This window comes from Gobius niger, assembly GCF_951799975.1.
Source record: "Gobius niger genome assembly, chromosome: 3".
Classification (NCBI taxonomy): Eukaryota; Metazoa; Chordata; class Actinopteri; order Gobiiformes; family Gobiidae; genus Gobius; species Gobius niger.
The window spans coordinates 43,507,479-43,651,657 of NC_136854.1; the positions used below are offsets into that span (position 1 = coordinate 43,507,479).

General features: G+C 39.1%; 7 protein-coding genes across 7 annotated transcripts in view; 5 read left to right on the forward strand and 2 right to left on the reverse strand.

The window, feature by feature from the left end:
• LOC306960867 (uncharacterized protein) overlaps positions 1 to 2,658 on the forward strand; it is a 5,204-nt gene extending 2,546 nt beyond the window's left edge. Inside the window, exon 2 of the mRNA XM_079553465.1 lies at positions 1,658 to 2,658. Coding sequence (XP_079409591.1) covers positions 1,658 to 2,652 — 995 coding nt within the window. The 3' untranslated portion in view covers positions 2,653 to 2,658. The remainder of the gene's footprint in view (positions 1 to 1,657) is intronic.
• A 9,856-nt stretch (positions 2,659 to 12,514) lies between these two features.
• On the forward strand, positions 12,515 to 51,688 carry LOC306961114 (uncharacterized protein; the record flags this gene model as incomplete). The annotated part of the gene is made up of 8 exons (XM_079553730.1): positions 12,515 to 12,857; positions 16,615 to 17,022; positions 20,343 to 20,390; positions 20,467 to 20,523; positions 22,482 to 22,675; positions 48,458 to 48,617; positions 50,285 to 50,455; positions 51,638 to 51,688. The coding sequence occupies 7 exons, from the start codon at positions 12,515 to 12,517 to the stop codon at positions 50,413 to 50,415; spliced, it is 1,341 nt and encodes a 446-aa protein (XP_079409856.1). The 3' UTR covers positions 50,416 to 50,455; positions 51,638 to 51,688.
• A 2,846-nt stretch (positions 51,689 to 54,534) lies between these two features.
• On the forward strand, positions 54,535 to 63,856 carry LOC306961115 (uncharacterized protein; the record flags this gene model as incomplete). Its single annotated transcript, XM_079553731.1, has 3 exons — positions 54,535 to 54,766; positions 56,733 to 57,116; positions 62,949 to 63,856. Exons 1-3 carry the CDS (start codon positions 54,610 to 54,612, stop codon positions 63,854 to 63,856), a joined length of 1,449 nt encoding a protein of 482 aa, XP_079409857.1. The 5' UTR covers positions 54,535 to 54,609.
• A 5,746-nt stretch (positions 63,857 to 69,602) lies between these two features.
• On the forward strand, positions 69,603 to 75,966 carry LOC306960518 (uncharacterized protein; the record flags this gene model as incomplete). The annotated part of the gene is made up of 2 exons (XM_079552948.1): positions 69,603 to 70,014; positions 75,050 to 75,966. 2 exons carry the CDS (start codon positions 69,603 to 69,605, stop codon positions 75,964 to 75,966), a joined length of 1,329 nt encoding a protein of 442 aa, XP_079409074.1.
• Positions 75,967 to 90,927: 14,961 nt separating this feature from the next.
• cdc6 (cell division cycle 6 homolog) lies at positions 90,928 to 109,025 on the forward strand (the record flags this gene model as incomplete). Its single annotated transcript, XM_079553400.1, has 11 exons — positions 90,928 to 91,222; positions 94,641 to 94,910; positions 95,828 to 96,027; positions 96,109 to 96,257; positions 97,191 to 97,297; positions 99,275 to 99,414; positions 99,485 to 99,585; positions 99,670 to 99,740; positions 104,683 to 104,852; positions 107,100 to 107,240; positions 108,810 to 109,025. The coding sequence occupies 11 exons, from the start codon at positions 90,928 to 90,930 to the stop codon at positions 108,897 to 108,899; spliced, it is 1,734 nt and encodes a 577-aa protein (XP_079409526.1). The 3' UTR covers positions 108,900 to 109,025.
• Positions 109,026 to 131,405: 22,380 nt separating this feature from the next.
• Positions 131,406 to 136,437, reverse strand: LOC306960519 (uncharacterized protein; the record flags this gene model as incomplete). The annotated part of the gene is made up of 3 exons (XM_079552949.1): positions 131,406 to 132,451; positions 135,988 to 136,281; positions 136,431 to 136,437. 3 exons carry the CDS (start codon positions 136,435 to 136,437, stop codon positions 131,406 to 131,408), a joined length of 1,347 nt encoding a protein of 448 aa, XP_079409075.1.
• A 7,223-nt stretch (positions 136,438 to 143,660) lies between these two features.
• The window catches only part of LOC306960361 (uncharacterized protein), a 4,567-nt gene continuing 4,048 nt past the window's right edge, over positions 143,661 to 144,179 (reverse strand). Inside the window, exon 2 of the mRNA XM_079552790.1 lies at positions 143,661 to 144,179. This exon is cut by the window's right edge and continues 456 nt beyond it. Within this exon, the coding sequence (XP_079408916.1) occupies positions 143,689 to 144,179 (491 nt within the window). The 3' untranslated portion in view covers positions 143,661 to 143,688.

A 144,179-nucleotide genomic window follows, 5' to 3' on the forward strand; every position in this document is an offset into this window, starting at 1 on the left:
GGGTTAAAACCTGTCTTTGTCTTTGGACAGAAACGGGCTTGATTTTGTGGTGAATCCTCACAGACGAGAAAAGCAGCTCCTCTAACATTACATATAGTTATGACATTATTTACATTATAACAGTGTTGCTGGAGGGAGTTCTGTGTTCTGGATGGTCATCAGGTAAACGGCAGATGTTTAATGAGGTCGTTTTGTTGCTGCTTCAGTGACGATACTGTAAAAGTCGTGCTACAATGAAAGCCTTAAAGGAACAGTTCACCGTTGTTTCACACTGAGGTCTGTTCTCACCGGAGCTTAGACGAGTTGATCCGTACCCGTCTGGTCTTTGTGCCCGTGAAAGCTTCTAACTTCACCCCCGTTTGGAGCCATAGGAATACACTGGGAGAGGCCAAATGCTAACAACATCTTTGGTCTTTGTGCGTGACTGAGGGCAGTAACTTGTTAATTATGAATGAATGAATCATCATAGAGAAGATGTTTCCAATACATGAATAATAATAAGCTGTGATTTGGTCAAAGCCCCAACTCGACTGTAGCTTCATTAAAGGAGGAGCTGTCCTTGATTTTTTTTTGTATTGGAATAAAAAGTGTTTTGTCCTTTAGTATATGGTAAAAGGCTTTAAACAGTCATAAAATGTCAGGCTTGTAGGCAAATTTTACAGTGAAGTGACAGTTTTCCTCCTGAAAGTTGTGAAACCTGGTTTAAACTCGGTCCCTGTGATGAATTTTGATGATGTAAATGCAACAAAAAAAAGACAAAAATCCAGCAAAAAAAGTCAAAAATTAAGAAGAAAAAAAAGACAAAAATCCAGGAAAAAAATGACAAAAAAAAAAAAAAAAAAAAAAATCCAGTAAAAAAAAGACAAAAATCCAGTAAAAAAAAAGACAAAAGTCAAGAAAAAAAATCCAGTAAAAAAAAGACAAAAAAATCAAGAAAAAAAAAGTCAAAAATCCAGTAAAAAAAAAGACAAAAGTCAAGAAAAAAAATCCAGTAAAAAAAAGACAAAAAAATCAAGAAAAAAAAAGTCAAAAATCCAGTAAAAAAAGACAAAAATCAAGAAAAAAAATCCAGTAAAAAAAGACAAAAATCAAGAAAAAAAATCCAGTAAAAAAAGACAAAAAAATCAAGAAAAAAAAAGGTCAAAAATCAAGAAAAAAAAGACAACAAAATCCAGTAAAAAAAAGACAAAAATCAAGAAAAAAAATCCAGTAAAAAAAGACAAAAATCAAGAAAAAAAATCCAGTAAAAAAAGACAAAAAAGTCAAAAATCAAGAAAAAAAAGGCAAAAAAATCCAGTAAAAAAAAGACAAAAATCAAGAAAAAACAGACAAAAATCCAGTTAAAAAAAATGTCAAAAGTCAAGAAAAAAAAAGACAAAAATCAAGAAAAAAGTCAAAAATCCGCCAAAATGCATTAAAAAAAAAAGCAACAAAAGTGCCATTAAAAAAGTGACAAAAACACATAAGGGAAATAAAAAGTGACGACAATGGCAGAGTAGAGAATGAGTTTGGTTTTGGCGGGGGGTAAGAGGTTAAGAACAACAGCTTGTTTTGCACTTCACGAGCCTGTGTCACAAGTTCCTCAAAGTACTCACTCCACACTGAAGCCACAGCCGCCCTGGGACAGACTGTTGATGCCTCTCGCTCTCTCCCGCAGATGCCGAGATGCCCACCCTGTGCCCGGAGCTCAGCCTCAGCCCGCCCGAACTCCCGGACCAGGAACCTCCTCTCGTCAAACAGGAGGACGACCAGCCTTTCGAGTATCCCGCGCCGTTCCCCGTCAAATCCGAGGAGGACATCGAGAACTCGTGCAGCTTCCTCCAACCGGAGCTGCCCGAGTTCTCCGAGGAGGAGGAGGAGGAGGGGGGGGGCGGGCGAGGGGCGGGTCCCATCGAGGATCCCAGCGAGGTGGAGGAGCCCGGCTGCAGCCTGGCTCTACACCCGGGCGGAAACAACGGGGAGAACGAGGACACGGACGACTCCGAAGACTGGCGCCCGTCCGACAAGCGCCCCCCGAAACGCCCCGCGCTCAAAAGGGACCCGAGACGAGGCAGAGCCGCCCGGAGCGCCAACGTCCTGCTCGAGAAGAACGGCGGCAAGGGCGTGACGAACGGCGGGAGGAAGCGGGACGCGGCGAAGCAGGCCCGGTGCTCCGTCTGCGGGAAGTGGTTCTCCGGCGACGCGCAGCTGAAGAAGCACGTGCTGGCTCACTGCGGCCAGAGACCCTTCAAGTGCCCCGTGTGCGACAAGGCCTTCCGGAACCGCGCCACCTACCGCAAGCACACGATCATCCACGAGGACGAGAAGCCGTTCACCTGCCCCGCCTGCCAGAGGGGCTTCAGCCAGAAGTGCCACCTGCAGGCGCACATGCGGATCCACACGGGCGAGAAGCCGTTCAGCTGCCCCGACTGCGGCGTGCGCTTCCGCTACCAGCGCAACATCTACCGGCACGTGACGGCGGTGCACAAGGGCGAGAGGCCGTTCAGCTGCGCCTTCTGCGACAAGGCCTTCTCGCAGAAGAGCCCGTTCATCGTGCACATGCGGACGCACACGGGGGAGAAGCCGTTCAGCTGCGCCGTCTGCAAGAAGGGCTTCATCGACAACTGCCACCTGAAGAAGCACGCCAAGACTCACCAGATGCACAGCAGGTGAAAGGCGGGGGGGGGGGGGGGGGGCGGAGCGAGAAGGACTATAGGCGGCGCGGAGGAGGAACCAGACGCTTTCATTTATGTCTGAGAGAAGGACAGTGCACGTTTCACTTTTTGAAAAAACGGTTTTAACCCCTTAACCCCCGCCGGAACCGTTTTCTCCAGTTTGGCTTTACCCCCCAGTCCAAAAGCTTCTGGAAGAAAGCGACAAAACGGAGACGAAAACAGTGATGGAAATGTGACCAAAAAGTGAGAAAACATTGGCAAAAAAGTGGCAAAAATGTCACAAAAATGTCACAAGAAATTGACAAAAAAAGTGACAAAAAATTGAGAAACTGAAGAAAAAATTAACAAAAAAAAGTCAAAAAATTGACGAAAAATGTGACAAAAAAGTGACGAAAAATTTGTGAAAAAGTGGCAAAAATGTCACAAGAAATTGACAAAAAATTGACAAAAAATTGACTAAAAAATTGACAACAAAATTACAAAAATGTCAGAAGAAATTGACAAAAAATTGAGAAACTGAAGAAAAAATTAACGGAAAATGTGACAAAAAATTGACAAAAAAAATTACAAAAATGTCACAAAAAAGTGAGAAAACATTGGCAAAAAAGTGACGAAAAATTTGTGAAAAAGTGGCAAAAATGTCACAAGAAATTGACCAAAAAAAGTGACAAAAAATTGATAAACTGAAGAAAAAATGGACGAAAAAATGACAAAAATGTAGCAAAAAAGTGAGAAAACATTGGCAAAAAGGTGACGAAATTTTTTTGAAAAAGAGGCAAAAATGTCACAAAAAAGTGACAAAAAATTGATAAAATTAACGAAACGCGTGACGAACGGCGGGAGGAAGCGGGACGCGGCGAAGCAGGCCCGGTGCTCCGTCTGCGGGAAGTGGTTCTCCGGCGACGCGCAGCTGAAGAAGCACGTGCTGGCTCACTGCGGCCAGAGACCCTTCAAGTGCCCCGTGTGCGACAAGGCCTTCCGGAACCGGGCCACCTACCGCAAGCACACGATCACCCACGAGGACGAGAAGCCGTTCACCTGCCCCGCCTGCCAGAGGGGCTTCAGCCAGAAGTGCCACCTGCAGGCGCACATGCGGATCCACACGGGCGAGAAGCCGTTCAGCTGCCCCGACTGCGGCGTGCGCTTCCGCTACCAGCGCAACATCTACCGGCACGTGACGGCGGTGCACAAGGGCGAGCGGCCGTTCAGCTGCGCCTTCTGCGACAAGGCCTTCTCGCAGAAGAGCCCGTTCATCGTGCACATGCGGACGCACACGGGGGAGAAGCCGTTCAGCTGCGCCGTCTGCAAGAAGGGCTTCATCGACAACTGCCACCTGAAGAAGCACGCCAAGACTCACCAGATGCACAGCAGGTGAAGGGCGGGGGGGGGGGGCGGAGCGAGAAGGACTTTAGGCGGCGCGGAGGAGGAACCAGACGCTTTTATGTCTTCAAGTCTGTCAGAGAGAAGGACAGTGCACGTTTCACTTTTTGAAAAAACGGTTTAACCACTTAACGCCCGCCGGAACCATTTTCTTTTTCTCCAGTTTGGTTTTACCCCCCAGTCCAAAAGCTTCTGGGAAAAAGCGAAAACTGAGATGGAAATGTGACCAAAAAATTGAGAAACTGAAGAAAAAATGAACGAAAAAATGTGACAAAAATGTGACAAAAAAGTGACGAAAAATTTGTGAAAAATTTGTGAAAAAGTGGCAAAAATGTCACAAAAATGTCACAAGAAATTGACAAAAAAAAGTGACAAAAAATTGAGAAACTGAAGAAAAAGTGACAAAAAAAAGTCAAAAAATGGACGAAAAAAGTGACGAAAAATTTGTGAAAAAGTGGCAAAAATGTCACAAGAAATTGACAAAAAAAAGTGACAAAAAATTGAGAAACTGAAGAAAAAATTAACAAAAAAAGTCAAAAAATGGGCGAAAAAAGTGACGAAAATGTGACAAAAAAGTGACGAAAAATTTGTGAAAAATTTGTGAAAAAGTGGCAAAAATGTCACAAAAATGTCACAAAAATGTTACAACAAATTGACAAAAAAAAGTGACAAAAAATTGAGAAACTGAAGAAAAAATTTACAAAAAAGTGACGAAAAATGTGTGAAAAAGTGGCAAAAATGTCACAAGAAATTGACAAAAAAATGACAAAAAATTGACAAAAAAATGTCACAAAAATGTCACAAAAAATTGACAAAAATGTCACAAAAAAGTGAGAAAACATTGGCAAAAAAATGACAAAAAATGTGTGAAAAGGTGGCAAAAATGTCACAAGAAATTGACAAAAATGAGCTGAATAACCAACAAAAAAATGATGGAAAATAAAAATCTGACGTGAGGAAAAAGATCCTCTCGGTTCAGGCGGGAGTTAAGGGGTTAAAACTACTTTGGGAAAACGACTCCAATAAGTCCCTAAAATCGTGCACATGCGGACGCACACGGGGGAGAAGCCGTTCAGCTGCGCCGTCTGCAAGAAGGGCTTCATCGACAACTGCCACCTGAAGAAGCACGCCAAGACTCACCAGATGCACAGCAGGTGAAGGGCGGCGGGGGGGGCGGAGCGAGAAGGACTTTAGGCGGCGCGGAGGAGGAACAAGACGCTTTTATGTCTTCAAGTCTGTCAGAGAGAAGGACAGTGCACGTTTCACTTTTTGAAAAAACGGTTTAAACCCCTTAACCCCCGCCGGAACCGTTTTCTCCAGTTTGGCTTTACCCCCCAGTCCAAAAGCTTCTGGAAAAAAAGCGACAAAACTGAGGCGAAAACAGTGATGGAAATGTGACCAAAAAGTGAGAAAACATTGGCAAAAAAGTGATGGATAATTTGAGAAACTGAAGAAAAAATGAACAAAAAAATGACAAAAATGTGACAAAAATGTGACGAAAAATTTGTGGAAAAGTGGCAAAAATGTCACAAGAAATTGACAAAAAAAAGTGACAAAAAATTGAGAAACTGAAGAAAAAATTAACAAAAAAAGTCAAAAAATGGACGAAAAAAGTGACGAAAAATTTGTGGAAAAGTGGTAAAAATGTCACAAAAATGTCACAAGAAATTGACAAAAAAAGTGACAAAAAATTGAGAAACTGAAGAAAAAATGAACGAAAAAATGACAAAAATGTGAGAAAAAAGTGACGAAAAATGTGTGAAAAAGTGGCAAAAATGTCACAAGAAATTGACAAAAAATTGACAAAAAAATTACAAAAATGTCACAAGAAATTGACAAAAAAAGTGACAAAAAATTGATAAACTGAAGAAAAAAATAATGACAAAAATGTGACAAAAAAGTGAGAAAACATTGGCTAAAAATTGACAAAAAATTGACTAAAAAATTACTAAAATGTGACAAAAAAGTGACGAAAAATTTGTGAAAAAGTGGCAAAATGTCAGAAGAAAGTGACAAAAAGTAGATAAACTGAAGAAAAAATTAACGAAAAATGTGACAAAAAATTGACGAAAAAATGACAAAATGAGTTTAAAACCCAACAAAAAAATGATGAAAAAAAAAAAATCTGACATGAGGAAAAAGATCCTCTCGGTTCAGGCGGGAGTTAAGGGGTTAAAACTACTTTGGGAAAACGACTCCAATAAGTCCCTAAAACGACCATGAGGGGGCAGCAGAGCACACTGACAAAGTAACTACACACTTGGAAGGCGTTTACCTCAAAATCCGAAAACATGTAGTTGTCCTGCAGTGTCACTTTTGCCGACGGGAACTTTTCATCCTAGTTTTCATAAAAGTGTTGTTGAAAGCTCCAACTGCGTCATGATTCTGCAGATGTTTTTGCCCAAACTTGACAGTAAAAAAGGAGAATTTCACCCTGGAAAGCAAAGAAGGGCCAACACCGGCTCTGTGTCGTCGTGGGACAATACTTTTTGTGACATATTGTGCTTCCCTAGTTTGTTTCCTTTTCAGCCAAAGGGAAAAACTAAATAAAACCGTGTTGGCAAAATGACCCGTGCAGTCAGAACATGTCCCTCGTCCTCATGTAAATACAGCTCTGACGTTCCCCTTTTTGTTACTCTCGTAGTGTTTCCAGAAGCCTGTGTCATCCTGTAAATTGTACTTCACAAACTGGACCCGCCCTTTGCATCTTAAGTTGTTATTTCAAAACCACTTTCTGTTCAACTGAAATAAAGGTTCATGTGTAAACGACCCCGGTGGCTGTGGCGCTGCTTCTTCGCGTTGCTTGTTGGCGTTTCTCGTAGGGCTGTGCAATTAATCGAAATTCGATTACGATTTCGATTACAACAGTAAACGATTACAGAATTAGCATAATCGCAAAAAAACTATAGAATTTGTTTTTTTGAATTTTTTTTTTTGAATTTTTTTTCCATGTTTTTTTTTTGATTTTTGATTTTGATTTTTCCTAATTTTTAATTTTGGGATTTTTGTCATTTTTTGCTGGACTTTTGTCACTTTTTTATGGATTTTTGTCTTTTTTTTGATGGATTTTTGTCTTTTTTTAATGGATTTTTGTCCATTTTTTGATGGATTTTTGTCACTTTTTTGATGGATTTTTGTCACTTTTTTGATGGATTTTTGTCTTTTTTTAATGGATTTTTGTCCATTTTTTTGATGGATTTTTGTCACTTTTTTGATGGATTTTTGTCACTTTTTTGATGGATTTTTGTCACTTTTTTGATGGATTTTTGTCTTTTTTTGATGGATTTTTGTCACTTTTTTGCTGGATTTTTGTCTTTTTTTGCTGGATTTTTGTCACTTTTTTGATGGATTTTTGTCTTTTTTTAATGGATTTTTGTCCATTTTTTTGATGGATTTTTGTCTTTTTTTTGATGGATTTTTGTCCATTTTTTTGATGGATTTTTGTCTTTTTTTGCTGGATTTTTGTCACTTTTTTGATGGATTTTTCTCTTTTTTTGATGGATTTTTGTCTTTTTTTGATGGATTTTTGTCACTTTTTTGATGGATTTTTGTCTTTTTTTGATGGATTTTTGTCACTTTTTTGATGGATTTTTGTCTTTTTTTGCTGGATTTTTGTCTTTTTTTGCTGGATTTTTGTCTTTTTTTTTGATGGATTTTTGTCTTTTTTTGCTGGATTTTTGTCTTTTTTTGGTGGATTTTTGTCAATTTTTTTGCTGGATTTTTGTCTTTTTTTGCTGGATTTTTGTCTTTTTTTGCTGGATTTTTGTCACTTTTTCGATGGATTTTTTTAAAGGCAACAAATAATCGTTTGAATAATCGTGATTTCAATTATGACAAAAATAATCGTGATTATTATTTTTTCAATAATCGAGCAGCCCTAGTTTCTCGTGGTTTTGCCGCTGCGGGCGCTCAGTGAAGATGTGTGAGTTCTCTCCTCTGTGTCCTGCAGGTGTCCAGACTCTCAGGACGACCAGAGCAGCGGGTTTCCTTCAGCAAAGGCCCGTTGAGGAGCGCGACCCGGAGCCTTTCGGAGACGACAACAAGGGCTTCCGGCAGAAGTACAACCTGAAGGAGCACATGAGGATCCACACGGACGAGAAGCCCTTCGGGTGTCCGGACTGCGGCGCGAGGGGCGGAGGCCTTTCAGCTGCCCGGTGTGCGAGAGGGCGTTTTCACAGAAGAGCCACTACAACATCCACCTGAGGACGCACACCGGGGAGAAACCGTTCAGCTGCTCAGCCTGTGACAAAAGCTTTCGCGCCAAGTACTGCCTTCAGAGACACGCGAGGGCGCACGGGGCTCCTGCGGGTGCTCAGGCGGAGGGACAGGCTGAGCGAAGACGAGAAGAATCACACCAAGAAGAAGGACGTTTATGAGAAATGTGCTTGTTTTTGCTTTTCAGCTTCTGTTTGTTACACAGAAGCTTCACTGCATGTAAATGTGCCGAAGGAATCTCACGGGTTTAAAGGAACAGGCCACCATTTTTCCATCCTGAGATATGTTCTTACCTGAGCTTAGACGAGTTGTACCTGCCTGGTCTTTAACCCCGTAACTCCCGCCTGAACCGAGCACATTTTCTCCAGTTTGGCTTTACCCCAATCCAAAAGCTTCTGGGAAAAAGGTGAGAAAATAGCAACAGAACTGAGACGAAAACAATGATGGAAATGTGACAAAAAAGTGACAAAAACTTTGACAAAAAAGTGACGAAAAATTTGTGGAAAAGTGGTAAAAATGTCACAAGAAATTGACAAAAAAAAGTGACAAAAAATTGAGAAACTGAAGAAAAAATGAACGAAAAAATGACAAAAATGTGACGAAAAATGTGTGAAAAAGTGGTAAAAATGTCACAAAAAATTGACAAAAAAATTGACAAAAAAATTACAAAAATGTCACAAAAAAGTTACAAAAAATTGATAAACTGAAGAAATGGCCTGGAAATCTGGGGAAACAATTATAAATCCAATACTCATCCTATTTTCCTACTCCAAAAAAAGGCAACAAGAATCATCACTAAAGCAGATTTCTATCACCAACGAACCCTGTCTTTGTAGAGCTGAGCCGACTGAAAATCCATGATCTTGTTGATCTAAATACATTAGTAATAGTTTACAAAGCATTTAACAATCTTCTCCCTCCTCCAGGAGCTTTTTGAACACAGGAAAAGTCAGTATAACCTCCGAGGAACTGCTGTTTTCAAAAAAGCAAAAGCGAAAAATAGGGCTGCTCGATTATTGAAAAAAATAATAATCACGATTATTTTTGTCATAATTGAAATCACGATTATTCAAACGATTATTTGTTGCCTTTAAAAAGATCCATCAAAAAAGTGACAAAAATCCATCAAAAAAATGACAAAAATCCATCAAAAAAAGGACAAAAATCCATCAAAAAAAGGACAAAAATCCATCAAAAAAAGGACAAAAATCCATCAAAAAAGTGACAAAAATCCATCAAAAAAAGACAAAAATCCATCAAAAAAATGACAAAAATCCATCAAAAAAAGACAAAAATCCATCAAAAAGTGACAAAAATCCATCAAAAAAAGACAAAAATCCATCAAAAAAATGACAAAAATCCATCAAAAAAAGACAAAAATCCATCAAAAAGTGACAAAAATCCATCAAAAAAAGACAAAAATCCATCAAAAAAATGACAAAAATCCATCAAAAAAGTGACAAAAATGTGAAAAAAAATAATAATTTGAAAAATAAATAAAAATAAAAATAATAATCGATTTTTTGCGATTATGCTAATTTTGTAATCGTTTACTCTTGTAATCGAAATCGTAATCGAATTTCGATTAATTGCACAGCCCTAGCGAAAAAGAATAGTGGATGTGTTTCTGTAAGAGGTGTTTATCTGTGGAAGATCAGTTAAAACAGTCCCAAACAGTCAAAGCTTTCAAAAAGTTGTTTAAAGCTGCTAAAATTCAAGAATATAAAAGCTTAGGATGAATAAAGTAAGAAAAATAAATAAAAAATAATAATGATGACATGATTTAGTTCCAACTAAATTAACATAAAACAAATGTATGTAACATATTTGTTGGAATATTGAAATTTATGTTACTAACTCCAGATACATGATTATTTCTCTTCTGTTTGACACTTGATATTGTTCATTATTAATGTTTGTGTTTTGTTTTTGTTTTTCTCTCGTGGAAGTCTGTAAACTGGGTTAGGGCGTTATAAGTTTTTACTTCAGCCTAAACCCTTTCGGTCGTGTTGTCCACAAAGAATTGGAAATGTTTTTACGTTTAAAGGAATGAACTGACCGAATAAACTACTACTACTAAAACTACTACTACAAAAAAAAAGAAAAAATGACAAAAAATGTGACAAAAAAGTTTCAAAAAAATGACAAAAAATGGACAAAAAAATGACCAAAAAAATATGACAAAGTGACGAAAACATGACCAAAAAAAAAAAAAAAAGTGACCAAAAAATGACAAAAAAGTTACAAAAATGAGTTGAAAACCCCCCCTCCCCCCAAAAAAATCTGATGTGAGGAAAAAGATCCATTTCGATCAGTTTTGTAGGTCTTTCAAATGAGGCGCTACACTGGCCTACAGGATTTCAGGCGGGAGTTAAGAGGTTAAAAGTGTAAAACAAAGCTGTTGTTTGCATTTAGCCTCTCCTCCTCTCCTCTATGGGGACAAATAGGGTGAAGTTTGACGCGACCAAACTCTTCCACGTTTTCTCCTTTTTTAAATAGTTTCGTGAGTATTTACACGATTCAAGTAAAGTTACACGAAATTAAACATATTGATTTTCTACTAAGCGGATAAAAGGGGAACTATATTGTGAGGCGTAACAACACCTTAGGGGCACTTTGACGTCTGTGCAGTAAAGTGAAGATACTGCTGGAAGGTGTACAGCTACGCATCAACTCGTCTAAGCTCAGGTAAGAACATATCTCAGTGTGGAAAAATAGTGGCCTGTTCCTTTGAAGGTATTTAGGTATTTTGACCTTGAACATAAAAAGTTGCATAATGCTCCTTTAACTACACAACATGATTAGGATTTGGGGACCGTCTGGTTTCAGCCTTGGACCTGGCAAACGTCAGTGTGGAGCTCATTTTGCTTTTTGACTTTATAATCGTCCTTAGAACTAGAACAATAAATATAATAAACATGATGTGAAATTCTAATAATTGTGAATAAACTATTGTTACATGTTTTACCTCAGATCTGGGGAAACAAATTTGTCCAGTTTTTAAAATATTTACAAAAAAAAACCTGCCTTAACCGAGTGCATTTGGTCCAGTTTGGATTTACTCAAATCTAAACATTCTCTTGGCTGGAGTTTACAGCCTTTAGGCCAGTGTAGCTCCTCGTTTGAAAGATAAGACCCACAAAACTGACTTTAACAAATCTTTTTCCTCGCGTCATTGTTTGTCACTTTTTTGCTGCGTTTTTGTCGGGTTTTTTGTCATATTTTTGTTTTGTTTTTTGTCACTTTCTTGTCACATTTTTGTCCTTTTTTTAGTTGTTTTTTTGTCACATTTTTTGTCACATTTTTATCACTTTCTTGTCACATTTGTGTCACTTTTTTGTAATTTTTTTTGTCGTTTTTTGTCACTTTTTCTCACATTTTGTCACATTTTTGTTGTTTTTTTGTCACTTTTTTGACAATTTTTCGTCACTTGTTTGTCGTATTTTTTCACATTTTTGTCTGTTTTTTGTGACATTCTTGTCACTTTTTTGTCATTTTTTAGTTGTGTTTTTGTTGCTTTTTTGTCAATTTTTTTGTATTTTTTTTTGTCGTTTTTTGTCACTTTTTTGTAATTTTGTCACATTTTTGTCACTTTTTTGTAATTTTGTCACATTTTTGTCAATTTTTTGTTTTTTGTCACTTTTTTGACCATTTTTTGTCATTTTTTCATCACATTCTTGTCACATTTTTGTCATTTTTTAGATGTTTTTTGTCACTTTTTTGTCAATTTTTTGTCACATTTTTATCACTTTTTTGTGATTTTTTTGTTGTTTTTTTGTCGCGTTTTTGTCACTTTTTCGTCACTTGTTTGTCGTATTTTTTCACATTTTTGTCTGTTTTTTGTGACATTTTTTTGTCCATTTTTTGTCATTTTTTTGGTCATTTTTTAGTTGTGTTTTTGTCGCTTTTTTGTCAATTTTTTGTTGTTTTTTTGTCACTTTTTTGAACATTTTTTGTCATTTTTTCATCACATTCTTGTCACATTTTTGCCACTTTTTTGTCAATTTTTTGTCACATTTTTATCAATTTTTTGTCATTTTTTTGTTGTTTTTTTGTCGCGTTTTTGTCACTTTTTCGTCACTTGTTTGTCGTATTTTTTCACATTTTTGTCTGTTTTTTTGTGACATTTTTTTTCACATTTTTGTCTCTTTTTTTTTTTTTGACACTTTTTTGTCGTTTTTGTTGATATTTTGACGCTCACGCTTTTAGATTTGGGTAAATCCAAACTGGAGTAAATCGGTTCATGTGAGGCTTAAAGATTGCAGATGAATGAACACCACCTTCTCGCGTCTCTTCTTCCTGCGCCGCGTCCTCCCGAACAGCAGGCGGCGCTGACCCTCGCGCGCCTGACCTCTGCGGATGACGTCACTCTGTTGTTGTTCCGGGGTCGTTCTCGGGGGACTCGGTTCTCGGAGCTAACGCCACAAACGCGCCGCGTGAACATGTCCAAAAAGCAGGCGCTGCGGGACCTGGTGACGCAGCGGCTCGTGGCGGCGGCGGACGAGATCTTTGCGCTGATCGAAGACGCGTTTGCGGAATACGAGGAGGAGGTTCTGCGCCTGAAATGGGCCAAAGTCCGGGAGCGAAAGGACGCGCGGCACAAAGAAGGTACAGCGGCGGGGGAACGGCGCCACACGAGCGGGGTTTTATGAATGAAAACAGCCGAGAGGTTTGGATCATCATCATTGTTCTGTTCTGTGCAAATCAGGGACACATTCTTCTGGATTTGCACTGACATCTTGTACTCTCACATTCAGCATTTCCATTGTGAGGAAATCTTTGTGACAAAAGCTCCACGTGGCCTAAAAATAACTCATAACAACAATAATAATATCCTAAAAATATTGAGTGAGTTGCTTTTCTATTTTGTGCATTATCCGTTCACTCCATACGCGGTTAGGGTTAAGGTACTATTGTTGCCACAGCTGCCCTGGGGTAGACGGGCGAAAGCGGGGGCTATCAGTCTGTGCCATCGGACCCTCCCACTCACTCACTCACTCACTCACTCATTTTTGTCAATTTTTTAGTAGTTTTTTGTCACTTTTTTGTAAATTTTGTCATTTTTTTGTCAAATTCTTGTCAAATTTTTTGTCATTTTTTGGTTGTTTTTTGTCACTTTTTTGTCGTCGTTTTTGTTGATATTTTGACGCACACGCTTTTAGATTTGGGTAAAGCCAAACTGGAGTAAATCGGTTCATGTGAGGCTTAAAGTTCAATCACTCCCTCACTCACTCACTCACCCAGGCTTCTTGGTGTTTCCCAAACGCAGCGGTTTTCCATCCCAACTATATAAATTAAAGGAACAGGCCCCCGTTTTTACATACTGAGATATGTTCTTACCTAACCTTAGTCGAGTTAATATATCCCCGTCTCCAGTGTTAATTTCGTCGACTAAAATATTTAGTCTTAATTTTAGTCAAAGTGATATTTTTGTGACTAAAATTAAAACTAAATTAAAAGTTTCACATGAGACTAAAACTAGACCAAAATTGAAAAGATTTTTTTGACTAAATCTCGACTAAAATTAAATTACATTTTAGTCAAAAGACTAAGACTAAAACTAAATTAAAATATGTTGTCAAAATGAACACTCCCCGTCTGGTCTTTGTCCGTGCGCTCACACATACGCAGCCTCTCCCACATGTCATATAGCTCCGAAAAAGCTCACGATAGAAGCTACCAAGCTCTTCCACGTGTTCCCTATTTAAATAAAGTTACGTGAAGTGTTTTCATGTGAAGTATATTTACACAGAAATGTAACGTGTCGATTTTATAAGCAAATAAAAAGGGGAACTATATTGTGAGGCGTAATGATACAGGAGCAAAACGTCCGCGCAGTAACTCCTAAAGGTTATTGACGGAAGTGAGCGGGGGAAGTCTTTAGGAGCGCACGGACAAAGACCAGACAGGGATATATTTACTCGGCTAAGGTTAGGTAAGAACATATCTCAGTATGTAAAAACGCTGGCCTATTCCTTTAAAGGTCAAACTAGTTCAGTGATTCTCAACTCACATCAACCTGGGAGGACGAGGCGTGACCGAAAAGGCCTGGATGAACGAGAGTGTTGAGAGTGCGAGTTTGGACGACAGATGGAAATGAGTCAAAGGCTACAATCCGGCTACGTATGTTCATTAACATGCACCGTCCCGACCAAATAAACAAATAAATAACAAATACTAGACTTGTAAAACAATGTAAAATATTGTCTTTTGCTCAAAAACTGTTGTTGAATAAATTAAAGAGGGGGTATTCTGCTTTTGTCAGTCCCATAGCACCAGTCTATATCACACTACAATGATGACAAACCTCCTGTTGGTCTGTAAATGCAGTAAATTAGAATAACTGCCTTGTATAAAATGTCTCTCACAAAATGGCTGTAGTGAATGTCTTGAAATAGGCCTCTGTCTCTTTAAGAACCTCTGACCTCTCACCTGAACCGAGCACATTTTCTCCAGTTTGGCTTTAACCCAGTCCAAAAGCTTCTGGAAAAAAGCTGTGAAAATAGCAACAAAACTGAGACGAAAACAATGATGGAAATGTGACAAAAAAGTGACGAAAAATTTATGAAAAAGTGGCAAAAATGTCACAAGAAATTGATAAAAAAAATTGACAAAAAATTGACCAAAAAATTACAAAAAATGACCCACAAAAAAAGACAAAAAATGTATAAAAAAAAATTGAAGAAAAAATTACAAAAAAGTTGCAAAAATGAGTTGAATACCCTACAAACAAAATGATGGGAAAAAAATCTGTTGACGTGAGGAAAAAGATCCTCTCAGTTCAGGCGGGAGTTAAGAGGTTAAGAACCTCTGAGCCTTTAGACACGCCCCCTCCACACGCTGTCTGTGGCATCAGTGGGGAGGGGGTTCTGCTGAGGAGCAGTGGTTGGTTACTCGGCTGGTGACCAAAGCTCGGAGGCGTCTCCAGGAGGTGGGGGCGTTCCTAGGAGGACTCAGGCAAACCTATCCCTAAAATGGCCGCCATCAGAGTTTTTACAGATGACTCAGAAATACGTGAATGTGCCAAGGCAACACTTCAGCCATGTTTTTAATGAGGGAATGACAGAATAACATGATGGAAAGTTTGAAAAAGTCAATTTTGCAGAATACCACATAAAACCACTGCTATGTACAGTATCTTACGTGTCATAGGGCAGGTGGTTGATGAAGTGACGCTGATACAGAGGTTATTGCACGTGGTTTTGCATAGTAGTTATTGCACATGATGTATGAGGTATGGATGAAGGACCTGGGGTAGTTCTCCTTCTTAAAGGTGTCATGGATCGGAATGAATTATTATTTGAGTCTTGATTTGTCGTGCTATGGTCACACTGGTTGAGTCATACCCTTTAGACGAGCCTCGTGCATTTTGGATGAAAAAACAAAGACACCAACTCGCTGGTGTGGACCTGATTCTCTACAGCCTTATTTACATAACGTAGGGCTGTGCAATTAATCGAAATTCGATTACGATTTCGATTACAACAGTAAACGATTACAAAATTAGCATAATCGCAAAAAATCGATTATAATTCTTTTCTTATTCAATTTTTCAATTTTTTTTCAAATTTTTTTTTTTGTTCAATTTTTTTTTTCAAATTTTATTTTTTCAATTTATGGATTTTTGTCACTTTTTTGATGGATTTTTGTCACTTTTTTGCTGGATTTTTGTCTTTTTTCTGCTGGATTTTTATTCTTTTTTCTGCTGGATTTTTGTCACTATTTTTGCTGGATTTTTGTCTTTTTGACGGATTTTTGTCTTTTTTTTGATGGATTTTTGTCTTTTTTTTTTAATGGATTTTTGTCTTTTTTTGATGGATTTTTGTCACTTTTTTTGCAGGATTTTTGTCTTTTTTAATGGAGTTTTGTCACTTTTTTGATGGATTTTTGTCATTTTTTTTAATGTTTTTTTGTCATTTTTTTTAATGGATTTTTGTCATTTTTTAAATGTTTTTTTTGTCATTTTTTGATGTATTTTTGTCATTTTTTTTAATGTATTTTATCTTTTTTTTGATGTATTTTTGTCATTTTTTTGATGGAGTTTTGTCACTTTTTTGATGGATTTTTGTCATTTTTTTTATGTTTTTTTGTCATTTTTTTAAATGGATTTTTGTCATTTTTTAAATGTTTTTTTTTGTCATTTTTTGATGTATTTTTGTCATTTTTTTTTAATGTATTTTATCTTTTTTTTTAATGTATTTTTGTCATTTTTTTGATGGATTTTTGTCTTTTTTTTGATGGATTTTTTTAAAGGCAACAAATAATCGTTTGAATAATCGTGATTTCAATTATGACAAAAATAATCGTGATTATTATTTTTTCAATAATCGAGCAGCCCTAACATAACGTTTCCTTCTTTCCGCAGGTGTCCGGACTCCATTCGAGGCTAACACCGATCATGCTGAGGACGAACAGATCCATCTCCCTTTCAGTCCTTCGCAATCTGAAGATAACACCAACAAACTTTCTCTCCTTCAAGACAAAGCTTCTGAGGAGAACAGAAAAGGAGCGGAGGGGCCGGGCTGCAGCTCGGAGTCACGTCCAGTTTGCAACCAAAAGCCTCCCAGCGGGTCGGACACTGACGATTCGCAAGACTGGGACGCTGCTCGGAATAACGACGGAGAGTCCGGCGCGGCTCCCGGCAAAGGCAGCCCGAGCCGCAAGCGCCGGAAACACCGGAAGCGGCAGCACGAACTGAATGACAGTGTGGTGACTGTAAAGCGGGAGCGGGAGGAGGAGCTCGAGGCGTACATGCAAAGCGGAGCCATCTGTGGTACGGCCGTAAACCCATTCAGCTATTCGCTCTGCGGGGAGGGTCTGGCGCGGGACGATCCTTCACAGTACAGGCGTAAACCGGCGCGGTGCCCGGAGTGCGGCGTCACGCTGCTCAACCTGGAGCGGCACATCGCGGCCGTGCACCGGCGGGAGCGGCCGTACATCTGCCCGCTGTGCGAGAAAGCCTTCGCCCAGAAAACCGACTGCGCCATCCACATGAGCACGCACACCGGGGCCAAGCCGTTCACCTGCCCCGTCTGCCTGAGGGACTTCGGGATGAAGAAGTCCCTGCAGAGGCACATGAAGCTGCACACGGCACTGTAGCTAATGGTGGCTCACAGTGGCTAACGGTGGCTCACGGTGGCTCACGGTGGCTAACGGTGGCTAACAGTGGCTAACGGTGGCTCACGGTGGCTCACGGTGGCTAACGGTGGCTAACAGTGGCTCACGGTAGCTCACAGTAGCTCACAGTAGCTCACAGTAGCTCACAGTAGCTCACAGTAGCTCACAGTAGCTCACAGTAGCTCACAGTGGCTCACGGTAGCTCACAGTAGCTCACAGTGGCTCACGGTAGCTCACGGTAGCTCACAGTGGCTCACAGTAGCTCACGGTAGCTCACAGTAGCTCACAGTAGCTCACAGTGGCTCACGGTAGCTCACAGTAGCTCACGGTGGCTAACGGTGGCTCACTGTACCTCACGGTGGCTCACAGTAGCTCACAGTGGCTAACAGTAGCTCACAGTAGCTCACAGTGGCTCACAGTAGCTCACAGTAGCTCACAGTAGCTCACAATAGCTCACAGTAGCTCACAGTAGCTCACAGTAGCTCACAGTAGCTCACAATAGCTCACGGTAGCTCACAGTAGCTCACAGTAGCTCACAGTGGCTCACAGTAGCTCACAGTAGCTCACAGTAGCTCACAATAGCTCACAGTAGCTCACAGTAGCTCACAATAGCTCACAGTAGCTCACAGTAGCTCACAGTAGCTCACAGTAGCTCACAATAGCTCACAGTAGCTCACAGTAGCTCACAGTAGCTCACAGTAGCTCACAGTAGCTCACTGTGGCTCACGGTAGCTCACGGTAGCTCACGGTAGCTCACGGTAGCTCACGGTAGCTCACGGTGGCTCACGGTAGCTCACGGTGGCTCACGGTAGCTCACGGTAGCTCACGGTAGCTCACAGTAGCTCACAATAGCTCACAGTAGCTCACAGTAGCTCACAGTAGCTCACAGTAGCTCACAGTAGCTCACAGTAGCTCACAGTAGCTCACAGTAGCTCACAGTAGCTCACAGTAGCTCACAGTAGCTCACGGTGGCTCACAGTAGCTCACAGTAGCTCACAGTAGCTCACGGTGGCTCACATTAGCTCACATTAGCTCACGGTAGCTAACGGTTGCTCACAGTAGCTCACGGTGGCTCACAGTGGCTCACGGTGGCTCACAGTAGCTCACAGTAGCTCACGGTAGCTCACAGTGGCTAACGGTAGCTCACGGTAGCTCACAGTGGCTCACAGTAGCTCACGGTAGCTCACGGTAGCTCACAGTAGCTCACAGTAGCTCACAGTAGCTCACAGTAGCTCACGGTAGCTCACGGTAGCTCACAGTAGCTCACGGTAGCTCACGGTAGCTCACAGTGGCTCACAGTGGCTCACGGTGGCTCACAGTGGCTCACAGTAGCTCACAGTAGCTCACGGTAGCTCACGGTGGCTCACAGTAGCTCACAATAGCTCACAGTAGCTCACAGTAGCTCACAGTAGCTCACGGTAGCTCACGGTAGCTCACGGTAGCTCACGGTGGCTCACAGTAGCTCACAATAGCTCACAGTAGCTCACAGTGGCTCACAGTAGCTCACGGTGGCTCACGGTAGCTCACAGTAGCTCACGGTGGCTCACAGTAGCTCACAGTAGCTCACGGTGGCTCACAGTAGCTAACAGTAGCTCACGGTGGCTCACAGTAGCTCACAGTAGCTCACAGTAGCTCACAGTAGCTCACGGTAGCTCACAGTAGCTCACGGTAGCTCACAGTAGCTCACGGTGGCTCACAGTAGCTAACAGTAGCTCACGGTGGCTCACAGTAGCTCACGGTAGCTCACAGTAGCTCACAGTAGCTCACGGTGGCTCACAGTAGCTCACGGTGGCTCACAGTAGCTCACAGTAGCTCACAGTGGCTCACAGTAGCTCACGGTGGCTAACAGTGGCTCACAGTAGCTCACAGTAGCTCACAGTAGCTCACGGTAGCTCACGGTGGCTCACAGTAGCTCACGGTGGCTCACAGTAGCTAACAGTAGCTCACGGTGGCTCACAGTAGCTCACGGTAGCTCACAGTAGCTCACAGTAGCTCACGGTAGCTCACAGTAGCTCACAGTAGCTCACGGTGGCTCACAGTAGCTCACGGTAGCTCACAGTAGCTCACAGTAGCTCACGGTGGCTCACAGTAGCTCACGGTGGCTCACAGTAGCTCACAGTAGCTAACAGTAGCTCACGGTGGCTCACAGTAGCTCACGGTAGCTCACAGTAGCTCACAGTAGCTCACGGTGGCTCACAGTAGCTCACAGTAGCTCACAGTAGCTCACGGTGGCTCACGGTACCTCTTACCAATCTGCGAAGGGCCCTGGATAATAACTGGTGGGCATTAAGAGGCTAAAACAGAGTCTTTGGGGATTAAAAAGCATTAAAATTGACTTGCCTCTGCCTGTATTAACCCAGATTTTTTTTAAAATGTTTTTAGACGTTTTTTAACCACCGGGTTTGCAGGTTTGATGCAGATAACCCCACAGAGGCAGGATACAGAGTGTGTGGACGGCTTTTTTCATACAAATTGCTGATTGCATTTTTAATCTATTTTTGATAACTCGTTTCCCTGTTTTTCATCGAGGAAAAATGACTTAGCTTCTTGTGTTGAACGTTGTCAGAAATTTACATTTTTGAGACTTTTTTTTTGAACTTTGATAAATAAATGCTGTACTCCTGACCCCATCCAATAAAGATGTTTATGACAAAGCCTTAGGTGGTGTTCATGTTCTAATTTTACTCTATTTTTGCTAACACTGCATAAAACAAACCAAACAGTAACTTGGTACATTACGTTTTAGTCATGATTTTTAGTTTTTACTTCCACTTAAGTCGAGTGTTTGATTTAGTTTTTCAATATGATGAGAAAGAAACAGTTTTTTGTGTAAATTTAATGTAAAAAATCGTCAGCTCGTTATTCAAGCCAGTTTTTGACGATCGCCGCAGTTATAATCCTGTAATTACCAAAATATCACTTGCATCTGAAGGAGATTCTGACCTGAACTTCTCAAACGCGTCTGTTCTCGCCTAGACTCGGGCCTCACAGACGCCGCGCTGGCTCAGACGTCCGCACACGCCCGTGAGTTCATTTACTGCTCCACCATAACTTCAGTGTTTGTTTACAATGATTTTAAATGTATCTGCTTGTTTTTAAGCTTCGCCGTCGTGGATCAGCCTCCTGTCGCAGCCGCCGCAGTCGACGGACACAGTGGGTAAGTCGGGTTTTGATTCGTTTTACAGGAAAACTCAACGATATCAGGCTGATGACGGATAATACAGTGAGTTTAAAGGTCCTATATCGTGCAAAGTTGACTTTTTGGAGCTTTTAGCCATGTTGTTATGCTATTTCTTATCAAAAACACCCCCAGAGTGGTTTGTGGCTTCAATCCTCCTGAATCCTGCTCCCTGAGCGGCTGCTCCGCCCTCTGCTGGAAAACCACTGAGTAGCTCACAGTAGCTAACAGTAGCTAACAGTAGCTCACAGTAGCTCACGGTGGCTCACGGTGGCTCACTGTAGCTCGTTCCTTTCCCTAACTCCTTCATAACTGACAGCCCAATTCGGAGACTTCTTATCATGGCGTCAGAAAAGAACAGAAGTGCTCGACGTCTGTAATGTAATGCCTTACTGGCTGATTTCAATATGTAAAACTGCTTTTTCATTTTTTCTGTTAAACCGTCTATTAGGGCTGAACGATGTGGACAAAATTTCATATCTCGATATCGATACGATACTTAGATGAAAACTAAGCATTTTCCAGAAAAATGAAATCATAATCAAAAGAATGCAGTTTTGTTGATGAAAATCTATATCGATTATATCTTTCTGCGCTTTTCTGCGCTGCCCCTGCGGAGAAAACAAACACAACCCCTGAGCGTCTGAACAGATGTCTGTGAAGAAGGAGCTCTTTCTAACCTACTCTGGACACGCCTGTTCTTTTTTCTTACCTAACGATAATGTCGGAGAAAAGCATGTTTGGGTAAGACTTTATTCAACCTGCCAAAGAAGAGGCCACTCGCTTTAAGTTGGAATTTCAGCCTATAGTGTTTTTCTGTGACTGTCTCTGATGGATGTTTGTGAACCTTCGCCAGAATCAAAGTGAATTAACTTTTATAACCAGCGACGATGGAGAGGCCGGTGAGACGATCAAAACATGTGTCAGCCGTTTATGAAGCTGTGTTGCAGATGTCTCATAACTGCATTGTGAAGTAACTTCACTTTTTGCTGTGACATTATCAAAACCCTCCAGTCCAAGGCCTGCGTGGCGAGAGAGCATCATCCAAGTGGCTCATTACTCTGTGAACCAGTAAAACATCTGCCGGACCAAAACTCATCACATGGATTTAACTCTCATGATCTATTTTTAGTGGCACGAACAAAGGGTAAAGGTTCAAACATTGCTCTTATTTGAAGTCGTCTCTTCTTCGTTCTTCTTTTTTTGATATTGTTGAAGCAGAAGATCCACGTCCAAAACAAGCAAAAGAAAACAGGACAATGGCCGGATTGATCAGGCTCACGTTGTAAAGAGTGGTTCAGGGAGCGTGAGATGGATTGGGTCCAGATCGGCACCAATTGTTAGGATCTGGTTCTTTTGTATCACGCGAGAACAGTTATTTGGATATAGCCAAAGCATACACTGGAGATAGAAGTCGTCTCAAAGATAAGGCCTTTATTGCCGTTGTTCCTCGTTACAAAACAGTATAACCAGCTGGTGACTTCAGAGAAAGAGAAGAAGTGAAGTCCAGACCTCCGTTGACAGTCTCCTTTTATCCTAGTCTTGCACTTCTCTACGCAGCAGATGTTTGTGTCTATGTGTTTGTATATTATCTGTACTTCACGTTTTGTTCAGAATGATTATGGTGTGGACCATTGTCTATCAGCTCATCTCAATGACATGGTCTTCTTGTTGTGTAGCGTGTGAGCAAAGCATGAGTCAGAGGCTTGTTCAGATTTCGTTATAATCCTTACAATCCCATTGAGAATCTTTGGGATGTGCTGGAGAAGTGTTTGCACGATGGTCACACTCTCCCATCATCAATACAAGATCTTGGTGAAACATTAATGCAACACTGGCTCTTTCGACATTGCAGAAGCTCATTGAAACAGCGCTACAATCTCAGTGTCCCGTTAAATAAAAGCATAAAGGAACGATAATCTTTTGTTGTGTTCCAGCTCTGATGCACGAGATGCTGGCGAAGCAGGACGTCCTGTTGCAGCAGCAGGGTCAGATCTTCTCTCTGCTGTCGACCTCTCAGCTGCAGACTCCGGAGTGCAGCCTGGACTACAAGGACCTGCCCATCAGAGACCACCAGGGCCTGACGGGGATGGAGGTCCGGCTGCAGGACCAGGACTACAGGACCAAACTGGTACTTACCCAAAACCCTGCACCACAGACTGAAAAGATGAGGGAGAGGATTCATTCATTAGTGTTTCAGTCAAAGTCATGATTTTACTAAAACAAGTACAAATGAAAAGACGTGTCTAAAAACATTTGAATGAACTTCATATCATTGCACTGATCTGTGCTTTGTCCATATGGAGAAGATATGATTAATATTATTATATTAAATAGTATTAATGTAAGGAGAAGTGACAAAATTAATTTTAGATTTATTTAAAGCAGTACTAAGTAACTCTTCCCCCTAGAGGCCATAAGCGCAACTGCAGGTGTAGTAGCAAGTTACGATTTTTTAACTTATTAATTGTCTTGGAGGAAAGGCGAAGGCAGAGAGGGTTACTGTGCATCCAATTATACAATGGAAATATTTTTTTTCACTCAAACTTGGCTGTAAATATTGTTTAAAGTGACGCTAGCCCACAGTTAGCTTTGCCCGTTAGCATGTTAGCTTCTTCTTCGTGATTCCATTAGTGTGTATTGCTTTCTCTGCACCGGTGGCAGACAAGTTGCAAACATGGTTTTCTGGCCAGAGACACCAGAGGGAGATGAAAGGGGAGGATTTATTAAGGTAAACACGTTACTTAGTACTGCTTTAAAGCTGCATTCTGCAACTTTTTATGTGAAAAAGAAGTTGATGTTTATGAGTGGTCAGATTAGCGTCTTTACTTTCCACCAGGGGCGAGACTCGGCCTGTGTTCGGGCTCAAGCACCTCTACTCTGCTCTGTCCTTTAAACTTTGCTGTCTTCAACAGCACATACAGAGTAAATAATGATTGTATGAACTTTGTAGATGCTATAACGAGGCTCCACATCCCGAGGTTTTGGTCAGTCTTTAGTTTTTGAAAATCCGTCTCATGAAGGCCCAACACGGACTGACAGAGCTGATGAGATAAACACATATGTTTGTGCATTCACTAGCGTGTAGCGCTGTATTTCAGGTAAATGAGCCACTATAGAATCATCACATACACTGTGGAACATCAGGCTAGACGTCCTAACAGATGTTTTAGACTTAAGTTTCATCTGCAGCCTGTGTCACGGCCCAGTGTCTGTGAGAGGACAAACTGCAGAGGACCAGGGGCTCAGGCAGCAGAGGACCAGGGGCTCAGGCAGCAGAGGACCAGGGGCTCAGGCAGCAGAGGACCAGGGGCTCAGGCAGCAGGGACCAGGGGCTCAGGGGCTCAGGCAGCAGAGGACCAGGGGCTCAGGCAGCAGGGGACCAGGGGCTCAGGCAGCAGAGGACCAGGGGCTCAGGCAGACCAGGGGCTCAGGCAGCAGAGGACCAGGGGCTCAGGCAGCAGAGGACCAGGGGCTCAGGCAGCAGAGGACCAGGGGCTCAGGCAGCAGGGGACCAGGGGCTCAGGCAGCAGGGGACCAGGGGCTCAGGCAGCAGAGGACCAGGGGCTCAGGCAGCAGGGGACCAGGGGCTCAGGCAGCAGAGGACCAGGGGACCAGGCAGACCAGGGGCTCAGGCAGCAGAGGACCAGGGGCTCAGGCAGCAGAGGACCAGGGGCTCAGGCAGCAGAGGACCAGGGGCTCAGGCAGCAGAGGACCAGGGGCTCAGGCAGCAGAGGACCAGGGGCTCAGGCAGCAGAGGACCAGGGGCTCAGGGGCTCAGGCAGCAGAGGACCAGGGGCTCAGGGCTCAGGCAGCAGAGGACCAGGGGCTCAGGCAGCAGAGGACCAGGGGCTCAGGCAGCAGAGGACCAGGGGCTCAGGCAGCAGGGGACCAGGGGCTCAGGCAGCAGGGGACCAGGGGACCAGGCTGCAGAGGACCAGGGGCTCAGGCAGCAGGGGACCAGGGGCTCAGGCAGCAGAGGACCAGGGGCTCAGGCAGCAGGGGACCAGGGGACCAGGCTGCAGAGGACCAGGGGCTCAGGCAGCAGAGGACCAGGGGCTCAGGCAGCAGAGGACCAGGGGCTCAGGCAGCAGGGGACCAGTGGCTCAGGCAGCAGAGGACCAGGGGACCAGGGGCTCAGGCAGCAGAGGACCAGGGGACCAGGGGCTCAGGCAGCAGAGGACCAGGGGCTCAGGCAGCAGAGGACCAGGGGCTCAGGCTGCAGGGGACCAGGGGCTCAGGCAGCAGAGGACCAGGGGCTCAGGCAGCAGAGGACCAGTGTTGTTTTATTTTTCCTAGTGATTTTTGTCATATTATATTTGTATGAAAATAAAGTATTTATGTTTCATTGGTGACACAATACAACTCTAACTCACTCATGGTACACAGTGGGACAGTATATAACTTATAACTGTGTAGTTTAATCTAAAATGCATTAAATTACAGGGAATCACATCTGCTCGGTTCAAAACAGAAGATGAGGTCTCCTTTATGTCACATTTACATCTCGTAGATATAAATGAGCACCAGTCGAGACCAAAGTCAGTTTCTCATTCTTCTCAAATTTCTCTCCTGAAAAATAAGTCTCACAGTGAGCCTCGTGTGAGTTCTCTAAATCCTCTCACAGTGAGTCTCTCTCTTTTCTTGATCTCAGCTAAACTGAGACCCGTTGTGCCGATTTCAAATATGTCGTAATTTGATCTCCTCACCTGGAGGAACTGTCTGACTTCTGTCTCAGCAGTGAGAGACAGAACCATGCATATTTCTCACTCACTCTTTGACTTCTCAGATTCTCTTACAGATGTCTCTTTTATAGCGTCTCAGCAAAAAGAAACATGAGAGAAGTGCAAGCTCACGAATGAGTCTCAATATGACACGATTTAATATCACACCTCAGTCCTATTTCAGTTTCTTGTAAAAAATTGAGAAAATCACAGCGATTGCTCGTTTGCCCGGTATCGATGTCCAGTCAAACTGAACAAAACAATTGCAAATATTCTTCAAAGTTTTTTTATAGATTTTGTTTGTTTTTTCTGATGCTTTTCATGCTGCCCTAACTTCATATTTTTGTTACTATTATTTTCATTTTTTTGCTACTGACTCTGACAATATACACTTAACATACCTTGTTTGTATTTGTACATTGCAGTAAAAAAATAACAATGTGCCCTGTGAAAAAAATAAGATAAGTAATAATCATAATAATCCCATAAACATACATGATTTCCAAGAAGACAGAAAATCCTCCAGAGCAGAAGCGGTAATGCACCTTTTTGCCAATCACCGAATACAAGAAGAAGAAGAAGAAGATGAAATTTGCACTCGTGGGAAGAAGACAAGTGAGAAAACAGACGTGTGCATTGGCCGGTTCTGCCCTGGCCACGCCGAGACTTCGAGAGGTACGTAACGCTGTGAAGAGTAAAGAAATTCTTTGGACGTAAAGTGAAATATTTAACTGAAATGCTATGGCCGGCTAGCGGCTACACACCTAACGCAGATCCCGCGGCCGGTGCTGTTTATTACAGAGGATAGAGTTCAGGACTGTGATGTCATACCGCTAAGCATCATGGGATTAGCAGCGATAATAAACTAATGGAGATTTGAAAAGGTAAAATACTGGAGTTACTGTTCACATCAGAGACGACAGTGAGTTCGATGTGTTTACCAAGAGTGACTCAGCAGCTAACGGCTCATGCTAGTCTATGGAAAATGTCTGCTAACAGCTGCAAAGATGGCGGATCTCCGTGGTAACAGTGGATTTTCGCAGGTCCAGGTGCAGGTGAACGTGGCGTGAGGAGGAAAGAGTCCAGGAGAACAACGCTGGAGAAAAGAAGGACCCAGATCATCGGATTTGGAGCAACATAACCACCGTTACTCCATCATAAAGACATCACTGAAACAGAAATGCCTTTCCTTGAGCCCAGGCATTCAGATCAGAGGAACTATGCGCCTCAATAAACTTCTGAAAACATGGACACAATGAGGAACGCACTGCATTACAAACATGTTTCAAACCACACAATGCTGTAGGCTGTTGTTAGAACATCCAGGAGAGCGGCAGGAGGGAGGAAAGTGTCAGAGAAAGGTAGTAAATGTATTCCACTCGTCACCAAAGCACATAGTTTTATTTTAGTGTTGCCGGGCAGTTACGTCTAACAAGGCAAGGCAAGGCAAGGCAAGGCAAGTTTATTTGTAGAGCACAATTCATACACAAGGCAATTCAAAGTGCTTCACAGTTGCATAAATATAAGAAAACAAATACAATCAATAAAACATCAACATAGAATTAATCAATTACAGTAAGAGGCAAGAGTGTAGATAAAATACTTTCAGTTATATGCATTTTTAAGTCTTGTTTTGATTCGCTCTGTCTTGAGCACTATTTTTAAGTCTTGTTTTGACTCGCTCTGTCTTGAGCACTATTTCGCTCTGTCTTGAGCACTATTTTTAAGTCTTGTTTTGACTTGCTCTGTCTTGAGCACTATTTCGCTCTGTCTTGAGCACTATTTTTAAGTCTTGTTTTGACTCGCTCTGTCTTGAGCACTATTTCGCTCTGTCTTGAGCACTATTTTTAAGTCGTGTTTGGACTCGCTCTGTCTTGAGCACTATTTCGCTCTGTCTTGAGCTCTATTTTTAATTCTTGTTGTGACTCGCTCTGTCTTGAGCACCATTTTTAAGTCTTGTTTTGACTCGCTCTGTCTTGAGCACTATTTCGCTCTGTCTTGAGCACTATTTCGCTCTGTCTTGAGCACTATTTCGCTCTGTCTTGAGCACTATTTTTCTTGCTCGTTCAAAAGTAAGTTACCTAACCTCTGTTTTTGTCGCTCCTTCTCCTCTGGACATCAATATAAAATTAATCAATTACAGTAAAAGACGAGAGTGCAGATAAAATACTTTCAGTTATATACACGGGCAAACAGAACTGTTTTCAGCCTGGATTTGAACATTGTCAGAGTTGAGGCCTGTCTCACATCCTCGTGAAGACTGTTCCAGATTTTAGCTGCATGAAACTGAAACGCAGCCTCACCGTGTTTATTATTGACTCTGGGAACCACCAGGAGGCCCCTCCCTGAGGTTCTCAGGGCCCGAGATGGTTCATACGGCTCTAACATGTCAGAGATGTACTTTGGAGCTAAACCATGAAATGACTTGTACACAAGCAGAGCTGTTTTAAAGTCTATTCTCTGAGTGACAGGAAGCCAGTGCAGAGACTGGAGCACTGGACTAATATGGTCGTATTTCCTGGTTCTTGTCAGGACTCGAGCAGCAGCGTTCTGGATGTACTGTAGCTGTCTGATAGCTCGTTTAGAGAGGCCAGTGAGTAGGCCGTTACAGTAGTCTAATCTGCTGGAGACAAATGCATGGATAAGTCTCTCTAAGTCTGGTTTTGACACTATTCCTCTGATCTTAGCAATGTTTTTCAGATGGTAAAAAGCTGCTGATGTTATTGCTTTGATGTGGCTGTTTAAGTTCAGGTCTGAGTCCATGATTACTCCTAGATTTCTAACCTGATTTTTTGGTTTTAGAGAGAGAGACTCAAGGTGACTGACAACACTTTGTCTTTGTGCCTGTGGGCCAAAAACAATGATCTCAGTTTTGTCTGAGTTTAGTTGGAGAAAGTTGTTTTGCATCCACAAACTGATCTGTTGGATGCAGTGACAGAGTGTATCTACAGGCCCATGTTCACCAGCCGTCAGTGACACGTAGATTTGAGTGTCATCTGCATAGTTGTGGTACGACACGTTGTTGCTGTTTATTAGCTGACCCAATGGAAGCATGTACATGTTGAATAAGAGAGGTCCCAAGATTGACCCCTGGGGGACTCCACAGGTCATGGCAATTTTGTCTGAGACACAGTTGCCAATTTCAACAAAGTACGTCCTGTCCTCGAGATAGGACTTAAACCAGTTTAGAGCATTACCAGAGATTCCCACCCAGTTTTCTAACCTGTGAAGTAAGATCCCGTGGTCCACTGTGTCAAAGGCAGCGCTCAGGTCCAGCAGAACTAAAACTGAGACCTTACCTGCGTTGGTGTTCATACGGATATCATTTGTCACCTTGATCAGAGCTGTCTCAGTGCTGTGGTGGGGCCTAAAGCCTGACTGGAAAGTATCAAACACATTGTTAGACAGGAGAAAGTAAGTGAGCTGCTGATATACTACTTTCTCTAGGACTTTTCCTAAGAATGGCAGGTTTGATATGGGCCGGTAGTTGTTCATTACCTTGGCATCAAGGCTGCTCTTCTTTAGAAGAGGCTTGATGACTGCAGTTTTCAAGGCCTTTGGAAATGCTCCAGTCTCGAGTGAGATGTTAACTAACTGAGCAAGTTGTGGTAACAAGCTGGTCAGCACAGACTTCAGAAATTTAGTGGGTAATTCATCAAGGCAGCATGTACATGAACTCAGACCAGAGATAACCTCTTCGATTGTTTTGTCAGTAACAGGTGTGAAATGTGTCAGCTCAAGGTGTTTATCTGGTGGCAGAGTTTCTATTTGTGTTGTGGAGATTATGGCATTTTTAATGCTTTGGACTTTGTCATAGAAAAATATTGCAAACTCATTACACTTAGATGTAGAGATTAGTTCTAGGGGCAGTGAAACTGGAGGGTTAGTTAATCTGTTTACTGTGGAAAACAGAACGCGAGAATTGTTTCTGCAGTTTGAGATGATTTTAGAGAAGTACTTCTCCCTTGCTCCACGCAAAATATGGTTGAACACACAAAGTACTTCTTTGTAAACCTCAAAATGAACCTGGAGCTTTGACTTGCGCCATTTCCGTTCGGCTTTTCGGCACTCCCTTTTCTGTGCCCTGACCGAATCTTCACTTCTCCAAGGTGCCTTTTGCCTATTGTTAACCATTTTAACCTTGACAGGAGCAATAGTATCCAAAACATTTAAGACCCTTGATGTGTAGGAGTCCAACAGATTATCAACATTAGAACATGGGGCATTTTCAAATCTGATCATCTCCATAAACTGTGTCCCTGTTGTATCATTTATGTGTCTTCCTTGAATAACTCCAGGCCCGACCACTGGTTTCGGTGTAACACACAGGTCAAAGAAGACACAAAAATGATCAGACAAAGCAACATCAACAACATTCACATTTGATATATTAACACCTTTTGTAATAACTAGATCTAGAGTGTGGCCTTTGTTGTGAGTTGCCTCACTCACGTGCTGAGTTAAACCAAACATTTCAAGGACAGCATCGAGTTCTATTGCATGCCTGTCGTTGGTCACATCCACATGCACATTAAAATCACCTGAAATTACTAAACAATCGAAATCAATGCATATAAATGACAGTAATTGAGTAAAATCTTCAATAAAACAGTTCTGTGGTGGTTTGTAAATAGTCATATAAAGTATGGGAGATTGTTTTATCTCCATTTTGAATGACACATACTCAAACGTTGGAAAAACCCCAAATGACAATTTTTGCAGGAGTAAATTGTCCCTGAATATGGCACAAACACCCCCACCCCTCTGGTTTTGGCGTGTTTCAGACACAAAATTGAAGTGAGATGGACTACACTCAATCAAAACTGCATTACCAGTGTTTTTGTCTAGCCATGTTTCAGTTAAAAACATAAAATCTAGATTATAAGAGGAAATAAAACTATTTATTAAAAAGGACTTGTTTTTTAGCGATCTGACATTGAGTACAGCATGTTTGAGATTTATCTGTGTTTGAGTGGATGGAATCTTTTTGCAGGGGATATGGATTAGATTTCTTTGATTGGACGGTCTGACTGTCCCTCTCTTATCTAATCTATGTTGTTTGACAGTACTAATTGTCTTGTAAGAACACACTCCCTCTATGGACCTCTGGTTGGTTTTGAGTTTGCTATGTATGGTAGCAACGCAGAGGCCCCTAATGTCCTAGACAGCAGCAGTGAAGCTGCTGGAGATAACAGCTGTGGGCGCCGGTGGTGGGGGCCGAGCTGGGGAGACCTTGGTTTGTGGATGCTTCTTTGGGCATGAAAGCCTTGGTCTTGACGTCAAGTTTTCAAGATGGTTGGAAAATCCCATAGGTGACTCTGAGGATGGGAACAATTCAGAAAAGTCTCTGGAGGGTGTAGATGTAGTAGTCGGGCTCAAGGCCTGTGGTGGAGTAGGTGAAAGTGCTCCTTCGGCTGAATCATTTGATAAATTTAATAAAGGTGCAGGTGGTGCTGAAGCTGAGCTTTTCCCCGGAGATGCAGGTGGTGATGCTGCTATTGTTGAAACGCTTTCTGGAGATGCGGGTGGTGCTGGTGCAGCTAAATCCTTAACTGCAGCGGAGTCCACCGGTGCAGATGGTGCTGCTGTGGCTGAATCCTTAACTGTGGCTGATTCCATAGGTGCAGATGGTGCTGCTGTGGCTGAATCCTTAACTGTGGCTAAGTCCGTAGGTGCAGGTGGTGCTGCTATGGCTGAAACCTTTACTGCAGCTGAGTCCTTTACGGCAGATGCAGATGACGCAGCTGTGACTGTATCATTTATTGGTGGTGCAGTTGAGCCCTTTGCTGCTGAGCCAGGAGCTCTTCTCATGCTCCTTTCGGCTCCCCCTTGTAGCTCAGGCCTCCACTGATTTTGCAGAGCGTGGAGGAGATTTTCCGTCAGTCGTCTCACTCCACCTCTGCTCAAGTGAGGCCCATTTCCTCTAAACAGGTCATCACGTTGCCAGAACAGATTAAAGTTCTCTATGAAATACAATCCTCTCGACTCACAGACATTGGACAGCCATGTATTCAACTGAAACAGCCGGGAGAATTTGTTTATTCTTCCGTCGATGTTTGGGATGGGTCCACTGATGAACATTTGTATTGCCTCTTTATCCAGACAATCAAGTCTCTCAAAAAGTGTTTTGAACTTTTCTTTCAGGGCTTCAGACTCTTCGTCTCTTATGTCCACAGCACCAACATGTATGATAAGTTTGTCAATCCCAGGGTTATTTGTGATTTCCTTGTTTAGAACATCTATGATGTCAGAAACTGTGGCGCTGGGATAACTGCTTGTAGTAATCCTGTCATTGTTTATATTAGATATGGCTCCGTCTCCAAGCACCAGGATATCTCTGGCCTTGACACTTGCCACACTTTTCCTCTCGAGCTTTGTTTTGACTTCTTTTTCTCTGTCTCTCTCTGATTTTCTCCGTTTGTTATACTCATCTTCTGAGAGAGGTGAAAATCTGTTTGTTAACTTTATTCCAGGTTTATTTTTGCTAGCACGTTTTCTTTGCTTTGGCCTGGCGCCAAGTTGTCTGTTTAGTTTCGGGAACGTTACGGTATCGTCTAGCTTTAGGTTGCAAGTATCAGTTTTTCACAGAAACATCATCACCTCCAGAAGCTAGGGCTGTGCAATTAATAGAAATTCGATTACGATTTCGATTACAACAGTAAACGATTACAAAATTAGCATAATCGCAAAAAAACTTATATTTTTTTTGGTTTTTTTTTTTTTTTCAATTTTTTTTTTCACATTTTTAATTTTGGGATTTTTGTCACTTTTTTGCTGGATTTTTGTCTTTTTCTGCTGGATTTTTGTTTGTTTTTTTATGGATTTTTGTCACTTTTTTTTGCTGGATTTTTGTTTGTTTTTTTGCTGGATTTTTGTCTTTTTTCTGCTGGATTTTTGTCTTTTTTCTGCTGGATTTTTGTCTTTTTTAATGGATTTTTGTCACTTTTTTGCTGGATTTTTGTCACTTTTTTGCTGGATTTTTTGTCTTTTTTCTGCTGGATTTTTGTCTTTTTTTGCTGGATTTTTGTCACTTTTTTGATGGATTTTTGTCACTTTTTTGATGGATTTTTGTCACTTTTTTGATGGATTTTTGTCACTTTTTTGATGGATTTTTTTAAAGGCAACAAATAATCGTTTGAATAATCGTGATTTCAATTATGACAAAAATAATCGTGATTATTGTTTTTTCAATAATCGAGCAGCCCTACCAGAAGCCGTGTGATTAATGCTGCGTCATTATGAGTTTGTTCATGTCAATGTAACTTAATATTTTGACTTCATGGGGAGTGACTTTTGCAAACGTTAACTAATTGTCTGGGATTTTTAACGTTAATGAATATTAAGGTGTGGCTTAGGTGAAGGGTGCGAGTCGAAGTTGTAACAGAGAGAGAAACAATCAATGATCAGATGTTACTGTTTTGTCTGAGCAAATTCCAGATGATATAATGCAAGTTAATTTATTCATTCAGTCTTTTTGATTGTGAAATGCTGGGTGTTTGATTAAAATATATCTATCCATCACGATTCGATTCAATTTAAACTCGCCTTGGTTGACTGGAGCCTCTCATGGCTTTACTGTAGCTGCCCGCCCTCCTGTTTTTGCTCTACACTAAATATCTTTGGAATAGCAGTGTGTGTGAGTCCGTGCGCTGTGAGCTTTCAGATCTGAGACGCTCAGGTTTACGATCTGAAAAATCATTTTAATCTTGGTGGTTTTACAGGTCGTGAAACAAACAATCATAACAAACACACGTCTCATTTTGATCACACTCGTTCCCCTGAAGATATGAATTGTATTACTTTAAAATACTGTCTGTTCACATTGTACTTAATGTTAATGTTTTGTTTGTTTTTCATTAACAGGAGGGACACAAACAAAAAGGGGTACGAGTTCCCGCCCAGAAAAAGAAGGGCCTGAAGAGCTTCCCACACTCAAAGGAGCAATCTGGTAAGTATTGAGGTCACACATGCGTTTCCAATGACATCATGCATAGTTTTGGCCGCCATTTTGAATACCAAAGTAGCATTATGCAGTACTACAACATGTAACAATATCTGTACTCAGGATGAAAATGAAAGACGACTGATTGACAGTGACATTTTTATGACTCGTAATCATTGCTCAAGAAGAAAACAGTAAAAACACGGCCCCAGAGACGCACGTTTATGTGATATAAGCAGCAAATGTGGCTCAGACGCAGCAGCTCCGTCTGTCGAGCTACAGCAGGATTTACTAAAGATCTGCTTGACTCTGAAGACTGAATGAACACATCAAAGGGGAAACAGAAAACCTTTCTCTGTGATTTTTACACTTTGTCTTGTCAACAGAGTCTCAGTCTGAGTCAGTGTTTAAGCTGCTCAAGACGTTAGCATGCTACCGGTTAGCAACTGTCAATAGCTTCAACACGATAAACCAGTGGTTCTCAACCTTTTGGAGCCACGACCCCCATTAAACAGTTAAAGGGGTTCGTGACCCCCGCCCAGGTCGAACATCGAAACATTAGCCCACATAATTCTTAAAAAAACAAATGGTTAAAATAAAATTCATCAAATTACGAACATATAATGCCACTCTGGTAAAATAGCACACACATGCGACAATAAAATATTATAATATACACTAATGATAATATGTATATTTTATCTATATGATCTGGCGACCCCCAAAATTTGTCCGGCGACCCCCTTGGGGGTCCCGACGCCCAGGTTGAGAACAACTGCGATAAACACAAGTGTGTCTCACATCTATGAACACTGAGGAAATACTACAGTAACAGCTCAGCTCTGACCTCGGTCACATGTTGTGTCCAAGGCTAGATGTTTGTGGTTCAGGGTTTTCTCTTGAAGAGGCCATAGCGGAGCTGTTGAAGCTAAATGCTAATCGGTAGCATGCTAGCATCTTAAACACTCTCTAGGGCCGTGTTTTTACTGTTTTCTTCTTGAGCAATGATTACGAGTAAATAAAAATGTCGCTGTCAATCAGCTGTCTTTCATTTTCATCCAGAGTAGAGATGTTGTTACATGTTGTAGTACAGCATAATTCTACTTCAGTATTCAAAATGGCCGCCATAACAAAAAAAGTCACATGACTGAAAGGCGTGTATACTGTGAACTGGTGTAGTTTCTGTAATGTGCAGAGGCACCTAATCAGTGCCTCATTAAGTAGAATTACTTGTGTTGTGTGAAAAGAATAACAAACTGTATCTGTGTTGAAGCCTATGCAAGGTCATGTAGTCATGTTTTTAACATGTTCAACAATTAACTTTCCATTAAAGCCTTTCACCATTTTAAAGAGTAGCTTGGCGTTTTCTCACTCTTGTATTGTTTGTCTCCCTTTCAGATCCAGGTCAGGTCCGAGAGCTTCAAACTCTTTGCAACCTCATGGGCGAGCGACAGCGCGACTGCCCGTCCTCACCGTCGGGGCAGCAGGAGCTCTTTCCCGAGAGCGGCTTATTCATCTCATCGTTCCGCCTCGCCGCCATGAATCACGCCGCACAGCCCCAGTGCATGCGTCTGTTTCACGCACTTTTCGATCATTTCTTCACGATCGACGAGTGTCAGAATGCTGTCCCCTTCGGTCGCCCTGGCAACAACCCCTCGAGAAAGGAAGGAAAGCGGCTCCTTGACCGGAAAAAAGTCGACGGAATCTTAAGTACGTTTTGTCAAATCTGTGTGTTTTCAATATTAATAATAATGATTGATTTATGTCAGTCAGGGTTTCCGCAGGGTCTGAAAAAGTCTAAAAATATCTAAAATGTAAAAATCCCAATTTAAAGCTGCACTAAGCTAAGCCTTCTTTAATTTTTTTCGTCAGTAGTGAGCCCTGCTCCCCTCACCTCACAAGCTGAAAGAGGGGGTATTCTGCTTTTTTCAGTCCCACAGCACCAGTCTATATCTCACTACAATGATGACAAACCTTCTGTTGGTCTGTAAATGCAGTAAATTAGAATAACTGCCTTGTATAAAATGTCTCTCTCAAAATGGCTGTAGTGAATGTCTTGAAATAGGCCTCTGTCTCTTTAAGAACCTCTGAGCCTTTAGACACGCCCCCTCCACACGCTGTCTGTGGCATCAGTGGGGAGGGGGTTCTGCTGAGGAGCAGTGGTTGGTTACTCGGCTGGTGACGAAAGCTCGGAGGCGTCTCCAGGAGGTGGGGGCGTTCCTAGGAGGACTCAGGCAAACCTATCCCTAAAATGGCCGCCATCAGAGTTTTTACAGATTACTCAGAAATACGTGAATGTGCAAAGGCAACACTTCAGCCATGTTTTTAATGAGGGAGTGACAGAATAACATGATGTAAAGCTTGATAAAGTCGATTTTGCAGAATACCCTCCCCTTTAATATAGAAGCTGCAGTTACGCATAAGACCTGAGGTGGCAGTAGTGAGCATAAAATGACGAACTTGCATCTAGCCCCTTTAAAATGCTCCAGAATCGCACCTGTTTTGTTCAGAGTTTCCTGGGAAGGAAACCACCAGACCCTCCCTGCACATTTGGATAAACACTCCTGTGCACCACACACTTGGATGATAAAGGGCTTTTCATCAGTTGGTCATTGAATAGGCGGATCAGTTACTGCGTATTTTGCTGAATTATTTGCACATTTTTTTTATTATAGTAAATCATTAAATTATATCTTTGCCTCTGGAAAGTAATTAACATTATAATAGGGAGTATATATATATTTGACTTGTCCATCCCTGCAGAAACCCTGAGAAGTTTAACACCTGAAATTAAGTTTTATCCAGTATCACTTACAGCATCTTCAAACTATTGTTTACATTTATGTTCATGACTGACCCAGCAAACTTATTTGCTGATTGATTTTCATTTCTTTGACCTGAAAGGGACGTCTCACGGTGTTACATGAACCTGCAGTGCAGTTGTGTGTGGTCTATGTGCTCTTTCTGTCAAAATACTCATGCCAGATTCAACTTGTCTTACAGATTATGTCCTGAGATGTTCTACTCTGCCTGGCTGGGACCAAATCGAGGAGTCCAAGCTCAAGAAAGCCTTTGTGAACAAATGTAGGGCCAGAGCAGGTTTAAAGAGTACTAAGGAGTTCTAAGGAGTTCTAAGGAGTACTAAGGAGTTCTAAGGAGGACTAAGGAGTACTAAGGAGTTCTAAGGAGTACAAAGGAGTTCTAAGGAGGACTAAGGAGTACTAAGGAGTTCTAAGGAGTACAAAGGAGTTCTAAGGAGGACTAAGGAGGACTAAGGAGGACTAAGGAGTACTAAGGAGTTCTAAGGAGGACTAAGGAGGACTAAGGAGTACAAAGGAGTTCTAAGGAGGACTAAGGAGGACTAAGGAGGACTAAGGAGGACTAAGGAGTACTAAGGAGTTCTAAGGAGGACTAAGGAGGACTAAGGAGTACTAAGGAGTTCTAAGGAGGACTAAGGAGGACTAAGGAGGACTAAGGAGGACTAAGGAGTTCTAAGGAGTTCTAAGGAGTCGGCCGCTGCTGTAGCCGACAGTGTGTGGACTGTTTTCTCACTCCCTTTCTTTCTTTTTCATTGTCATGGACCAGAGGCAGTAAAGTACTGTATATACAGGTCCTGTTCCCAACCCAAGTGTGATTGCATCTGCAGTGCTGGTTATTATTTACAACCTGGAAGAGTTCATTTTCAGTCACTCGGCCAGATCGTTTCACACGGAGATTATTCCAGTTCCATAATCCGAGCTTTCACACCGTTATAAACAGATCTCTGGATGTAAACGGCACTGGATTCTTTTTTTTCTTTTTCTTTTTTGTCTTTTTTGCTTTTTGTATATTTGTATTTGTATTGTAACCCAAATACTAATGGTGCACTAACACACCATTATACTGTACTAAAGGTGTTACCCAAATATACGTGTTCAACTTTACATTATGGAGATTTGTCTTTTCTGGTAATCTTGTAATTAATAAAGATAATTACTCTTTAAATCACATCTTCATTTGTTCTTGCATTTTCTCAAATACGGCTCAGATATCATAGACATTTAAGAGAAATAATCAAGACGTGGAAGAGACATCGGACACAATCAGATCTCTATTAAGGCTCGTAAAAGTCTCAGATTCATCTCATGTTTTTCTCATTTAATTGTCTTTCAAAACATTCGAGACATCACTGAGATCAGGGGCCTGAGATCTCATTTTATTGCTCAAATGTTTCAACTCAGCCTCCTTTGTCTCAGAGATGTCTCGTCTCTTTTCAGCTTCTTTCTTGTTCCTAAAGGACCATTAGGAGAAGAAACTCCGAAACAAATGATCACAGAATGAAACAAGAAGCTCAAATTGATCTCAAGAGATGAGATTGAACAATATATGAGCGACACGTTTGGGCAGGATTAAAGACATAAAAAAAAAATGGCCTAACATTTCAGCAATTTTTTTTGATTCTCCTAACCTTACTGGTAGAATTATACCCGAAACCTCCGCCCCAAACCTTCCATCTGACGCAGGACGCGGCACCTGAGGGCGGGGCCACGACAGCGAGGCGTTCACCGTCCCCGCGCGAGGAGCACCAGGGGTCTGCGTTATGGGGCCGGTACCACAAAACCGAGCTGACCTTCGGAGGAGCGGGAAACGCCCTGACGCACCGGCTGGATCAGGAAGTGAGTGACGTCAGACTGTGAATTCACTCACACAGTACACTCGTGGTAGGACTGCACCATTTATTTAACATTAAAGGATCTGTATCTGCTACTCTAGCCATTCCAAAGTTAAGTATAGGCATGTATATGATATATTGTACCTCTACCACTATGGAGCACTCATTTTTGTGATAAATATAAGTGTTTTCTGGAGGTATTTTTCGAACCCAGAAGACACAACGCTTCGATTCAGTTAACTCCGCCCCCTCTCTCTCCGCTCATACTTTACCGTAATATAAATAAACAACAATAAGTGAAATTGCTTCACGATGCAGTTATAAGGAGTTGACATCTGCAACACAGCTTCATAAATGGCTAACACACATGCTAATATGCTAACACACAAGCTAATATGCTAACACACATGCTAATATGCTAACACACAAGCTAATATGCTAACACGCACATGCTAATATGCTAACACACAAGCTAATATGCTAACACACAAGCTAATATGCTAACACACAAGCTAATATGCTAACACACACATGCTAATATGCTAACACACAAGCTAATATGCTAACACACAAGCTAATATGCTAACACACATGCTAATATGCTAACACACACATGCTAATATGCTAACCGTGCTAATATGGTAACACACAAGCTAATATGCTAACACACAAGCTAATATGCTAACACACATGCTAATATGCTAACACACAAGCTTATATGCTAACACACACATGCTAATATGCTAACACACATGCTAATATGGTAGCACACAAGCTAATATGCTAACACACAAGCTAAAATGCTAACACACATGCTAATATGCTAACACACAAGCTAATATGCTAACACACACATGCTAATATGCTAACACACATGCTAATATGGTAACACACAAGCTAATATGCTAACACACAAGCTAATATGCTAACACACATGCTAATATGCTAACACACAAGCTTATATGCTAACACACACATGCTAATATGCTAACACACATGCTAATATGGTAGCACACAAGCTAATATGCTAACACACAAGCTAATATGCTAACACACATGCTAATATGCTAACACACAAGCTAATATGCTAACACACACATGCTAATATGCTAACACACATGCTAATATGCTAACACACATGCTAATATGCTAACACACAAGCTTATATGCTAACACACACATGCTAATATGCTAACACACATGCTAATATGGTAGCACACAAGCTAATATGCTAACACACAAGCTAATATGCTAACACACATGCTAATATGCTAACACACAAGCTAATATGCTAACACACACATGCTAATATGCTAACACACATGCTAATATGGTAACACACAAGCTAATATGCTAACACACAAGCTAATATGCTAACACACATGCTAATATGCTAACACACATGCTAATATGGTAACACACAAGCTAATATGCTAACACACAAGCTAATATGCTAACACACATGCTAATATGCTAACACACAAGCTAATATGCTAACACACACATGCTTATATGCTAACACACATGCTAATATGGTAACACACAAGCTAATATGCTAACACACATGCTAATATGCTAACACACACTCTAACACGCGTTTTGATAAACTCACCGCTCTGGTCCATCGCTGTTTACATTATGGGACTCGCGGTGGTTATAAAAGTTAATCCACTTTGATTCTGGTGAAGCCAAACACCAAACATCCATCAGAGACAGTCACAGAAAAACACTATTTTGGTGAAAGTCGCCGAATCCCGGAGAAAAAAACTTCGGACGAGCGGCCTCTTCAGTCATCGTAGCCAAACGCGCTTCTTTTTCTCCGTGACATGATCGTTAGGTAAGAATAAAGAACAGGTGTGTCCAGTTATAACGAGCTCCATCTTCAGCTGCAGCGCAAACATGACTGATCTGTTCAGACGCTCAGGGATGTGTTTGTTTTGGCCTCAGCTGACCTGGAAGCACCTCGGGCACATCCTTTTTATTTATTTATTTATTTATTTTTCTCTTTGTTTCTCTCTTACTGCAGAAATAATGAAAAAAAGCTGTTTTACAAATTAAAATCACGCTGTAAGCATAGAATTAAGACATTACATTACAGACGTCGAGCACTTCCGTTCCGCTGTTACGACACAACTGAACACTCAGTCGTTCACCAGGAGAGGGCGGAGCCTCAGAGAGCAGGAGGGCGGAGCCTCAGAGAGCAGGATTCAGGAGGATTACTGAGAGCTGCGTGAATGAAGCCACAAACCACTCTGGGGGTGTTTTTGATAAGGAAATAGCATAACAACATGGCTAAAAGCTCCAAAAAGTCAATTTTGCAGGATATAGGACCTTTAACAAATGTAACGTTTCGGGCTTACGGCGTAAGCCCGAAACGTTACATGTGGTGTAAGTAGTAAATATTTTTTCTGGGAGCCACTTAGTTGTGCGGACTTTTTTCTTCCTTTTTATCTTCATAGTATAAAATGGCTAACTTGTATCTAGCCCCTTTAAAGGAACAGGCCACCGTTTTTACATACTGAGATATGTTCTTACCTAACCTTAGTCGAGTTAATATATCCCCGTCTGGTCTTTGTCCGTGCGCTCACACATACGCAGCCTCTCCCACATGTCATATAGCTCCAAAAAAGCTCACGATAGAAGCTACCAAGCTCTTCCACGTGTTCCCTATTTAAATAAAGTTACGTGAAGTGTTTTCATGCCAAGTATATTTACACAGAAATGTAGCATGTCGATTTTATAAGCAGATAAAAAGGGGGACTATATTGTGAGGCGTAATGATACGAGGAGCACAGCGTCCGCGTAGTAACTCCTAAAGACTTCCCCGCTCACTTCCGTCAATAACCTTTAGGAGTTACTGCGCGGACGTTTTACTCCTCGTATCATTACGCCTCACAATATAGTTCCCCTTTTTATCTGCTTATAAAATCGACACGTTACATTTCTGTGTAAATATACTTCGCATGAAAACACTTCACGTAACTTTATTTAAATAGGGAACACGTGGAAGAGCTTGGTAGCTTCTATCGTGAGCTTTTTTGGAGCTATATGACATGTGGGAGAGGCTGCGTATGTGTGAGCGCACGGACAAAGACCAGACGGGGATATATTAACTCGACTAAGGTTAGGTAAGAACATATCTCAGTATGTAAAAACGCTGGCCTATTCCTTTAAGAACAAATGTGTGCATAAGAGCGTGCTGTGAATGTTCGTGAATGAGGCCCATTGTTCTTTGGAATCAGGCGTTTAATCAGGGAGATGTGAAGCTCTCATAAGAATACATATTAAAGAGTTCTTTCTGGAGTTGACTGTGGCCACTAGGGGGCGGTATCGCAGCAATGTCAAGTGTGATCCTTGCCCATTGGTCCTACATAACTGAGAACATAAAAGAATGGAAGATTTTTTATTTTTTTTGGATTGGAGTTAGTATTATACATTGACTCGTAATTCACCCTGAATAGATCACAATTGGTCTTTCCAGATGGACATCACGATACAAATGGGCGATTCCCTGCCGGAGCTGACGCGCTGCACTGACTGCTGCGCACATTTCCACTGTCCGTTCTGCGGCCCGGATCACTTCCAGCCGACGGAGCGATCCCGAGTGAAGTTCCACCTGAAGACGCACTTCAACAGATCCGTGCGGCACCAAGGTAACGTCCGCCCATCCACAGCGCCGTGAGTGTGTGTGAGAGGGTCTGACCGGTGCTCTCTCGCTGTCTTTCCAGGGTTCACCATCCACAGGTGTGGCCGCTCCTGCAGGACTGAGCTACACTATCACTGCGTGTACTGCTCGAGGACGTTTTTACGCAAGGAATACTTTGTCAAACATTTAGAAGGACACAGTTAAGAGCCAAAAGCTGCGGTAGAAATACGTCCCCGCTCCGAACTCCTCCCACTGTGAGGAAGGAAGTGCATACAGACAGCATCTTTGGATTTGCCCATATATGGTCATATTTGAAGCAGCCAGAGGGATAGGTACAGACGTCATCTCGTCATAGAAGGGGGCGTGGCTTCGTCGAGGGGGAAAATCACAGTTTTTCAGCCATTTTCTGGTGGAATATGAACTTAGTTATCACATATAAATAAAGTCAAGTGTAAATCGGGCCCTTATGGATATTTTCTCACTGCAGATTGTTGGTAGAGTGAAAAAACGCCAGTTGTAGCTAGCGCTAGCTACAACATGAAGCATCATGTTAGCTTTCTCCGTTGTATTTATGGGCTGTTGAACGTCTTTGCTCCTCTCCATGTCTTTGTGTCTTTATTTAGTAGAAAAGTATATTTATAATTCAGCATTTGTTAAAGTAGTTTTTGAATAATTAGAGAAAGTTTAGATTTTTCTGAACTTTCTCTAAGGCGCAAGGCAGTATCGCAGTAGACGATACTGACATGTATGGTCATGTTTGAAAACAGTTAAGGGGGAAAACAATTTGGAAAAAGATCTAAACTTTCTCTAATTATTCAAAAACTACTTTAACAAATATATAGTTTCTACTAAATAAAGACACAAAGACATGGGGAGGAGCAAAGTGGTTCAACAGCCCATAAATACATAAACAATGGAGAATGCTAACACATGCTTCATGTTAGCACCGTGCTAATGCTAACACTAGCCAGCGCTCGCTACAACTGCCGTTTTTATTTTTGCCTGGCCTGCCAGACACTCCTCCTTTCTGTTCAAAAGAAGAACCGTCTGGACAGCTCCTTTATCATTTCACGATTTTACCCACATCGGTCCAATCACGCATCGGTTATACCGCGGAATTGGGCGGTTTTTAAAAGCAATTCTGCGGTTAAAAAAAAAAGTGTTTTTTGCCTTGCTGTAATCAATGTTGAATTGATCAAAATCACTATTTCGAAGGCAAATCCAAGGCTCCGTAAGCTGCTTTTTCAATAAGGGAGGGGAGTAGGGGCGGTTTCTCATCATCGCAGCAGCACATGGGCTCTGTTAACTAGTAAACAATATTTAAAATTCTCGCCGCGCCGTATGTCCGCAGGTTTTCCGCGGTTTTCAGATATTTTTGGGCGGGTTTGGCTGCCCATACCTGGCAACCCTGCCTAAGACGCGGAGGCCGTCACCACACTCTACCAAAACAATGGAGATGGCGGCGCGGTGAGTGATACGATGTTTTCTTCTGCTCTTTCGTCTGTTTTAAATCATTTGAATTTTTTTTTTTAATAAAACCTAAAACTGGAGCAAGAAACAGCGCTCGAAGCGTTCCTCGTAAATAAGGACGTGTTTGGACCATTTATAGGTGCCTCATTATTAGTTTTATTATTTCAGAAGGACATTAAGATCAAGTTGCCATTTTGTCTTTGATGCCATGGTTTGTTTACAAAAGTAGGAAGTAGGAAATTGAATGAAGTTTAAATAATTCAAGTTGGTCTTTGACGCTGTCACTTATGTTTTACTAATGTTTTATTCAAATAAGAGTTTCTTCCAGTTCAATCTGAGTATAAATAATACTGTGTGACCTGTTTGTTTGTTTTAATGCATGTAAATATATTTCTTCTGTTTGTTTTCTAATAAAGAGTTTTGTTCCTAGAATCTCTGACCTCTCTGTGCTTCTTTCCTCTACAGTCATTTACCGATCAATAGCCGTATTTTTCCCTATAGCAAAACACAGGATCACAAAGTTGTTTTATTCAGGCCTAAAGCTCATACAGAACTTTTCACCTTTGAGCAATTAAAGAAACAAACAACAACGGAAAACATTTAAAATTTCATAAAATGAGCCAAATGATAAACGATACATAATATACAGTTGTTTTGTGACCTTCCAAACGGCAAAAACTGACTGTCCTTCGTCAACTAATATTCACAAACTAGAAAAAATCAATCAACATACAATTATTAAAGCTTTATTTGTTTTATTTGTTAATAAATACCCAAATGTAAAAGCTTATCGACTGGAGAGCAATTTTTTTGTGTTTTTATTGCCTTTTTTTTGTCACTTTTTGTGGCTTTTTTTGTTGTTGAAGCTTTTAGATTTGGGTAAAGCCAAACAGGAGAAAATGTGCTCAGTTCAGGCGAGGGTTAAAAGGTTAAGTTAGAGCGTTGTATATGTTTTTGTTTCAGTCTATGGTTAATTTCTATCCACACGAGCAAACAAACAAACACTGGCATAAAGTTTACGGTCTCCTCTGTCGGCACTGAAGACTCAGGTCTATTCTCTTTAAATTAAATATGTAGAGAAAAAGTAGAGTCACTGCTTAAATCTCTTAACATGAATGTTATCGGGTTGTTTTGATCATAATTTAAACATTTTTTGGCTTATTTAAAGCTTATTCAACACCATTTTTCACATATTTTCCAAGTCTAAGTTGTATTTGTGTCGCGGCCTGACATCCCAGCGCTCTCAACGCCAAACCAGGCCCAAATATGAACCTCTTAAAGGGGGGGGTATTCTGCAAAATGGACTTTTTCAAGCTTTCCATCATGTTATTCTGTCACTCCCTCATTAAAAACATGGCTGAAGTGTTGCCTTGGCACATTCACGTATTTCTGAGTAATCTGTAAAAACTCTGATGGCGGCCATTTTAGGGATAGGTTTGCCTGAGTCCTCCTAGGAACGCCCCCACCTCCTGGAGACGCCTCCGAGCTTTGGTCACCAGCCGAGTAACCAACCACTGCTCCTCAGCAGAACCCCCTCCCCACTGATGCCACAGACAGCGTGTGGAGGGGGCGTGTCTAAAGGCTCAGAGGTTCTTAAAGAGACAGAGGCCTATTTCAAGACATTCACTACAGCCATTCAACTCTTTTTTTTTTCAACTCACTGTCTTTTTTTTTAAAATCTTGTTTTTTGTCACATTTTTGTCATTTTTTAGTCACTTTTTTTGTCTTTTTTTGTCATTTTTTAGTCATTTCTTTTGTCTTTTTTTGTCATTTTTTTGTACATTTTTTGTCACTTTTTTGGTCTTTTTTGTGATTTTTTGTGTGATTTTTTTTGTGATTTTTTTTGTGATTTTTTGTCAATTTTTTGTCATTTTTTTTGTCATTTTTTCTATCATTTTTTTGGTCATTTTTTCTGTCATTTTTTTCTGTCATTTTTTCCGTCATTTTTTGTCGTGTGGAGGGGGCGTGTCTAAAGGCTCAGAGGTTCTTAAAGAGACAGAGGCCTATTTCAAGACATTCACTGCAGCCATTTTGAGAGAGACATTTTATACAAGGCAGTTATTCTAATTTACTGCATTTACAGACCAACAGAAGGTTTGTCATCATTGTAGTGATATATAGACTGGTGCTATGTGACTGGGAAAAGCAGAACACCCCCTCTTTAATGGAGTTTACAGCATCTATAGGCCAGACCTACAAAACTGATCACAACGTTTTTGTTGTGTTGTCGCCGCGTTTAGTTTAGTTTATTTGTTTGTTTGTTTGAGCAGTATACATGAGCGCCGACCCCCAAATTCAGAGCAATAAAAAAAAAACATCTCTCAATAGTTTACGTCACATTTTTATAGCATTTTTTGTCGTGTTTTTCTTCATCACTTTCTTTCCTCGCCGTCACTTTTTTGTTGTATTTTTATCCTTGTTTTTTGTTGCTGTTTTGACTTTGACTTTGTTAAAGAAGCTTTTAGATTTGAGTAAAGCCAAACTGGAGAAAATGCACTCGGTTAAGGTGAAGGGTAAGAGGTTAATTCTACTTAACTACTACTAAGTGATTTTGCTTTGAAATAAGTAAAAAAGTACTGAGTTTGAGTGAAAAAGGTTGAGAAGTTAAATTATTGTGATGTAACTACACACAAAATACATCTTTTTATGCATCTAAATTAAGAATTTTCCCTTAAAGATTTACTTACAGTGACACGAGTTACTGTTCTTACAGATACTCAATTTCAATATTACTCAAGTAGATGTAAAAAGTACTTCCAAAAGTACTTCAAAAAGTTACTCAATGTATCTGAGTACTGCACGCCTCTGTATTTAGGTTTATATAAGTTATTCAATCAACATAAGATACCTTTAATGCAGGGGTTCTCAACCTGGGGGTCGCGAGACAAATTTGGGGGGGTCGCCAAAGCATATAGATGAAAATGTATATTTTAATATTATTATGATGGTGTTACTATTATACTATTATATTATACCAGGGTGCCATTATTTATTCTAAATTTGATTCATTTTATTTTAGCCATTGTTTTGTCTTTGTTTTTTTTAGAATTATACAGGTTTAACCCCTTAACTCCCGCCTGAACCGAGCACATTTTCTCCAGTTTGGCTTTACCCCAATCCAAAAGCTTCTGGAAAAAAAGCTGTGAAAATAGTAAGAAAACTGAGACGAAAACAATGATGGAAATGTGACAAAATTTGATAAAAAATTGACGGAAAAATTAAAAAAAAAATGTGACAAAAAATGGACGAAAAAATGACAAAAATGTCACAAAAAAGTGAGAAAACATTGGCAAAAAAATGACGAAATTTTTTTGAAAAAGAGGCAAAAATTGACAAAAAAAGTGACAAAAAATTGAGAAACTGAAGCAAAAATGAACGAAAAAATGACAAAAATGTGACAAAAAAGTGACGAAAAATTTGTGAAAAAGTGGCAAAAATGTCACAAGAAATTGACCAAAAATTGATAAACTGAAGAAAAAATGTGACAAAAAATGTGACAAAAAATGTGACAAAAAATGGACGAAAAAATGACAAAAATATAACAAAAAAGTGAGAAAACATTGGCAAAAAAATGACAAAAAATGTGTGAAAAAGTGGCAAAAATGTCACAAGAAATTGACAAAAAAGTGACAAAAAGTTTACGAAAAAAGTTACAAAAATGAGTTGGGAAAAAAAATCTGTTGACGTGAGGAAAAATATCCTCCCCCCCTATCCTTCCCATGGTCTGACCCAGGCGGGGGTCACAATCCTAATGAACTGTTATAAAGGGGGTCGCGGCTCCAAAAGGTTGAGAACCACTGCGTTTAATGTATTATAATGATGTGTTTGCACCTTCTTTACCTCGTTCTTCTTTGATTGCACATTTTCTGACTCTTTGCGCCCCCTTGTGTCCTGAAGAGCTGCTGCAACAAGTGACTCTATTGTGAGATCAATAAAGTCTTATCTAATATCATCTTCTCTCATAGGTTTTCTTATACGTCTCTAAACTTGGCCTGATCCATGGTTATTGCAGCTCTTTATGGATTTTTGTCACTTTTTGCTGGATTTTTGTCTTTTTTTTATGGATTTTTGTCACTTTTTGCTGGATTTTTGTCTTTTGTTTATGGATTTTTGTCTTTTTTTTATGGATTTTTGTCACTTTTTTGATGGATTTTTGTCTTTTTTTATGAATTTTTGTCTTTTTTTTATGGATTTTTGTCACTTTTTTGTCACTTTTTTGCTGGATTTTTGTCACTTTTTTGATGGATTTTTGTCTTTTTTTGATGGATTTTTGTCACTTTTTTGATGGATTTTTGTCTTTTTTTGATGGATTTTTGTCTTTTTTTTGCTGGATTTTTGTCACTTTTTTGATGGATTTTTGTCTTTTTTTGATGGATTTTTGTCTTTTTTTTTGAATTTTTGTCTTTTTTTTATGGATTTTTGTCACTTTTTTGTCACTTTTTTGCTGGATTTTTGTCACTTTTTTGATGGATTTTTGTCTTTTTTTGATGGATTTTTGTCACTTTTTTGATGGATTTTTGTCACTTTTTTGATGGATTTTTGTCACTTTTTTGATGGATTTTTGTCACTTTTTTGATGGATTTTTGTCTTTTTTTGATGGATTTTTGTCACTTTTTTGATGGATTTTTGTCACTTTTTTGATGGATTTTTGTCTTTTTTTGATGGATTTTTGTCACTTTTTTGATGGATTTTTGTCACTTTTTTGATGGATTTTTGTCACTTTTTTGATGGATTTTTGTCACTTTTTTGCTGGATTTTTGTCTTTTTTTGCTGGATTTTTGTCTTTTTTTTGATGGATTTTTGTCACTTTTTTGATGGATTTTTGTCTTTTTTTGCTGGATTTTTGTCTTTTTTTGCTGGATTTTTGTCACTTTTTTGATGGATTTTTGTCTTTTTTTGCTGGATTTTTGTCACTTTTTTGATGGATTTTTGTCTTTTTTTGATGGATTTTTGTCTTTTTTTGCTGGATTTTTGTCTTTTTTTGATGGATTTTTGTCACTTTTTTGATGGATTTTTGTCTTTTTTTGATGGATTTTTGTCTTTTTTTTGATGAATTTTTGTCACTTTTTTGATGGATTTTTGTCTTTTTTTGCTGGATTTTTGTCTTTTTTTGCTGGATTTTTGTCACTTTTTTGATGGATTTTTGTCTTTTTTTGATGGATTTTTGTCTTTTTTTGCTGGATTTTTGTCACTTTTTTGATGGATTTTTGTCTTTTTTTGCTGGATTTTTGTCTTTTTTTGCTGGATTTTTGTCCTTTTTTTTAATGGATTTTTGTCTTTTTTTTGCTGGATTTTTGTCACTTTTTTGATGGATTTTTGTCTTTTTTTTGCTGGATTTTTGTCTTTTTTTTGCTGGATTTTTGTCACTTTTTGCTGGATTTTTGTCTTTTTTTTAATCTAAACTTGGCCTGATCCACGGTTATTGCAGCTCTTCACTCTGAAGCTGACAGCAGAATAAAAAGTGCTGGTTTGTTTTGCAGATCCACCACCTGAGTCTGATCGGAGGCACTGACGTCCGGGACACGGTGTTCAGGATCATGAAGAGAGTCGTGTCTCACTCTCTGGCCACGAGGACCAACTGGAGGGGAATCAACGGGAAAAGCCCCTTCGCCTCGCTGCAGCTCAAAGACGTCATCATCGGTGAGTCTGACCTTCATCATCACCGGTGAGTCTGACCTTCATCATCGGTGAGTCTGACCCTCATCATCACCGGTGAGTCTGACCTTCATCACCAGAGAGTCTGACCCTCCCACACTCACCATCTATGTCCACAAATCTCCTCGATACCTGAAGTCATTTATATCAAGACAAGCTGGAAAATAGTAACAAAAGGCATGTTACACCTAATTTCCAGCACATTTACTACTTGAAATGGCCTGTGTTCAAGTTTTAGGGCCTCAAATCTGATATTTAAATAAAAGAATACGTAAATAACACTGTTGCTTATTTGCTTTTGTATGTGGTAAGTAACGTTTATTTATGTAGCGCCTTTCAGACAGTAAAGAGTAAAGTAAAAATACGAATGATTTGCACCAGATACGGCGCAGTCACAAAACGCCCTGGTCATAAAACAACCACAATCCACTGCAGTTGTTGAATATGCATTTCTGTCATTATAAACCTTGTCTTTTTTTATTTTAACAATGAATAGATGGTTAGAAATGCACTTTTTTTTTTGCAAAAAGCATTCAAAATATTTTTTAACCATGAAGCCACTTGAGATAGATGAACATTTTCTGGCCACAGACTGACTGATTTGGCTTCTATCTTGAAGTGCCTCAGTATTTGACCACGTGGTTAATTGCTCCCCTCCTGGAACCGCCACCTTAATGTGGTGGTGGGGTTTGAGCACTCGAATGATCCTCAGGGCTCTGTTGTCGGGGGCTTCGTGCCCCTGTAGGGACTCTCATGGCAAACAGGTCCTATAGGTGACGGGTCAGACAAAGATCGGTTCGGAAGCCCCTTATGAGAGACCACCAGGCCTGGTTAGAACCATGAGGCCGTCCTTCCGTGGACCCACCACCTGCAGGAGGAGCTATAAGGGGATGGTGCAATGTGATTTGGGTAGCTCCAACAGCTGCCCCCACGACCCGGCAACGACAAGTAAAAGAAAATGGATGGATGGATGGATGGATGGTTAATTGCTGCATAGACTAGAGGGCCATTTTTCAGTTTTTCTGTGTAGGACCCATCTTTGTGAAGCTACAACTCAAAGACCCTTTATCCGATCGACATCCTGCTTCTCCTACGGCAAAGTCATCTCCTAATAAACTAAAACCTCGAATATGAAGATGATCCCTCGATGCACTTCTTTTCTAGAGCCCCTGACATTCTGGTGAAAAAAATCCGAAATTCAAAAATGGCCGTTTTTAGCAGCCTATAAATCCAAAACCGTACAATATAGAACATTTCTGATGATTGTTCCTGGAAATATGTTTAGTAGACACGGCACAGACCAAATTATAGCCCTGTACATGATTCCATTACGGAGCCACAGATCTTCAAAGGTGCTCACAAACGCAAAAAGCACCCGGGAGCAGACTCCTTGTTTTGCCCTGGTTCGGTCACATTTTGGAAGCGTTTTTGGAGTGTGTTTATTCATTTTTATGGCTTTTTTTTTTTTGCGTTTTAATAGTTTTTTTGTTGTTTTGTTGTCTTGTTTTTTGCCATGTTTATTTCGCTCTTTTCTCACATTTTCATTCTGGTTTTCGTTGCTTTTAGATTTGGGTAAAGCCAAACTGTGCTCGGTTCAGGCTCACCCGTGTCTGATTCTTTCTTGTTTGTTCTCTGTTGTTGTGTTTCCGCAGCCGCCGTGTGGAAAAACCCGATGGCCCCGACGGCTTCGGCCTGTGAGGTGGAGAAGTACATGAAGAGGTGGCTGCAGATGGCGATGGATCGAGAGGGAGGCCGGAGACGCCGAGCCAAGCCACAAGACTAAAGCCCCGGTTTGGATCCGGTTACTGTTCGTTAAAGAACGTGTCTCAACTCCCGCCTGAACCGAGCACATTTTCTCCAGCTTTACCCCAATCCAAAAGCTCCCAGAAAAATGGTGTGAAAATAGCGACAGAACTGAGACAAGGATGAAATGTGAAAAAAGTGAGAAAAAATGTACGAAAAAGTGACAAAAAATTTACAAAAAAGTGAGAAAAATTTGACAAAAAATGGACAAAAAAGTGATAAGAATTTGACAAAAAAATTGCGAATAATTTGACAAAAAGGTGACAAAAAATGGACCAAAAGAATCAAAAAAATTGAGAAAAAACGGACGAAAAAGTGACAAAAAAGTGACAAAAAAATGGACCAAAAGAATCAAAAAAATTGAGAAAAAACGGACGAAAATTGAGAAAAAATTGACAAAAATTTGACAAAAAATTGAGAAAAAATGGACGAAAAAGTGACAAAAAATTGACAAAAAGAATCAAAAAAATTGAGAAAAATTTGACAAAAATGGACGAAAATTTGAGAAAATATGCACGAAAAAGTGATAAGAATTTGACAAAAAAAATGCGAATAATTTGACAAAAAATGGACCAAAAGAAGCAAAAAATTGAGAAAAAACGGACGAAAAAGTGACAAAAAAATGACAAAAAAGTGACAAAAAAATGGACCAAAAGAATCAAAAAAATTGACAAAAATTTGACAAAAATTGACAAAAAATTGACAAAAAATGGACGAAAATTTGAGAAAAAATGGACGAAAAAGTGATAAGAATTTGACCAAAAAAAATGCGAAAAAGTGACAAAAAATTGACAAAAAAGTGACAAAAAATGGACCAAAAGAATCAAAAAAATTTGACAAAAATTTGACAAAAATTTGACAAAAAATTGACAAAAATGTGACGAAAATTGGAGAAAAAATGGACGAAAAAGTGATAAGAATTTGACCAAAAATAAGCGAAAAAGTGACAAAAAATTGACCAAAAAATTTACCAAAAAATCAAACAAATTGACGAAAAAGTGACAAAAAAGTCACGAAAATTTGACAAAAATGAGACGACTGCCCAACAAAAAGTGATGAAAAAAAATCTGATGATGTGAGGAAAAAGATCAATTTAGTTTTGTAGATCTTAGCTTTCAAATGAGGCGTTACACTGGCCTACAGGATTTGGGTAAAGCTGGAGAACTGGAGAAAATGCTCTCGGTTCAGGCGGGGGTTAAGAGGTTAAACAGGTAAAGCTGTTATTTGTTCTAATGTAATCCATGTTTATTCCTCTTATTCTCTTCGCGATTCTTTTTTGTTTCTAAAGCTCAAAAGTTTAGGAGATTTTACGTGTGTCTTAGTAGTGTAGGCGAATCAAGCCTTTCAAACATTTCTGTCAATATTTATCGATTAAAAAAAAAGCAGAAATTCTCAGTAACAAAGCAATTTTACTCCAGTGCTGTACTGAAGCAGAGTTCACTTAACTAGTATTTGTATTAGAACTTTTTACTTTCTACTCCGCTACATTTCTATAAAGGCAACAAAAAATGTGTTTTATTCATGTTAAAAGCCTAGTAATCCACACACTATGAACAGTAGGTGGCGCTGTGTATGTTGCCTGAATGTGTCTCAGCTCTTTATCATTTAGACAAAAAAAAGGAAAGAAAAAAATAATAATTTACGTTTATGTTCTGGTTCTATTAAGATTATTACTGTGTAAAAAGTCCTGAATTTCTTAAACATTTTTTCCATATTATTTTGTTGAAATATTTTGTTCATTATTGTTACTTAAAGAGGGGGTATTCTGCTTTTTTCAGTCCCATAGCACCAGTCTATATCACACTACAATGATGACAAACCTTCTGTTGGTCTGTAAATGCAGTAAATTAGAATAACTGCCTTGTATAAAATGTCTCTCTCAAAATGGCTGTAGTGAATGTCTTGAAATAGGCCTCTGTCTCTTTAAGAACCTCTGAGCCTTTAGACACGCCCCCTCCACACGCTGTCTGTGGCATCAGTGGGGAGGGGGTTCTGCTGAGGAGCAGTGGTTGGTTACTCGGCTGGTGACCAAAGCTCGGAGGCGTCTCCAGGAGGTGGGGGCGTTCCTAGGAGGACTCAGGCAAACCTATCCCTAAAATGGCCGCCATCAGCAAAAAATTCAACAAAAATATGACAAAAATTCAAAAAAAATGTGACAAAAATTCAACAAAAAAATGACAAAAATTCAACAAAAATGTGACAAAAATTCAACAAAAATGTGACAAAAATTCAACAAAAATGTGACAAAAATTCAACAAAAAAATGACAAAAATTCAACAAAAAAATGACAAAAATTCAACAAAAATATGACAAAAATTCAACAAAAAAATGACAAATTCAACAAAAATGTGACAAAAATTCAACAAAAAAATGACAAAAATTCAACAAAAATTCAACAAAAATTCAACAAAAATTCAACAAAAATTCAACAAAAAAATGACAAAAATTCAACAAAAATGTGAAAAAAATTCAACAAAAATATGACAAAAATTCAACAAAATGTGACAAAAATTCAACAAAAAAATGACAAAAATTCAACAAAAATGTGACAAAAATTCAACAAAAAAAAGTCAAAAATTCAACAAAAATATGACAAAAATTCAACAAAAAAATGACAAATTCAACAAAAATGTGACAAAAATTCAACAAAAAAATGACAAAAATTCAACAAAAATTCAACAAAAATTCAACAAAAAAATGACAAAAATTCAACAAAAATGTGAAAAAAATTCAACAAAAATGTGACAAAAATTCAACAAAAATGTGACAAAAATTCAACAAAAAAATGACAAAAATTCAACAAAAATGTGACAAAAACCTATCCCTAAAATGGCCGCCATCAGAGTTTTTACAGATTACTCAGAAATACGTGAATGTGCCAAGGCAACAAGTCCATTTTGCATAATACCCCCCTTTAACTTTATTTTTATTCTGAATTTACTTAGACTCATTGAATTAATTGTACGTCTAAGTTGAATTTGTAATCAGTCAATAAATAAATATTTTTTTGAAACCGTTAATGTAACGTCAGAGTTTGTTGGAATGATTTTATAGTAAATGTGAAAAGTATTTGTGTGCAGTATATTCCAGGGATGGGCAAAGTCAGGCCCGGGGGCCAAATCCGGCCCTCCAGCATAGAACTTCTGGCCCTCAACATGAATTTGATGAATATTATTAAGCAAATAATCACATACCTGCTAAAGTCGGGGGAAGATGTTTTTGCTTTGGTGGTTAGTGTGTAAAAACAGTACGTATGAAGGTTAATTTGTGTTTTTATTATCAAGGTGTTTTTTATACACTGAATTTATGTATCTGAATTTTTTGCATCCGTATTTCACCACCATATTGAAAAAAATTCAGCGTATTTTTTTTCGCTGCTGAAAAAAAAATTCAGTGAAAAAAAAAAATTCAGTGGAAAAAAAAAATTCAGTGAAAAAAAAAATTCAGTGTATTTTTTTTCGCTGCTGAAAAAAAAATTCAGTGTATTTTTTTTTTTCACTGAATTTTTTTTTTTCAGCAGCGAAAAAAAATACACTGAATTTTTTTTTTCACTGAATTTTTTTTTTCAGCAGCGAAAAAAAATACGCTGAATTTTTTTCAATATGGTGGTAAAATACGGATGCAAAAAATTCAGGTACATAAATTCAGTGTATAAAAAACACCTTGATAATAAAAACACAAATTAACCTTCATAGTACCTTATAAACACAAAATGTTACTCTTCATATACATTTTGCATTTAAAAAATCGACTTTTTTCATGAGAAAATATAGCAAAGATGTACAAAAGTATCCAGCAAAACATAAATGCAGTTCGCAGAAAAAGGCAAAAAGCGCAGCTGTACCGAGAGAGAGGGCGGGTGCTGCTTGTTTACACGTCAAAGCATTTTAGAGAATGCTTTGTGGGAAATGCCTCTCACAAGAAAATAAATAAATAAATTGATGAATAAATAAATAAATATAACAAACACATGAACGAATGAATAAATAAAAACATATAAAAGTGTGTGGAATGTGATGCTGTTCCTCCGTCCTCCGTCAGGGGCAGCCGTGGGCGCTCGTCGGGGCAGCCGTGGGCGCTCGTCAGGGCTGCGCCGCCGTAGAAGAAGAAGCGTTGTTGTTAGCCTTGTGATGCTAGTGTCTGAGCTAAAGCCTCGGAGCCACAGTCGGTAAAAATGTCGCTGAAAAGCCAGGCGCTGCGGGATCTGGTGGTGGAGAGACTCGCCGTGGCGGCAGACGAGATCTTTGCGCTTTTTGAACGAACTTTTGCGGAATACGAGGAGGAGTTTCTGCGATCCAGGTTACTCCAGCAGCCTCGTGCAGAGCTAACAGGTACCAGTGTCTGTGTTCATCATATACAACTGAGTGTTGGAATATATGCGGGTTTGACTTGTTTGTATTGTTTGTATAATCATTCATTTTGTTCTTTGATTCCCTGTGTCAAAGCCTCGCGTGGTTGAAAATGTATAACCTTTACTTCCGGTTTTTAATCTGGGGGCTATATCTGGCTAACATTAATACATGCCACTTTTTATGCATTTTCACACCCAGGAATCAGCATTTATTATCAATTTTAGTTCTATTTATTTTATTTATTGAGGAAGATCCACAATTTTCTTTCCTTAACCTCTTACGACCCGCCTAAACCGAATGTGTAGCACCTCATTTGAAAGCTCAGACCCACAAAACGGATCTTTTTCCTCGCGTTGTTGCTGTGTTGTGTCACCTTTTTTATGTTTTTCTTTTTGTCACATTTTTGTTGAATTTTTGTCACATTTTTGTTGAATTTTTGTCACATTTTTGTTGAATTTTTGTCACTTTTTTGTTGAATTTTTGTCACATTTTTGTTGAATTTTTGTAGATTTTTTGTCATATTTTTGTAGATTTTTTGTCATATTTTTGTTGAATTTTTGCCACTTTTTTGTCACATTTTTGCCACATTTTTGTCACATTTTTGCCACATTTTTGTTGAATTTTTGCCACATTTTTGTTGAATTTTTGTCACATTTTTGTTGAATTTTTGTCACATTTTTGTTGATTTTTTGTCATTTTTTTGTTGAATTTTAGTTGAATTTTTGTCATATTTTTGTTGAATTTTTGTCACATTTTTGTTGAATTTTTGTCACATTTTTGTTGAATTTTTGTCACTTTTTTGTTGAATTTTTGTCACATTTTTGTTGAATTTTTGTAGATTTTTTGTCATATTTTTGTAGATTTTTTGTCACATTTTTGTTGAATTTTTGTCATTTTTTTCTTGAATTTTTGTCACATTTTTGTTGAATTTTTGTCATTTTTTTCTTGAATTTTTGTCACATTTTTGTTGAATTTTCGTCATTTTTTTGTCACATTTTTGTCACTTTTTGGTTGAATTTTTGTCACATTTTTGTTGAATTTTTGCCACATTTTTGTTGAATTTTCACATTTTTGTTGAATTTTTGCCACATTTTTGTCACATTTTTGCCACATTTTTGTTGAATTTTTGCCACATTTTTGTCACATTTTTGTTGAATTTTTGTCACATTTTTGTCACATTTTTGTTGAATTTTTGTCACATTTTTGTCACATTTTTGTTGAATTTTTGTCACATTTTTGTTGAATTTTTGTCACATTTTTGTTGAATTTTTGTCACATTTTTGTTGAATTTTTGTCACTTTTTGTTGAATTTTTGTCACATTTTTGTTGAATTTTTGTCACATTTTTGTGGCTTTTTTGGTGCTTCTTTCCCCAAGAAGCTTTTTGATTCGGGTAAAGCCAAACTGGAGAAAATGGGATCCGTTCAGGTGGGAGTGAAGAGGTTAAATTACACACGACAGGTCTTAATGCTTTTGAAAATATGACTCATGTAGCTGCAAGTGCATCAGTTGTTCGGCAGAAAGGTTATTTTTATCTGATTGTTTAATCTGCTGACAGGAAGTGACATAGATAAAAGGTAAAGTCCTGCAGCAGTTTGACTCACTTCCCATTTACTTAACATGGTCGGCACGGCAACAGTTTATAATTGTTTGCCTTCATCGATGTCACTTCCTGTGGGTGTCCAATAAGGAAGTGAAACTATAAACATCACATTTAAGATGACTGGATGTGTACAATGTTATCTGGCTGAGAATATCCACACGTTTGCTTTATAAGTGTCAGTAAGAGACTGATCAAACAGGAGAATCTATTGGAGAATTATGTTGGAAAATCCCTAAAGCTGCTCTAAGAGATCCCGTTTTAAATGTCTTATCATTTCATCCGGTGCTTTTGCTTCGTTGGAATCCCATGACCGTAATGTTTGTCTCTGTGTCCTCACTTACAGTTATCCAGCCTCTTTCAGTGCCTCCAGACGTCCACCCGAGTCCTGAACCCATCGTAGAGGAGCAAAAACCTTTGGTCAAAAAAGAGCTAGACCCACCTGTGGAGCTCACGGTGTCCGATCTCCCCGTGAAGTCTGAAGAAAATACCGATAAATCCACTTTCCTTCAACGAGAGCAAGTGGAGGAGCGCAGAGAGGAGCCTGTCGGAGAGCTGTGTTCAGGAGAAGAGCCCGGCTGCAGCTCGGATTTACATTCCGACAATAATGAGCGACATTACAGCAGCTCAGAAACGGACGATTCGGACGACTGGGAGCCCGCGACGAAGAGAAAGTCCAAAAGTAGCGAACACGACCCTGATCTGGTTCTTATAGAGGACTCGAACACAGGTATAGACGATGAAAACACGCTTCTGTCTTTCGCCGGCTTTTCTGGCAACACTAACACAATGATTGACCTGCAAAACCAGGGGCTTTTCAATCTCCCAATTTCTCCCACGGAAGCCGACGATAGAGCGTTCAGGGGCTCGGCTTGCGGTAGAGGTTTTGATCAGGAAGCTCAGCTGAGGAGTCACATGCAAACGCACGACGAGATGCCCGTCAGGTGTTTGATTTGCAGCAAAGAGTTCAGTCAGAGGGCTCACCTGAAACGCCACATGCAGACGCACTCGGAGGAGAAGTCCTTCAGCTGTCCGGAGTGCGGCCTGAGGCTCAAGCAGCAGCACAACATGCACCGCCACATTTCGGCCGTTCACAGGCGGGAGAAGCCCCACAACTGTTTGATCTGTCAGAAAGCGTTCGCCCAGAAAAGCGACTTCATCATCCACATGAGGACGCACACGGGGGAGAAGCCGTTTGTCTGTGCGTTCTGCGCCAAAGGCTTTCGCGTCAGGGCCTCGCTCAACAAACACATTCAGAAAACTCACGCAAGCCAGTGAGAAGATGAAGTCAGTGCTTTCACCGTGAGAAGTTGTGAGATATTTGCTGCTTTTATGGACAATTCTTCCACTTTTTAATGTTCGTGAACAGGGGACTCCAACCATAAGCGACTTTTACAAAATAAAAATGTCAGTGAGCTACTTGAGTGATTATATACTTACTTAACCCCTAAACTGCAAAGTCATCTTCCAGTTCTGACATGTGGAAAACCAGCCACAACTCTATACATGCCTTTAAGTCATGTGACTTACGAAGTAGAATTATGCAGCACTACAGCATGTAACATGTCTGAGTAGAGATATATCCTCAGGATATAAATGAAAAACTGATTGGCAGTGGCATTTTGATGTTCTCATAATCATTGCTCAAGAAGAAAACAGTTAAAACACGGCCCCAGAGACGCATGTTTATGCTGCTCAAGACGTTAGCATGCTACTGGTTAGCATGTAGCTTCAACAGCTCAACTCTGACCTTTCCAAGAGAAAGCCCTGAACTAGGGCTGAAACAACTAATCGATTAATCGACAACTAATCGATTACTGAAATAGTTGTCAACTATTTCAGTAATCGATTAATCGTTTTCTAGTAAACACAGACTAAAGTAGAGCAAAAAAGTGAAATTATGTGTTTTGGATGAAAACCTACTTTGTTTTTAAAGTGAGGGTCTGCAGTGTTTTGTACATTGTAAATTTCATAAATATCTGTCTTTGTCTCGTCCAATCAGAAGCAGAATTAGCACAAAGAGCCTCCTGCGAACGTTTACTTTAAGTTTACTCCATCAACATGTCCTGAAGCGGCGCTACTTTAGCTCTATGTGATAAAAAAATTGAAAAAGTACAATTTCCATGCACCTTTCACAGCCAAGCGATTAATCGATTAATCGTAAAAATAATCGGTAGATTAATCGATTACCAAAATAATTGTCAGTTGCAGCCCTGCCCTGAACCAAACTACAATCAACTATCCTTAGATACAACATGTGGCCGAGGTCAGAGCTGAGCTTTGTTCTTGTGTTGAAGCCATTGACAGTTGAGTGATGACAGTCGCTAACCGGTAGCATGCTAACGTCTTGAGCAGCTTAAACACTGACTCAGACAGAGACTCTATTGACATGACAAACTGTAAAAATCACAGAGAAAGGTTTTCTGTTTTCTCTTTGATGAGTTAATTCAGTCTTCAGAGTGAAGCAGATCTTTAGTAAATCCTGCTGTAGCTCCACAGACAGAGCTGCTGTGTGATGTCATTGGAAACACATGTATAAATGCTTGACATTGTTTATTCACTTACAAATGCTGCGTTGCTGCGGTCCAGAGTAGAGCGCCCCCTCACTCGCACCTGGACCTGCTCCTGGGCCGTTTGTATAAAGGAATAGTAACACAAACATGGGGGCCGACCTGTGGGGGCTGCCGGGCTGGAGCACCCAGGCAAAACTTTGGGCACCCTTGTGAATTTCCCCAAATTACAAAATGATTCAATATAGCCTAGCCCGTAAAGCTGCTACTCCATTTCCTGTGAACACACGAGCGTGGGGCGGTTCCAAACATTCATGTACATGTGGCTTGTTTAGCTCCATGGGCAGATCCCCAGGCTCAGAACCACTGGGTTGTAAGATCAATTCTGACCCCATCTCTTTTTCTATTTGACTGGGCGCCCACTGGGAAGAACATGTATCGGTGCGTAGTGGCAGGTGGTGCAAATAACTCGTAAGGGCTCAAAATTACACCAAGAATGGAACTTAGGCCGACTATGTACAGTGGGACATTGAGTCGCCTTGTGTACGAAATGATGTGAAATGTGGTCTGATCTTTATTAAAATCACAAGAATGATTAAACGGTGTCTGCTTAAACTAATACCACCCAAACATTTACATTTTATCATGTTTTTATTGGCCATAACATGTAAACCTTCACAGGACAGGCAGGAATAAGTGAGTGCACCGCCTGAATCTACAGTTTTGTAAAGAGGATGGTCCAAGATTCAAAGTTGTTGCTGCAGAAGAGGAGTCAGCCAGATGTTTAATACAGGGGTTCACTGACTTATTCCACACTGTTGTGAATGTCCAAGGTTTTTCTGCTAAATATCTTGATAAACTTGTGAATGCATTTTTCTATTGATGACCTCAGGTTGTCCAGGCCCTGAGGAAACAAAACTGCCCCTCACCTTGATGCTCCTGCTCCAGGCTTCACGGTGGGGGCAGGGTTCTGATGGCGGTGTTGCTCCATTTATCCTCCACACATGACGTCGTGTGTTCCTCCCAAACTATTCAACTTTGGGTCCGACAGTCCACGGTGTATTCTGCCAGTAGTGCTGTGGAGCATCCAAGAGCTCTTTCACAAAAGTTGAACAGTTTGGGAGGAACACACAAGGTCATGTGAGGAGAAAAATGGATCAGCACCAACATGAGAACCCGACTGAACCGATTCTGGCTCTCACCGCTTCAAAAACACAACTTTCCGTTTTTGTCACTTTTTGGTTGAGTTTTTGTCACATTTTTGTTGAATTTTTGTAATTTTTTGGTTGAGTTTTTGTTACATTTTTGTTACATTTTTGTCACATTTTTGTTGAATTTTTGTAATTTTTTGGTTGAGTTTTTGTCACTTTTTTGTTGAATTTTTGTAATTTTTTGGTTGAGTTTTTGTTACATTTTTGTTACATTTTTGTCACATTTTTGTCACATTTTTTTCACATTTTTGTTGAATTTTTGTTGAATTTTTGTCACATTTTTGTTGAATTTTTGTCACATTTTTGTTGCATTTTTGTCACTTTTTTGTTGAATTTTTGTTGAATTTTTGTTGAATTTTTGTTGAATTTTTGTTGCATTTTTGTTGCATTTTTGTCACATTTTTGTTGCATTTTTGTCACATTTTTGTTGCATTTTTGTCACTTTTTTGTTGAATTTTTATCACATTTTTGTTGCATTTTTGTCACATTTTTGAGGAGAAAAAATGGATCAGCACCAACATCAGAACCGATTCTGGCTCTCACCGCTTCAAAAACACAACTTTCACCAGATAAATCTAAATGAATATATGGGAATGCTGTATATCACAGTGTGAAGCTTAGAACTAGGGGGATTCAATAGCAGAGTTAGTGTTTATCCCTTAATACAGTGAAATACAGAACATTCATTAAAGTGGCTTGATATACAAACTGTTTGGCCAAGATGGTGGAGCTGAAATTTGACCCGTCAGGATTCTGCAGACGTCCTCAGCCTCTTACCCCCCGCCTAAACCAAATGCATTCTGTCCTCTTTTGGCTGTGTAGCACCTCATTTGAAAGCTAAGACCCACAAAAGTGACCTTTTTCCTCGCGTTGTTGCTGTGTTGTGTCACCTTTTGTATGTTTTTTTTTTTTTTTTTTTTTTTTTCCTTTTTTGTCACTTTTTGTTGAATTTTTGTCACATTTTTGTCACATTTTTGTTGCATTTTTGTCACATTTCTGTTGAATTTTTGTTGCATTTTTGTTGAATTTTTGTTGAATTTTTGTCACATTTTTGTTGAATTTTTGTTGCATTTTTGTTGAATTTTTGTCACATTTTTGTCACATTTTTGTTGCATTTTTGTTGCATTTTTGACACATTTTTGTCACTTTTTTGTAGAATTTTTGTCACATTTTTGTCACATTTTTGTCACATTTTTGTAGAATTTTTGTCACATTTTTGTTGAATTTTTGTTGAATTTTTGTTGAATTTTTGTCACATTTTTGTCACATTTTTGTCACATTTTTGTTGAATTTTTGTCACATTTTTGTCACATTTTTGTTGAATTTTTGTTGAATTTTTGTCACATTTTTGTTGAATTTTTGTAGAATTTTTGTCACATTTTTGTTGAATTTTTGTCACATTTTTGTTGAATTTTTGTCACATTTTTGTCACATTTTTGTCACATTTTTGTCACATTTTTGTCACATTTTTGTTACATTTTTGTCACTTTTTTGTCACATCTTTGAGAAGAAAAAATGGATCAGCACCAACATCAAAACCCGACTGAACCCATTCTGGCTCTTACCGCTTCAGAAACACAACTTTCACCAGATAAATCTAAGTGAATATGGGAATGCTGTATATCCCAGTGTGAAGCTTAGAACTGCAGAGTTAGTGTTTATCCCCTTATTATTGATCGCTGTGCAAAACGCTGCAGCTAGCAACAGTATCTAGAGCTAGCGGCAACATGCTAACACTAACGTCAACTAATCAAAACCGAGAGATGAAATAAAATCCAAGTGTGAAGTGGCCAAGTGTTTGTTGTGTTTTATGAAATAATATTGAAGAATAACTGATGTAACATTAGTTATGCACAAGTTGTTTTGATCAGATCAATTTGTACGAGTTATGCGTATTAAAAATAATCCAATATTGTATTTTTGCTGGTATTGGCTCAGATATCCGATGTGCAACAGTAGACTTTAACCTCTTAACCTCCACCCTAACCGAGCACATTTTCTCCAGTTCAGCTTTACCCAAATCTGAACGTTTCTAACAGCCTATAGGCCAGCTCCCCATATGAAAGCTGTAAAATATGATCTAAGTGGACCTTTTTCCTTGCGTTATTGCTGTGTTGTTGACACTTTTTTGTTGCGTTTTCATTCTCGTTTTTGTCTCTTATTTTGTTGCTTTTCTTTTGTGGGCATTTTTTGTCACATTTTTGTCATTTTTTCGTCATTTTTTTAATCAATTTTTTGTTATTTTTTGTCACATTTTTGTTATTTTTTGTCACATTTTTTTGTCATTTTTTTTAATCAATTTTTGGTCATTTTTTGTCACATTTTTGTCATTTTTTCGTAATTTTTTTAATCAATTTTTTTTTTTTTTTTGTCACATTTTAGTTATATTTTGTCACATTTTTTTGTCATTTTTTAATCATTTTTTTGTTATTTTTTGTCACATTTTTGTTATTTTTTGTCACATTTTTTTGTCATTTTTTTGATCAATTTTTTGTCATTTTTTGTCACATTTTTGTCATTTTTTCGTCATTTTTTTGATCAATTTTTTGTTATTTTTTGTCACATTTTTGTTATTTTTTTAATCAATTTTTTGTTATTTTTTGTCACAATTTGTCACTTTTTCATCATCTTATTGTCGGTTCATTTTCATCTAGGTTTTGTCACTATTTTTCCGAGAAGTTCTTATTAGAGTAACACCAAACGTGAGTAAATCTGCTCGGTTCAGGCGGGGGTTAAGAGGTTAAGCCTCACGTTTGGCTCTTATAACCTTCAGTGTGGCTTCAAATGTTTGTAAATGGAATCCCATGACCGTAATGTTTGTCTCTGTGTCCTCACTTACAGTTATCCAGCCTCTTTCAGTGCCTCCAGACGTCCACCCGAGTCCCGAACCCATCGTAGAGGAGCAAAAACCTCTGGTCAAAAAAGAGCTAGACCCACCTGTGGAGCTCACGGTGTCTGATCTCCCCGTGAAGTCTGAAGAAAACACCGATAAATCCACTTTCCTTCAACGAGAGCAAGTGGAGGAGCACAGAGAGGAGCCTGTTGGAGAGCTGTGTTCGGGAGAAGAGCCCGGCTGCAGCTCGGATTTACATTCGGACAATAATGAGCGACATTACAGCAGCTCAGAAACGGACGATTCGGACGACTGGGAGCCCGCGACGAAGAGAAAGTCCAAAAGTAGCGAACACGACCCTGATCTGGTTCTTATAGAGGACTCGAACACAGGTATAGACGATGAAAACACGCTTCTGTCTTTCGCCAGCTTTTCTGGCAACACTAACACAATGATTGACCTGCAAAACCAGGGGCTTTTCAATCTCCCAATTTCTCCCACGGAAGCAGACGATAGAGCGTTCAGGGGCTCGGCTTGCGGTAGAGGTTTTGATCAGGAAGCTCAGCTGAGGAAGCCCGTCAGGTGTTCGATCTGCAGCAAAGAGTTCAGTCAGAGGGCTCACCTGAAGCGCCACATGCAGACGCACTCGGAGGAGAAGTCCTTCAGCTGTCCGGAGTGCGGCCTGAGGCTCAAGCAGCAGCACAACATGCACCGCCACATTTCGGCCGTTCACAGGCGGGAGAAGCCCCACAACTGTTTGATCTGTCAGAAAGCGTTCGCCCAGAAAAGCGACTTCATCATCCACATGAGGACGCACACGGGGGAGAAGCCGTTTGTCTGTGCGTTCTGCGCCAAAGGCTTTCGCGTCAGGGCCTCGCTCAAGCAGCACATAATGAAAACTCACGCAAGCCAGTGAGAAGATGAAGATGTCAGTGCTTTCACCGTGAGAAGTTGTGAGATATTTGCTGCTTTTATGGACAATTCTTCCACTTTTTAATGTTCGTGAACAGGGGACTCCAACCAGAAGCGACTTTTACAAAATAAAAATGTCAGTGAGCTACTTGAGTGATTATATACTTACTTAACCCCTAAACTGCAAAGTGATCTTCAGTTCCTTCTGACATGTGGAAAACCAGCCACAACTCTATACATGCCTTTAAGTCATGTGACTTACGAAGTAGAATTATGCAGCACTACAACATGTAACATGTCTGAGTAGAGATATATCCTCAGGATATAAATGAAAATCACCTGATTGACAGTGGCATTTTTATGTACTCGTAATCATTGCTCAACAAGAAAACAGTTAAAACACGGCCCCAGAGACGCACGTTTATGTGAAGAAACCAGTATATCAGTGTTTATGCTGCTCAAGACGTTAGCATGCTACTAGTTAGCATGTAGCTTCAACAGCTCAGCTCTGACTATTACTAACTATTACCAAAATAGTTGTCAACTATTTCAGTAATCGATTAATCGTTTTCTAGTAAACACAGACTAAAATAGAGCAAAAAAGACATGACAATTATGTATTTTGGATGAAAACCTACTTTGTTTTTAAAGTTCGGGTCTGCAGTGTTTTGTACATTGTAAATTTCTTATCTGTCTTTGTCTCGTCCAATCAGAAAGCAGAATTAGCACAAAGAGCCTCCTACAAACGTTTACTTTAAGTTTACTCCATCAACATGTCCTTAAGCGGCGCCACTTTAGCTTTATGCGATAAAAAAAATTGAAAAAATACAATTTCCATGCACCTTTCACAGCCAAGCGATTAATCAATTAATCGTAAAAATAATCGGTAGATTAATCGATTACCAAAATAATTGTTAGTTGCAGCCCTGCCCTGAACCAAACTACACTCAACTATCCTTAGATACAACATGTGACCGAGGTCAGAGCTGAGCTCTGCTCTCGTGTTGAAGCCATTGACAGTTGCTAACCGGTAGCATGCTAACGTCTTGAGCAGCTTAAACACTAACAGAGACTCTGTTGACATGACAAACTGTAAAAATCACAGAGAAAGGTTTTCTGTTTCCTCTTTGATGCGTTCATTCAGTCTTCAGAGTGAAGCAGATCTTTAGTAAATCCTGCTGTAGCTCCACAGACAGAGCTGCTGCGTGAGGTCATTGGAAACGCATGTATAAATGCTTGACATTGTTTATTCACTTACAAATGCTGCGTTGCTACGGTCCGAAGTAGAGCGTCCCCACACTCGCACCTGAACCTGCTCCTGGCCGTTTGTATAAAGGAATAGTAAACACAAACATGGGGGCCGACCCCGTGGGTGCTGCCGGGCTGGAGCGCCCAGGCAAAACTTTGGGCACCCATGCGAATTTCCCCAAATTACAAAATGATTCAATATAGCCTAACCCGTAAAGCTGCTACTCCATTTCCTGTGAACACACGAGCTCAGGGCGGTTCCAAACATTCATGTACCTGCGGACATGAAAATTGCTCTGCTCGTTTAGCTCCATGGGCAGATCAGGCTCAGAACCACTGGGAAGTAAGATCAAATCTGACCCCATCTCTTTTTCTATTTGACTGGACACCCACTGGGAAGAACATAAATCGGTGCGTAGTGGCAGGTGGTGCAAATAACTCGTAAATTAATCACAAAAGGGCTCAATATTACACCAAGAATGGAGCTTAGGCCGACTATGTACAGTGGGACAGTGAGTTGCCTTGTGTACGAAATGATGTGAAATGTGGTCTGATCTTTATTAAAATCACAAGAATGATTAAACGGTGTCTGCTTAAACTAATACCACCCAAACATTTACATTATATCATATTTTTATTGGCCATAACATGTAAACATTCACAGGACAGGCAGGAATAAGTGAGTGCAGCGCCTGAATCTACAGTTTTGTAAAGAGGATGGTCCCAGATTCAAAGTTGTTGCTGCAGGAGAGGAGTCAGCCAGATGTTTAATACAGGGGTTCACTGACTTATTCCACACTGTTGTGAATGTCCAAGGTTTTTCTGCTGAATATCTTGATAAACTTGTGAATGCAGCTTTCTATTGATGACATCAGGTTGTCCAGGCCCTGAGGAAACAAAACTGCCCCACACCCTGATGCTCCGGCTCCAGGCTTCACGGGGGGGAGGGGGTTCTGATGGCGGTGTTGTTCCATTTATCCTCCACACATGACGTCGTGTGTTCCTCCCAAACTATTCAACTTTGGGTCCAGCAGTGCCAGTAGTGCTGTGGAGCATCCAAGAGCTCTTTCACAAAAGTTGAACAGTTTGGGAGGAACACACAACCAAATGCATTCTGGTTGTGTTGCATTTTTGTTTAATTTTTGTAATTTTTTGGTTGAGTTTTTGTCACTTTTTGTTGCATTTTTGTTGAATTTTGTTACATTTTTGTTGAATTTTTGTCACTTTTTGGTTGAGCTTTTTGTCACTTTTTGTTGAATTTTTGTTGCATTTTTGTCGTATTTTTGTTGAATTTTTGGTTGAATTTTTGATGATTTTTTGTCACTTTTTGGTTGAATTTTTGTCACATTTTTGTTGCATTTTTGTCACATTTTTGATGATTTTTTTTTCAATTTTTGTTGAATTTTTGTCACTTTTTGTTGAATTTTTGTCACTTTTTTTGTTGCATTTTTGTCACATTTTTGTTGAATTTTTGTCACATTTTTGTCACATTTTTGTCACATTTTTGTTGAATTTTTGTTGAATTTTTGTTGAATTTTTGTTGAATTTTTGTTGAATTTTTGTTGAATTTTTGTTGAATTTTTGTTGAATTTTTGTTGAATTTTTGTCACATTTTTGTTGAATTTTTGTTGATTTTTTGTTGAATTTTTGTCACATTTTTGTTGAATTTTTGTTGAATTTTTGTTGAATTTTTGTTGAATTTTTGTTGAATTTTTGTTGATTTTTTGTCACATTTTTGTGGAATTTTTGTCACATTTTTGTTGAATTTTTGTCACATTTTTGTTGAATTTTTGTTGAATTTTTGTTGAATTTTTGTTGAATTTTTGTTGAATTTTTGTTGAATTTTTGTCACTTTTTGTTGAATTTTTGTCACATTTTTGTCATTTTTGTTGAATTTTTGTTGAATTTTCGTCACATTTTTGTTGAATTTTTGTTGAATTTTTGTTGAATTTTTGTTGAATTTTTGTTGATTTTTTGTTGAATTTTTGTCACATTTTTGTTGAATTTTTGTCACATTTTTGTCACATTTTTGTCACATTTTTGTTGAATTTTTGTCACTTTTTTGTCACTTTTTTGTCACATTTTTGTTGAATTTTTGTTGAATTTTTGTTGAATTTTTGTTGAATTTTTGTTGAGTTTTTGTCACTTTTTGTTGAATTTTTGTCACATTTTTGTTGAATTTTTGTTGAATTTTTGTCACTTTTTGTTGAATTTTTGTCACATTTTTGTTGAATTTTTGTCACATTTTTGTCACATTTTTGTCACATTTTTGTTGAATTTTTGTTGAATTTTTGTTGAATTTTTGTTGAATTTTTGTTGAATTTTTGTTGAATTTTTGTCACTTTTTTGTCACTTTTTTGTCACATTTTTGTTGAATTTTTGTTGAATTTTTGTTGAATTTTTGTTGAATTTTTGTTGAGTTTTTGTCACTTTTTGTTGAATTTTTGTCACATTTTTGTTGAATTTTTGTTGAATTTTTGTCACTTTTTGTTGAATTTTTGTCACATTTTTGTTGAATTTTTGTCACATTTTTGTCACATTTTTGTTGAATTTTTGTTGAATTTTTGTTGAATTTTTGTTGAATTTTTGTTGAATTTTTGTTGAATTTTTGTTGAATTTTTGTTGATTTTTTGTCACATTTTTGTTGAATTTTTGTCACATTTTTGTCACATTTTTGTTGAATTTTTGTCACATTTTTGTTGAATTTTTGTTGAATTTTTGTTGAATTTTTGTTGAATTTTTGTCACTTTTTGTTGAATTTTTGTCACATTTTTGTCACATTTTTGTTGAATTTTTGTTGAATTTTTGTCACATTTTTGTTGAATTTTTGTTGAATTTTTGTCACATTTTTGTTGAATTTTTGTTGAATTTTTGTTGAATTTTTGTTGAATTTTTGTTGAATTTTTGTTGAATTTTTGTTGAATTTTTGTTGAATTTTTGTTGAATTTTTGTTGAATTTTTGTCACATTTTTGTCACATTTTTGTCTCATTTTTGTCACATTTTTGTCACATTTTTGTCTCATTTTTGTCACATTTTTGTCACATTTTTGTTGAATTTTTGTCACTTTTTTGTCACATTTTTGTTGAATTTTTGTTGAATTTTTGTCACATTTTTGTTGAATTTTTGTTGAGTTTTTGTCACATTTTTGTTGAATTTTTGTCACATTTTTGTTGAATTTTTGTCACATTTTTGTCACATTTTTGTCACATTTTTGTTGAAAAAAGTCCGACGCAGGGGCGTCGGACTGGGGGGGTAAAGGGTGCTGTGTACCCAGGGCCCAGGGCACGGTGGGGGCCCTGAAAAGTGCTGCAAAAAGCGTTCTGTGTTGCACTTTCTAAGTTGATCCTATAAGAATTGAACACAACCCGGCTGAAATACAATGGTTGCTACACAGAATACACAAACAATAATGATGGATGAATTTAAAAATGTGCCAAATGGTTCAGCGGCTTCAAACATGGTGTGAGACTAAATGAGCTTTTTTGTTCATGAGACACATATAGTATAATATTTCTTTTTAATGCCTACTTTAAAGTCACACATTTGTTATTCTCAGCACAAATATCCCATGTCCCTGGTGCAGTCGTCCTGTTTAGTGTGGTGCTAATAATCATTATGCAGAATATTCCACCAATTTAAATATCTACATCACTACCGGGATTGAAGGTTATTCAATTTCTGTAACTGAAGCCGATCCAGATGAAATTTCAAGTCAAACATCGAGTCACAACAAACAAAAACAAAACAGTGAACTAAGTATCCAGGACTCATCTAGATTTTTAGGTCGCTGTATATAATAAATGACTGCACTGTCAAACCACTGTTATGTGGTTAAAGAACAAGAAACATGAGGGGGGTCCAAAAAGATAGTTTGTACCGAGGGCCCAGAATTTGGTGCTACGCCCCTGGTTTAGCGTTTTAAAAATAATCCGATATTGTATTTTTGCTGGTATTGGCTCCGATATCCGATGTGCAACAATAGATTTTAACCTCCACCCTAACCGAGCACATTTTCTCCACTTCAGCTTTACCCAAATCTGAACGTTTCTAACAGCCTATAGGCCAGTTCCTCATATGAAAGCTAAGACCTGTAAAATATGATCTACGTGGACCTTTTTCCTTGCGTTATTGCTGTGTTGTTGACACTTTTTTGTTGCGTTTTCATTCTCATTTTTGTCTCTTATTTTGTTGCTTTTTTGTTGCCCTTTTCGGTGTGTTTTCATCCTCACTTTTGTGTCTTTTTTTCCTGCATTTTCATCCTTGTTTTTGTTGCTTTTGTGTCGCATTAATCACATGTTTGTCACTTTTTCATCATCTTATTGTCGGTTCATTTTCATCTAGGTTTTGTCACTATTTTTCCGAGAAGTTCTTATTAGAGTCATACCAAACGTGAGTAAATCTGCTCGGTTCAGGTGGGGGTTAAGAGGTTAAGCCTCACGTTTGGCCCTTGTAGCCTTCAGTGTGACTTCAAATGTTTTGTAAATGGAATCCCATGACCGTAATGTTTGTCTCTGTGTCCTCACTTACAGTTATCCAGCCTCTTTCAGTGCCTCCAGACGTCCACCCGAGTCCCGAACCCATCGTAGAGGAGCAAAAACCTCTGGTCAAAAAAGAGCTAGACCCACCTGTGGAGCTCACCGTGTCCGATCTCCCCGTGAAGTCTGAAGAAAATGCCGATAAATCCACTTTCCTTCAACGAGAGCAAGTGGAGGAGCACAGAGAGGAGCCTGTCGGAGAGCTGTGTTCAGGAGAAGAGCCCGGCTGCAGCTCGGATTTACATTCGGACAACAATGAGCGACATTACAGCAGCTCAGAAACGGACGATTCGGACGACTGGGAGCCCGCGACGAAGAGAAAGTCCAAAAGTAGCGAACACGACCCTGATCTGGTTCTCATAGAGGACTCGAACACAGGTATAGACGATGAAAACACGCTTCTGTCTTTCGCCGGCTTTTCTGGCAACACTAACACAATGATTGACCTGCAAAACCAGGGGCTTTTCAGTCTCCCAATTTCTCCCACGGAAGCCGACGATAGAGCGTTCAGGGGCTCGGCTTGCGGTAGAGGTTTTGATCAGGAAGCTCACCCGAGGAAGCCCGTCAGGTGTTTGATCTGCAGCAAAGAGTTCAGTCAGAGGGCTCACCTGAAGCGCCACATGCAGACGCACTCGGAGGAGAAGTCCTTCAGCTGTCCGGAGTGCGGCCTGAGGCTCAAGCAGCAGCACAACATGCACCGCCACATTTCGGCCGTTCACAGGCGGGAGAAGCCCCACAACTGTTTGATCTGTCAGAAAGCGTTCGCCCAGAAAAGCGACTTCATCATCCACATGAGGACGCACACGGGGGAGAAGCCGTTTGTCTGTGCGTTCTGCGCCAAAGGCTTTCGCGTCAGGGCCTCGCTCAACAAACACATTCAGAAAACTCACGCAAGCCAGTGAGAAGATGAAGAAGTCAGTGCTTTCACCGTGAGAAGTTGTGAGATATTTGCTGCTTTTATGGACAATTCTTCCACTTTTTAATGTTCGTGAACAGGGGACTCCAACCATAAGCGACTTTTACAAAATAAAAATGTCAGTGAGCTACTTGAGTGATTATATACTTACTTAACCCCTAAACTGCAAAGTCATCTTCCAGTTCTGACATGTGGAAAACCAGCCACAACTCTATACATGCCTTTAAGTCATGTGACTTACGAAGTAGAATTATGCAGCACTACAACATGTAGCATGTCTGAGTAGAGATATATACTCAGGATATAAATGAAAAACTGATTGGCAGTGGCAGTTTTATGTTCTCGTAATCATTGCTCAAGAAGAAAACAGTTAAAACACGGCCCCAGAGACGCATGTTTATGCTGCTCAAGACGTTAGCATGCTACTGGTTAGCATGTAGCTTCAACTGCTCAGCTCTGACCTTTCCAAGAGAAAGCCCTGAACTAGCGTTAAAAAAGAAAAACACGCACATCCAATCTGAATAGTGTGCAGGACCAAAGTAGACTATAGAGCTGAAAAAGAAAAAAAGTCCGCACAACTAGGTAGCTCCCAGAAAAAAGTATTTAATAATGACTTACACCGTGTATATACACGGTGTAAGTCATTATTAAATACTTTTTCTACTCGATTACTAAAATAGTTTTCAAATATTCCAGTAATCGAATAAATCGTTTTCTAGTAAACACAGACTAAAATAGAGCAAAAGAGACATGACAATTATGTATTTTGGATGAAAACCTACTTTGTTTTTAAAGTGAGGGTCTGCAGTGTTTTGCACATTGTAAATTTCATAAATATCTGTCTTTGTCTCGTCCAATCAGAAGCAGAATTAGCACAAAGAGTCTCCTACAAACGTTTACTTTAAATTTACTCCGTCAACATGTCCTTAAGCGGCGCCACTTTAGCTTATGTGATACAAAAATATCATTTCCATGCACCTTTCACAGCCAAGCGATTAATCGATTAATCGTAAAAATAATCGGTCGATTAATCGATTACCAAAATAATTGTTAGTTGCAGCCCTGCCCTGAACCAAACTACAATCAACTATCCTTAGATACAACATGTGACCGAGGTCAGAGCTGAGCTGTGCTCTCGTGTTGAAGCCATTGACAGTTGCTAACCGGTAGCATGCTAACGTCTTGAGCAGCTTAAACACTAACAGAGACTCTGTTGACATGACAAACTGTAAAAATCACAGAGAAAGGTTTTCTGTTTCCTCTTTGATGCGTTCATTCAGTCTTCAGAGTGAAGCAGATCTTTAGTAAATCCTGCTGTAGCTCCACAGACAGAGCTGCTGCGTGATGTCATTGGAAACGCATGTATAAATGCTTGACATTGTTTATTCACTTACAAATGCTGCGTTGCTGCGGTCCAAAGTAGAGCGCCCCCACACTCGCACCTGGACCTGCTCCTGGGCCGTTTGTATAAAGGAATAGTAAACACAAACATGGGGGCCGACCCTGTGGGGGCTGCCGGGCCGGTGCACCCAGGCAAAACTTTGGGCACCCATGTGAATTTCCCCAAATTACAAAATGATTCAATATAGCCTAACCCGTAAAGCTGCTACTCCATTTCCTGTGAACACACGAGCTCAGGGCGGTTCCAAACATTCATGTACATTCGGCTTGTTCAGCTCCATGGGCAGATCAGGCTCAGAACCACTGGGTTGTAAGATCAATTCTGACCCCATCTCTTTTTCTATTTGACTGGGCACCCACTGGGAAGAACATGTATCGGTGCGTAGTGGCAGGTGGTGCAAATAACTCGTAAGGGCTCAAAATTACACCAAGAATGGAACTTAGGCAGACTATGTACAGTGGGACATTGAGTTGCCTTGTGTACGAAATGATGTGAAATGTGGTCTGATCTTTATTAAAATCACAAGAATGATTAAACGGTGTCTGCTTAAACTAATACCACCCAAACATTTACGTTTTATCATATTTTTATTGGCCATGACACGTAAACATTCACAGGACAGGCAGGAATAAGTGAGTGCACCGCCTGAATCTACAGTTTTGTAAAGAGGAATGGTCCCAGATTCAAAGTTGTTGCTGCAGAAGAGGAGTCAGCCAGATGTTTATTACAGGGGTTCACTTACTTATTCCACGCTGTTGTGAATGTCTCAAGGTTTTTCTGCTGAATATCTTGATAAACTTGTGAATGCATTTTTCTATTGATGACATCAGGTTGTCCAGGCCCTGAGGAAACAAAACTGCCCCGCACCCTGATGCTCCTGGTCCAGGCTTCACGGTGGGGACAGGGTTCTGATGGCAGTGTTGTTCCATTTATCCTCCACACATGACGTCGTGTGTTCCTACCAAACTATTCAACTCTGGGTCCAACAGTCCACGGTATATTCTGCCAGTAGTGCTGTGGAGCATCCAAGAGCTCTTTCACAAAAGTTGAACAGTTTGGGAGGAACACACAAGGTCATGTGAGGAGAAAAATGGATCAGCACCAACATGAGAACCCGACTGAACCGATTCTGGCTCTCACCGCTTCAAAAACACAACTTTCCGTTTTTGTCACTTTTTGGTTGAGTTTTTGTCACATTTTTGTTGAATTTTTGTAATTTTTTGGTTGAGTTTTTGTTACATTTTTGTTACATTTTTGTCACATTTTTGTTGAATTTTTGTAATTTTTTGGTTGAGTTTTTGTCACTTTTTTGTTGAATTTTTGTAATTTTTTGGTTGAGTTTTTGTTACATTTTTGTTACATTTTTGTCACATTTTTGTCACATTTTTTTCACATTTTTGTTGAATTTTTGTTGAATTTTTGTCACATTTTTGTTGAATTTTTGTCACATTTTTGTTGAATTTTTGTCACATTTTTGTTGAATTTTTGTCACATTTTTGTCACATTTTTGTTGAATTTTTGTCACATTTTTGTTGAATTTTTGTCACATTTTTGTTGAATTTTTGTCACATTTTTGTTGCATTTTTGTCACATTTTTGTCACATTTTTGTTGAATTTTTGTCACATTTTTGTTGCATTTTTGTTGCATTTTTGTCACATTTTTGTTGAATTTTTGTCACATCTTTGTTGAATTTTTGTCACATTTTTGTCACATTTTTGTTGATTTTTTTTTCAATTTTTGGTTGAATTTTTGTTGAATTTTTGTCACATTTTTGTTGAATTTTTGTCACTTTTTTGTTGCATTTTTGTCACATTTTTGTTGAATTTTTGTCACTTTTTGTCACATTTTTGTCACATCTTTGAGAAGAAAAAATGGATCAGCACCAACATCAAAACCCGACTGAACCGATTCTGGCTCTCACCGCTTCAAAAACACAACTTTCACCAGATAAATCTAAATGAATATGGGAATGCTGTATATCACAGTGTGAAGCTTAGAACTGCAGAGTTAGTGTTTATCCCCTTAGTATTGATCGCTGTGCAAAATGCTGCAGCTAGCAACAGTATCTAGAGCTAGCGGCAACATGCTAACGCTAGCGTCAACTAATCAAAACCGAGAGATGAAATAAAATCCAAGTGTGAAGTGGCCAAGGGTTTGTTGTGTTTTATGAAATTCTATTGAAGAATAACTGATGTAACATTAGTTATGCACAAGTTGTTTTGATCAGATAAATTTGTCTGAGTTATGCGTATTAAAAATAATCCAATATTGTATTTTTGCTGGTATTGGCTCAGATATCCGATGTGCAACAGTAGACTTTAACCTCTTAACCTCCACCCTAACCGAGCACATTTTCTCCAGTTCAGCTTTACCCAAATCTGAACGTTTCTAACAGCCTATAGGCCAGTTCCTCAAAGCTAAGACCTGTAAAATATGATCTAAGTGGACCTTTTTCCTTGCGTTATTGCTGTGTTGTTGACACTTTTTTGTTGCGTTTTCATTCTCGTTTTTGTCTCTTATTTTGTTGCTTTTCTTTTGTGGCCTTTTTGGGCATTTTTTGTCACATTTTTGTCATTTTTTCGTCATTTTTTTAATCAATTTGTTATTTTTTGTCACATTTTTTTGTCACATTTTTTTGTCACATTTTTGTCATTTTTTCACATTTTTATCACATTTTTGTCATTTTTTCGTAATTTTTTTAATCAATTTTTTGTTATTTTTTGTCACATTTTTGTTATTTTTTGTCACATTTTTTTGTCATTTTTTTAATCATTTTTTTGGCATTTTTTGTCACATTTTTGTTATTTTTTGTCACATTTGTTCGTCATTTTTAATCAATTTTTTGTTATTTTTTGTCACAATTTGTCACTTTTTCATCATCTTATTGTCGGTTCATTTTCATCTAGGTTTTGTCACTATTTTTCCGAGAAGTTCTTATTAGATTAACACCAAACGTGAGTAAATCTGCTCGGTTCAGGCGGGGGTTAAGAGGTTAAGCCTCACGTTTGGCTCTTATAACCTTCAGTGTGACTTCAAATGTTTTTTAAATGGAATCCCATGACCGTAATGTTTGTCTCTGTGTCCTCACTTACAGTTATCCAGCCTCTTTCAGTGCCTCCAGACGTCCACCCGAGTCCCGAACCCATCGTAGAGGAGCAAAAACCTTTGGTCAAAAAAGAGATAGACCCACCTGTGGAGCTCACGGTGTCCGATCTCCCCGTGAAGTCTGAAGAAAATACCGATAAATCCACTTTCCTTCAACGAGAGCAAGTGGAGGAGCACAGAGAGGAGCCTGTTGGAGAGCTGTGTTCGGGAGAAGAGCCCGGCTGCAGCTCGGATTTACATTCGGACAACAATGAGCGACATTACAGCAGCTCAGAAACGGACGATTCGGACGACTGGGAGCCCGCGACAAAGAGAAAGTCCAAAAGTAGCGAACACGACCCTGATCTGGTTCTCATAGAGGACTCGAACACAGGTATAGACGATGAAAACACGCTTCTGTCTTTCGCCGGCTTTTCTGGCAACACTAACACAATGATTGACCTGCAAAACCAGGGGCTTTTCAATCTCCCAATTTCTCCCACGGAGGCAGACGATAGAGCGTTCAGGGGCTCGGCTTGCGGTAGAGGTTTTGATCAGGAAGCTCACCCGAGGAAGCCCGTCAGGTGTTTGATCTGCAGCAAAGAGTTCAGTCAGAGGGCTCTCCTGAAGCGCCACATGCAGACGCACTCGGAGGAGAAGTCCTTCAGCTGTCCGGAGTGCGGCCTGAGGCTCAAGCAGCAGCACAACATGCACCGCCACATTTCGGCCGTTCACAGGCGGGAGAAGCCCCACAGCTGTTTGATCTGTCAGAAAGCGTTCGCCCAGAAAAGCGACTTGATCATCCACATGAGGACGCACACGGGGGAGAAGCCGTTTGTCTGTGCGTTCTGCGCCAAAGGCTTTCGCGTCAAGGCCTCGCTCAAGCAGCACATAATGAAAACTCACGTAGGCGTGGAGAAACAGTGAAAAGGTCAAGGAATCGGTGCTGCTTTTATGGACAATTCTTCCACTTTTTTCTCCAAGCATAAGCTACAGCAGAGATCTAGTGTAATAAGCACGCTAGATTTGACTTTGTAGAGCAGCATCTTCTTACATTTCTGCAGATCTTGTTCCATGTGTTTATGACACACAGGGAAAAGACATCCATTAACCTCTTAACTCCCGCCTGAACCGAGAGGATCTTTTTCCTCACGTCATCTGATTATTTTTTTCCATCATTTTTTTATTGGGTGTTCAACTCATTGTTGTAATTGACGAATTGTCATTTTTTTTATCACATTTTTGTTTTTTTTTGTCACATTTTTAGTCATTTTTTTAAATCCAATTTTTGTCATTTTTTGTCACATTTTTGTCATTTTTTAAATCATTTTTTGGGCATTTTTTGTCACATTTTTGTCACATTTTTATCACATTTTTGTTTTTTTTGTCACATTTTTTAGTCATTTTTTTAAATCAATTTTTTGTCACATTTTTGTCATTTTTTTGTTATTTTTTCGTCATTTTTTTATTGTGTATTCAACTCATTTTTGTAACTTTTTTGTCATTTTTGTCACATTTTTGTCATTTTTTTAATCAATTTTTTTGTCACATTTTTGTAATTTTTTCACATTTTTATCACATTTTTGGTTTTTTTTGTCACATTTTTTAGTCATTTTTTTAAATCAATTTTTTTGTCATTTGTCATTTTTTTGTTATTTTTTCGTCATTTTTTTATTGGGTATTCAGCTCATTTTTGTAACTTTTTTTGTCATTTTTTTAATCAATTTTTTGGCATTTTTTGTTATTTTTTCGTCATTTTTTAAATCATTTTTGGGGCATTTTGTTTCACATTTTTGTTTTTTTTTGTCATTTTTCGTCATTTTTTTGTTATTTTTTCCGTCATTTTTTAAATCATTTTTTGGGCATTTTTTCTCACTTTTTTGTCACATTTCCATCATTGTTTTCGTCTCAGTTCTGTCGCTATTTTCTCACCTTTTTTCCAGAAGCTTTTGGATTGGGGTAAAGCCAAACTGGAGAAAATGTGCTCGGTTCAGGTGGGGGTTAAGGGGTTAAAGTGGCTTGATATACAAACTGTTTCGCCAAAATGGTGGAGCTCAAATTTGACCCATCAGGATTCTGCAGGACGTCCTTAGAAAAGAGAAGAGAAGCTACAGGTTGGAAACAGTTCTGGAATATTACTGATTCAAAGTCGGGCTCGGTTCTGTTGAACGATACGTCCGTGGCATCGGGAAAGAAACACGATTCTGGTACAGAAGGTTTTGTGATTATATTGGCGAGTTTAGCGCCATCCAGGGGTCAGTTACCACAGCTGTATCAGTTACCACAGCTGTATCAGTTACCACAGCTGTATCAGTTACCACAGGGTTAGTGCTAGATCGTATGCTCCGGAGGGACAGTCTGTCATGACACGAATTAAGGTTGGGGCCAGGGAAATGGTTAACCTCTTAACTCCCGCCTGAACCGAGAGGATCTTTTTCCTCACGTCATCAGATTTTTTTCCCCAACATTTTTTTGTTGGGTATTCAACTCATTTTTGTAACTTTTTTTGTAATTTTTTATCACATTTTTTGTCACTTTTTTGTCTCATTTTTGTAATTTTTTCGTCAATTATTCGTAAATTTTTCGTCAATTTCTTGTGACATTTTTGCCACTTTTTCATAAATTTCTCGTCACTTTTTCGTCAATTTTTTATCACATTTTTTGTCACTTTTTTGTCACATTTTTGTAATTTTTTCGTCAATTTTTCGTCAATTTTTTGTCAATTTTTCGTCAATTTCTTGTGACATTTTTGTGACATTTTTGCCACTTTTTCCTAATTTTTTTTGTCACTTTTTTGTCACATTTTTGTAATTTTTTCGTCAATTTTTCATACATTTTTCGTCACTTTTTTGTCAATGTTTTCCCACTTTTTTTGTCACATTTCCATCATTGTTTTTTTTTTCCATCACTTTTTTCCAGAAGCTTTTGGATTGGGGTAAAGCCAAACTGGAGAAAATGTGCTCGGTTCAGGTGGGAGTTAAGGGGTTAACCTTAAGGATTAGGATTATTTGTATTTTTAGACAAACCAACTCATAGATCTATACACACTCACAGCAGACCGTCCCTCCGGAGCAGACGATCTAGCACTGACCTTACCACAGCTGTATCAATCAAAAATGGATGTGACAATATTGGCTCCAAACCCTACTAACATCCCAGCTGCGGGTGACGGGGCCGACCTGGACTCTTTCCCCATGATTTTCTGCCTCCTTTTGCTCTGGTGTTTTCCAAACCCTTTGAGGATTTTACTGGTGTCAAACAATTCGTTGGAAATTCATAGTTTTCATTGACATTGATTTGAATCTTATTGGAATTCTGCCATTCAGAAAGTCTTCGAATCTCTCTTAATTATTTACATTTGATCATGCAGCAGTCTGAGCAATTAATTAGTTAAGTTATTTTTTTCAAGTCAGAACCAACAAAGCTTTCTTGTTATACCGACTGTCTTTCTAAAACAGGCAACGTCAGGCTCAGAACCTCTGGCCCTCAAGATGATTTTGAGAAACATTATCACACAAATCAGAAAGTACTTTAGCATTTTTAGGGTTAAATGGGAGAAATACTGTCAATACACCCAATTAGGTCATATTATGTTCAACTCTGGCATTTGTAGAAAGTGCACTGGAAAAATAATAATAATTTTAAGGAAGAAATGACAGAAACCTACTCGAATTAAGAGATTCAGTCTAAAGTCTGAGTAGATTTGGTCTGGCCTTAGATCAGATAAAACATCTTATCGCCAATGGAACAAGTCAATATTCTCAGATCTTCAGATTTTATTGTATCATTTCAAGTGAAAAACAAATCTTTTTAAAAGCAAAAGTTCATTTGTCTGATTTCAAAGTAGGGTTTTATGCTCGTTCCGTTAGCATCAGCATTTGTATCTTTATCTTACACTAGTCCAAACAGGCTAAAATTCAACATAAAGAACCTTTATTCAAGCAATTTTTATCAGTAATTATCAGATTCTGAACCAACACCAGATTTAGCCAATGTCCGCTTGTAGCAGAGATTCACGACGACGCTCGGGTCCGACATTGGCCGCCATTGCTGATACAGACGCATCTCGTCATAGAAGGGGGCGTGGCTTCGCCGAGGGGGAAAATAGAATCTTTAGAAAAACACAATTTTTCACTCTTTTTAGCCATTTTCTGGTGGAATATCAACTTATTTATCACATAAATAAAGTCCAGTGTAAATCGGGCCCATGTGGATATTTTCTCACAGCACATTGTTCTGTAGAAGCGAAAAAACGACATTCATAGCAAGTGCTAGCTAACCGTTAGCATGTAGCACGCTGCTAACATGTAGCATCACGTTAGCATTCTCCGTTATTTGTGTATTTATGGGCTGTTGAACCACTTTGCTCCTCCCCATGTCTTTGTTTCTTTATTTAGTAGAAACTATATTCATAATTCAGCGTTTGTTTTTAACCTCTTAACTCCCGCCTGAACCGAGAGCATTTTCTCCAGTTCAGCTTTACCCAAATCCCGTAGGCCAGTGTAACGCCTCATTTGAAAGCTAAGATCTACAAAACTAATCTAGATGGATCTTTTTCCTCACGTCAGATTTTTTATCCATCATTTTTTGGGGAGGTTTTCAACTAATTTTTGTAACTTTTTTTGGTCATTTTTTTGTGAAACAGTAAATTTTTTGTCACTTGTTCATCATTTTTTCGTCCTTTTTTTGTCACTTTCTGTCTTTTTTTTGGTCAATTTTTTGTCACATTTTTGTCATTTTTTCATCATTTTTTTCGTCAATTTTTAGCAAATTTTTCGTCATTTTTCGTCACTTTCTGTCACTTTGTCATTTTTTTGTCCATTTTTTGTGATTTTTTGTGACATTTTTGCCACTTTTTCATCTTTTTTTCGTCCATTTTTTGTTATTTTTTTGTCAAAGTTTCTCACTTTTTTGTCACATCTTCATCATTGTTTTCGTCTCAGTTCTGTCGCTATTTTCTCACCTTTTTTCCAGAAGCTTTTGGATTGGGGTAAAGCCAAACTGGAGAAAATGTGCTCGGTTCAGGTGGGAGTTAAGGGGTTAAAGTAGTTTTTGAATAATTAGAGAAAGTTTAGATTTTTCTACAAATTGTTTTTCCCCCTTAACCGTTTTCAAACATGACCATATATGGACGATTCCAGAGATGCCGTCTGTATCTATAAGAACAAGCTAGTTTTACATCGCATAGCATTGAACTTTAGACACGTTTTAAACCACTTTAAAGCCTCGTGCCTATTTTTTAAAAGCTTTCTACAGTTAGATATTGCTCCTGTGATAACGCTGGGTAATATGGTGATGTCACATGAAAACTATGAATTGAGGTTGATTCTACCATGAAACTACGCAAACGTTTGTTATTTTCTCTGACACTCCTTATGTCCCGACTCAAAGCAGGAATAATAACAAGGTAGGGCTGCTCGATTATTGAAAAAATAATAATCACGATTATTTTTGTCATAATTGAAATCACGATTATTCAAACGATTATTTGTTGCCTTTAAAAAAATCCAGCAAAAAAGACAAAAATCCATCAAAAAAGTGACAAAAATCCATCAAAAAAAAGACAAAAATCCATCAAAAAGTGACAAAAATCCAGCAAAAAAGGACAAAAATCCAGCAAAAAAGTGACAAAAATCCATCAAAAAAGTGACAAAAATCCAGCAAAAAAAAGTGACAAAAATCCATCAAAAAAGTGACAAAAATCCAGCAAAAAAAGACAAAAATCCAGCAAAAAAAGACAAAAATCCATCAAAAAAAGACAAAAATCCAGCAAAAAAAGACAAAAATCCAGCAAAAAAAGACAAAAATCCAGCAAAAAGTGACAAAAATCCAGCAAAAAGTGACAAAAATCCAGCAAAAAAGTGACAAAAATCCATCAAAAAAAGACAAAAATCCATCAAAAAAGTGACAAAAATCCATCAAAAAAGTGACAAAAATCCATCAAAAAAGTGACAAAAATCCAGCAAAAAAGTGACAAAAATCCAGCAAAAAAAGACAAAAATCCAGCAAAAAAAGACAAAAATCCAGCAAAAAAGTGACAAAAATCCAGCAAAAAAGAGAAAAATCCATCAAAAAAGTGACAAAAATCCATCAAAAAAAGACACAAATCCATCAAAAAAAGACAAAAATCCAGCAAAAAAAGACAAAAATCCATCAAAAAAAGACACAAATCCGGCAAAAAAAGACAAAAATCCAGCAAAAAAAGACAAAAATCCAGCAAAAAAGTGACAAAAATCCATCTAAAAAAAGACAAAAATCCAGCAAAAAAGTGACAAAAATCCAGCAAAAAATGACAAAAATCCAGCAAAAAAGTGACAAAAATCCATTAAAAAAAAGACAAAAATCCATCAAAAAAGTGACAAAAATCCATCAAAAAAGTGACAAAAATCCATCAAAAAAAGACAAAAATCCATCAAAAAAAGACAAAAATCCAGCAAAAAAATGACAAAAATCCATCAAAAAAAGACAAAAATCCATCAAAAAAATGACAAAAATCCATCAAAAAAAGACAAAAATCCATCAAAAAAAGACAAAAATCCAGCAAAAAAAGACAAAAATCCATCAAAAAAAGACAAAAATCCATCAAAAAAATGACAAAAATCCAGCAAAAAAGTGACAAAAATCCATCCAAAAAAAAGACAAAAATCCAGCAAAAAAGTGACAAAAATCCATCAAAAAAAGACAAAAATCCATCAAAAAAATGACAAAAATCCAGCAAAAAAGTGACAAAAATCCATCAAAAAAAGACAAAAATCCATCAAAAAAAGACAAAAATCCATCAAAAAAAGACAAAAATCCATCAAAAAAATGCTAATTATGCTAATTTTGTAATCGTTTACTGTTGTAATCGAAATCGTAATCGAATTTCGATTAATTGCACAGCCCTATAACAAGGAACTGATACCCAGAGTTGTGAGTTCTCGCCTCTGTGTCCTCCAGATGTCCGATTGAGGCGTCGAAAAGTCCGCCCCGGTCCGGAGCTGGACGCTGAGAAACCGGGCTGCAGCTCAGAACCTTCAGACCTCCAGAACCTCCAGCCAAACGACTCCATCGCCTCCACTCCCGAAGACAAACCCAAACCACGAAGCGCGAAAGCCAGAGACAAACGTGACGGGAAGACGAAGCCGCTGAAATGCCCCGAATGTGGGCGGGAGTTCAAGCCCGGGCCGTACTTTCAGAAGCACGTTTCCTCTCACGGCAAGGAGCCTTTCAGGTGCTCGGCCTGCGACAAAACCTTCCGCTTCCAGTCGCTTTTCGACATCCACATGAGGCGCCACACCGAGGAGAAACCCTTCAGCTGCTCGGTGTGCGGGCAGACCTTCGCCCAGGCGTACTACCTCAACAAGCACGTGCGCACCCACACGGACGCGAACCCCTTCAGCTGCCCGGAGTGCGGCGCGTGCTTCAGGCAGCGCTACAACGTGTCCCGGCACGTGGCGGTGGTTCACCGGGGGGAGAAGCCCCACGCGTGCACGGTGTGTAAGAGGGAGTTTGCGCGGAAGCACGATTTGGTCAGTCACCTGTGCCTCGACGCCGGGGAGAAGGCGTTCAGCTGCTCGCTCTGCGGGAAGAGGTTCGCCTACAGGAGTTACCTGAGGAAGCACGAGAAGAAGCACGAGGGGAAGAAGAAGGAGGCGCAGAAGCTGATTTACTGTAAGATCGGGCAGTAGGAGAGACGCTTTCACAGGAACCGCGTCACTCGTTATGTACTTTACACTTTTCATGGACGATAAAGCTGATGAAATCGTTACAGAAATGGACCAAACTTTTTATTCTTTGATTTGATTTTTACTTGGCTGAGGTTTGTTTCAAAACATTTTTTTATTAAATGTCTGTTTTAAGAAATATGTGTCAGTTTTATTGGGGTTTTTGACAGTTGGGGCATTTTTTTCAGGGTTTATACAGGCAGAAGCGAGTCAAATGTATTGTATGTAATGTATAATTTAGGGGTCACTTTCACAGAAATGTCAAAAAAACAAACAAAAAACTGTCCTGCAAGATCATGAAAATGACACAAAATGCTTTATACTTAGATTCACAGTGTTTCCCCCACAAATGTAAAGCCTTTAAAGGAACAGGCCACCGTTTTTCCACACTGACATATGTTCTTACCTGAGCTGTGACGAGTTCTTTAGGACCTGTCTGATCTTCAGTCACGTAAACACAGCGCAGACGGCGTTAGCATTTAGCCTCTCCCTCTCTCCTCTATAGCTCCAAAACAGGTCAAGATAGAAGCTACCAAGCTCTTCCACGTTTTCCCTATTTGAAGGATCTATATCCTGCTATTTTATTTTAAGTTCAGTATAGGCATGTATATGATATATTGTACCTCTACCATTATGGAGCACTCATTTTTGTGATAAATATAAGTGTTTTCTGGAGGTATTTTTCAAACCCGGAAGACACAACGCTTCGATTCAGTTAATTCAGTTAACTCCGCCCCCTCTCTCCGCACATACTTTACTGTAATATAAATAAACAACAATAAGTGAAGTCACTTCACAATGCAGTTATACGGAGTTGACATCTGCAACACAGCTTCATAAATGGCTAACACACACATGCTAATATGCTAACACACACATGCTAATATGCTAACACACAAGCTAATATGCTAACACACAAGCTAATATGCTAACACACAAGCTAATAAGCTAACACACATGCTAATATGCTAACACACAAGCTAACCCGCGTTTGGATTGACTCACCCTCAGCTCCATCGCAATTTACATTATGGGACTCGCGTTGGTTATAAAAGTTAATCCACTTTGATTCTGGTGAAGGTTCACCAAACATCCATCAGAGACGTCACAGAAAAACACTATTTTGGTGAAAGTCGCTGAATCCCGGAGAAAAAAACTTCGATTGGCCTCTTCTTGAAAAAGGTTGAATAAACTCCTCGTCCTCGTAGCCAAACGCGCTTCTTTTTCTCCGTGACATGATCGTTAGTTAAGAATAAAGAACAGGTGTGTCCAGTTATAACGAGCTCCATCTTCAGCTGCAGCGCAAACATGACTGATCTGTTCAGACGCTCAAGGCGATGTGTTTGTTTTGGCCACAGCTGACCTGGAAGCACCTCGGGCACAGCCTTTTTATTTTATTATTTATTTTTTCTCTTTGTTTCTTTCTTACGACAGAAATAATGAAAAAGCTTTTTTACAAATTAAAATCCGTCCGTAAGCATAGAATTAAGACATTGCATTACAGACGTCGAGCACTTCCGTTCCGCTGTGACGACACAACGGAACACTCAGTCGTTCACCAGGAGAGGGCGGAGCCTCAGAGAGCAGGAGGGCGGAGCCTCAGAGAGCAGGAGGGCGGAGCCTCAGAGAGCAGGATTCAGGAGGATTACTGAGAGCTGCGTGAATGAAGCCACAAACCACTCTGGGGGTGTTTTTGATAAGGAAATAGCAAAACAACATGGCTAAAAGCTCTAAAAAGTCGATTTTGCAGGATATAGGACCTTTAAATATGGTTACGTGAAGTGTTCCACTACAAAGTATAATTACACAAAATTAAACAATGTGGATTTTCTAAGTGGATAAAAGGGGGGACTATATTGTAAGAGCTTGGTAGCTTCTATCTTGACCTGTTTTGAAGCTATAGAGGAGAGAGGGAGAGGCTAAATGCTAACGCCGTCTGCGCTGTGTTTACGTGACTGAAGATCAGACAGGTCCTAAAGAACTCGTCAAAGCTCAGGTAAGAACATATCTCAGTATGGAAAAACGGTGGCCTGTTCCTTTAATCAAAAACTAACCAACTGCCTGTTTATTTATCTTGGCAGTAGGTTTGTTAGGCTCCTCCTTCTCTGTTTATTGTCGCCTTCTAACACACACTTGTTAAACCCGCCCCTGATGGAAGGGGGGGGTTGGGTCCCTCTTTCACTTGTTCTGAATCAGTGAATCAGAATAATATTTACAGCCATTGTCAGAAACATCGACTACAATAAACACAACTGTTATATACGAAACAAAGATGAAGACGACAACAAGAGGATTTAGTAAGTTCAAATCTGAATATAAATGATATACGGAAAAAACAAGCAGCTTCAGCCATTAGGTCGGTAATGAGACACTTGTGATGCCAAGACTGTATGAAGAAAATGGTTAGATTTAGATTGAGAATAAAATCAATAAAATATGTTCTATTTCTCGACCTATAGTTATATCTAGGTTTATATGTTGTCGAGCTAATATAACTTTAACCTCTTAACCCCCACCTGAACCGAGCACAGTTTCTCCAGTTTGGCTTTACCTAAATCTAAAAGCTTCTTGAAAAAAGCGCCGGAAAAGCAACAATAACACAATAAAAAAGCGACAATGAAAAGATGGCAACAAAGAGACAAAAAGAAGTGACAAAAAATTACAAAAATGTAAGAAAAAAACGCGACAAAAAAGAAATAAAATGCACCGGAAAAGCAACAATAATATGATAAAAAATAAATAAAATTACAAAAAAGTGACAAAAAAGTGACAAAAAAGTGACAAAAACATGACAAAAAAGTGACAAAAATATGACAAAAAAGTGACAAAAAAGTGACAAAAACATGACAAAAAAAGTGACAAAAAAGTGACAAAAAAGTGACAAAAAAGTGACAAAAACATGACAAAAAAGTGACAAAAACGTGACAAAAACATGACAAAAAAGTGACAAAAAAGTGACAAAAACATGACAAAAAAGTGACAAAAAAGTGACAAAAAAGTGACAAAAACATGACAAAAAAGTGACAAAAAAGTGACAAAAAAGTGACAAAAACATGACAAAAAAGTGACAAAAACATGACAAAAAAGTGACAAAAATATGACAAAAAAGTGACAAAAAAGTGACAAAAACATGACAAAAAAGTGACAAAAAAGTGACAAAAACATGATAAAAAAGTGACAAAAAAGTGACAAAAAAGTGACAAAAAAAACCCTTCGAAAACACGTCAAAAAAGCAGCAATAATACAATAAAAAAGAGACTAAAACGTGTGACAAAAATACTGTGACAAACATGACAGATGAGTTACCATCAGTTTTGTGGGTCTTAGCTTTCAAATGAGGCTTATACTGGCCTATATGAGCTCCAGTGAAGAAGCTTTTAGATTTGGGTAAAGTCGGGTTTGGTTGTTGGTTCAAAAACAAAAGTGACAGTAACTTCGCGGCAAAAATAAAATCCGCGAAAATCCGAATCTCCCGCCAGGACAACCCCCGTCATGCTCGGCCTCAGCCAATCAGCTCCGAGCTTCCAGTGACGTAACGTGAGCGCGGACCAATCAGATCACGGCCGCGGGAAACTCAGCTGAGTGCGGAGCGTCTGTCCGGTCAGTCCGCGGCGGAAACCGGAGCGAGAGGCAGCACGGAGGACTCCACCGCACGAGCACACACCCGGGACAAGCTTTCGCAAACGCACGGCAGCTTTTACAACAAGGTAATTATGTCTAAACGTAAGATTTTCAACGATTTGTGGCGATTTTGCAGCGTTTTGTTAACCCGGAAGTCCTATCTCCCGCTTGCTCGCACCGCATCAGATACATGTCCAGCTTTTTACCCAAAATCCAGTGACTATTATGTATTTTCCTACATATATGTGTCATGTATGTTGACTGAAATGGTTGCGCTAAGTGCGGATATGCGTATCGTAAGTGATCGATGTTTATATCTGCAAAAACGAGCCGATTCTGTAGCTTTGTCGTTTGGCGCCATTGCATTGTCTGACCTATTTACAGTATTCAGAAGGAAATTGTCGCAAAGTTATGGCTTGTTTACTGAATTTAAGGCTTTTAATCCCTGCGTTTATGTCTCATTTTACTGGTCGCTGGTAAATTTAGGCTAATAATGGAAGATTTTAATTTAAATACTGATAGGATTGTATTAGTGTTCTCCGTGTAGATCAGAAGGGGGGGGGGGGGAAGCAGCTGTTCAACAATGGGGCCATTGGCTGTTAATGCGATCATCTTTATCAACACAAGCGACTTTCTATCATTAGATGTACATTTGGTTTAACCTCTTAACTCCCGCCTGAACCGAGAGGATCTTTTTCCTCACCTCCATTTTTTTGTTTGGTATTCAACTCATTTTTGTAACTTTTTTGTCAATTTTTTTCACTTTTTCGTCAATTTTTTTATCAAATTTTTGTAGTTTTTTTTTGTTACATTTTCATCAAATTTTGTCATTTTGGGGTAATTTTTTTGTTACATTTTTGCCACTTTTTCATCAATTTTTTGTCATTTTTTTTCACATTTTAGTAATTTTTTTTGTAACATTTTTATCAAATATATGTCAAATTTTTGTAATTTATTTCATCAATTTCTTGTGACATTTTTGCCACTTTTTTCCCCAGATTTTTGTCACTTTTCCCCCACATTTTTGTCACTTTTTTCTCACATTTTTGTCATTTTTTTGGTCACATTTTTTGTCATTTTCCCCCCGCATTTTTGTCATTTTTTCAACCATTTTTGTCAATTTCTTGTGACATTTTTGCCACTTTTTCATCAATGTTTTCTCACTTTTTTGTCACATTTCCATCCTTGTTTTCGTCTCAGTTTTGTTGCTATTTTCTCACCTTTTTTCCAGAAGCTTTTGGATTGGGGTAAAGCCAAACTGGAGAAAATGTGCTCGGTTCAGGTGCGAGTTAAGGGGTTGAATATGTTGACAATAATTGTAAAATACAGCGTTTTGAACGAAAAGAAGCGTGTGAATCTAATCTAACTTACCTTTATTTCTGCTGTATGTTATGGAAGTTTTACAGTGCTCATGTAGTTTGTCATTTTAACCCGATTTTTCCTCATTTTTTAGCCATATTCACCCCAAAATTTTTCCCATGTTTAGAACTTTTCTGTCATTGGAGATGAACCTGATATTGTAAATGTGCAGATCTTCCACACATTATCGTTCTGTTTTCTGGTTCCAGACAGCACATATTTTAGTATAGATGTCGGATAAAGCATTGTTCAGATATTGAACGGTACCCAGCCCTATACATGACCCGATGTGTGTGTTTTTTAGACATTTTTGAAAGATTTGACTGTATTTTGCACATTTTTAAAGTATTAAAAGAGGCATTTGACCCCTGATTTGTTTAATAATATCATCTTCAAAATCATTCAAAACATCCTGAGGGCCAGAGCTTCTATGCCGGAGGGCCGGATTTGGCCCTCGAGCCTGACGTTGCCGACCCCTGGTTTTGGGGCTGTGCAATTAATCGAAATTCCATTACGATTTCGATTACAACAGTAAACGATTACAAAATTAGCATAATCGCAAAAAAAATCGATCGTAATATTATTTATTTTTTTGCACAGCAGACTTGCATTATTTCAGGCCGCTGGGATTATTTTCCCTTCACATTTCTCGTGCCGTGGCTCACGCTTCTGTCATAAAAACAAACGGCGCTGAGTGATGATGTCATCAGGCCGCACTGCTCAGTTTACTTGCGCAGGTGTGAGGGCCGGCCAGCAGGGGGCAACCTTGAAATCCTTTGCACTTTTATGACTGTTCAGAAAACATAAAATATCATCATAGTGATTTGATTAAAAAATAAATAAATAAAGATAGACTTTTTTTTAAAGGCAACAAATAATCGTTTGAATAATCGTGATTTCAATTATGACAAAAATAATCGTGATTATTATTTTTTCTATAATCGAGCAGCCCTACCTGGTTTAGTGGAATCAGATTTTTGTTCACGGTATTTGGAAGATTAGTATTAGTCTCTTCGATGACGGCTCACAGCGCCATGTTGTTTACATTAGCAACCCCACAAGACGCATTATGGTTTTGCGCAAGTAGCGAATATGGGTTTTATAATAATCTGACGATGTAGACGTATGTTTCACCTTTAGCCTTTTATTTTTTTATTTTTATAACTCTTATATTTATTGATTTTGCAGCATAACACATTACATGATGATCTCAGTTTTATGTACGTTTACAAAATGAAAAAAATAAACTAAAATGAACAAGTAAACATAAGACGGCGACCATTTGTCATGATAAAGCAAAAAGTTACACAGATTCTAATGTCGTTTTATACGCTGACCATTTGCTCCATTTTTCTTTAAATTCAGCTTCTTTCAATCTTAAACTAAAGGTCATTCTTTCCATGGTGAATATTTCCTGCACAATGTCCATCCACTCGGTATGGCTGGGTGGCTCAGGTTTAAGCCATCTTCTTGTTATTGCTTTCCTGCCTGCTGACAATAAGATCTTAACCAAATATTCATCATCTTTCTTCACATTAGACAAAATGCAGTCCCAGAAGACGTGCGTGTGGTTAGCGTCGACAGTGCCACATTGCCTCCAGCACATTTGTTGGGTGGACAGTTGTTTACTTTTAATAGATGGCGTGATAAAGAATCGAATGAAATTTTTCCAATTGAATTCTCTCCATTTTTGTGAATTTGTAGATGACTGGGACTGACAAAAGCAGAACACCCCCTCTTTAAAGCAGAACACCCCCTCTTTAAAGCAGAACACCCCCTCTTTAAAGCAGAACACCCCCTCTTTAAAGCAGAACACCCCCTCTTTAAAGCAGAACACCCCCTCTTTAACCTCTTAACTCCCGCCTAAACCGAGAGGATCTTTTTCCTCACGTCATCAGATTTTTTTCCCATCATTTTTTTGTTGGGTATTCAACTCATTTTTGTCATTTTTTTGTCATTTCTAGTAAATTTTTTGTCATTTTTAGTCAATTTATCATCAAATTTTTGTCTTTTTTTTGTGCCATTTTTTGTCAAATTTTGTCATTTTTAGTCATTTTTCTAAATCAACTTTTTGTCATATTTTTGCCATTTTTTTGGTCATTTTTAGTCAAATTTTTGTCATTTTTTCGTCAATTTTTTATCACATTTTTGTCATATTTTTGCCATTTTTTTGGTCATTTTTGGTCAAATTTTGTCATTTTTTCCTCCATTTTTCCTCCATTTTTTGTCACTTTTTTGTCACATTTCCATCATTGTTTTCGTCTCATTTTATACAAGGCAGTTATTCTAATTTACTGCATTTACAGACCAACAGAAGGTTTGTCATCATTGTAGTGAGATATAGATGGTGCTGTGGGACTGACAAAAGCAGAACACCCCCTCTTTAACCTCTTAACTCCCGCCTAAACCGAGAGGATCTTTTTCCTCACGTCATCAGATTTTTTTTTCCATCATTTTTTTGTGGGTGTTCAACTCATTTGTGTCATTTTTTGGTCATTTCTAGTAAATTTTTTTGTCATTTTTAGTCAATTTATCATCAAATTTGTGTCTTTTTTTTGCCATTTTTTTTGTCAAATGTTGTCATTTTTAGTCATTTTTTTAAATCGATTTTTTTGTCATTTTTAGTCAAATTTTTAGTCAATTTTTTCGTCAATTTTTTATCACATTTTTGTCATATTCTTGCCATTTTTTTGGTCATTTTTGGTCAAATTTTGTCATTTTTTCCTCTATTTTTCCTCAATTTTTTGTCACTTTTTTGTCACATTTCCATCATTGTTTTCGTCTCATTTTATACAAGGCAGTTATTCTAATTTACTGCATTTACAGACCAACAGAAGGTTTGTCATCATTGTAGTGTGATATAGACTGGTGCTATGGGACTGAAAAAAGCAGAATACCCCCTCTTTAAAACTTTTTTTTTTTCCCCATCTATCCACAAACTACATATATTTTCGACTTGAAGCTTTTGTAACATTTACAAATTTGGGTGGACAGTTGTTTACTTTTAACAGATGGCGTGATAAAGAATCGAATGACATTTTTCCAATTGAATTCTCTCCATTTTTGTGAATTTGTAGATGACTGAGACGTCTCACAGATTTGATACCGTTCTTCATTTGAGATCGTGACGGCTGCTTCTTTTCCCCACTTTTCTTTGACATACAATTTACCTTTTGGCGTTTGTCTTTCCAGACGGTCCACGATGCCCAGCACGCGCTCCCAGGGCCGCTCGCAGCCGCAGCTCCAGTTCCCGCGGCGTAAATCCTGCCGCGTCTCCGCCTGCTCCAAGAAACCCGACCCGGGCGCGTCTCCCGTTAAACCGGTGCACGAAGACGAGAACGCGCCGCTGACCAGACCCGTGATCCTGTCCCCGCGGAGACCGGCCGAGCGCCACGTGGCCCTGACGCCCCTGTCTCCACGACGACCGGCCGACGCGGCGGCGATGACGGCGCCGAGTCAACAGAGCAGGATCCCCCTGAGCCCCCGGAAACGCACAGGTGAGGCTCGGTCAGACTGAAATGAAACTATAGCCTCATGTTTGACCAGAGGTGGGTGGAGTTGCCGAAATATTTACACAAGTGTATCGTTACTCGAGTACAGGTTATAAGTAGTGACACAAAGAAATACTCAAGTACCATGTGCCCGATCCCGTCAGACCCTGGAAGCTCAGCAGGGAAGGGCCCGGCAGGACTTGGATGGGAGTGTTTGGTAACACTAGGAAGCCTGAGTGAGTGAGTGGTGGTGGTCGGAGGGGCCGATGGCGCAGACTGGTTGCCTCGTTTCCGTCAGTCTACCCCAGGGCAGCTGTGGCTACAACAGTATCTTACCACCACCGAGTATGGAGTGAATAATGCAATGTAAAGTGTCTTTGCGTGTCCAGAAAAGCACTTTATAAAACTGATTTTTTATTATTAAGTAAAAGTACTGAGTAAAGCGTAAAAGAAAATCCCCCTTTTCTTCAGAAATATAGATTCTAAAACCTTTTTTCCATCTATCCACAAACTACATATACTTTCGTGCTGTTCTGGAAAAGATCTTGAGCTGCTTTTGAATTCAGTAGGAACTGAGCTTAAGATACTAAACAAATGGTTTGATATAAATAAACTTTCCATAAATCTGCATAAAACTAAATATATTGTATTTGGAAACAAGGAAGTAAATAAACCGTGTCAACTCAAAATTGGGGAGGTAGAAATCGAAAGGGTGTTTGTGACAAAGTTTTTGGGAATCAATATTGATGATAAGTTAAATTGGAAAGCGCACATAAATACACTAAAGACTAACATTTCTAAAATTATTGCCGTACTATGTAAAATAAAAACCTCTGAGTCAAAACGCATTATATATACTGTACAATTCCCTCATCCTTCCATACCTTAGCTATTGTGTGGAAATACCTATAAAACTAATATACAACCTATCTTTTTACTGCAAAAGAAAGCAGTTAGTGATCAGCCATGCAGAATACTTGGCTCCAACACTTTTTATTAGACTAAATATCTTAAAATTGCATGATCTTGTTGATGTTTACACAGCAGTTGTGATTTACAAAGCTCACGATCTCAGGCTCCCTCAGAGTCTACAGGAGATGTTTCAAACTAGAGAATCTAGATACAACCTTAGAGGAACTGATCTGCTACAGAAACCTCTGGCGCTCAGTAATACTAAGAGGAGGTGTTTATCAGTTAAAGGTGTTGATCTATGGAGCAGTTTATCTATTCAACTTAAGGCTCCAAAACTATTAAAGCATTTAAGAAATCGTATAAGTCAAACATGATAGAGAAGTATAGAACTAGGGCTGCTCGATTATTGAAAAAATAATGATCCCGATTATTTTTGTCATAATTGAAATCACGATTATTCAAACGATTATTTGTTGCCTTTAAAAAAATCCATCAAAAAAGTGACAAAAATCCATCAAAAAAAGACAAAAATCCATCAAAAAAGTGACAAAAATCCATCAAAAAAAGACAAAAATCCATCAAAAAAGTGACAAAAATCCAGCAAAAGGTGACAAAAATCCATCAAAAAAAGACAAAAATCCATCAAAAAAGTGACAAAAATCCATCAAAAAAAGACAAAAATCCATCAAAAAAGTGACAAAAATCCATCAAAAAAAGACAAAAATCCATCAAAAAAGTGACAAAAATCCATCAAAAAAAGACAAAAATCCATCAAAAAAAGTGACAAAAATCCATCAAAAAAGACAAAAATCCATCAAAAAAAGACAAAAATCCATCAAAAAAAAAGACAAAAATCCATCAAAAAAAGACAAAAATCCATCAAAAAAAAAGACAAAAATCCATCCAAAAAAAAGACAAAAATCCATCAAAAAAAGACAAAAATCCATCAAAAAAAAAAGACAAAAATCCATCAAAAAAGTGACAAAAATCCATCAAAAAAAAAAAAGACAAAAATCCATCAAAAAAAGACAAAAATCCATCAAAAAAAAAGACAAAAATCCATCAAAAAAAAAGACAAAAATCCATCAAAAAAAGACAAAAATCCATCAAAAAAAGACAAAAATCCATCAAAAAAGTGACAAAAATCCATCAAAAAAGTGACAAAAATCCATCAAAAAAGACAAAAATCCATCAAAAAAGACAAAAATCCATCAAAAAAAGGACAAAAATCCATCAAAAAAAGACAAAAATCCATCAAAAAAGTGAAAAAAAATCCAAAAATTTAAAATTGGAAGGAAAAAAAATCGGAAAAAAAAAATTTGAGAAAAAAAAAATTAAATTGCTTTTTTGCGATTATGCTAATAGCATAAACCTCTTCGGTCAGGCATCATTTAGATTAAATTCTTAATGTTTGTGTTTTCTTATTGTATAATGTCTAAGATCTCTGGAAAACATGTGATTTAAATGTTCATAATGACCGAAGAAAATTAAAAACTAACTAACTAACCTTTACAAATTTACTTTTAATAGTAAAGATACTTCATTACAAGATTCCTCAAGTAGAAGTCCACTCAATGATTTAACTACTCTAATACTGTATGTACAGGTTCTTTACCCGATCTTTGATGAAATCTCAAACCAAATATGCATTTAAGGGGAGACACTACAGGCAAAACTCAATTTTTTCAGTTTTCAGGTTTTGGGCCAAATCTGTCTCTGAACATATAAGCTTTCACCCGGAAACAGAAAATATGCCTAATCTTCACAATAACATGTTTAAATATCGCGCTGATACAATGTTCCCCCATAGACTTATATGGGAGAATGCAATTTCAAGGGCCTTTTTCTCCAAACACATGTTTCTGTCATTGTGGCGACGCTATGTCCACGTCAGTCGGACCTAAAGACTTCACATTTTCCAGCCTCGGACTGAACGATATTTGGAAGATTTTTTCAGAGGGATTTTTTATTATTTAATCCCTTAAGCCCCATTTACTGAGTTTTGAATGTCAAAAAACAAGGCGAAAATTACATTTTTACAAATTTTTCCACTAAAAAACAGCTTATTTTAAAACTAAACAAGAAATCCTAAATCCCCTCTGAAAAAGTCTTGGCAACTCATTTATCAATAAAATGAAACCATAAATTTGAATGTAGCTCTGCCCATTATTCAGATTTCGTCACCGAAAAAGATGAGGAAATTTGGGGCATTTTTAGGCATAAAACACCTTGTTCTTATATGAAAAGATAAAATGACAGAAAACTTGCAATGTATTTTTTTCTCACATTTATGCCAGTGATCGACAGCAACAGTTTCAAATTGATATCTGTAAATTAAAAAAATTTCCCTATTCACCTGCAGTGTCTCGCCTTAATTTGGACAATCGTGGCATCAAACATGTAGGTTTTGGGCATTAAATTCAGATTGAGAAATGTAGTGTAGTGACATCATCTGCACGCCCTCTGAGTCTCTCCGTGTTTGACGTTGACCCGTTCCCCTCTGGTTCCGCAGGAGACGAGAACGGCTGTAACGTGTCGCCGGGTTCTCCTCCGAAGCAGAGCCGCCCGTCGCCTCTGGCCTCGCCGCGGAAACCGGAGAACTCCGAGAACTCTTCGCCCGCGGCCCGACGCCGGCTCGTCCCCGCGCAGTCGCCACGGAAACACCCGCTCAGCCCCGCCCAGAGAGCGTCTCCGCGGCGACAGGAAACGCCCACAGGAAGTCCGTCGAAGTCCAGACTCGGCTCGGACAAGAAAGCTCCGGTCGTCCGACTTTTTGCCGACAGTGAGTGGAAAACAATGACTGTGTTACTTTAGGGCTGGTCCCGTTACTTTCTTACCATCTCGGTACTTTACTGATATGAATGAAGAATAGAACCATGAAACAGATTAATAATGTGAATTTATTCCTTTTCCTTCCATTTAATTTCTTTTGAATTTGCATCATTCGAGGTGAAACAACCAAGAAACTTCCTTTAAACTTGTTTACCGTAATAAATCCTTTTCGTCGGCCCTGTGGGGAAATACAAGTGTTAATGGGATGATTGGAGGGTCTTTCTTGATGTTTCTGGTCAGAAAACCACAATTGCAACTTTCCCTGCACTGGGTCGGAGTCACCAATACACACTAATGGAATCACGAAGAAGAGGCTAACATGCTAACGGGCAAAGCTAACTGTGGGCTAGCACCACTTAAAAAGTATTTACGGCCAAGTTTGAGTGAAAAAAATGATTTACGTTGTGTAATTGTATGATCAATATCCCTCTGTCCCTTTGTCTTTTCTGTCAGCGTAGTATTTACTCTCACGGACAATTAATACATTAAAGAATCCTGCACTGTCACTCGAAAAGTTGTAGCTTCGGGTCTGAAGTGCCGTCTTGCACGAGCTTAATATAGAAGCTAAAGTTTTTTCTTATTTTTCTCCCATTTAAAAAAAACAAAAAAATTCCTCCAAAATGTCAAATTTTTCCCCTTAATGTTCCTAGTTTTTTTTTTTCACGTTTTGTTCCACAATTTTTCCACTTGTGCTTCACCAACAGTATCAAAACTTGAATAGAAAGATTTTATATTTCTTTACTGTTACTACTGGTACTCAGCCCGACTTCCTTATCCTCCATTCATATTTAGACATAATTGATGGACCATTTTTTAAAGCAGTAATTAAGTAAAATAAAGGCTGAATGTTGGTGATTTCTCCCCCAGAGTCGAGGTTCCTGAATGTGAAGCGAGCCCTTCACACCGCGGTCCCTGAACGCCTCCTGTCCCGCGACGCCGAACGCGCCGCGATCCGGGCGTTTTTGGAGGAGAAGGTTCTGCAGAGGAAACCCGGGAGCCTGTACATCTCCGGGGCTCCAGGGACGGGGAAGACGGCCTGCCTGAACTGCGTCCTGGCGGAGATGGAGGTGAGGCCCTGGGGCAGCAGCAGAAGCCGAGCGCTCCGTGGCTTCAGGGACGTTCTTTCTGACGCTGGTTTCTCTCCTCAGGCGGAGTTGTGCTCGGTGCAGACGGTGCTGGTGAACTGCATGACTCTGAGAAGCTCTCACGCCATTTTCTCTCTTCTGTCGGAGAAGCTCAAGGCTCCGGGGGGACAGAGCGGGCTGCAGAGGCACCTCACCTCCGCGGGACGCCCCGTGTAAGTTTAGGAACGGTTTGGACTAGGGCTGTGCAATTAATCGAAATTCGATTACGATTTCGATTACAACAGTAAACGATTACAAAATTAGCATAACCGCAAAAACAATTTTTTTAATTTTTTTTTGTCAATTTTTTTTTCTTTCTAATTTTAAATTTTTGGATTTTTGTCACATTTTTGCTGGATTTTTGTCTTTTTTTTGATGGATTTTTGTCTTTTTTTTGATGGATTTTTGTCTTTTTTAGATGGATTTTTGTCTTTTTTTATTTGATGGATTTTTGTCTTTTTTTTTGATGGATTTTTGTCTTTTTTTGATGGATTTTTGTCACTTTTTTGATGGATTTTTGTCTTTTTTTTTTGATGGATTTTTGTCTTTTTTTGATGGATTTTTGTCATTTTTTTTGATGGATTTTTGTCTTTTTTTTGATGGATTTTTGTCGCTTTTTTGATGGATTTTTGTCTTTTTTTTTGATGGATTTTTGTCTTTTTTTTTGATGGATTTTTGTCACTTTTTTAGATGGATTTTTGTCTTTTTTTTGATGGATTTTTGTCACTTTTTTGATGGATTTTTGTCTTTTTTTGATGGATTTTTGTCACTTTTTTGATGGATTTTTGTCTTTTTTTTTGATGGATTTTTGTCACTTTTTTGATGGATTTTTGTCTTTTTTTGATGGATTTTTGTCACTTTTTTTATGGATTTTTTTAAAGGCAACAAATAATCGTTTGAATAATCGTGATTTCAATTATGACAAAAATAATCGTGATTATTATTTTTTCAATAATCGAGCAGCCCTAGTTTGGACTCGAGAGTGGTTGAATCTTTACAGTTTCAGTATTAGTATTTGCTTTAGCTGCTCCTTTGTGAACCTGGTGTCCCTGACCTTCCGTTCACACTGATGCACAGCAGGTCTGAGTGTGATTGTTTGTTCACAGGCTGCTGGTTCTGGATGAGATGGATCAGCTGGACAGTAAAGCGCAGGACGTCCTGTACACCATATTCGAGTGGCCTTATCTCCTCAAGTCCCGCCTCTGCCTCATCGGTGAGTCACGACGGCAGCTTCAAATAACTCGTTTACAAATCATATCCTATTTTACTCAAGTCGGCTCATGAAGAATGTCATAGTCCTGTAAGTGTGGCTCGACTGATAAACAGTGATAGACCTCCCTTTGGAAAGAGCCGAGCCAGAGCTTTAAAACGAGCCCTGCCACAACTTCCATCGCCTCAGGCAAGCAGACAAAATAGGTACAAACTTGTAAGCGATTTTCACCGCAAAGTTTATGTTGTAGACTTCTGCGGATAATGAACCATAAGAGATTTAGGCAAGGCAAGTTTATTTGTAGAGCACAATTCATACACAAGGCAATTCAAAGCTTCACAGTTGCATAAATACAAGAAAACAAATAGAATCAATAAAAACATCAACATAAAATTAATCAATTACAGTAAAAGGCGAGAGTGCAGATAAAACACTTTCAGTCATATGTATCGGTAAAAAGATCTGTTTTCAGCCTGGATTTGAACATTGTCAGAGTTGAGGCCTGATGAAGACTGTTCCAGATTTTAGCTGCGTGAAACTGAAACGCAGCCTCACCGTGTTTAGTCCTGACTCTGGGAACCACCAGGAGACCCCTCCCTGAAGTTCTCAGGGCCCGAGATGGTTCATACGGCTCTAACATGTCAGAGCAGAGCTGTTTTAAAGTCTATTCTCTGAGCGACAGGAAGCCAGTGCAGAGACCGGAGCACTGGACTAATATGGTCGTGTTTCCTGGTTCTTGTCAGGACTCGAGCAGCAGCGTTCTGGATGTTCTGTAGCTCTGATAGCTCGTTTAGAGAGGCCAGTGAGCAGCCGGTACAGTATCTAGCCTGCTGGAGACAAATGGATAAGTCTCTCCAAGTCTGGTTTTGACACTATTACGATTTAATGTTTTTTGTTTTGGAATCTACTGTTTCTTTGTCCTTCAAACAAGCTCCCTCTGAAGAACCTCAAGATGAATGTTCTGGATAAATCAGCCCTATGCCCCCACACAGCGCCCCCTGCTGTCACAGATCAACACTGACGTTTGACATATTAGCATCAGCCAATCAAAATGCCCAATAATCGGTCAACCCTTATTAGATTCATTTTCCGCATGTCCGTACACCTTCAAGAATTTGCTTAATTATACTGATAACTTCAGCCTAATACTGAGAAGTGTCTAAACTCAGCCGGCGGAGAGTCACGTGATCAGTGGAGCTCCACTTTTCCACAGGCAATGACGTCACCTCCTCAGGACGACGCTTAAACTATTCCAAACAACGCGGCACGGTAGCGCGGCGGTTAGCGCCTCCGCTTCACGGCTAGAAGGTCCCGGGTTCAATTCCCACCAGGACGGGGCCTTTCAGTGTGGAGTTTGCATGTTCTCCCCGTGTCTGCGGAGGTTTCCTCCACTACCACTAAAAACATGTGCAATAGGTGAATCCTCCAGCCAGGTGATTCTGACCATCAGCCTGGCTCCACATCTGGAGACGGGCCCCCGGGCGCGGCACGGCCGTCGACCACTGCTCCTTACGGGTCGCCCCAGCGGCATCGAAGGATGGGTTGAATGCAGAGACACATTTCCCTACGGGGACAATAAAGTTACAAACATACAAACAAACAAAACTATGGCTGCGTCTGAAACCATCAAATTATAGCCTCTAAGGACTAACACCAGCAACTAATCCTTAACCTTTCATGGGGTTGGAGTGAAAAAAATGATCTCCATTAAGTTGTGGCACAATGTACCGTATCCCGCTCTCCCTTTTGTCTTTTCTGTCAGCGTAGAATTTACTCACGGACAATTATTAAGTAAAAAACACAACATGCTACGACACCTGCAGTGGCGCTTATGGCCTCCAGGGGCAAGAGTTCACAGTTCTGCTTTCCTCTGACCACGTGACTCCATGGGCTGCGTTTAGACCCTCTCGCTAACGTCAGCCTAATATAAACTTGTGTTAATACCGGCTTGTATCTGACCGTGCACTTGTGATCCTTCAGGAATCGCCAACGCCCTGGACCTCACAGACCGGATCCTGCCCCGACTCCAGGCTCGCCCCGAGTGTCTCCCCCGGCTGCTCAACTTCCCCCCCTACAGCCGGCAGGAGCTGACGGCCATCGTGCAGGACCGCCTGGCCCAGGTAACGGCTCGGACGCCCTTAACGCCGCGGCTTCATAATGTTCTGCGTCTGAAGGACTGTGTGGTTTCAGGCGTCCGCTGAGAACCTGCTGGACGCCACGGCGGTTCAGTTCTGCGCTCGGAAAGTGTCGGCCGTGTCCGGAGACGCTCGGAAAGCTCTGGACATCTGCAGGTGAGGACGAGGACAGGGGACTTTCACTGTGACGGGAGGAGGCGTGGCTTTGTGCTTCATTTATTTACTAAACGTTCTTCTCAGACGCGCCGTGGAGATGGTCGAGTCCGACGAAAGGAAGAAAACGACGACAGAGAAAAGCGGCGACGCTAAAGGTGAGACTTTGAAGAGTTTTGCTCAGAAAAAAATAATAATATATATTTATATATATTTTTTATTCACTTTTTTTTCATTTTTGTGACATTTTTGCCACTTTTTCATTAATTTTTTGTTATTTTTTGTCATTTTTTCGTCATTTTTTTGTCATTTTTTGTCACATTTTTTCGTCATTTTTTGTCATTTTTTTGTCATTTTTTCGTCACATTTTTTGTCATTTTTTGTCATTTTTTCGTCACATTTTTTGTCACATTTTTTCGTCACATTTTTTGTTATTTTTTTGTCATTTTTTCGTCACATTTTTTGTCATTTTTTCGTCACATTTTTAGTCATTTTTTTGTCATTTTTTGTCATTTTTTGTTATTTTTTGTCATTTTTTCGTCACATTTTTTGTCACATTTTTTCGTCACATTTTTTGTCATTTTTTTGTCATTTTTTCGTCACATTTTTTGTCATTTTTTCGTCACATTTTTTTTCATTTTTTCGTCACATTTTTTGTCATTTTTTTGTCATTTTTTCGTCACATTTTTTGTCATTTTTTCGTCACATTTTTAGTCATTTTTTCGTCACATTTTTTGTCATTTTTTGTTATTTTTTGTCATTTTTTGTTATTTTTTGTCATTTTTTCGTCACATTTTTTGTCATTTTTTTGTCATTTTTTCGTCACATTTTTTTTCATTTTTTCGTCACATTTTTTGTCATTTTTTCGTCACATTTTTTGTCATTTTTTTGTCATTTTTTCGTCACATTTTTTGTCATTTTTTGTCACATTTTTTGTCATTTTTTTGTTATTTTTTGTCATTTTTTCGTCACATTTTTTGTCATTTTTTCGTCACATTTTTTCGTCACATTTTTTTGTCACATTTTTTGTCATTTTTTGTCACATTTTTTGTCATTTTTTGGTCACATTTTTTCGTCACATTTTTTGTCGTTTTTTTGTCATTTTTTCGTCACATTTTTTTGTCACATTTTTTGTCACATTTTTTGTCATTTTTTCGTCACATTTTTTGTAATTTTTTGTATTTTTTTTTGTAATTTTTGGTCAGATTTTTTGTCATTTTTTCGTCACATTTTTTGTTATTTTTTTGTCATTTTTTCGTCACATTTTTTGTCATTTTTTCCGTCACATTTGTCATTTTTTTGTAATTTTTGGTCAAATTTTTGGTCATTTTTTTGTTATTTTTTGTCACATTTTTCGTCACATTTTTTGTCATTTTTTCGTCACATTTTGTCATTTTTTCGTCACATTTTTTGTCATTTTTTCGTCACATTTTTTGTCATTTTTTGTCACATTTTTTGTCATTTTTTGTCACATTTTTTGTCATTTTTTGTCACATTTTTTGTCACATTTTTTGGTCACATTTTTTGGTCACATTTTTTGTCGTTTTTTTGTCATTTTTTTGTCGCATTTTTTGTCACATTTTTTGTCATTTTTTCGTCACATTTTTTGTAATTTTTTCGTCACATTTTTAGTCATTTTTTTGTCATTTTTTGTCATTTTTTGTTATTTTTTGTCATTTTTTCGTCACATTTTTTGTCACATTTTTTCGTCACATTTTTTGTCATTTTTTTGTCATTTTTTCGTCACATTTTTTGTCATTTTTTCGTCACATTTTTTTTCATTTTTTCGTCACATTTTTTGTCATTTTTTTGTCATTTTTTCGTCACATTTTTTGTCATTTTTTCGTCACATTTTTTGTCATTTTTTCGTCACATTTTTTGTCATTTTTTTGTCATTTTTTCGTCACATTTTTTGTCATTTTTTGTCACATTTTTTGTCATTTTTTTGTTATTTTTTGTCATTTTTTCGTCACATTTTTTGTCATTTTTTTGTCATTTTTTCGTCACATTTTTTGTCATTTTTTCGTCACATTTTTTTTCATTTTTTCGTCACATTTTTTGTCATTTTTTGTTATTTTTTGTCATTTTTCGTCACATTTTTTGTCATTTTTCGTCACATTTTTTGTCATTTTTTCGTCACATTTTTTGTCATTTTTTCGTCACATTTTTTTTCATTTTTTCGTCACATTTTTTGTCATTTTTTCGTCACATTTTTTGTCATTTTTTTGTCATTTTTTCGTCACATTTTTTGTCATTTTTTGTCACATTTTTTGTCATTTTTTTGTTATTTTTTGTCATTTTTTCGTCACATTTTTTGTCATTTTTTCGTCACATTTTTTCGTCACATTTTTTTGTCACATTTTTTGTCACATTTTTTGTCATTTTTTGTCATTTTTTGGTCACATTTTTTCGTCACATTTTTTGTCGTTTTTTTGTCATTTTTTCGTCACATTTTTTTGTCACATTTTTTGTCACATTTTTTGTCATTTTTTCGTCACATTTTTTGTAATTTTTTGTATTTTTTTTTGTAATTTTTGGTCAGATTTTTTGTCATTTTTTCGTCACATTTTTTGTTATTTTTTTGTCATTTTTTCGTCACATTTTTTGTCATTTTTTCCGTCACATTTGTCATTTTTTTGTAATTTTTGGTCAAATTTTTGGTCATTTTTTTGTTATTTTTTGTCACATTTTTCGTCACATTTTTTGTCATTTTTTCGTCACATTTTGTCATTTTTTCGTCACATTTTTTGTCATTTTTTCGTCACATTTTTTGTCATTTTTTGTCACATTTTTTGTCATTTTTTGTCACATTTTTTGTCATTTTTTGTCACATTTTTTGTCACATTTTTTGGTCACATTTTTTCGTCACATTTTTTGTCGTTTTTTTGTCATTTTTTTGTCGCATTTTTTGTCACATTTTTTGTCATTTTTTCGTCACATTTTTTGTAATTTTTTCGTCACATTTTTAGTCATTTTTTTGTCATTTTTTGTCATTTTTTGTTATTTTTTGTCATTTTTTCGTCACATTTTTTGTCACATTTTTTCGTCACATTTTTTGTCATTTTTTTGTCATTTTTTCGTCACATTTTTTGTCATTTTTTCGTCACATTTTGTTTCATTTTTTCGTCACATTTTTTGTCATTTTTTTGTCATTTTTTCGTCACATTTTTTGTCATTTTTTCGTCACATTTTTTGTCATTTTTTCGTCACATTTTTAGTCATTTTTTCGTCACATTTTTTGTCATTTTTTGTTATTTTTTGTCATTTTTTCGTCACATTTTTTGTCATTTTTTGTTATTTTTTGTCATTTTTTGTTATTTTTTGTCATTTTTTCGTCACATTTTTTGTCATTTTTTTGTCATTTTTTCGTCACATTTTTTGTCATTTTTTCGTCACATTTTTTTTCATTTTTTCGTCACATTTTTTGTCATTTTTTCGTCACATTTTTTGTCATTTTTTTGTCATTTTTTCGTCACATTTTTTGTCATTTTTTGTCACATTTTTTGTCATTTTTTTGTTATTTTTTGTCATTTTTTCGTCACATTTTTTGTCATTTTTTCGTCACATTTTTTCGTCACATTTTTTTGTCACATTTTTTGTCATTTTTTGTCACATTTTTTGTCATTTTTTGGTCACATTTTTTCGTCACATTTTTTGTCGTTTTTTTGTCATTTTTTCGTCACATTTTTTTGTCACATTTTTTGTCACATTTTTTGTCATTTTTTCGTCACATTTTTTGTCATTTTTTGTCATTTTTTGTTATTTTTTGTCATTTTTTCGTCACATTTTTTGTCATTTTTTCGTCACATTTTTTGTCATTTTTTGTTATTTTTTGTCATTTTTTGTTATTTTTTGTCATTTTTTCGTCACATTTTTTGTCATTTTTTTGTCATTTTTTCGTCACATTTTTTGTCATTTTTTCGTCACATTTTTTTTCATTTTTTCGTCACATTTTTTGTCATTTTTTCGTCACATTTTTTGTCATTTTTTTGTCATTTTTTCGTCACATTTTTTGTCATTTTTTGTCACATTTTTTGTCATTTTTTTGTTATTTTTTGTCATTTTTTCGTCACATTTTTTGTCATTTTTTCGTCACATTTTTTCGTCACATTTTTTTGTCACATTTTTTGTCATTTTTTGTCACATTTTTTGTCATTTTTTGTCATTTTTTGGTCACATTTTTTCGTCACATTTTTTGTCGTTTTTTTGTCATTTTTTCGTCACATTTTTTTGTCACATTTTTTGTCACATTTTTTGTCATTTTTTCGTCACATTTTTTGTAATTTTTTGTATTTTTTTTGTAATTTTTGGTCAGATTTTTTGTCATTTTTTCGTCACATTTTTTGTTATTTTTTTGTCATTTTTTCGTCACATTTTTTGTCATTTTTTCCGTCACATTTGTCATTTTTTTGGTAATTTTTGGTCAAATTTTTGGTCATTTTTTTGTTATTTTTTGTCACATTTTTCGTCACATTTTTTGTCATTTTTTCGTCACATTTTGTCATTTTTTCGTCACATTTTTTGTTATTTTTTGTCATTTTTTCGTCACATTTTTTGTTATTTTTTGTCATTTTTTCGTCACATTTTTCGTCACATTTTTTGTCATTTTTTCTCACATTTTTTCTCACTTTTTTGTCACATCATCATTGTTTTCGTCTCAGTTTTGTCGCTATTTTCTCACCTTTTTTCCAGAAGCTTTTGGATTGGGGTAAAGCCAAACTGGAGAAAACGTGCTCGGTTCAGGCGGGAGTTAAGGGGTTAAAAGGAAAGCATCCAAAAACAAAAAAAGCGCTGGAAAAGCAACAAAAAAGTGACAAAAACACAACAAAATGTGACGAACGTGACGACAAAGCGATGAAAAAACAATAACATGACAAACAAACAAAAAGGAGACGAAAACACAACGAAAAAGCAACAAAAACACGGAAGATATTACAACTAGGGGGCGCTGAGGGACAAAACTGACCCCAAAAAAATGTGCAAACTATCCACCGGGGGTTGCTGCAGCGCCCTCAGCACCCTGGGTTCCCACAGCCTTGGTTTTGCTGCTTTGTAAACTAGAAAAGCAGATCCTAAACATGTCCTCCCTCCGTTTTCCAGCGTCCCGCGTGAGCGTTCCTCAGGTGGCCCGAGTCCTGGCCGAGGTTTACGGAGACCGGATGGCGGCGCAGACCGAGGGGGAGAGTTTCCCTCTTCAACAGAAGCTGCTGGTCTGCTGCCTCCTGCTGCTGATCAGGAGCGGCAAGAGCAAAGAGGTCCAGCTGGGCAAGGTCAGCACTGGACACCTGCAGGGTTCTGTCCCACAACCTCAAAAACTGACACATTCATTATTGTTATATAAAGTTATTGCCTCTTGTTTTGTACTGTTTTAGTCAAAAGCCTAAATAAAATACAGGAGCTGAATCTGCTGCGGCTGAGGGAGGTCCGGTCATAACAGCAGCTGTTAGCTCTCTGTTAGCTTTGCGTTAGCTCTCTGTTAGCTTTACGTTAGCTCTCTGTTAGCTTTACGTTAGCTCTCTGTTAGCTTTACGTTAGCTCTCTGTTAGCTTTACGTTAGCTCTCTGTTAGCTTTACGTTAGCTCTCCGTTAGCTTTACGTTAGCTCTCCGTTAGCTTTATGTTAGCTCTCCGTTAGCTTTACGTTAGCTCTCCGTTAGCTTTACGTTAGCTCTCTGTTAGCTCTCTGTTAGCTTTACGTTAGCTCTCTGTTAGCTTTACGTTAGCTCTCTGTTAGCTTTACGTTAGCTCTCCGTTAGCTTTACGTTAGCTCTCCGTTAGCTTTACGTTAGCTCTCCGTTAGCTTTACGTTAGCTCTCCGTTAGCTTTACGTTAGCTCTCTGTTAGCTTTACGTTAGCTCTCTGTTAGCTTTACGTTAGCTCTGTTAGCTTTACGTTAGCTCTGTTAGCTTTACGTTAGCTCTGTTAGCTTTACGTTAGCACTCTGTTAGCTTTACGTTAGCTCTCTCTGTTAGCTTTATGTTAGCTCTCTGTTAGCTTTACGTTAGCTCTCTCTGTTAGCTTTATGTTAGCTCTCTGTTAGCTTTACGTTAGCTCTCTCTGTTAGCTTTACCTTAGCTCTCTGTTAGCTTTACGTTAGCTCTGTTAGCTTTACGTTAGCTCTGTTAGCTTTACGTTAGCTCTCTGTTAGCTTTACCTTAGCTCTCTGTTAGCTTTACGTTAGCTCTCTGTTAGCTTTACGTTAGCTCTCTGTTAGCTTTACGTTAGCTCTCTGTTAGCTTTACGTTAGATGAAGGATATTGTTCGGCCAATGGGAATAATTTACTTTACTGGTCATTGAGGTGAAATTATGGCCTAATGTTACAGAGACGAGATGCAGGTTGTTCATTTTATACTCACTACTGCCCCCTCAGGTCATACGTGTAACTGCAGCTTCTATAGCTCGTGCATGACGGCACTTCAGACCCGAATTAACACCTTTCTGAGTGACAGTGCAGGATTTTAGAGGCAGTTGTGGTGAACAGGTCTGAGCTCATTCTACACATTCAGACATGGAGGAACATGTAGGGGGAGGAACATACTTAATTTTAACATTTTTAAACTCCGTATAGTCCCTTTTAATGAAATGATCAGGACTGAACACCAGCAAGGTCTTTTTTTACAGTGTGATGGAGAAGATTTACATTAATGTGCCAAAAGATACTGTTTGTTTTTGGGCAGTCGGTGAGGAATGTGCTTCTCTTTGGTCCTCATGGAGTTGACATTGCTGTAAGACCACCCCCTGGTGGCCTGGGGCGGCGCCAACATTTTTTTTTTCCTTCTAAAAATCGCTATGACCCTGGGCTGAGTGATTTATTTTTAACCACGTTGGTTTTTGTATCGGCCCTAAAAAGTGGAAGCCTTTTCAGAGCTTGATTAACTGTCAGTCAATGGACATGGCTCCGCCCACCCTGTGAGGAGGGGTTCCGGTTTGTGATGCTACTGAGACAGAAATTACTACAATAATCACAACTAATGCTGCTGCTTATACCACTATCGTAATAGATGATTTAAGGCAGTGATCCCCTTTCATGTACTTACGTGTGTGTGTACTTGTACTCACGGCTTTGTGAGGACCGGTTTGAGTTTTTACCAACAGAGTGAGGACATTTTGGGTGGTCCTCACTTCTTTGAAGGACTGTTTGAGGGTCAAGATGTGGTTTTAGGGCTAGGGTTAGAATTGGTCTTAGATTAGGGTTAGGATTAAGGTTAGGGGCCATAACCTCAGATTAGGGCCCCAAACCCTAACCTTAAATTATTCTCATTTGGCTGTACAATATCCTCTAGGGAGCCTTCATCTAAAGCAGTTATGGCCTAACCTCAGATTATTTGGATTCTATACTTTATTCATCTCAAAGGGAATTGTTAACCTGCTCAAAACAACATATGAAAAAGATTCTCCAGAAAACGTAACAAAATGGAGCGGTTCGATTCCCCAGGCTCCTCGTTTGTGTTTGTTGGGGAAATGTCTTCTGAAGTTGTGTTTGTGGCTGACCTGCGTGTGCTCCTGTGTCTCTGCAGCTCCATGAGGTTTACAGCCGGCTCTGTGCCCAGAGGCAGGTGGGCGCGGCGGGGCAGAGCGAGTGCCTGTCCCTCTGCAGCCTGTTGGAGAGCAGAGGAATCTTCGCCCTCAAAAAGGCCAAAGAGGCTCGACTCACCAAGGTACGGAGGAGCCTGTGTTTGTGTTGAGACGAAGGCGGTTTCCCGAAGCCCAGGCTTTTAATCATCATCAACCCCTTAACTCCCGCCTGAACCGAGCACGTTTTCTCCAGTTTGGCTTTACCCCAATCCAAAAGCTTCTGGAAAAAAGCTGTGAACAAGCAACTAAACTGAGACGAAAACAATGATAGAAATGTGATGAAAAAGTGACGAAAAATGTATGAAAAGTGGAAAAAATGTCACAAGAAATTGACAAAAAATTGCCGAAACAATGACAAAAATGTGACAAAAAATGACACAAATTTGATTAAAAAAAAGTGACGAAAAAAATTTGATTAAAATTTGACCCAAAAAATTACAAATATTTGACAAATGTGACAAAAAATGAAAAAAAAATTGATTACAATTTGACCAAAAAATTGACAAATAATGACACAAAATTGACACAAAATGACTAAAATGTGATAAAAATTTGACCAAAAAAAACTACACAAATTTGACAAAAATGTGATAAATTGACAAAAAATTACGAAAAAAAATGACAAATTTGACATAAAAAAAATTACAAAAAATGTGACAAAAAAATTACACAAATTTGATAAATAATTGACGAAAAAAATGTGTCAAAATGTGATAAAAATTGGGCAAAATGTTTACAAATATTTGACAAATGACCAAAAATGTGATTAAAATTTGACAAAAAAATGTGACAAAAAATGACACAAATTTGATTTAAAAAAAGTGACGAAAAAAGTGTGATAAAAATGTGACCAAAAAAATTACAAATATTTGACAAATGACCAAAAAAAACTACAAAAATTTTGACAAATGTGACAAAAAATTAAAAAAAAATGGATTAAAAATTGACAAAAAATTGACAAAAATGTGATAAAAATTTGACCAAAAAAAAATTACAAATATTTGACAAAAACATGATAAAAAATTGACAAGAAAAAGACAAAAAATGACAAAAATGTGAAAAAAAAGACAGATGTGATAAAAAAAAAATTCAAAAAATGTGACAAAAAAATTACACAAATTTGATTAAAAAAAATTGACGAAAAAAATGTGTCAATGTGATAAAAATTGGACAAAATGTTTTCAAATATTTGACAAATGACCAACAATGTGATTAAAATTTGACCAAAAAAATGACAAAAATTTAACCAAAAAAATGACAAAAATTTGACCAAAAAAGGACAAAAATGTGAAAAAAGACAAAAAATTGACATAAAAAATTACCAAAAATTTGACAAAAAAAATGACAAATGTGATAAAAATTTGACAAACATTTTACCAAAAAAAATGAAAAAAAATTGACTAATGACAAAAAAATTACGAAAAAATGAAGAAAAAAAAGGTGACAAAAAATGACAAAAAAATGTGGGGAAAAAATGACAAAGTTACAAAAATGAGTTGAATACCCAACGTAACAATGATGGGGAAAAAGTCTGACGTGAGGAAAAAGATCCTCTCGGTTCAGGCGGGAGTTAAGAGGTTAACTTGAGTCATAAATAGTTGAATTGTTGAGGGAAAGCGGCTGCACAGTGAATAACATCTTCATCTGTTCAGATTTTCCTGAAGATCGAGGAGAAGGACGTGGAGAACGCCCTGAAGGACCGCACTCTCCTGGGAAGCATTTTAGCCGCCGGGCTCCCCTGAACTGTCTCCTCATTTATTCCACATTTAAATCTGCTTTTCATGTTGAGCTTTTTAAAGACGACGGTCGATCTGAACCTTCTCGTTTTTGCCGAGAGTTTGTACAGTTCGTTTTTATACATTTTTATTCATTTTTTCCTCTGGTTTTGTCGCTCGGTTTGAGTGGAATCAAATTTGAACCATGTTTTTTTTCTTCTTCCCAGAAACGTGTACATTTCTACTGGAAATAAATGTACAGATGTTTTGAACTTGACTTTGTTTCTCGTCTGATGTTTAAATGATAGTTTAGTTCATCTTTAAAGGTAAGATTCGAGCGCACACAGCAGCACAGGGATTCCCAGGCTGGTTTAAAGGGATATTGATGCTGTGAATCAAAAATGACTTGAGTTGTACAATATTCCAGACACTTTACACACCCCATATATAAAAGATTATTTAACTCTGGCCCCGAAGATGATTTTGAGAAATATTATTGTGCAAATGCCTGTTAAAGTATCTAAAAATGTGAGAAACAGTGTCAGTATTTTTAAAAATGACCCAAAAGTGGGTCATAGAACCATTTTCAGTGGGTCGTGAGTCTATAGGGAACTTTTATTCATTATTTTCCACCTGAAACTGCACAGAAACGCTAACTGTGTCTGTTAAAATGAATGTTATTGGGTTGTTTTGATCATAATATCAGTCTTACAGGGAAATCTACAGCTAAAAAAAGTGACAAAAATCCATCAAAAAAAGACAAAAATCCATCAAAAAAAAGACAAAAATCCAGCAAAAAAGTGACAAAAATCCATTTAAAAAAATGACAAAAATCCAGCAAAAAAGTGACAAAAATCCAGCAAAAAAGTGACAAAAATCCAGCAAAAAAGTGACAAAAATCCATCAAAAAAAGACAAAAATCCATAAAAAAAAGACAAAAATCCAGCAAAAAGTGACAAAAATCCAGCAAAAAAAGACAAAAATCCAGCAAAAAAAAGACAAAAATCCAGCAAAAAAATGACAAAAATCCATCAAAAAAGTGACAAAAATCCATCAAAAAAGTGACAAAAATCCATCAAAAAAGAGACAAAAATCCATCAAAAAAATGACAAAAATCCATCAAAAAAGTGACAAAAATCCAGCAAAAAAAGACAAAAATCCAGCAAAAAAAAGACAAAAATCCATCAAAAAAGTGACAAAAATCCATCAAAAAAGTGACAAAAATCCATCAAAAAAGTGACAAAAATCCATCAAAAAAGAGACAAAAATCCATCAAAAAAATGACAAAAATCCAGCAAAAAAAGACAAAAATCCAGCAAAAAAGAGACAAAAATCCATCAAAAAAATGACAAAAATCCAGCAAAAAATGACAAAAATCCAGCAAAAAAGTGACAAAAATCCATCAAAAAAGTGACAAAAATCCAGCAAAAAAAGACAAAAATCCAGCAAAAAAAAGACAAAAATCCAGCAAAAAAAAGACAAAAATCCATCAAAAAAGTGACAAAAATCCAGCAAAAAAGTGACAAAAATCCAGCAAAAAAAAGACAAAAATCCATCAAAAAAGTGACAAAAATCCAGCAAAAAAGTGACAAAAATCCAGCAAAAAAAAGACAAAAATCCAGCATAAAAGAAACTCCAGCACAGAACCTCTGGCCCCCAAGATGATTTTGAGAAATATTATTGTGCAAATAAGAGATCAAATACCTGTATCTAAAAATGTGAGAAACAGTCAGTATTTTTAAAAATGTCAGAACGGTGATTCTCTACTGGTGGGTCGGGGCCCAAAAGTCGGTCATAGAACCCTTTTCAGTGGGTCGCGAGTCTATAGGGAACTTTTATTCATTATTTTCCACCTGAAACTGCACAGAAACGCTGTGTCTGTTAAAATGAATGTTATTGGGTTGTTTTGATCATAATTTCAAGTCTTGCAGGGAAATCTACGGCTTGTTCAACTATTGTGCTGTCAAAAGTTAATGGTGTGACAGAATTGTTTTGACATGTTTAGTTATAGTTTAGTTGAGCAGCAGAGGGCGCTCTAGCATGTGAACTGTGATTCCCCTGACTTGATTAGCGCCACTTGGACAGGTGTGTGTGGCATTGTTGCCTCACAATCGAAGGTCAATGCAAGCAAGAGAATGGAGACACTGTTGGTATGTAATCTATAGTTCACTATAGTGATCATTGTGCATTTGCTATAGCTAAAATTGTGCTCTGGTATAATCTGTTTTAAAAGGCATTCATAGCCTAAATACTTATTTATTGTATTTTCTTTTCTAAGGTTTTCAACCTGCTGCTGCTGTTGTTGCTGCTGTAAACTAAATGCTGCTCTCAGAAGCAAAACAACAAAGTAGCAAAAATAAAAGATGTAATGAAGCTGAGTTGAGCCTCTGTCCTCCATCTACGTTTGGCTTTTTCAAGTTTAGCCCACATTGACTTTTAGAAAGCTTGACAACAATAACTTGTGGAAAATACAACACTTTATACGATATATGACAAATTATCATTTGATTTGGGTCCTTGTGATCCGAGGGTAATGGTGGATCCCAAAGCCCTGACTCTTGGAAACCACTGATGTAAAACATTGGCATTTGCTGAAAATAGTTCGGCCCTCGGGTGTTTTGGCAATGATGCAAACTTGCCTCCCCCGGCAACAGACACATCAGTCCATGGGCCAGACCAAATATCGGTACCGAAAAGGTGGCAAAGGCTGTCGTTGATTTTGAAGTAGGTCCATGTCTGAGGTTTATATTTTTGTGCCTTTTCAGAGTTACAGCTTTATCAGAGTTTTCAGCTGTTGAAGTGAATCACCCCCTTGTCAAAAAAGTCGCTTTTGACACTGGTCCATATTTTGGTTTAAGCCATTTCCAGCCCATTAGATACTGATTTACACCATTGTATTTGGTATCATTGTAAAGAAGACATTTTCATGTTTCATTTGAGCCCAGATGTACTACTCTGTGACTATTACCGTGGTAACCAAAGCTCCTCAAACTCAAACCTGAGGACGTTTTTTCACCATTTTCACAAAAACAGTTTTACTATGTTTAACGCTGTTTCTTCAAGGAACATCACAGAGACAAATGTTTGATACTGGGCAACTCTCTAGACTCTGAGGATTCAGGAAATGTATAACATGTCAGTGCTTTCTCAACTTAAGGCCTCACAGTGAGCCACGAAGTAAAAGAATGTCCACCTCACATGAGCCTCTCCCATTGAAATAAGCCTATATCTGCCATTCTAAGGTTGGAACAGAGACTTTCTGTCCAGGACAATTATTCTGTATAATATAAACTGTATCCTAAATTGTAAAAAAAAAGATCCATATTATGTAGCCCAGGGGTGTCCAAACCTTTTTCATGGGGGGCCGCATATTAAAGCGTACACAGGGTGAAGGCCCGTAGATCAGTGGTTAGTGCCGCAAAACCTTCAATGAGCAGAGGTTTAAATTCTGTTATTTTTCAAAAAATAGAAAAGTGAAAAGTGGGGCTTGCATAAGTATCATACAGCATGAATTCATACTTTGTGTAACCCCCTTTTTACTGCAATAACAGCACAAGTCTTTTGGGTTTGACTCTACAAGATTTGCACATGTAGAGACTGATATTTTAGCCCATTCCTCTTTACAAAACAACTCCAGCTCTGTCACATTAGAAGGAGAGCGTTTGTGAACAGCAGTTTTCAGATTATTCCACAGATTTTCAATAGGATTTAGGTCAGGACTTTGACTGGGCCATTCTAACACATTAATATGTTTTTATTGAACCATTCCATTGTAGATTTATCTTTGTGTTTAGGGTCATTGTCCTGCTGAAGGTGAATCTCCGCCCCAGCCTCAGTTCTCTTGTGACTCCAGCAGGTTTTCCTCCAAAATGTCTCTGTATTTGGCTCCATCCATCTTCACAACTATTCTCACAATCTCCCCAGTCCCCGCTGAGGAAAAGCAGCCCCACAGCATGATGCCCCCCCCCGTATATCTGACACTGGGGATGGTGCACTCAGGACCATGAGCAGTGTTAGGTTTGCTCCATACATAACGTTTTGCATTTGGGCAAAAAGTTCAATTTTTGTCTCATCTGACCAAAGCTCCTTCTTCCACATGGAGCTGTGTCCTCCATATGACTTCAGCAAACTTCAAACAGGATTTCTTATGGCCTCCTTTCAATAATGGCTTTCTTCTTCCACTCGTCCATGAAGGCCAGATTTGTGTAGATACGACTTATAGTTGTCCCATGTACAGATTCCAGCTCAGCGGCAGGACTTCACAGCTCCTCCAGAGTTATCATGGGGCACTTGGTTGCATTTCTCACCAGTGTCCTCCTTGTTCAGTTTGTTAGTTTAGGTGAACGACCACGCCTTGGTAAGTTGGCAGTGGTGCTTTACTCTTTCCATTTCTGAATGATGGATTGAACAGTTGCTCCGGGAGATGTTCAAATCTTGGGAAATCTTTGTATAACTTAATGCTGCTTTAAACTTCTCCACAGCTTCATCCCTGACCTCTCTGGTGCTCCTTGACCTTCATGATGTTGTTTAGTGACCAATACACTCCGACCACAGCTCTGAGGGCCTAAAAGAACAGCTGTAATTATACTGAGAGTAGATTACACACAGGTGCCTCTATTTAACCGTTAGGCCAAGGTGTGAACATTCTGGAGTCATTAGGAATGTTTTAAAGGCAATTTAATGCACTCAGAAAATGCTGTATGATACTTATGCACGCTCCACTTTTCACTTTTCTATTTTTTGAAAAATAACAGAATCATGTATCATTTTGCTTTCACTTCACAGTTGTCGGTTACTTGTGTGTGAACGTTCAGTAAAAAAATCAAAATAAAATCTTTATGTTTAGGGTGGATTTATTAAGGTATACACGTTACTTAGTCTGATGTTGTAAACATGACAAAATGTGCAAAAGTTCAAGGTGTATGAATACTTTCGAGAGGCACAGTACAGTGTACAGGCACAGTTATTCCTTCACAGTATTTCATAAACTAAAATACAAACACTTGGCCACAGAATGCAGGGGCACATTTTATTGCATTAGATCCGATCATTGTTTCTGTCTCAGCCTGGATTAGTTGCCTTTAGCTTTAGCTTACTGCCGCTAGCTCTGACATACTGTTGCTAGCCTTTAACTTACTGCCTTTAACTTTTCGACATTTTGTGTTCCTGTGGAAACATCTGGATCAGTGCATCTGTGATATCCAGACACCCTCATATGATGCCTCTTGTTTGTGTCTCCCTCAGGTCCAGCTCGAACATCTTCTTTTTATAGGAAAACATAAATTCTTCACATTTACATCAGTGATGTTCAGCGTTTTTGTGTATTTGCCTGGATATGAATATCAAAATATAAAGAAAGTCAAGTCCCTAAAGCGTTATTTTGCATCAACTACAGTAAGTTTTTGTTTGTTTGGAAATCATTTTGTGTGAACTCAAAGTGAGGTCAGTTTGTTAGTTCAAGTTTACATGACAAAGGACAAAACACATGTTTCCAATATGTTCATGATCACATATACGTATGTAAACTTCAAGGATGTTTACAAGTCTTTTTTCTTTCCCTTTCCCTGTCAATCTTAAGTGAATGACTGTGGACAGATAGTTTCTATTTCCACATGGTTATACGGAGCTTGTACATCTGGGTATAGTTGGTATAGCAGGGCTGAGCGATATTATATATATTTTTGTGTGATCAGAACTAAAGCCTCCTCAGTGGCCCCTAAACTTTGGAACAGCCTCCTCTACATGTGCGCTCGGCTCAGTCTATAGGAGTTTAAAACCACATTAAAAACTCATCTTTTTGCTCTGGCCTTCAGTTCCATGTGGACCAGACACAGTTTGTGCCTTTATATATGACCTGTGTTTAAGTTTTATTGTGTTTATTGTACATATTGTTACTGTTCTTGTACAGCACTTTGGTCGGCTATGGTTGTTTTTAAATGTGCTTTATAAATAAAATTGACATTGACATTGAAAGAGAGATGTGCCTTGGTATAACTCTGATGTACCATAAGGTGTATTTATTTATTTACTGTAAATGATGAAATTCTTTGACATTTTGTACGATCATAAACGATTTATATCAGTATGTAAGCACAGACTCATGCATCGGTTTCTTGCGTGAGCGGAAAGTTTATGTGATGAGAGATAAGGGGTAGGTTGACTATTCTTTGAACTTCTTCCTACTCCTTTTGAGCACAAAGTCTTGTTTTGTATTTTTTCTTTCTGCAAAATGTTGACAGACTTTTTCTGCTCAAATGAATAAATAAATAAATGAAAGGAAAAGTTTCAAATAGATATCTCTACGATTCTGTTTTCTCCCCTATTCACCTGCCGTGTCTCGCCTTAACCCGTGAAGCCCAAATCATGACATAATTGGCAAAAAGAGATAGATTTCGAGAACCTTCTGACAGATTGTTCGAGGCCTGGTCAAACCCGAAAGTGCTTCACGAGCTGCTCTTTGGTGTGAAACGTTCTCAGCTGATGTCATGGACTTTCAAACACCAGAGAGTTTATTCATTTGTCTCGGTCTCTTCTCTTCCTGCAGAGCATCTGTTTCCGTGTGCAGAAGATGATGGAAGCCTACAGGCCCGACTGGTGTGAGAGCAGAGAGGACTGGTCCGTCTACCTCTTCTCCCCGAGGAACAAGTCAGTGCTGAACGAGACGCTTTCTCCCTAAACTTCACACATCCCATTGTGCTCGAACAGGAATCGCTAGGAATTCATCGAAACAAATACAAATCTGATCATACATGTTTACAAAGACATGTATCTGGGATCGGGGGGATTTCTTCCAATTCCCGATGATTGACGACTGTATTAGCCAATGAGAGAAAAGCCGGATGTGTCGATACAAAGCAAAGTTTTATAACAACACAACAATACACCAATAATAAAGGAATACAGTCATGTGAGAAAGTTGTCTACAAACCGCTGAGCTACTGCTACTTCTGCTTTGATCTGCGGCTGTTCTGAACGGCTCCATAAAGGGGCTAGATTAGGGCTGTGCAATTAATCGAAATTCGATTACGATTTCGATTACAACAGTAAACGATTACAAAATTAGCATAATCGCAAAAAATCGATTATAATTTATTTTTTCATTTTTTTTTTTTATTTTTTTTCAAAAAAAAAATTGTTCAATTTTTTTTTTCACATTTTTTTTTCACATTTTTGGATTTTTGGCACTTTTTTGATGGATTTTTGTCACTTTTTTGATGGATTTTTGTCACTTTTTTGATGGATTTTTGTCTTTTTTTGCTGGATTTTTGTCATTTTTTAGCTGGATTTTTGTCTTTTTTTAATGGATTTTTCTCACTTTTTTGATGGATTTTTGTCATTTTTTTGATGGATTTTTGTCTTTTTTTGATGGATTTTTCTCACTTTTTTGATGGATTTTTGTCTTTTTTTGCTGGATTTTTGTCATTTTTTAGCTGGATTTTTGTCTTTTTTTAATGGATTTTTGTCATTTTTTTGATGGATTTTTGTCACTTTTTTGATGGATTTTTGTCACTTTTTTGATGGATTTTTGTCTTTTTTTTGATGGATTTTTGTCTTTTTTTGATGGATTTTTCTCACTTTTTTGATGGATTTTTGTCACTTTTTTGATGGATTTTTGTCATTTTTTTGATGGATTTTTGTCACTTTTTTGATGGATTTTTGTCACTTTTTTGATGGATTTTTGTCATTTTTTTGCTGGATTTTTGTCATTTTTTGCTGTTTTTTTTTCACATTTTTTGCTGGATTTTTGTCTTTTTTTTGCTGGATTTTTGTCTTTTTTTTGATGGATTTTTGTCACTTTTTTGATGGATTTTTGTCATTTTTTTGATGGATTTTTGTCATTTTTTTGATGGATTTTTGTCTTTTTTTGATGGATTTTTGTCTTTTTTTGCTGGATTTTTGTCATTTTTTAGCTGGATTTTTGTCATTTTTTTGATGAATTTTTGTCATTTTTTTGATGGATTTTTGTCACTTTTTTGATGGATTTTTGTCTTTTTTTAATGGATTTTTGTCATTTTTTTGATGGATTTTTGTCTTTTTTTGATGGATTTTTCTCACTTTTTTGATGGATTTTTGTCACTTTTTTGATGGATTTTTGTCACTTTTTTGATGGATTTTTGTCATTTTTTTGATGGATTTTTGTCTTTTTTTGATGGATTTTTCTCACTTTTTTGATGGATTTTTGTCATTTTTTGATGGATTTTTGTCACTTTTTTGATGGATTTTTGTCATTTTTTTGATGGATTTATGTCATTTTTTTGATGGATTTTTGTCATTTTTTTGCTGTTTTTTTCACATTTTTTGATGGATTTTTGTCATTTTTTTGATGGATTTTTGTCTTTTTTTGCTGGATTTTTGTCTTTTTTTTGATGGATTTTTGTCTTTTTTTGATGGATTTTTGCCACTTTTTTGATGGATTTTTGTCATTTTTTTGATGGATTTTTGTCTTTTGATGGATTTTTGTCTTTTTTTGCTGTTTTTTTTCACATTTTTTGCTGGATTTTTGTCTTTTTTTGATGGATTTTTGTCTTTTTTTTGCTGGATTTTTGTCATTTTTTAGCTGGATTTTTGTCTTTTTTTTAATGGATTTTTGTCATTTTTTTGATGGATTTTTGTCATTTTTTTGATGGATTTTTGTCATTTTTTTGATGGATTTTTGTTATTTTTTAGCTGGATTTTTGTCTTTTTTTTATGGATTTTTGTCATTTTTTTGATGGATTTTTGTCTTTTTTTGATGGATTTTTCTCACTTTTTTGATGGATTTTTGTCATTTTTTTGATGGATTTTTGTCACTTTTTTGATGGATTTTTGTCATTTTTTTGATGGATTTTTGTCATTTTTTTGATGGATTTTTGTCACTTTTTTGATGGATTTTTGTCATTTTTTTTGATGGATTTTTGTCTTTTTTTGATGGATTTTTGTCTTTTTTTGATGGATTTTTCTCACTTTTTTGATGGATTTTTGTCATTTTTTTGATGGATTTTTGTCACTTTTTTGATGGATTTTTGTCATTTTTTTGATGGATTTTTGTCATTTTTTTGATGGATTTTTGTCACTTTTTTGATGGATTTTTGTCATTTTTTTTGATGGATTTTTGTCTTTTTTTGATGGATTTTTGTCTTTTTTTGATGGATTTTTGTCACTTTTTTGATGGATTTTTTTTAAAGGCAACAAATAATCGTTTGAATAATCGTGATTTCAATTATGACAAAAATAATCGTGATTATTATTTTTTCAATAATCGAGCAGCCCTAGGCTAGATGCAAGTTAGTCATTTATACTCACTACTGCCACCTCAGGTCTTATGAGTAACTGCAGCTTCTATATTATTTTAGAGGCAGTTGTGGTGAACAGGTCTGAGCTCATTCTACACATTAGGACATGGCTGGAACATGTAAGGGGAGGAAAATACTGAGTTTTGACATTGTTAAACTCCGTATAGTCCCTTTAAGGTCAATTGTGAAAAGGTCCGGATATTTTTTCTCTCAATTTTACCCAGAACTCGCCCGAACAACCACAAGAATCAGCCCAACAACAGAGCCGGCGACACAAGTGGAGGTTTTTTGCTAAATGTGCTAACAGTGATTTGTCAGACAGTTGCAGCCTTTTTATTTGCTGTGATGCAAGATTTTATTCACAAACACGAGCCAGTCTTTTGAACGGCTCTTTGAAATGAACCGATCCCAAAGACTCCCAGTAAAGAGCCGTGAATCCCGTCTGTCGTGCATGACTGTAAGTGGAAAAAGACGCGGTGTTAAAACTGAGTAGCTAACTGGCTAAACGCTGAACGCTTCATAACAATCAGCGAAAATGCTTTATAAATGTGTTATCGCTGCTGTTGTTCCAAAGGGAAATATGAGACGAGGTTTGTTCATGTGCAATTTTATACTTGGCAAATGTTTTTTACCAGAATAACGAGACCACATGAAGGCAGCATCTTTAGCAACGGTTCAGATTTTAAACACAGATGTGCAACAGCTGTTTGAATCAATGTGGAACGGGACAGAAGAGAAGCAGGTGCATGAGGCCACCGTTATTACATACTGAGATATGTTCTTACCTGAGCTTTGACGAGTTCTTTAGGACCTGTCTGATCTTCACCCGTGCCTTCAGTCACGTAAACACAGCGGAATAGTTCGGATGCCAAATTACTCCTGGTATTATTACGCCTTACAATATAGTCCCCCCTTTTATCCGCTTAGAAAATCCACATTGTTTAATTGTGTGTAATTATACTTTGTAGTGGAACACTTCACGTAACCATATTTAAATAGGGGAAACGTGGAAGAGCTTGGTAGCTTCTGTCTTGACCTGTTTTGGAGCTATAGAGGAGAGAGGGAGAGGCTAAATGCTAACGCCGTCTGCGCTGTGTTTACGTGACTGAAGATCAGACAGGTCCTAAAGAACTCGTCACAGCTCAGGTAAGAACATATCTCAGTGTGGAAAAACGGTGGCATGTTCCTTTAAGCACATTTAAGAACATGTTTTACGAGCAGTTGTTTCCGTCCCAGTCGTGACAGCCTGGTCTGTGATTGGACTGACGCACATTTTTTCAATATTAGTTTGGCTGTTAGCAAAGAGGGTCCTGCTTTAGAACAGATACAAAGAGCAGGATCACTGACCAGGCATCTGGAGTCCAGCTCGTCATGGTCTTCCCGTTTAACATTACTTTATTTTCGGCATCTGCCTCGTGACTTGGACAGAAGTTCAAAATATACAGACAGTCACATATGCAGTAGTTCATTATTCAATTATTTTTATTTTTTATTTCAGTCGAAGTAGTCGTGGTAGTCTACTACTACTACTACTACAACTACTACTACTACTACTACTACTACTACTACAACTACTACTACTACTACTACTACTACTACTACTATAAACAAATCTATAATGAATGTGTTTACGTTGTAATTAATTTGGGCTATATGATTTCTTCCTAGACAATTAGATGTTTGTTCCTTTATTGTCCCCGTAGGGAAATGTGTCTCTGCATTTAACCCATCCTTCGATGCCGCTGGGGCGACCCGTCAGGAGCAGTGGTCGACGGCAGTGCCGCGCCCGGGGGCCCGTCTCCAGATGTGGAGCCAGGCTGATGGTCAGAATCACCTGGCTGGAGGTGATTCTGACCATCTTCACCTATTGCACATGTTTTTAGTGGTAGGAGTACCCGGAGGAAACCTCCGCAGACACGGGGAGAACATGCAAACTCCACACAGAAAGGCCCCGTCCTGGTGGGAATCGAACCCAGGACCTTCTAGCTGTGAAGCGGAGGCGCTAACCGCTGCGCTACCGTGCCGCCCAGCACGGCGCTTTACTTCCTCCCCCATCTCTTACATTCACGATGAGCAGGTCCCACACAAATGAAGAGACAGCTCAGGATTTGGTAAAGGACTGTGAGTGTCAGATGGACGTCACTGCAGCGTGTTATAAACATCATGTTCGCTGTGAATCCTGCCCCAAAGGAAACGCCAGGGCTCAGAAGGTGAGAGCTTTTATCTTGGATAAACATGTAAACAACTAAATGACATTTAAACTACTTGCAGGACGATCCTTTTGCACAGGCTCGTTTGCACTAGTTTTAATTTCTATTTTGTGTTTGCCGTTAGCCCCAAGACAAAAACACCACCGTTCTGAACACAGAGGTTTCCTCCAGTGAAGTCATTACATCTCACGTAATGTTTGAACCTGCTCCAGTCACAGCCTAATCTTTACTCGCTGTCCTTTACCAAATCTTGAGCTGACTCTTCATTTGTGTGGGATCCTGCTCATTGTAAATGTAAAAGACAGAGGAGAGGAAGAACAGCGCCGATGTTCCTGTCCAGGCTGAAATCTGGACAGTAACAACTTCATTGTGCTTTGAAATTGTCAAAGCGCAATGAAATAAGACAGCAATAGGTAACAATTTTACCTATTTCTGTCCTAAAAGAAAAAAATCCCTTAAATTAAAGAAGACGAGTGAGGTTTTAAGTTAGGATTAGACTTGGGGATTCGTAGGGGGACGTTGGGAGTCTTGTTTTCCGAGTTGATGATGACCCAGGTGCAACTAGTATGATTTTTAAATCTTTCCTCCTCCTGCGTTGCTCTGTTTCATCTCAACCTCAGATTTCTCCAAAGCCATCTTCAAAGCCTGCATCTCCTGCTGGTGTTTAAGTGTCCGCTCCACCAGCTCCTTGGCCTGAGACACCTGACTCTCCAGTTGAGCGTTGACCATATTTGTGTGGTCCAACTGGTTCGTCAGCTCCTCAGCGTTTACCCTGGCTTCTTCAGACCTTTCCAACGCTGCTTTGAGGCTCTCTCTGAGTTCTGTAATTGTCTTCTCCTGCTGCGAGTTGACCACGTTTTTCTGGTCCAACTCTTTGACCATCTCTGATTGCCTTTTCTCAGCGTTTTCTCTGGCTTCGTCAGACCTTTCGAGAGCTGCTTTGAGGCTCTCAGTGAGTTCTGTAATTGTCTTTTCCTGCTGCGAGTTGACCACGTTTTTCTGGTCCAACTCTTTGACCATCTCTGATTGCCTTTTCTCAGCGTTTTCTCTGGCTTCGTCAGACCTTTCCAACGCTGCTTTGAGGCTTTCTTGGAGTTCTGTAATTGTCTTCTCCAGCTGTGCGTTGGACACACTTTTCTGGTCCAACTCTTTCTCCATCTCTGCGTGCCTTTTCTCAGCGTTTTCCCTGGCCTCTTCAGACCTTTCCAAAGCTGCTTTGAGGCTTTCTTGGAGTTCTGTAATTGTCTTCTCCAGCTGTGTGTTGACCACATTTTTCTGGTCCAACTCTTTCTCCAGCTCTGCGTGCCTTTTCTCAGCGTTTACCCTGGCCTCTTCAGACCTTTCCAACGCTGCTTTGAGGCTCTCTCTGAGTTCTGTAATTGTCTTCTCCAGCTGTGTGTTGACCACATTTTTCTGGTCCAACTCTTTGTCCAGCTCTGCGTGCCTTTGCTCAGCGTTTTCTCTGGCCTCATCAGACCTTTCGAACGCTGCTTTGAGGCTCTCTCTGAGTTCTGTAATTGTCTTCTCCAGCTGTGCGTTGACCACATTTTTCTGGTCCAACTCTTTGACCATCTCTGATTGCCTTTTCTCAGCGTTTTCTCTGGCTTCTTCAGACCTTTCCAACGCTGCTTTGAGGCTTTCTTGGAGTTCTGTATTGTTTCTCTCCAACTCCGAGTTGACCACATTTTTCTGGTCCAACTCTTTGTCCAGCTCTGCGTGCCTTTTCTCAGCGTTTTCCCTGGCTTCGTCAGACCTTTCGAGAGCTGCTTTGAGGCCTTCTTGGAGTTCTGTATTGTTTCTCTCCAACTCCGAGTTGACCACATTTTTCTGGTCCAACTCTTTCTCCATCTCTGCGTGCTTTTTCTCAGCGTTTTCTCTGGCTTCGTCAGACCTTTCCAACGCTGCTTTAAGGCTCTCTCTGAGTTCTGTAATTGTCTTCTCCAGCTGTGCGTTGGACAGATTTTTCTGGTCCAACTCTTTCTCCAGCTCTGCATGCCTTTTCTCAGCGTTTTCCCTGGCTTCTTCAGACCTTTCGAACGCTGCTTTGAGGCTCTCTCTGAGTTCTGTAATTGTTTTCTCCTGTTGTGTGTTGACCACATTTTTCAGGTCCAACTCTTTCTCCAGCTCTGCGTGCCTTTTCTCAGCGTTTTCTCTGACTTCGCCAGACCTTTCGAACGCTGCTTTGAGGCTCTCTCTGAGTTCCTGTTGGAGTATTTGTTTCTGCTCCTCTGACTCTTTCCAAGACCTGACAAGATCTCTCTGCACTTCATCGTTCTTTTGCATCTGTTTCCTGAGATCCTCCGCATTCTCCTCTGTGAATTTTATTGCCTCTTCAACTGACTTCTTCACAGCTTGTTCATGTTTTTGTATCGTTTGCTCCAGGCTGTTTATACGGAGATCTTTCCCCTCAATATTCAGCTGTAGCTCTTTGCTTTTTTCTGCACTGAACCAGGCCTCCTCCTTGGAAATCTGGAAGGCTTTGTTCAGGGATAGATTCTCTCCTTGAAGTCTCCGGACGGCCTCATTCATGTCGGTGAGACTGTCCTTGAGCTCTCTGCTCCCCTCTCCCTTCTCAAACACCTCAGTTCGGAGCGATTCGATCTTTTTATGTTGCCCTTCCATGAACTTCGTCACCTCCATCATCACAGACGTCTTGAAGGCTTCGATCAGCGCTTTCTTTTCATGTTGCTGACTCTCAAAGTGTAGCCTCAAGTCAGAGAGCTCCCTTCTCATCGTCTCCACTTGCGGAAGGACTTTTTGGGCGGATTCCTTCTGTCGGGTCAATCCGCTGAACGGCCTGACCTCTGCACCAAGCGATCTCCTCCATCGTCTCTCCTGTTCAAGCTCTTGGCTTTGAAACAGGATAAATGCTTCACTGCTTTCATTTGTCCGTCTTAACTCCTTTCTGAGTGCAGCTTTTTGCTCCTGCAGCGTTAGCACTCTCCCCCTCTGTTTTAGGAGATGTTTTTCCTGCTTGTTGACTTGTCTTTGCAGTTGGCAAAGAACTTTCTCCTTTGTGTCGAGAGTCTCGTTCAGCTCTTGCTCTGTTTGGGCGTTGAGAGCGTTCTGGTGGGTCATCTGATTCACCTGCTCCCGAAGCCTCGTCAGACCTTTCATCTCCTGTGTCTGATTCTCAAAGTCAGCTTTCAAATCGCAAAGCTCCTTTCTCATCGTCTCCACTTGTGTTTTATCTTGTGGAAGGACTTTGCGGACAGATTCCTTTTCCAGTTTCAATGCACTGACCTCCGTGTACAGCGCTTTCCCCCTCTGTCTCTCCTGTTCAAGCTCTTGGCTTTGAAACAGGATAAACGCTTCACTGCTTTCATTTGTCCGTCTTAACTCCTTCCTGAGTGCAGACTTTTGCTCCTGCAACGTTAGCACTCTCCCCCTCTGTTTTAGGAGATGTTTTTTCTGCTTGTTGACTTGTCTTTGCAGTTGACGGTTATCCTTGTCCTTGTCTTCCAGCGCTGTGCGGGCATCTCTCAGCTCTTGTGCTGTTTGGTCGTGGAGAAACTTCTCACTTTCTGCATTTTGGAGAGACAGGGCCCTGTTCTCTTGCTCCTTTGCGTCGGCCTGTGTGTTCAGGTTCTCCCCCTGTAGACCTGCATCTTGAGCACAAAGGCTTTTGACTTTGGCTGCGTTCATAACCGCGGCGTTCGTCAGACACCTGTTTCGCCGGGTGTTCATGCCCAGACTCTTTTGAAAGCGTTGTGTTTGTAGATGGGCCGTGCACAGCTCCATCTCAGCAGCTTTTCTCCTTTGCTGCTCTGCCAGGACATCTCTCTGCAAACTCTGAGACGTCTTCATCGCAGAGATCAGTTGGAGCTGAAGCTCTTTCACCAGTATGGCGTTGCGTGACGGTTTCCTTCTGAAAAACCACATCTTTGCAGTGTTTGTAGGGACGTAACTTAACTATTTCTAGCTAAGTTCGTTCGGAAATAATCTAAGCAGCTCCTCAGCCGAGCAGTGTGTTCAGGAAGTGATGTCCCAGAGCTCGACGGATAGAATGTGTGTCACCACGGAAACGAAGAATTCTGTGGTCACATGACTTTAGAACATGCGATGACAGCATTATAGAACCATCTTTGGAATCGCCCATATATGGTCATGTTCCTGACTCTTTCTCCCATTTCTCCATCATTGCTTTAACAAATGCAGAATTATGTTTATTTTCCATTAAATAAAGATACATGACATGGAGAGGAGCAAAGTGCTTCAACAGCCCATAAATACTAACGAGACTGACAATGATATGTGTTCTGCATATGCTAACGTTAGCTTCATGCTTCATATGCTAACGTTAGCTTCATGCTTCATATGCTAACGTTAGCTTCATGCTTCATATAGATACAGACGGCATCTCGTCATAGAAGGGGGCGTGGCTTCGCCGAGGGGGAAAATAGAATCTTTTGGGAAAATACATTTTCCACTCTTTTATGCCATATTCTGGTGGAATATGAACTTATTTATCTCATACAAATAAAGTCAAATGTAAATCGGGCCCATATGGATATTTTCTCACAGCAGATTGTTCAGTAGAAGTGAAAAAACGGCAGTTGTAGCAAGCACTAGCTAACCGTTGGCACTGTTTATGTAGGTTATGGGCCGTTGAACCACTTTGTTCCTCTCCATGTCTTTGTATCTTTATTTAGTAGAAAACTATATTTATAATTCAGCATTTGTTAAAGTAGTTTTTGAATAATTAGAGAAAGTTCAGATTTTTCAAAATTGTTTTCCCCCATAACTGTTTTCAAACATGACCATATATGGGCGATTCCAGAGATGCCGTCTGTATCTATGCTAACGTTAGCTTCATGCTTCATATGCTAACATTAGCTTCATGCTTCATATGCTAACGTTAGCTTCATGCTTCATATGCTAACGTTAGCTTCATGCTTCATATGCTAACGTTAGCTTCATATGCTAACGTTAGCTTCATGCTTCATATGCTAACATTAGCTTCATGCTTCATATGCTAACGTTAGCTTCATGCTTCATATGCTAATGTTAGCTTCATTATGCTAACGTTAGCTTCATGCTTCATATGCTAACGTTAGCTTCATGCTTCATATGCTAACGTTAGCTTCATATGCTAACGTTAGCTTCATGCTTCATATGCTAACGTTAGCTTCATGCTTCATATGCTAACATTAGCTTCATGCTTCATATGCTAACGTTAGCTTCATGCTTCATATGCTAACATTAGCTTCATGCTTCATATGCTAACGTTAGCTTCATGCTTCATATGTGAAAAAACATCCATATGGACCCGATTTAGACTTGTCTTATTTGTTGTGTAATAAATAGCTTATAGTCCACCAGAAAACGACGGAAGAGTGAAAGATTTTTATCCAAACTTAATGAATACAAGCATCCATTTAGTTTGGTAAGAAACAAAGAAACATGTCTTTACTGCCAGCTCACCTTTCCTCTCACCTGAGCAGAAACTTTGCAGAAATATTCTCGAGAATACAATCTTTAGAGAAACACAATTTTCCACTCTTTTAGCCATTTTCTGGTGGAATATGAACTGATTTATCTCATACAAATAAAGTCATGTGTAAATCAGGCCCATATGGATATTTTCTCACAGCAGATTGTTCAGTAGAAGTGAAAAAAAAACGGCAGTTGTAGCAAGCCCTAGCTAACCGTTAGCATTAGCCCGATGCTAACATGTAGCATCAAGTTAGCATTCTCCGTTATTCTTGTATCTATGGGCTGTTGAACCACTTTGCTCCGCTCCATGTCTTTGTATCTTTGTTTAGCAGAAACTATATTCATATTTCAGCGTTTGTTAAAGTAGTTTTTGAATAATTAGAGAAAATATACATTTTTTCCAAACTGTTTTCCCCCTTAACTGTTTTCAAAAATGACCATATATGGGCGATTCCAGAGATGCCGTCTGTATCGTTTAACGGTACCCAGTAGGGCTGCAACTAACGATTATTATGTCATCGATTAATCTATCGAATATTTTTACGATTAATCGATTAATCGCTTGGCTGTGAATGGTGTAGGAAAATTGGATTAAAACAAAAGAAGAAATGATCACATAACGCTAAAGTGGACGTGTTGATGGAGGAAACTTAAAGTGAATGTTTGTTTGAGGCTCTTGGCGCTAATTCTGCTTCTGATTGGACGAGACACAGACGGATATTTATGAAATTTACAATATACAAAACACTCTTGACCCTTACTATGAAAAACAAAGTAGGTTTTCATCAAAAATACTACATTTTCATGTCATTTTTGCTCTATTTGAGGCTGTTTGAACCAGAAAACGATAAATCGATTATTGAAATAGTTGTCGACTCTTTCAATAATCGATTAGTCGTCGATTAATCGATTAGTCGTTTCAGCCCTAGTACCCAGCTCTACTCATGTTCATACAACGCTGGCATTTGTACAAATATACCGAACAATGTGCGGTGAAAAAACATCCTTATGGACTTGATTTGGCCTTGATTTTATTGGCGGGTGATAAATATGTTTATTGTCTGCCAGAAAACAGACTATGGTGCCCAAGAACATGAATAAAGGTTGAAATAAAGACATAAAATGACAACTTTTTTTTATTTTGACCAAAAGTGACACGTTTATTAAAAAAATAAGATCTGCATTTGCCATATTTTATTCTTTTAAATGATTTTTTTTTTTATTGTTTTGGAAGTTCTTTATTTTTTTTTTACATTTTCCAGATGGGCCTTTGAAAAACACACAAATATTCAATAATTTAAGGTAGAACTTCAATTTCAGAACACAATGGAAACAGGTAAAAAAAAAAAAGAAATAAATTGGACAAATATTTGACACATACTCTGAGGCGTGAAGGACGTGATATAAACTATATTACGCTTAAGCTAGTTTCCAGTCACACATTTCACAAGTGTAAAAGTTCAGTTCCCGCCTCTTTTTTATAATCAAAATCTCATTAAATACATTTCTTTGGCTGAAATCAACAAACTCGTGTCCGCAGTTTCGAGCTCGACAAACATGTGACACGCGTGTGCTCGTCAGAAGGTCCTGGTAGAGCAGAAAACGATGGCAGTTTTAGGTGAGACATGAGATTTAAATAGTTCATTCGGAGGAGCCCGTTTTGTATTGGAACAAGAGAATAAAACAAAAATACACAGTGTGCCTTTAAAGTTTAAATGTTTCACTAATTTTATCAAATGTGCAAAATCGACCTGGTCTTGAATCTTGATGTAAAGTTCTGATGTAGAGTTTTATTTTTTGTAAAGTCTTTCCTTCCTGGATTTCAGCAACTAATCACAGGCTCCTTCCGGAACCATCAGATCGCTAAGAGCTCTTACGCCAAACCGGATGTGCGTCAGCGTCCGCCATGGCAAGATGCTTCCGAATTGGTAAGTCAGTTAGGAAGTATTTAGGAAAAGGAGCCTTGATGCTAACTATCATAGCCACTTTAGCATAGGGACCTCTGGTGCTAACTATCATAGCCACTTTAGCATAGGGACCTCTGATGCTAACTATCATAGCCACTTTAGCATAGGGACCTGATGCTAACTATCATAGCCACTTTAGCATAGGGACCTCTGGTGCTAACTATCATAGCCACTTTAGCATAGGGACCTCTGATGCTAACTATCATAGCCACTTTAGCATAGGGACCTGATGCTAACTATCATAGCCACTTTAGCATAGGGACCTCTGATGCTAACTATCATAGCCACTTTAGCATAGTGACCTCTGATGCTAACTATCATAGCCACTTTAGCATAGGGACCTCTGATGCTAACTATCATAGCCACTTTAGCATAGAGACCTCTGATGCTAACTATCATAGCCACTTTAGCATAGAGACCTCTGGTGCTAACTGTCATAGCCACTTTAGCATAGGGACCTCTGATGCTAACTATCATAGCCACTTTAGCATAGGGACCTCTGATGCTAACTGTCATAGTCACTTTAGCATAGGGACCTCTGATGCTAACTATCATAGCCACTTTAGCATAGGGACCTCTGATGCTAACTATCATGGCCACTTTAGCATAGGGACCTCTGGTGCTAACTATCATAGCCACTTTAGCATAGGGACCTCTGGTGCTAACTATCATAGCCACTTTAGCATAGGGACCTCTGATGCTAACTATCATAGCCACTTTAGCATAGGGACCTCTGATGCTAACTATCATAGCCACTTTAGCATAGGGACCTCTGATGCTAACTATCATGGCCACTTTAGCATAAGGACCTCTGATGCTAACTAACCGGTGATTAGGAGCTATGTGCCGTCCCATAAGCCACTGCGCCAACCTACCCCCCCTTTGTTTGGCCTGCACTCCACCAATAACTTTAAAGAAGAAGAAAAGCAGCTGTTGGTGATGTCACTTCCCTTTCCCCTGTTTAAGGACGGATTGTTCAAAATGCAGCTGAAGCTCTAGTTCCCAAACTGCACAGATCTAACAGTCGACCCATGAAAGGTTAAGGAGTTAGTTGCTGGTGTTAGAGCTTAGAGGAGACAATTTGATGGTTTCGGATTGAGCCAAAGTCTAGCATCCCCCCATTTAGACCAATGAGACGAGCTTTTCCTGTGAAGCGGCCAATCAGGAGGAAGGGGGAGGAGCTTTATTGTTCACTTTTGAAAATGTTCTTCCCGCTCTCCTCCTTTTGCAAACTAAAGGCTTTCAGGTTAAAGGGGGAGGAGTCTGATTGTTAACGTAAAAAAAATCACTCGATCTCTCCTCACTTTGCAAACTTACAGACTATCACTTTAAAGTGAAATATTACAAAAACATCTGTCTGACTGAGCACACCTGCATCGAACACCAGGTTTGTTCTGACGTCCTGCTGCCGACGGCGGGACGTTCCTGGTGCTTCAAGGTCAAACTAGTTCAGTGATTCTCACGATCAGCCTGGGAGGACGAGGCACGACCGAAAAGGCCTGGATGAGCGAGAGTGTTGAGAGGTTGAGTTTGGACGACGGATGGAAATGAGGCAAAAGCTACAATCCGGCTACAGATGTTCATTAAAGTGCACTGTCCCGAGCAAATAAACACATAAATAACAAACACTAGACTTGTAAAACAATGTAAAATATTGTCTATTTCTCAAAGACTGTTGTTGAATAAATTAAGTTATACTTTGTTCATCATGTAGAGCAGTGGTTCTCAACCTGGGGGTCGTGAGACAAATTTGGGGGGTCACCAGATCATTTAGATAAAATATAAATATTTTCTTTAGCAAATAATCTAATGTTTTATTATAGCATGTGTTTGTTATTTCACCAAAGAGACATTATTTATTCGTAGTTTGATTAATTTTATTTCAGCCATTTGGTTTATTTACTTTGTTTTTTAAGAATTATGTGGCTAATGTTCCTATTTCTCATGGTGTGACCCGGGCGGGGGGTCACGAACCCCTTCACCTGTTACAATGGGGGTCGCGGCTCCAAAAGGTTGAGAACCACTGCTGTATTTGTTCTGTGCATTAGACCTTATTTGACTCATCCTCAGTGTCGCTGTGGGGGCAGGGAGCTGCCAGCGTGCACCTACACAGACATGGGGAGAACATTCAAACTCCACACAGAAAGGCCCCGGACAGGTGGGAATCGAACCCGGTGCCTTCGAGCTGTGAGGCACGAGCACTAACTGCTGCGCCACCGTGCTGCTTATTTAATGCTAAGCATCTAATGCTAGGCATTCAATAGGCCAAAACATCTGAAATTCTGATCAAAACAACCCGATAAGTCGTTTTAAAGAGGGGGTGTTCTGCTTTAAAGAGGGGGTGTTCTGCTTTTGTCAGTCCCATAGCACCAGTCTATATCACACTACAATGATGACAAACCTTCTGTTGGTCTGTAAATGCAGTAAATTAGAATAACTGCCTTGTATAAAATGTCTCTCTCAAAATGGCTGTAGTGAATGTCTTGAAATAGGCCTCTGTCTCTTTAAGAACCTCTGAGCCTTTAGACACGCCCCCTCCACACGCTGTCTGTGGCATCAGTGGGGAGGGGGTTCTGCTGAGGAGCAGTGGTTGGTTACTCGGCTGGTGACCAAAGCTCGGAGGCGTCTCCAGGAGGTGGGGGCGTTCCTAGGAGGACTCAGGCAAACCTATCCCTAAAATGGCCGCCATCAGAGTTTTTACAGATTACTCAGAAATACGTGAATGTGCCAAGGCAACACTTCAGCCATGTTTTTAATGAGGGAGTGACAGAATAACAGGATGGAAAGCTTGAAAAAGTCCATTTTGCATAATACCCCCCCTTTAACAGACTCAAGTAGTGATTCTATACTTTTCTGTACATAAAAACTGAAAGAAATGTTTCTGGGAAAGGCTCACGTAGGGCTGCTCGATTATTGAAAAAATAATAATCACGATTATTTTTGTCATAATTGAAATCACGATTATTCAAACGATTATTTGTTGCCTTTAAAAAAATCCATCAAAAAAAGACAAAAATCCAGCAAAAAAGTGACAAAAATCCAGCAAAAAAATGACAAAAATCCAGCAAAAAAGTGACAAAAATCCAATAATTAAAAATTATAACAAAAAAATGTGAAAAAAAATTGAAAAAATAAATAAATTGAAGAAAAAAAAAAAATTGAAAAAAAAAAAATATTATTGATTTTTTTGCGATTATGCTAATTTTGTAATCGTTTACTGTTGTAATCGAAATCGTAATCGAATTTCGATTAATTGCACAGCCCTAGGTCCAAACTCATTCTGTTTTTGAAAGTGTTTCATATCTTTGCAGGAGCAGCGCCGTCGCAGCAATGACACAACTTCACGGCGAGGCTGCGTTTCAGCTGCAGCTAAAACAGAGAAGATGTAAGAAAGACTTCGACTCTGACAAAGTTCAGATCCAGATCCAGATCCAGATCCAGGCTGAAAACCGTTCTGTTTGGCAGATGTGAAGCTCTGAAATACTTTGTTCAATTTGTGCTCTACAAATAAACTTTCTGTGATCAAATGTATAAGATAAAAACAAATGTGCATAAGGAGCTTGACATATCTTTAGATCATTTGTACATTTTACTTTACAGTGTTGAAGGAAAAGTTTACTATAAACATCCTGTGGCCGCTCTGTGGGATCAGCTCATCGTGTGTTCACTCTCTTTGGTCTCCGCGCCGGCGTCCGGGCTGAAAAGGCCGACCTGCTGCATCTCCATCCCCGCGTCGTAGGGGCCGGCGATGGCCTGGAGCGCCTCGTCCTGCTCCGCCTCCGCCGCCGCCGCCCCGCCGTGCGTCTTCACGTGGCGTTTGAGGTGGCACTTGTCTCGGAAGCGCTTCTTGCAGACGGCGCAGGTGAACGGCTTCTCCCCCGTGTGCGTCCGCATGTGGATGATGTAGACCGTCTTCTGGGCGAAGGCCTTGTCGCACACGGGGCAGCTGTACGGCTTCTCCCCGCGGTGCACGGCGGAGATGTGGCGCAGCAGGTTGTGCTGCTGCTTGAGGCGCAGCCCGCACTCCGGGCAGCTGAAGCACTTCTCCTGGCTGTGCGTCTGCATGTGGCGCTTCAGGTTGCACTTCTGATTGAAGCCCTTCTTACAGACGGGACACCTGAAGGGCCGGTCCTCCGTGTGAATGCTCAAATGCTTCTTGAAGCTGGACTTGTTGCTGCAGGGCTTGTTGCAGACGGGACACCTGAAGGGAGGGGTCTGGACGTTGTGTATGAACGCGTGTTTTTCGAACTGCTCGTCGGTTTCGAACGCCTTCCCGCACACGGTGCACTTGAACGGTTTGGGCAAATCCAAATCGCTCCTCTTCACTTTTTTACCCGTCAGCTCGGAGCTGAACAGGCTTTTGTACAGAGCAGGAATATCCTCCTCCACGAAGTCACTCATGTCCTTCTCTCCCTGTCCGTCGATGGCGGCCGCGGATTTGGCCAGACGCACCCACCCGTCGGAACCGTCAGACTCGGAGCCGCTGAAAGCCGGGTCCTCGTTCTCGGGGTGTGGCTTCAGGCTGCACCCCGGCTCCTCCGCCCCCGCAGACGCCTCGCTTTGCCCCGCGGCTGCGTCCGGCTGAAGGAAGGACGAGGCGTCGGCTTCCTCTTCCTCGGTTTTGACAGCGGCCGGAGGAAACAGGAAATCCAAGGGCGGATGTTCCTCCTGCGCCGGCTCTGGGGTTTGTCCATCTGAACGACAGATAAAAGCAGCACAACATGAGGAGAAAGGAGAGACAGTGTCGCTGTATCTGGGAAATAGTTTCAATTTATGGATTAACCGAGAGCTTTTTTTCCAGTTCAGCTTTACCCAAATCCTGTAGGCCAGTGTAACGCCTCATTTGAAAGCTAAGATCTACAAAACTCATCTAAATGGATCTTTTTCCTCACGTCATCACATTTTTTTCCCATCATTTTTGTGGGGTTTTCAACTCATTTTTGTAAATTTTTTGTAAGTTTTTTGTCAAATAGTAATTTTTTTGTCACTTTTTGTCACTTTTTCATCATCTTTTCATCATTTTTTTGTCAATTTTTTTGCCCTTTTCTGTCAACTTTTTGTGACATTTTTGCCACTTTTTCATCATTTTTTGTCAATTTTCCGTCATTTTTTTGTCAATTTTTTGTTAAATTTTTATCACATTTTTGTCAAATCTTTGCCACTTTTTCATCATTTTTTTGGTAAATTTTTTGTCTTTTCTTTGTCATTTTCTGTCAATTTTTTGTGACATTTTTGCCATTTTTTGTACATTTTTTGTCTTTTTTTTGTCACTTTCTGTCTTTTTTGTGTCCATTTTTTGTCACATTTTTGCCACTTTTTCATATATTATTTTGTCAGTTTTTTGTCAAAGTTTCTCACTTTTTTGTCACATTTCCATCATTGTTTTCGTCTCAGTTCTGTCACTATTTCCACACCTTTTTTCCAGAAGCTTTTGGATTGGGGTAAAGCCAAACTGGAGAAAATGTGCTCGGTTCAGGCGGGACTTAAGGGGTTAAAAGTACATTTTAGTTGGCTAATAATTCCCCACTTTCCATCATGTTGTAATGAAGTTAGTTCAGTCAGTTTAAAGCAGCACTAAGTAACTCTTGCCCCTAGAGGCCATAAGCGCAACTGCAGGTGTCGTAGCATGTTGTGTTTTTTTACTCATTAATTGTCCTGAGAGTAAATACTACACTGACAGAAAAGACAAAGGGACTGAGGGATATTGTTCATCAATGGAAATCATTATTTTTACTCAAACTTGGCTGTAAATACTGTTTAAGTGGTGCTAGCCCGCAGTTAGCTTTGCCCCTTAGCCTGTTAGCTTCTTCTTCGTGATTCCATTAGTGTGTATTGGGGCTCCGGGCCGGTGTCAGTCAAGTTGCAAACATGGTTTTCTGGCCAGAGACACCAGGGGGCGATGAAAGACCCTCCAATCATCCCATAAACACTTGTATTTCCCCCAGAGGGACTACGGGGAGGATTTATTAAGGTAAACACGTTAATTAGTGCTGCTTTAATGGCAAAAAATATGTCTTTTTGTGAAATGCTACAAGGCTGAAGATATAAGATTGTTTTAAGTGTATTATTGAGCTACGATGACACGATTATCACTGGCTCGTCGGTGATGATATAGGGTTAGGGTTAGATTCAGACCCACACTGGTAAGACGGGGCTCATTAAGTAAAGGTTTGGGGTTCATATCCGCTTCACTGTTAATCGTTTTCTGAAGTCATTAAAGACATTGAAACACAAATGGACCAAACTGTGCTTTAACTTGTATTAAAAATGTCAGGGTGAGGAGAATGAAGAGGCAATTCAGGAAATAATTAAAGCGGGGACTCGAACTCACAACACTACGGAGCATAAGTGCAGCCGCCTAAACCACTGGGCCGTCAGCAGCGACTCACTCTACAGGCTTATTAATTCATGGACAACATTTGTGATTAGGGCTGCTCGATTATTGAAAAAATAATAATCACGATTATTTTTTGTCATAATTGAAATCACGATTATTCAAACGATTATTTGTTGCCTTTAAAAAAATCCATCAAAAAAGTGACAAAAATCCAGCAAAAAAAATGACAAAAATCCAGCAAAAAAAGACGAAAATCCATTAAAAAAGTGACAAAAATCCATTAAAAAAGTGACAAAAATCCAGCAAAAAAAGACAAAAATCCATCAAAAAAAATGACAAAAATCCAGCAAAAAAAGACAAAAATCCATTAAAAAAGTGACAAAAATCCAGCAAAAAAAGACAAAAATCCATTAAAAAAGTGACAAAAATCCAGCAAAAAAGTGACAAAAATCCAGCAAAAAAAATGACAAAAATCCAGCAAAAAAAGACGAAAATCCATAAAAAAAGTGACAAAAATCCATCAAAAAAAGACAAAAATCCATCAAAAAAAATGACAAAAATCCAGCAAAAAAAGACAAAAATCCATTAAAAAAGTGACAAAAATCCAGCAAAAAAAGACAAAAATCCATTAAAAAAGTGACACAAATCCAGCAAAAAAGTGACAAAAATCCAGCAAAAAAAAGACAAAAATCCATTAAAAAAGTGACACAAATCCAGCAAAAAAGTGACAAAAATCCAGCAGAAAAATGACAAAAATCCATTAAAAAAGTGACACAAATCCAGCAAAAAAATGACAAAAATCCAGCAGAAAAAATGACAAAAATCCATTAAAAAGTGACAAAAATCCAGCAAAAAAAATGACAAAAATCCATTAAAAAGTGACAAAAATCCAGCAAAAAAGTGACAAAAATCCATTAAAAAAGTGACAAAAATCCCAAAATTAAAAATTAGAAAAAAAAATGTGAAAAAAAAATTTGACAAAAAAAAAAATATTTGAAGAAAAAAAAAAAATTTGACAAAAAAAATTCTAATCGATTTTTTGCGATTATGCTGATTTTGTAATCGTTTACTGTTGTTATCGAAATCGTAATCGAACTTCGATTAATTGCACAGCCCTATTTGTGATTATTCATTAAAAAAAAAGAAGAAAAAAAAGCTTTCAGCATTTTTAATATATCCTTTAATCTCGTCTTTTTGCCCTGATTTTGGCCTTTTATGTTCACGTGTGAAAGATCAGGGAGAAATCAGAAAATATACATCAGATTTTGCTGTTTACATGAATAAGCACCGATTCTTCCCAGTGGGAGCCCAGTCCATAAAAAACAAATAAAAAGGGGAAAAAGTCACAGTTGGGATGATCTCAGTCTCGTGGTGGTTAATGAGCCCTGTGTTCCAGTGTTAATCACATATTTTAAATTAGTCTTAGTCTTTTGACTAAAATGTAATTTAATTTTAGTCTAGTTTTAGTCGACTAAATTTAAGACTAATTTAGTGGACTTTGCATTGATAATATTGATTATAATCATGTTTAATGTTGTTCCTCTGCTTCATGTTTCTGCTCCACATGAACAAAGCTCAGAGCTGATCCTTTAAACATGATCTGAGGCTCTTTCAGACGCTCAATACAAGTGTGGATGATTTTAGTCTCTCCTTTTCATGTTTATTTAAAAACGGAATAACAGCTTTACAGTTTAGGTGATATTTATTGCATCATTTTTGTAATTGGGGCAAATTCGCCTGGAGACGCAAAGGTTTGAGTGGGGGCTCGTGCGCCTTTAATCATCTGGGACTCCAGAGCTCTGATCCGGGCTTTGGTCTCCATGTAAACATCAGTCAAGTCACAGCCAAACTCCGGCTGATGTGCACAGATGTGCACAGATGTGGAAGCCTTACCTTTGTGCAGTCGCTGCTGCTGGAGGAGCTTCAGGCGCAGAACCTCCTCCTCATATTCCGCAAATGTTCGTTCAAAAAGCGCAAAGATTTCATCCGCCGCGACGACCAGCCGCTCCACCACCAGGTCCCGCAGCGCCGGGCCTTTCAGGGGCGTCTTCAGGGCCGTTTTCAGGGGCATCTTCAGGGCTCTGTGTTGCTCCTGCTCCGCCGAGCCGCCGCTGAACAGGAACAACACCGCGACGAGCTGGGCCTGGAGCGGTGGCGCCTCTAGCGGCGCGGGGAGGAAACGCCGGACTGTGAGGTTTAAAGGTGAGGTTTAAAAAAGAAAAAGAAAAGAAAAGAATGTAGATATTGTTCTATAGATATACTTAGATATATAGATATACTTATAGATATTATTACTTACGTTTATTTTCATTGATTCATTTCAACATGAACAATACAAGCCATAGCAAAGCTGACATGTTAAAGTAAAATAAAATAATAAGATACAAACTTAGTTAGTCTGAGGTTAGTTAGTCTGAGGTTAGTCTGAGGTTAGTCTGAGGTTAGTCTGAGGTTAGTCTGAGGTTAGTCTGAGGTTAGTCTGAGGTTAGTTAGTCTGAGGTTAGTCTGAGGTTAGTTAGTCTGAGGTTAGTCTGAGGTTAGTCTGAGGTTAGTTAGTCTGAGGTTAGTTAGTCTGAGGTTAGTTAGTCTGAGGTTAGTTAGTCTGAGGTTAGTCTGAGGTTAGTCTGAGGTTAGTTAGTCTGAGGTTAGTAAGTCTGAGGTTAGTCTGAGGTTAGTCTGAGGTTAGTCTGAGGTTAGTTAGTCTGAGGTTAGTAAGTCTGAGGTTAGTCTGAGGTTAGTAAGTCTGAGGTTAGTCTGAGGTTAGTTAGTCTGAGGTTAGTCTGAGGTTAGTTAGTCTGAGGTTAGTCTGAGGTTAGTCTGAGGTTAGTAAGTCTGAGGTTAGTCTGAGGTTAGTCTGAGGTTAGTTAGTCTGAGGTTAGTCTGAGGTTAGTCTGAGGTTAGTTAGTCTGAGGTTAGTCTGAGGTTAGTCTGAGGTTAGTTAGTCTGAGGTTAGTCTGAGGTTAGTCTGAGGTTAGTTAGTCTGAGGTTAGTTAGTCTGAGGTTAGTTAGTCTGAGGTTAGTAAGTCTGAGGTTAGTCTGAGGTTAGTTAGTCTGAGGTTAGTCTGAGGTTAGTCTGAGGTTAGTTAGTCTGAGGTTAGTCTGAGGTTAGTCTGAGGTTAGTTAGTCTGAGGTTAGTTAGTCTGAGGTTAGTTAGTCTGAGGTTAGTAAGTCTGAGGTTAGTAAGTCTGAGGTTAGTCTGAGGTTAGTTAGTCTGAGGTTAGTCTGAGGTTAGTCTGAGGTTAGTTAGTCTGAGGTTAGTTAGTCTGAGGTTAGTTAGTCTGAGGTTAGTAAGTCTGAGGTTAGTCTGAGGTTAGTTAGTCTGAGGTTAGTCTGAGGTTAGTTAGTCTGAGGTTAGTCTGAGGTTAGTCTGAGGTTAGTCTGAGGTTAGTCTGAGGTTAGTCTGAGGTTAGTTAGTCTGAGGTTAGTCTGAGGTTAGTCTGAGGTTAGTCTGAGGTTAGTCTGAGGTTAGTTAGTCTGAGGTTAGTCTGAGGTTAGTTAGTCTGAGGTTAGTTAGTCTGAGGTTAGTCTGAGGTTAGTCTGAGGTTAGTTAGTCTGAGGTTAGTCTGAGGTTAGTCTGAGGTTAGTTAGTCTGAGGTTAGTTAGTCTGAGGTTAGTTAGTCTGAGGTTAGTCTGAGGTTAGTTAGTCTGAGGTTAGTTAGTCTGAGGTTAGTCTGAGGTTAGTCTGAGGTTAGTTAGTCTGAGGTTAGTCTGAGGTTAGTTAGTCTGAGGTTAGTTAGTCTGAGGTTAGTTAGTCTGAGGTTAGTCTGAGGTTAGTCTGAGGTTAGTTAGTCTGAGGTTAGTCTGAGGTTAGTTAGTCTGAGGTTAGTCTGAGGTTAGTCTGAGGTTAGTTAGTCTGAGGTTAGTCTGAGGTTAGTAAGTCTGAGGTTAGTCTGAGGTTAGTAAGTCTGAGGTTAGTCTGAGGTTAGTCTGAGGTTAGTTAGTCTGAGGTTAGTAAGTCTGAGGTTAGTCTGAGGTTAGTTAGTCTGAGGTTAGTAAGTCTGAGGTTAGTCTGAGGTTAGTTAGTCTGAGGTTAGTTAGTCTGAGGTTAGTCTGAGGTTAGTCTGAGGTTAGTCTGAGGTTAGTCTGAGGTTAGTTAGTCTGAGGTTAGTCTGAGGTTAGTCTGAGGTTAGTCTGAGGTTAGTTAGTCTGAGGTTAGTAAGTCTGAGGTTAGTCTGAGGTTAGTCTGAGGTTAGTTAGTCTGAGGTTAGTCTGAGGTTAGTCTGAGGTTAGTCTGAGGTTAGTCTGAGGTTAGTAAGTCTGAGGTTAGTTAGTCTGAGGTTAGTTAGTCTGAGGTTAGTTAGTCTGAGGTTAGTCTGAGGTTAGTCTGAGGTTAGTTAGTCTGAGGTTAGTAAGTCTGAGGTTAGTCTGAGGTTAGTCTGAGGTTAGTCTGAGGTTAGTCTGAGGTTAGTTAGTCTGAGGTTAGTTAGTCTGAGGTTAGTTAGTCTGAGGTTAGTTAGTCTGAGGTTAGTCTGAGGTTAGTTAGTCTGAGGTTAGTTAGTCTGAGGTTAGTTAGTCTGAGGTTAGTTAGTCTGAGGTTAGTAAGTCTGAGGTTAGTTAGTCTGAGGTTAGTCTGAGGTTAGTCTGAGGTTAGTTAGTCTGAGGTTAGTCTGAGGTTAGTTAGTCTGAGGTTAGTCTGAGGTTAGTTAGTCTGAGGTTAGTTAGTCTGAGGTTAGTTAGTCTGAGGTTAGTCTGAGGTTAGTCTGAGGTTAGTTAGTCTGAGGTTAGTCTGAGGTTAGTTAGTCTGAGGTTAGTCTGAGGTTAGTTAGTCTGAGGTTAGTTAGTCTGAGGTTAGTCTGAGGTTAGTTAGTCTGAGGTTAGTTAGTCTGAGGTTAGTTAGTCTGAGGTTAGTCTGAGGTTAGTTAGTCTGAGGTTAGTCTGAGGTTAGTAAGTCTGAGGTTAGTCTGAGGTTAGTTAGTCTGAGGTTAGTCTGAGGTTAGTTAGTCTGAGGTTAGTTAGTCTGAGGTTAGTTAGTCTGAGGTTAGTCTGAGGTTAGTTAGTCTGAGGTTAGTCTGAGGTTAGTCTGAGGTTAGTCTGAGGTTAGTTAGTCTGAGGTTAGTCTGAGGTTAGTCTGAGGTTAGTAAGTCTGAGGTTAGTTAGTCTGAGGTTAGTCTGAGGTTAGTCTGAGGTTAGTCTGAGGTTAGTCTGAGGTTAGTCTGAGGTTAGTCTGAGGTTAGTCTGAGGTTAGTTAGTCTGAGGTTAGTCTGAGGTTAGTCTGAGGTTAGTCTGAGGTTAGTTAGTCTGAGGTTAGTCTGAGGTTAGTTAGTCTGAGGTTAGTCTGAGGTTAGTCTGAGGTTAGTTAGTCTGAGGTTAGTTAGTCTGAGGTTAGTTAGTCTGAGGTTAGTTAGTCTGAGGTTAGTTAGTCTGAGGTTAGTCTGAGGTTAGTTAGTCTGAGGTTAGTCTGAGGTTAGTTAGTCTGAGGTTAGTCTGAGGTTAGTCTGAGGTTAGTTAGTCTGAGGTTAGTTAGTCTGAGGTTAGTTAGTCTGAGGTTAGTTAGTCTGAGGTTAGTTAGTCTGAGGTTAGTCTGAGGTTAGTTAGTCTGAGGTTAGTCTGAGGTTAGTTAGTCTGAGGTTAGTCTGAGGTTAGTCTGAGGTTAGTTAGTCTGAGGTTAGTCTGAGGTTAGTCTGAGGTTAGTTAGTCTGAGGTTAGTCTGAGGTTAGTCTGAGGTTAGTTAGTCTGAGGTTAGTTAGTCTGAGGTTAGTCTGAGGTTAGTCTGAGGTTAGTTAGTCTGAGGTTAGTCTGAGGTTAGTTAGTCTGAGGTTAGTTAGTCTGAGGTTAGTTAGTCTGAGGTTAGTTAGTCTGAGGTTAGTCTGAGGTTAGTTAGTCTGAGGTTAGTTAGTCTGAGGTTAGTTAGTCTGAGGTTAGTTAGTCTGAGGTTAGTTAGTCTGAGGTTAGTCTGAGGTTAGTCTGAGGTTAGTTAGTCTGAGGTTAGTCTGAGGTTAGTTAGTCTGAGGTTAGTAAGTCTGAGGTTAGTCTGAGGTTAGTAAGTCTGAGGTTAGTCTGAGGTTAGTTAGTCTGAGGTTAGTCTGAGGTTAGTTAGTCTGAGGTTAGTAAGTCTGAGGTTAGTCTGAGGTTAGTAAGTCTGAGGTTAGTCTGAGGTTAGTTAGTCTGAGGTTAGTCTGAGGTTAGTTAGTCTGAGGTTAGTAAGTCTGAGGTTAGTCTGAGGTTAGTAAGTCTGAGGTTAGTCTGAGGTTAGTTAGTCTGAGGTTAGTAAGTCTGAGGTTAGTAAGTCTGAGGTTAGTCTGAGGTTAGTTAGTCTGAGGTAGGGCTGCATGTTATCGATTAATCAGCCGATTATTTTTAACGACTGGCTGTGAATGGTGAATGAAGCTAAAGTGTTGCGGCTCGAGGACATGGAGTGTTTTTGGAGGCGCCTCGTGCCAATTCTGATTTCTGATTGGACGAGACATGGACAGATATTTATGAAATTTGACAAAACACTGCATTACCTACTTAAAAAACAAAGTAGGTTTCCATCAAAAATAAAAATGCTCTATTTAAAGGAACAGGCCAGCGTTTTTCCACACTGAGATATGTTCTTACCTGAGCTGTGACGAGTTCTTTAGGACCTGTCTGATCTTCAGTCACGTAAACACAGCGCAGACGGCGTTAGCATTTAGCCTCTCCCTCTCTCCTCTATAGCTCCAAAACAGGTCAAGATAGAAGCTACCAAGCTCTTCCACGTTTTCACTATTTAAATATGGTTACGTGAAGTGTTCCACTACAAAGTATAATTACACACAATTAAACAATGTGGATTTTCTAAGCGGATAAAAGGGGGAACTATATTGTAAGGCGTAATAATACCAGGAGTAGTTTGGCATCCGCGCAGTAAAGTGAAGATTACTGCGCGGATTTGTGGAGAGGGAGAGGCAAAATGCTAACGCCGTCTGCGCTGTGTTTACGTGACTGAAGATCAGACAGGTCCTAAAGAACTCGTCTTAGCTCAGGTAAGAACATATCTCAGCAGGGGCGGCCATATGTCCATCCTGGAAGAGCACAGAAGGGCCACTGGCTCTAGGGCCACCGGTCTGGCCTCTCACTTTACCTCACCCTTACCCCCGGTCGCAACCGAGCTTTACCCAAATCTAAAAGCTTAAAAAGCAACAAAAAAGTGACAAAAACACAACAAAATGTGATGAAAACGTGATGACAAAGCAATGAAAAAAGCGATGAAAAAAGCGATGAAAAAACAACAATAACATGAAACACCCCCCCCCCCGAAAAACCAGAGACGAAAACACAACGAAAAAGTGACGAAAACAGGCCAAAAAGCCACAAAAAAGTAATGAAAAAGCAACAAAAACATGACAAAAAAGCAGCGACAACGTGACAAAAAGTTCCCATCACTTTTCTAGATTTTAGCTTTCAAATGAGGCGTTACAGTGTTACAGCCTTTTGATTTGGGCAAAGCCGAACTGGAGAAAATGCTCTCGGTTAAGGCGGAGGGTAAGAGGTTAACATATGTATTTGTCACATTTACGCTAATTTGGGCCGGGCTGACCAGAGTCCAGGGCTGGTTTTCAGTCCCAGTCCGGCCCTGTATCTCAGTATGTAAAAACAGTGGCCTGTTCCTTTAAGTCTGTGTTTACTAGAAAACGATTAATCGATGACTAAAATAGGATAATAACTTTTTCAATAACCGATTAGTTGTTTCAGAGTCTGAGGAGAACTGAGTCAGTCACAGTAAAAAAAATAATAATTTGACCTGTTTTTCAGCAATAACAATATCTGTAATAAAACTGTTTCTTGTGTGACTTCAGGTGAAAGTGCTCAAGTATTTAAGCTCAAATACTAGAACAGTCGTTTACCTTTTCCAGGAAAGTCCCACTGAGATTAGGAATTCCTTTTCCATGGGAGTCCCGGCCCCAGAGGGAAACCTATTGTACATATTTTTGGCGGAGCACCCAGGTTAAACCCACGCAGACACGGGGAGAACATGCAAACTCCTCACAGAGAGGCCCAGGTGGGAATCGAACTCGGGACAGTCTTGCCGTGAAGCGTGAGCTCTAAATAAGTGAGTGCATTATTAGGCTTTTAAAAAGAACAAAACACACGGTCCATTTACTTTTCACACTGGAGCCTTTATAGAAATGATACTGATTTGAAGAGGTACATTTCATTTCTGTGGTTGGGAATCACTGCGGTGTGCCCCAGGGCTCGGTTCTGGGGCCTCTCCTATTTTTTGTTGCATAATCCAGAAATTCAGTGATGTTTTCCCGTTTTTACCGTGACTTTACTGTACAAATAGAGTTTACTTACTTCCGTCACTGAGCACCTCTGGTTTGAACGAATTCCATACAATGTTTGACAAATCATTTAAAATATACCACACAAAATACAACTTTATTCAATCCACAAACTGTATAAAAGAGGGGGTGTTCTGCTTTTGTCAGTCCCACAGCACCAGTCTATATCACACTACAATGATGACAAACCTTCTGTTGGTCTGTAAATGCAGTAAATTAGAATAACTGCCTTGTGTAAAATGTCTCTCTCAAAATGGCTGTAGTGAATGTCTTGAAAATGGAAAAAAAATATGGAAAATTATGGAAATGTGACAAAAAAGTGAGAAAATATTGATGAAAAAATGAAAAAATGTGACAAAAAAAGACAAAAATGTGACCAAAAAAATGACAAAATGTAACAAAAAAATGATAAAAATGTGACAAAAAGTGACACAAAAAATGACAAAAATGTGACAAAAAAATGATAAAAATGTGACAAAAAAATGACAAAATGTAACAAAAAAATGATAAAAATGTGACAAAAAGTGACACAAAAAATGACAAAAATGTGACAAAAAAAAGACCAAAAAATGACAAAATGCGACAAAAATGTGATGAAAATTGACAAAAAAAATGGACAAAAAAGTTACAAAAATGAGTTGAATACCCAACAAAAAATGATGGAAAAAAAAGATCTGATGACGTGAGGAAAATGATCCTCTCGGTTTAGGCGGGAGTTAAGAGGTTAAAGAGGGGGTATTCTGCTTTTGTCAGTCCCACAGCACCAGTCTATATCACACTACAATGATGACAAACCTTCTGTTGGTCTGTAAATGCAGTAAATTAGAATAACTGCCTTGTATAAAATGTCTCTCTCAAAATGGCTGTAGTGAATGTCTTGAAATAGGCCTCTGTCTCTTTAAGAACCTCTGAGCCTTTAGACACGCCCCCTCCACACGCTGTCTGTGGCATCAGTGGGGAGGGGGTTCTGCTGAGGAGCAGTGGTTGGTTACTCGGCTGGTGACCAAAGCTCGGAGGCGTCTCCAGGAGGTGGGGGCGTTCCTAGGAGGACTCAGGCAAACCTATCCCTAAAATGGCCGCCGTCAGAGTTTTTACAGATTACTCAGAAATACGTGAATGTGCCAAGGCAACACTTCAGCCATGTTTTTAATGAGGGAGTGACAGAATAACAGGATGGAAAGCTTGAAAAAGTCCATTTTGCATAACACCCCCCCTTTAAGTTTAATTCTACCAGTGATTTTGAACATTGTCATTCCTTCTTTTTGCAGTCTTCATTGTCTGCATGTTCTTCTTCTTGGCAGAGCAGTCCCAAACACAGACGAGGAGTCCAGAGCGAGCGACGGCGCGGCTACAGCCAGTCATTCACGCTCGCGTTCAGCATGACCCGGGAATCGAACCCCAGGCCGTCCTGCTGCGAGGCGCTCTGGGAAGAGAAGGGCGTTTGCGAATCCCCGTCCTCCGTTTGAGCGGCGCCTTGACGTCTTTTCTTCCTGGGGCATCGCTCTATGTGCCGCCTCAGATACCGCACGCAGTTGAACACTTTCCCGCACTTGGAGCAGCTGAAAGACTTGGCGTCGTGGCTTTTCCGGTGGGAGATCATCTCAATCTTATGCGCAAAGTCCTTCTTACAAACCCGACACCTGAAGGGCTTCTCTTTCCGGTGAACCGCCAGGTCGTGCTGGAAGTAATTCTGCTGAAACCGGAAGCTCAGGCCGCAGGTTTTGCAGATGTAAGGCTTTTCCCCCGTGTGGATTCGCATGTGTGCCTTCAGGATGCGCTTCTGAGGGAAACTTTTACTACAAACTGCGCAGCTGAATGGTTTGTCTTTCCCATCGCTGA